This window comes from Cryptomeria japonica, chromosome 4 (genome assembly GCF_030272615.1).
Source record: "Cryptomeria japonica chromosome 4, Sugi_1.0, whole genome shotgun sequence".
In the NCBI taxonomy this organism is placed as follows: Eukaryota; Viridiplantae; Streptophyta; class Pinopsida; order Cupressales; family Cupressaceae; genus Cryptomeria; species Cryptomeria japonica.
The window spans coordinates 773,928,751-774,058,918 of NC_081408.1; the positions used below are offsets into that span (position 1 = coordinate 773,928,751).

General features: G+C 36.5%; 1 protein-coding gene across 4 annotated transcripts; it reads left to right on the forward strand.

Annotated features, from left to right (window-relative positions):
• Window positions 1-13,901: 13,901 nt before the first annotated feature.
• Window positions 13,902-76,907, forward strand: LOC131066637 (uncharacterized WD repeat-containing protein C2A9.03). Of its 4 annotated transcripts, none has more exons than XM_058001446.2 (10): window positions 13,902-14,190; window positions 23,154-23,329; window positions 23,498-23,665; window positions 23,871-23,957; window positions 47,203-47,340; window positions 47,475-47,591; window positions 47,985-48,076; window positions 48,179-48,284; window positions 48,496-48,582; window positions 75,759-76,907. In XM_058001446.2, exons 2-10 carry the CDS (start codon window positions 23,189-23,191, stop codon window positions 76,170-76,172), a joined length of 1,350 nt encoding a protein of 449 aa, XP_057857429.2. In that variant the 5' UTR covers window positions 13,902-14,190; window positions 23,154-23,188; the 3' UTR covers window positions 76,173-76,907. The 4 variants fall into 4 exon arrangements, with proteins under 4 accessions (XP_057857429.2, XP_057857431.2, XP_057857432.2 ...); XM_058001448.2 differs by lacking the exon at window positions 13,902-14,190 and adding an exon at window positions 14,293-14,429; XM_058001449.2 differs by lacking the exon at window positions 13,902-14,190 and having other exon boundaries at window positions 23,191-23,329; window positions 23,472-23,665.
• Window positions 76,908-130,168: the final 53,261 nt, after the last annotated feature.

The following is a 130,168-nucleotide window of genomic DNA, read 5'->3' on the forward strand; positions in this document are numbered from 1 at the left end:
TTTCGGAGGACCGTGTGCACGCCGGGCGCCATCGTCCCGTCAAATTTTGCTCAAATTTGCAGGACAGCGCCGTCTCGACATTTTACTGCTAATTCCAGGTCCACAGCTTCATCCTATATCCCTATCTCAGTTTATAAGCGAATATTTCTCACTTTCTATGTATTCCTAGCTTAATCATTCTATCTACATTCTTTACAAAAGAGGGTAGCCTTGCTGTCTTAACCCTTGAAACTCATATAGAATCCAATCTTGCATTGCGTGGGATTGGATCTTGTGGGTTTCAACCCCTCTTTTGAATGTAAAGTCTCTCCTAAGTGAAAACCATCAACCCTAGTGAATCTCCCTTCTCTCTCCTTGGAGTTGGGGAGGGGAGCACGACTAGGGTTCGATTTTTCTGCTTTACAGAAATTTCCTCCTTTGGGATCCTCTGCATATACTTGTAAGACAAAATCATAGCCTAACTTTGATCCTATTTAACACACCACCTCTAGTACAGTTTAGCCACCAAAGCCTCCCCAAATAAAGTAGACTTCCTTAAGCCAAGCCCACCTGACTGTTTCGGGATACACACCAAATCCCAATTGACAAGACACCATTTATAGGAGGACAGGTTTCCTGTCCATAAGAATTTCCTTGTCAGAGAATCCAATCCCTTCACAAACCACTTGGGGGCCACTTGGAACATACACCGATAAATCGAAAGAGCCTGAACCATCGACTAGATCATTTGAACCCGCCTAGCAAAGGATAACCATCTGTGTGTCCAATGTTCAACCTTCATGTGAAATTTATCCAAAATACCCTGCCACGAGTCCCTTAGAGGATTACCAGTAGAGATAGGAATACCCAGGTAAGTCAAGGGAAAAGAATCGACCTGGAATCTCAAGATATGAGAAATCCTCCTCTGAATAGTTCCAGGTGTGTTGAAGAAGATGATGGAAGATTTATCCTCATTCATCAACTGGCCCGAAGCAGCAAGATAAACATCCAAAACTTTACGTAGATTTATAACTTCTCTTATCCGAGCTAGTCCCATTAGGGTCGTGTCATCAACAAACTATAAATGGGACTGAGGAGGCATGTCATTACCCCAACTCCAACCTTGAATAATACCCAGAACCACGTTATGCTTAATCAACCTCCCCAAACCCTCAACCAAAAGAATGGATAAGTACGGGGAGAGAGGGTCCCCTTGGCGAAGACCCCTAGATGCAACAAAAAACTCAGTATGATCTCCATTAATTAGCACAGAGAAAGAGGTAGATGAAACAAAACTCATTACCCATTGGATCTATTCATTAGCGAAGCCAAAAGCCCTAAGAATCTTCTGGAGAAAGGACCAACGAACTCTATCATAAGCCTTTGCCATATCCAGCTTAATAAACATAGCTTTTTCCTCAGAGGCTGCCATAGAATGAATGGTCTCAGTAGCAATGACCACACCATCTAGGATTTGGAGACCCTCCACGAACCCACTCTTCTCCTCATAAATGACATCCCCAAGCCAGTTCTTCAACCTTTCCGCTATCAACTTAGAAATGATCTTATAAATCACATTACAGAGAGAAATAGGGCAGAACTGGCCTAACCGGTCAGCCCCATCACACTTGGGGATGAGTGCGATGAAAGTCGCATTCAAAGCTCAAAGCATCTGCTTATTCCTCTGGGACTCTTGGACCACCTCCAATAAGTCCAATTTGATAATATCCCAAAAATATTGATAGAACTCAACCAGAAACCCATCCAGTCCAAGAGCTTTCCCCTTCCTCATGTGAAAAACAATCCTCTAAAGTTATTCCAACGAAATAGGACCCATAAGTTGCTCATTCATTTCCCTAGTAACTAGAGAAGGAATAAAAGAAAGAACCCGATTTTCCTCTTCTAATTCTCCCTGAGTATCCTCACTAAAGAGGGACCTGAAATACTACAAAGACTCCCTAGAAATCTCCTACAAGGACAAACACTTCTCACCTCTATTATTGACCAGAGCAGGAATGGAATTGTCATGTCTTCTTGCTTTCACTGAATTGAAGAAGAATGCATTATTCTTATCCCTCGCTTGAAGCCAATTGTGAGATTTTTCCAAGATCTAGAGGCAATAGAAAGCACAAATAAGAGAGAGCAAAATAGATTATAGGAATAAACTGTATTCTATCAAGATGCAAAATATGATCAATTGGATTATTACAAGATGTTAAATGATTGCCCATACAAACAATGTAGATGAGCCTGTATATATAGGCAAGGCTATATGGATATGTGAGCACACAAACATGACATGTGGCTCAATAAGAAACAAGGGTAGGTAGGAAACAGGTGTGGGTAGGTAGGAGAAACAATAAAATATTTCACATGAGGTGGATCACCCACCGAAGGTGGAATTATCACTCCATAATAAGTAGATATGATAAAGTAGTAACAAGATCAACATCATAAAAGGTGGAAATTCTCCTACACACATTATCCCAATGTGGCACAAACACCCAAGTGTCTCATACCCAAACTACTATGAAATGCATTATCCTAAGTAAACTCAAGTAAGGTGTAATAATATCCATGATGAATAATTATTTACACCAACACCAATCAATACAAGCTCTCTGTTTCTAGTATATTTCCTCCCTAAGCTCCCACTCCTCTAAAACCTTGACTGCCCTTTCTTCCTCCCTAAGAAAGGCTTCAGAAAAAACATTCTCTCTTGTTTATCTGGTAATGCCATTCAACTCTAATTGAGTAGCTATCTTCGCATGAAAATATTCCTGAAATACTGACAATTCCATCGTTTAAGCTGAAACTTAACCAAGTGCAGTTGCTTGGCAAAAGTGTACATAACAGTGCCAAAGGTTGGCCTCTCTTTCCTCCACCACTCCGCAACATGATTTTGCAAAGAAGGATCCTGTAACCACATAAGATGGAATTTAAATGAAGGCGAGTGACCGAGCATAAGAAGACACCAACTTTATGGGTCGGTGGTTTGAACCTCTCCAGTCTAAAATCTTAGAACATGTGGACCACCCCCCACCAACCAAAAAACTAGAAATCAGAAAGCGATCCAACCTCTCCGCAATCTAATACTCCCCTACCCTCTTGTTGTTCCAAGTGAACAGACCATTACCAGGCTTAATGTCAACAAGATGCAATGTTGATATACTATCCCGAAGAAGGAAGGAAGAAGGTTCCAATCGCATAACAACACCCTTCTTCTCACTCAACTCTAAGATGACATTGAAGTCACCCGCCATAATCCATAGATGAAAAGGGAACAACCATCGCATAAAAGAAATATGAGACCACAAATTTTGCTTTGCCTGAAGATTAGTGGGGGCATAAATGTTAGTAAACAAGATATATTCCCTAGTCTCAAGACTAGAAGTAACCCCAGATAAAGAAGATCGGGAAGAAACCCACTAAATAGGATGAATCCTCAAGGGGTTCCAAAGATAGGCCACCCCTCTAGAGGAGCCAAATGCCCCAATACATTGACACTCACCCCTCCCCCATAGCTTCGAAACCAGACCCAACATAATTTCCACATATAATTTAGTTTCCTGCAAGAAAAGGACATTAGGAGAATGACTCCTTATCAACTCCTGAACAACTTTTTGTTTAGGCCACTGCTCAAGCCCCTCACATTCCATGATAGCACAATCATTTCGGGGGATTGGAAAAATAAGAATCTAGAGTCTTTACCGACCCTGACTCAACCAAATTCTCCCCCATCAATTTGATCTTATCCAAGTCCTTCTTTCTACCAACCTTCAAAATCTTCTTTGTTGCTCCTTTTTTAATGTCTTTCTGATGAAGACCCAAATGCAAGGAGATCTTATTACTTTTGACCCCAACAAAATCCAATTTCTATGTTGCAGGAGAAACATCCCCCCTAGCCAACTTCACTTCAGCACCAAAAATGGGTCCCAACTGAGCCACTACTAGCTGATTCGTCTCCATTTGTTGACTCCCAACCACCTACTGAACCTTGGTAGAATCCCAATTCACACTATCAAAGACCAACCCTGATGCACCTTGATTTAAAGGAATTAATCCCGGATTCACCTCCTGTTGGCTAAGGTCATCCAAGGCTTCAAATATGTTAAAGGTATCCTCCTCCCGTCTCTCTTGCAAAGAGCTTTTTTGTCCCCGATTCCTATTCTTTGTCTTAAGTGGGACAAAACCATCAGCACCCACCACCTCATCAGACATGGCAACTTTTCCTTTATTATCCCCATCTAGGTTACTCGAAGGCTATTGAGGTTGACACATAATCGGTTTATACCTAGGGCACTTGCGCTACAAATGACCATACTCATGACACAAATGACACCAAAATGGTAAAGTCTCATAATCCAACTGCTGGACCCAAGAATAAGAGCCTGCACACATATCTATAGCATATGTAAAAGACTTACTAAGATCAATTTCAACACAGATACGAGCCAAAGTCATTACCTTTCTCCCCAAGGTTTGCGTTGAAGATTCAACCGGCTTCCCAAGCAATGAAGCAAGCATCCGTAACACATCCTCTCGGCAACATTCCATCGAAAAACACGGTAAATGAACCCACACTGGGACCCTTTTTGGGAGCTCCTTCGAAGGGTTAAACCCTGCATGCCAAGGTTCCATGAACAACCCCACCTAGTTATAAAAATACAGGCCTCCTTCAAAAAATCTATTGTGATCCTCCATGCAATTGAATGTAACCACGAAGCAGTTGTTTACCAACAACATAATATCCATTTCCCCTTCCGGTGCCCAAATCCTTTGAGCCCAATTCTCCAGAAACTGCAGAGTCTAAACCCATCCCCAAAAATTTGTAGTAAAGCGAATACTTTGAAAAATATTCCACATCCTTGACAATTATCTCTGGCGGAATTACCAATTTCAACCTCTCTTTTCATCTCTCAAGACAACTGTTAAACTTCAAAATCCAGGATCCATTGGACACACCAGGACCAACAACCCTCGAGTCGGGAGCAAAGAGATTATTATTAAAAGTCTTAACCCCGTGATATGGAGAATGCGAGCTCATAACTGCTCAAAAATCTAGGCTAGGAGAAACCCTCGAGACTTCCCCTCGAGAACTAGCCATCCCGCCTAGCCACAAAACCCACCCAACAAGAAAAAGAGGAAGAGTAAGCCTAACTCCCCAAAAAAACCCGCTACACTCACCACTCAACAACCACCAAAACCAGATCCTGAGCTAGACCCCACCTCTCCTGTAGAGACCACACAAAGCAACTATAACAACCTAAGCCAACACACCCCCCACTCAACCCCCACCGTTGAGTTGCCACTAACCCCGAACACACCAACACCAATCATCGCCCCTCCCTGCAGAACTAGAAGCATTCCCCCCCTACGCACAACCAACACACCTACTCACAGGCTAGGGCACAAATGCCCTAGCTCGACTCCTGCTACGCCTGCAAATGCTATCTCCCATTCTAATTATTTTTCCTTTATCTCTCTTTTTCCATTTTTAGCCCCAAGTATATTTTTATATTAGTTCATGCTCGATGGATACCCAAAAACATTACTTGGACATACTGCCACTTGAGAAGGTATTGTTTTGACAATTGCACTTCATTTCAACTCCCAATCATTTGTCAATCAATGCTGCTTTATTAGATTTTAGAGTTGTGCTAGTTTGAGAATTTTCTAGTTGTTCCTTCACAATGAGACTTATTTTGTTTTCTTATTTGCACACATGTGTCTTGTCCTTTGTTTGCTTAGATTGAGGGTTCTCGATTTTACTCCACAAAGTACTTCTAGTGCTTCTTTATAACAAGTTATCTCATTATGGGGGGGTTGTATGGTCTCTCTTTTCATCCTCCATATGGAGGGTGATTGATTAGATCTATGATGGATCTATTTCATCAATGGATGTAGTTCTTGGGGGTATTGTTGAGTCCCCCATGCCATCTTTGATTGTATCTTTTCTCTCTTTTGAAGAGGGTTTTTTTCCCAAGGTTTTTTTCTCCTTTTTTGTATTTATGAGAGATTATTTGTACATCTAACATGGCCTAGTATCCATGAACCATCTTTGCATTTTGCATCATTTTCTTAATAATTTCATCTCCCTAAGTTGTACTTAAGAGAGGTGTTATTGTGAATAAGGTTATGTATCTAACTAGTGTAGTAGGAGCTTATTCACATGCCATTTAAGTTTATTTTGGGCCTAGGTGACATTCTAGAAGTTAGTTATAATGAGGTCATGTTCACCTCATTTACTTTTAGTTTCCTAGACATAAGCAAGACATCTCATCGTATATTGCATAGTCAACTATTAATCAATCTTGCACTTTGTTGAAGCAAGCTATTCTTTCTATTCTCTCTTGTGTTTCAATATTTTTGGTCTTGCAAGGATTATGAGGGTTTTGAGGAGTCACCTATCTACTCCTACAAAGAATAAGAGCTGTGCTATATTTTTGATGACCACAAAAAATTTACTACTTCTCTTTTTGATGTGATCACCTTGTTTTCTTCAAAAATGTTGGTAAAAAAGGTTCTTTCATACCTACATGATGATTGAAACATAATTAATACCCAGAGATATGATTGTTGGTGTAAATAATTATTCATCATGGATATTATTACACTTACTTAAGTTTACTTAGGATAATGCATTTCATAGTAGTTTGGATATGAGACACTTGGGTGTTCGTGCCACATTGGGATAGTGTGTGTAGGAGAAATTCCACCTCTTATGGTGTTGATCTTGTTATTACACTATCATATCCACTTATTGTGGAGTGATAATTCCACCTTCGGTGGGTGATCCACCTCATGTGGAATATTATATTATTTCTCCTACCTACCCACACCTATTTCCTACCTACCCTTGTTTCTTATTGAGCCACATGTCATGTTTGTGTGCTCATACATATCCCTAGCCTTGCCTATATAAGCAAGCCTCTATTCATTGTATTGGTTAATCCAGTTGATTATGGTTGATCATTTCTATTGATGAGAATACAGTTTATTCTTGTCCCATATTGTGTCTCTATTTTGTACATTTCATTGAGCTCTTGATCTTGGCAAAATCCAACATGGTATCAGAGCCATTGGGGCTTCATTGATTCGTCTTGAAGAGGCATTATTGCGACATCAAGAGGCAGATCTGAGGAGCAACATCTTTTGAAGGCATCCTAGACCAGATCCGACCTCGCCATTGCGTCCAAAAGGCCGTTTCCATGAATTTTGGTTATAAAGTCGGCCTATTTTGGTGAGAAAATTTTTTTCTCCAATTTTGCTTATATCGTACGGATTTTCGGAAATTATTATTTTTTTTTCGGAAAAAAAAAAATCTTTATTTTCTGAAAAATATTTTTTTTCGAAAAAAAAAAAATTGATTAAAAAAAAAATAATAATAAAAAAAAAACAAAGTTTTTGGGGGGTCCGCAGACCCCCCCCCAATGACCCCGTACTGCAGGTCTTTGCGCAACGCCCGTACCCTGCAGGTCTGACGCCGCGCCACGTACCGCCGCCACCAAAACCTGCCGTTCACGCCACCCGAGCGCCTCCTTCCGCCGGTCTCCGCCTTGCCACAACCCGCAGGTTCCCGCCGGCCAGGACACCGGCGCCCGAGAAGGTTTTCCCGCCGCCGACGCTCCGCTCACAACGACCCGCTGCTGGCGGCCGCGCCGTGCTCCCGCTGGCACCCAGGTTCCTCTCGCCAGCGCCCAGGTTCCTCCCACCGGCCCTCGCCACCGTTCCCGGGCCCGGATCTTCTCTCCGGCGTCGGCTCCAACAGTCCGGCTCTCGACTCGGCCAGCGCCCCCGCCACGCGGCAACCAGACCGGAGGACCGCGCCTGCCACGTGGCAGGCGGCCACTGGCCCACGGTAAAAACCTTGCCACGTAGATTCCATACAGACGCCACGTGTCTGCCCAGTCAACTTTTTCCGTACGCACAGTGCATTGCCCAGTCAACCTTTTCCGTACGGTACGGACTATACAGTCAGCTGTCCATGTCATCCGTCCGTACAGTACGGACGTCCAGTCAACAGGGGCGAAGTCTTTGCGACGGTCATACGGCCATCAAATTTAACCCAGTGAATTGCTGACGTTAGCGCCACATCAGCAGGGTTTGAAAATTTTTGGACCCCCTCTCATTTGCATTTTTGATTTTGCAGTTCAACTTCAAATGGCCATAACTTGCTCATTTTTGCTCCTTTTTGGGTGTAATTTTTTTTGAAATGGGCTAGAATTTTGTGCTCTCCGCAGTGGTGAAGAAATTTTTTAATTTTGATGCACGGATTTTTCAGAAAATGCAGTTTTTGGTGACTGTACCTGAGTAATCCCAGTTTTTGCAACTTCAAAGGCTTCGTTTGGGGTCATACGACCTCCTTTTCAGGTGCCGTTTTTTTTGAGAGTGCGTATTTTTTCATCTACTTTCACATGATGCTATCAGATTGATGCCATTGTAAGTATAAATTGTACTTTCAGATCTTGGTCATCTTTGGCTCTCTTGGTACTTGTATATTTGCTTGAATCTTAGTTAGATTCATTGCACTATTGATAGAAGTCTCTTTTATCTCACTTGAAAAGTTGTAAAATTTGCATCATAAGTCCACTTTGCCTTGTTTTGCAAGTGGCTCATTGTAATCGCACTAAGTATAAAGTGCCAAAATCATCACTTTAGGGGGGGTACTTTGATTGATTGAATTTGGGGGGGTGTCTCTTGTGCCTTTGTGCTCTTGTGTTCCTTCCTTTTTGCTGCTATGGGTTCTTCTAAGTTTCCTCTCTTAACTCCACATAACTATGCCACTTGGAAAATTGATGCATGGAGTAAACTTATGGAAAAAGGACTCACTCATTACATTGATGGAACTATTGTTGCTCCAGTTGATCCTAAGGCTGATCCAGTTGGTCACTTAGATTGGCTCACTAAAAATATCATGGCAATTGGTACCTTAAGAAAGTATGTATCAAAGGATCTCATTTTTCATATTGAGAAGTGTACTCTAATCAAGGATGCTTGGCAAAAGTTTCAAGACTTGTATGGTCAAGTTGATGAGATTAGGGGATATCAAATTGATAGTGATCTCACCATGTTAGATCCCAAGAACTTTGATACTATACAAGATTATGTCACTAAGGCAAATGAGTTGAGGGCACAACTCAAAGATTGTGGCATTGATAAAAAGGATACTCAATTGATATTCAACTTGATAGGCAAGCTTCCACAAGAATATGCAGCATTTGTTTCTAGTTTCCAAACTCATAGTATGACAATGGGTTCAAGCTACACGATGCCTACATTTGATGCTTTCAATGAAATGTTGATGATGGAACAAACTAAGTTGATAAGCATGGGCATTCTTAAGGCTTCTAAGTCTCGAGCATTAGTGGCAAATCAAGGGAACAAAGGACATCAAGGAAAGGACAACTCAAACAAGAAGAAATGACAATCAAAGCCTAAAGAAAAAACACCATCTTCTCCACAACAAGGAGATTCATCCTCTTCCAAGAGAGATAATTCACCAAAGAGGGAGAGACCTACTTGTGCTTATTGTAAAAAGATTGGTCATGAGGAGCATCGTTGCTATTCTAAGAAGATTGATGAACTTACACATATCATCAAAAAGCATAACATTGATTTGCCTAAAGTCTACAAGAAGGATGATTCATCAACTTCAACTTCCTCACATTCAAAAGGAAAAGGGCAAGCATTCATGGCTTCTACAAGTGGAAAAACTCACTCTTTTGGAACAAGAAAAGGAAAAGCTCTATGTGCTACTATCAGTCATGATTCAGAGAGATGGCTTCTAGATTTAGGGGCTTCTCATCATATGGCATCTTCGCAGTCTATGTTCTCTACATTTGAGCCTTGCACCATGCCTCAGATTTTGATGGGCAATCATACATACATGGATGTGATTGGGAAAGGATCTATTGACATTGGGGATAACTCCTTCAATGATGTGTTGTGTGTACCCCACTTGACAAACAATCTCCTTTCTATCTATCAAATCACACATGGCGCAACTAAGAGAGTTGTGGAGTTCACACCTGACTCAGTTTTCATTAGAGACATGGAGACTAGAGCTATCATTGCAACTGGGGTGGTTGATCATGCATCTTGGTTATACTTCTTTTCAGATTTTGTTGATGATGATGATTTCACATTTGATGATTCTATACATGATGATCACACTTCTTGTGATGGTTCAGATTTTGAGGAGAACTTTGGACACTTGAACATGGGGATTCTAACATGTGACCCCATTCTTGAGTCTTGTATTTCATCTCCTCATATTGATATCACATCACCTATTGTACCTGATTATGCAGATAGTGCGACAGTTTTGCCTTCACGTGATTCAGTGCAGCAGGATATTCATTGTCTTCCAGCTTCAGATTCATGGGATGATTACTTGACAGATATTACAGGTTTGTTTGTGGAATCCTACATTGCAGATTTGGGAGACATCATTGATGACATACATCTTCTCTTTGATGAAGATGATCCTTCTTCGATTATTGCGAAGGTACACTCTGACCCTCTTGTTCATTCTCTACATGATCATTCTTTCGAGGTTGACATGATTGTGGATACTTATGTACAACAGTTGGAGGAGGTCTCTTTATGTTTTGAGGAGACATATGAATCTTTGGACCATGTTCTACATCCATCTCCACTAGATCTTGGAGTGCCTTTTTCAGCAGTGTGGCACAGTTTACCACCTTTGGAGGGGGTATCTTTCAGCATCGACATGGGGACACTTGAGCAGTTTTCAGAGATTCCTTTCATCATGAGTTTTCTTCATACATCTTCCCTTCATGATTGGGGAGACTTCATGGATACACCTTTGGTTTTGTTTCTTCCTAAGGGGAGGAATGTTGTTCGACGTTCGTGGAGCAGTTTCTTCATACATCGAGCTTCTATCATTGGTGCAGATTCTTCATTGAGGGAGGATCACAGTCTGACTTCTCTTCTTCTCTCATATGGGGGGGACTTTTTCCTCACATGGGGTTTTGTTCCTCACATTCTTCTATGAGAGTTCATTGTATGTTTTCATCTCTCTTTTTGGGGGAGGGTTTTTTCCCATTGGGTTTTTCTCTCTTTCCCCACTTTGTGAGAGATTTCATTGCATTGGTTTGTATGCATTTGCATTTGTACATGGGTACCTAACATGGCCTAGTAGCCAAGACCCATCTTGCATTGCTTAGTTGCATTGTAGACTTAAGTGCATTCCCCTAAGCTGCACTTAAGGGGGGGTGTTGGTGTAAATAATTATTCATCATGGATATTATTACACTTACTTAAGTTTACTTAGGATAATGCATTTCTTAGTAGTTTGGATATGAGACACTTGGGTGTTCGTGCCACATTGGGATAGTGTGTGTAGGAGAAATTCCACCTCTTATGGTGTTGATCTTGTTATTAACACTATCATATCCACTTATTGTGGAGTGATAATTCCACCTTCGATGGGTGATCCACCTCATGTGGAATATTATATTATTTCTCCTACCTACCCACACCTATTTCCTACCTACCCTTGTTTCTTATTGAGCCATATGTCATGTTTGTGTGCTCATACATATCCCTAGCCTTGCCTATATAAGCAAGCCTCTACTCATTGTATTGGTTAATCCAGTTGATTATGGTTGATCATTTCTATTGATGAGAATACAGTTTATTCTTGTCCCATATTGTGTCTCTATTTTGTACATTTCATTGCTCTTGATCTTGGCAAAATCCAACAATGATGAACTTGTAGTTCATGTACTAAATAGATCCCCTTCGATTATAAATATTGTATACCATATGATCTATTAATAAAAATATCTAGTTAAATTTATTTTTGCAAACCTAATAATATCAAGTTTCTCATGATAGTATGTATCACTCACAAAAATGTGAAATATATATGCATCATATTTGTCTAAATAATGTCTACTTTTGTACGCTCACAAATTAATACATTATAATTCCTTGATCCAACAATATTGTCACTAGAAGAATTTGTTATAAAAGACTCTACTAGGATGATATGAACCAACCTCGGCGTTGGATAAGATATGATATATTAATCCTAAACTCAAATACAATTTGATATTTTCTTGAAAACTCAAAATCTTATGATTTATAAGAAAGAAATACCCATATAAAAAATCTACTATAGATTTGTGCTATTGTTAGCTTGCATTCTTTTCATTTATTAAATTAATCTAAATAATTATATCAACTTCACTTGTGTCACATGAAAAGTGTTGTTCCTTATTTCTTACTAGCATAGACACGTTGAAACATATTTTTAGACTTGACATACTTTTGTAGGACAACTTTCTTTGAAATATATTGTTTCCCCAATACATGTTTTCCTAAAAAAAATGCACTTAAATGTTTATTGAAATGAAAAACTCCCCCTGAATATAATTTTTACATTCTTTTCATTTATTAAATTAATCTAAATAATTATATCAACTTCACTTGTGTCACATGAAAAGTGTTGTTCCTTATTTCTTACTAGCATAGACACGTTGAAACATATTTTTAGACTTGACATACTTTTGTAGGACAACTTTCTTTGAAATATATTGTTTCCCCAATACATGTTTTCCTAAAAAAAATGCACTTAAATGTTTATTGAAATGAAAAACTCCCCCTGAATATAATTTTTACATTCTTTTCATTTATTAAATTAATCTAAATAATTATATCAACTTCACTTGTGTCACATGAAAAGTGTTGTTCCTTATTTCTTACTAGCATAGACACGTTGAAACATATTTTTAGACTTGACATACTTTTGTAGGACAACTTTCTTTGAAATATATTGTTTCCCCAATACATATTTTCCTAAAAAAAATGCACTTAAATGTTTATTGAAATGAAATACTCCCCCTGAATATAATTTTTACATTCTTTTCATTTATTAAATTAATCTAAATAATTATATCAACTTCACTTGTGTCACATGAAAAGTGTTGTTCCTTATTTCTTACTAGCATAGACACTTTGAAACATATTTTTAGACTTGACATACTTTTGTAGGACAACTTTCTTTGAAATATATTGTTTCCCCAATACATATTTTCCTAAAAAAATGCACTTAAATGTTTATTGAAATGAAATACTCCCCCTGAATATAATTTTTACTCCCACTACTTGGGTTTGCCACATGTACACTCTTTGATTCTCATGTCATTTCAAGAATATAATTTTCAAAAGATTGAAGAATGTATTGGGTCCACCTAAACTAAACTAGCAAAAAAACAACTAAAGATACTATATAAATTGTGTAGTACTCGACCAATCAAATTATTTATAAATACCTCTTTACCATTTGATAAGACCTTTAGACACTTGTAAATTTCTCATATGTCATTTCAAGAATATAATTTTTAGAAGATTGAAGAATGTATCGGGTCCACCTAAAACTAAACTAGGAAAAAAACAACTAAAGATACTATACAACTTGTGTAGTACTTGACCAATCAAATTATTTATAAATACTTCTTTACCATTTGATAACACCTTTAGACACTTGTATCAAATTTCAACTAAATTTTTTTTTATATTATATAATATTCATATTGTAGCAATTGTTAATATTGATTCGAAATTTAATATTATAATACAATATACATTTTAATTTGAAAAAATATTGTATTATAAAAAAAAAACCCCTTTCTAATAAGAAATTATATTTAGAATCACAAATATGTCGATGTTAACTAAATCTCCCAATTTCTTCTGTGAACGTTGAACTCATCTTTTCTTAAATCATAAAATATTAGCTTGTGGGTCCATTTTGGATAATTCCAAATTAGTTTCGTACTTAAAACCTCTTTGATCTACCTCACGTACCAAACAAAAGTAAACCTTTCAACTAAAATGATAGGGAATATTTACTTAACTACTTTTTACACCTGTCTCCATCTTTTTGATGGACCAGCCATAAAAGAGAACTTACTTTTGACCTCTACGGAAAGCAGGAAAAGGCAAATTAAAGGCTTCCCCCACCGTCCCAAAAAGGAGAGCCCTAAAGTTATGGCTAAATATCCCTGCAATATATAATTTCTTCATCTGCGTTCCCAATAGAAATTTTAACAGTCCATATTATATGGTCTGGATTTCGGAAGAATCCGAGGCGTATTATAACAGGCGGATTTAATTGGCTCATTTTCAGCTGGGAATCTGATCATCATGTTGAATTGAACCGTTGACTGTCATTTTAAGGTATGCTTTTAAGCTGAATTGAGATAATTTGCTTTCGTATTTCTTGGAACGAAAAATCTAAAAGATTGAATCAACCAATTCGAACTACTAGCTGGGAAAAAAGAATCAGGGAATTGTGTGGTACGAATTAGATTGTCTGGCTCAGAGAGGCTGCCATTCGTAAGAGATTTCATAAGCTTTAGTTAAGATTGGAATTTTGGGAAGTGAGGAGTTCTTTCAGTACGGCATGCAAACTTAAGGTTATTGAGGTTCTTTGCTTCTTTCTTTTTTTCTTTGCCTTTTATTAATGTTAATTTTAATTTCGGGGTTGTGTCATAACTTTGCTAATTTGATTTCGATTGATTAAATTATGGAGGCTAGGCCAATTTTTTTTTTTTTTTTTGCCAGCTGTTAGTAAGGAAAACAGCAAAGCAATAATTAATATTATTTATATGAAAATCTCAATTGGAAACGTTGGAGTTAGGGTTAATGAGCCCAAACCCAGCCCATTGATTGGATTTTATTTTTGGGAGTCCTTTGGATTAGATGTTATGGTAGAGGAGTATGCCTTCTGTCAAATGCACTGAGGACTCGTACATGGCCTTGTCAGTTGAGAGGGAATGGGTAGTTCCCATGATTACTTGTGCATATTAATGTAACATATATCATTGGAATTTAACAACACGGGTTTCCACTTTAAAACCTTCATTGACCTCTCAAAAGTTCAAAAGTATATCATAACAGGTGCATTGTATGCACATATTTTGTTAGCCGGGAAACATAATACCTTGATGAATTGAACTTTGATTGCCCTTTACGTTTTAAGTCTAAATTGAGATTATTAGGTTTGTAATATAAGAAAAATAAAAATGTAATGAAATCCAGATAGAAGTAATAAAAAAAAACTCTCATTTGTTGGAATCTCGAAAGATTGAATCAGTTTATTTTTAGCTAGATAGATTGAAAAAAAGAATGTTGTGTTTATTTGAATGGTTTTCTTAGAGAGGCTGCCATATCTAAGAGTTTTTAAAAGTGCTAGTGAAGATCAGAATTTTGGCAAATAAGGAGCTATTATACCACAATCTGCAAACTTAAGGTTTTTTGAGGATCATCTTTTTCTTTTGGGGTGTATAACTCTGCTTATTTGAATTTAATTGATTAAAAAAATGTAGGCAGGCCTGAGAAAAACATGTAGCTAGGTTGATCTTTATTTTTTCCAGTTGCAGTTATTAGTAAGGTTATTGTAATGACTTGAAACAGTATGTTTTTGCTTGTTTTTGCTTGTTTTTAGTGGGTCTGTAATGCTGACATGTGCGCACAAACAATCTGGAATGTTTTGTCAATAATCCGATGTGATTATTATTAGTTCAGACTCCAGTATTTAATTAGATTATTGTAATGACACACAGCATCTGATGTTTCTAGTGTTCTAGCAGTTCTATTATATTTCCACAAAGAATTTATTATTTCCAATCTGCTTTAAGGGCATGTTTAAACTTTAATATTTTATATTGAAATTTCATTGTTACAGTCTGCAGAGCACCTTGTCATTCCTATTAAGAATTCTCTCCTTTAAGGGTTACTCTGCCTTTCTTTTCTTCATTATCTCATAGATGGTGTTTAAGTGGATCACATCTTTTTCAGTCAACATGGATAATAGTGAGAACTTATACAAATTGTTTAAATTGCTTGGAAGAAATTCTTGTCAAAGCTTGCAGTGAGTGGAAAATACCTCTATTAACAAGTTTGTCCTAGAGAATCTGGAAAGTTGGTCTGTGTAATGACCCCTAGGGTTATATAGCTGATCAACTAGTTTTAGAATTATGATTTCACATAAATTTTCATGGCAACAACATTAACATTGTGAACAGAGTACTCAATTTACTCGAACTTCAGAAAGAATTTCGTTTTAAATAAAAAATTTAGCACATGCTTTTATACATTGTCTATTATTAGAAATCAAGGGGCACCTGGGAATGACAGTTAATCACCGTCCTAGGAATACTGTTCACTGCAGATCTGATCTGCACTTATTTGTATAAATAAGGCCTTAGGGTTGCAACACCATTTGTACCGTAGCACATTCAGAAGTTCTTTTGCTGTTCAGGCAGGGAGGTTAGGATTTGTTTGAGATCTGGAGCTATTTTCTTCTGCATCCTCAATGATGCATCAAACTCCAGTAGTCATCCACCTGACTAGAACTTTGTATCCACCTGGTAATTTTAATGGTCACAAACCTGGTGCAGATCTGAAGTAAGGATGTCACTGTAAGCGTCCTTGGAGTGGCAGATTACAGGTCTGGTAACTGGAAGGAAGCTGGTGCTTTGTTTGCCAATTTGGTTCCCTTGTTGCTGAACTAAGTTCCTTGATTGCTGGCCAAAATTGTAGCTCACACAATATTTGGAAATTTTGCCCAGAATTCTGCAGAAATTCGCCCTATACTCTGATCAAGGTCGGCAGAAATACCTCTCAGCTGGGTGATAGGGTGCTCCGCGGCCTGGAAGACAGACAAATTCCCTTCAATCTGCAAACAATGGTGATCCACCTGGAAAACACTCTTGCTAGGTTAAACTCATAATTTTCTGATGAAGATGAAATTGCAATTTCTAAAGGAAGTTGGTAGGACAAGGTCAGGGTTTTTGTCCTAATCTTGGGGTGCAACTAGTGTTTGTGTCCCAGCTAGCACCACTTTAGGATTGCTCTAAAAAATCATACTAAATTTTCCAGATATGTTTGCCCAGCTAGCTGACACCTATTTATACCTGTTTGATTTAGAGTTGGTGCCCAAAAAAAGACAATCCAGGTCGGCCAAAACAAAAAATGTATTATTTTTAGATTATTAAAGTTGGCGCCCAAAAGAAAGTCTAGGTTGGCCCAATAAATAATATTATCATTGTATGTATCTATTAATATATAAAAGCACATTAAAAACTGTTGAGTCGGCCTAGCTAGGACAGGGATACGGCAGTCCTCCCTTCCCCAAATTACTTGTCTTCAAGCAACTTCAAGCTAAGGTGTTTGAAAATCTCTACTCCTTCCTATGTAGCGTCCTTGAGTGGAAGGTTCTCCCATTTCACCAAATACTCTAGAATGTTTCTGTTTCTCAGCTTCTTTTCTCTCATATAAATGATAGCTTCTAGTTCCAAATTCAATTTCCTTTCATCATCAAGCGGTGGCAGCTGAAATGATAGTGTAACTTACTGTCCAAGGGCCCCCTTTAAGCATGATATGTGGAAAATATTATGAATTCTTCTGTTGACTGGAAGCTCCAGCTCATATGCAACCCCACCAATCCTTCTTATGATCTTATAGGGTCCATAAATTTGTGGTTTCAGCTTCTCAGCACCATTTCCCTTGAGGGTAGATTGTCTGTGTAGGGCTGTAACCTCAAGAAACATCAAGAATACCATATCTCCCACCTCAAAAACCCTCTCTGTTTGGTGGCGATCAGCATACATCTTTTGTTTGTTTTGAGACTGTTTTAGGTTCTCTTTGAGTGCCTTCACATTGTCTAAGCTTCGCTGAATCAAATCTTTAGCTCTTGGTACTCTACTATCTGATAGAATCAAATCCCTGCTATTCAATAGAATCAAATCCATGAATGAAACACCATCATAACCATAGAGTACCTTGAAAGGAGTCATATCTATAGACGTGGTGAGTAGAATTGTAGCAATACTCCTCAAGGTGCAGCTATTTGAACCATGTTGTTTGCTGCCTTGCAATTCCTCAAATAACCTTCTATCCATTTGTTGACAGTTCCCGTTTGTCAATCTTTTTGGGGATGATAGCTAGTGCTTGAGGTCAATTCCATGCCCGTTAATTGGAAGAGCTCTTGCCAAAACAATGATAAATCTGCTGCCCCTGCCACTTACAATATTCCTTGGCAGCTTATGAAGTCTCCATATCTCTCTAAAGAATATATCAACCACTTGTGGAGCCTTGTACTTTGAAGATATGCATGGTGAGTTGACCTTAGTTGGTTGGACTGTAGGTTTTTGGGATTTCAACAGGGCCAATGATGAAAAACACATAAGGTTTGGTGTGTGCTTGGATGGTGCCAAGTTTGATTTCCTTGGAATACCTTGCACCATTAGAAATTTGTGTGGTATCTGGTGAAGATGGATTGATTATCTTGGAAACATCAAGGACTTTTGGGGGTGGTTGTGCAGGACCACATGACACGAAACGTCTTTTATAACTGTAGGCCATATGAATGGGCTTGGCAGTATTGCTAGAGTTGTTTTTTGAAAATACACCAGGATCATCCATAGGCTCGAGAAGCTTGCTGCCACCGGCAGAGGAGGAATGACACTTTTCATGCCACTTCTTAAATTGATTTTTAGTGTCCATCCTGAAATGTTTTGGCTTGCTTAGAGGCAAGACTCTTGCCCACCCTCTTAGAATTATTTTGGACCATGATAAAACGGTAGCAATAAGAGGACTTTGGACGAAAACTGAAATGGGGGAAAAGAAGAAAAGTGCTTGCAAAGACGAGTAAAATAATAAAGGGATGCAAATACACCAAACTAAGAAATAACTTTTGTGAGGATGTTAGACACGGGCCCTATGCCCGTGAGTTACAATGATAGCTCCATGTAGTCCAAGCCTTTGTTCACAGTCTTGTTATTGTCTACAACAGGATTAATAAAAATCCTACACATCTTGGCTGTCTTTACTGGGATTTGTTAAAAACTTATTGTGGTTGAAATTTTGTGCTTCAAGTAGGCCCACTATAAGTATGGGGGAGGGCAGTTTGTTGATCTAACCTTTCCATTTTTGTGTAATATATTGGACCAAATTTTTAAACCAAAATTTTGCAATTTTCAAACCAAAATTTTGCAATTTTCACAATATTTGATGTGCAGGCATTTCATCGAACAGTTGAATTACAGCTTTTCTGAGTTTGTTTTCAACTTGTTTTGAGAGAGATTACAAATTATCATTATAACATCAACTTTCCAACTTAACATATTTTCTAACCATTCTTATCTTACAAAATTATTGCAAAAATGTTAAAGTCTGATATTTTCAGAAATTACATACAACAGAATTTCTTCAATCAAAACTGAATATTTAAATGATAAAGTGCTGACCTGGACCTTTGACAATTCAACAATCCAACCAAAAGTCTCCTTGCACTCCTCTAATGCTGTACGACCACTGTCAACAATGTACATCACCCTAGGAATGTGAACAGCAGCATGTCAAAGTGCTGTGACTTCTTAGAGGAAGGCTGTGGCAGTTCTAAGGCACCCTTTCTAGGCTGCGATGAGTATTCAAAAAAGCTTCAAGCCTTTAAAACTTATATTGCCCTTTTTGATGCATTCATTAAAAATTAAAATGTACGGCACTTCTTTTATTAGCATGGTATGGTGTGGCTGGGTGAAAGGCTCAACAATAAATAAATATATATGATTTTAAATTGATTCACATTGCGCACACTTCACTGCATTTTAATTTCTGTTCTCCATTTCTCACACATACCACAATATTTTTGATTGATATCTCACTGGCACACACAACACTTGTACTACTTGCTGTTTCACCACTTGTACACACCACAATAACAAAATTATTATTTGCTTGCAAATTATAATAAATTTGTGCTTGGCAATCCGAAGTTGGCAATTGTAAACAAACCCTTGTTTCTCCATTAAGCACAAGTGTGAATCATGTATGAATCCACCATGAGTTTGACTAGGAAAAAATCTTTCATTTTTAAAGTCAAATACCTCCAGGGTTGTCGTCCTAAGGTTCAAAGTTGAACTTGCAGTCTACTCTTGCTACAAGAGAACTGAAATGTCCAAGATATCAATAGGAGCTCCTTCATTCCTTATTTTCAACTTCTGAGAAGTTATGTATTTAACCTATTAAAATAATAACATTCTGGCCCACATAAAGTGACTATTTTATTTCTGCTTTTAACTTAGTCACTTCATAAAAATTAATTAAATATAGATCACCCACAACTTAAGGCAACTCAATTTAATTAATTAAAATATTCCCTTCTTAATTCTCCAGATTAGCCTATGGGAATAAAATAGGCTAATAATACCTCCTTAAATGCCTAGGTCGAAGAAGGGGACATTACATTCTGTTTGGTTTCTATAGAAGCATCCTCTTTAGATGTAGCATTGGCTGCTTTATTGGCCACTGTCATCATGAATGGTTGTTTTATGCTGAAGTTACCAAATTGTGTTAGAGAACTATGTATATTTCCTATGATTTGTTTTAGTTTCCAAATCTTTTGTTGATCACTTGACAACAAGATCTTAGTGAGAATCATATGGTTTATCTCCAATTCTCCACAATACATGCAACACTTTCTGTCGTTTTGCCAACACTAATCCTTTACAAATAGCAACCACCTTTGTTGTGAATTTTCCTATCCTGGAGTTTAATTTTGATATTTAAAATTAAGAATAATATTAACCAGGGTTTCTGAGGACAATGACAAATAATAACGGAACTAAGTAAAAGCTGTAGAAACTGCAGAGAACATAGGGTTGATGGAAGAGCTTTCTCTTGTTGACAATAGAATCCACAGAAAGCTTCACTGGAACTCTAACACTGAAGAAGATGATTTTGTGATCTCTTAACTTGACACTAAGCTTATATAAATATTAACTAATAAGGCACACCTAAATAATAAAGATAAGTCTGAATGGTGAAAATTAACTTGATCAAATTACTATCTTATATACAATAGAGAGTTATTTTTCGAATTTCAATGTATTTAATTTTCTGTCTAATTTCATTGTCTTCTGAGGTTCACAATTCAGCCAAATTTTTAAAGAAATAGCAATTTTCTGAGTTTTCATGCAAAGATCTGGTTATTACAATAAAATAAATTATAATGATCACGGCCATTTCAAAGAAAATGGCAGATAAACCAATAGCAATGGAACATTTTCCAGAAATATACAGGGAACGTTATGATTTTGAAATATAGAGGGAGATGGAGATTCTGGTGATATATCCCAGGAACATACATACATCTCAAAGGAATGTTTTAATAGCTTGCTTGCTATTGACAGATTTAATGCAAAAGTCCTGAGATGCACATAAGCTGGAAGATTTACTCCCAGATCCCAGTCCACTACAGATTCTTCTGTATCAGCTGTTTTTGTTTCTCATTTCAAAAATAAATATTTTTCTAAGGTACTATCTATGTCTTTGGAAACATAAAACAATTTTGAAGGCAGGCCTTGAACTCTGACCCAAACTGGAGCTGTTGAGGGTGAATTTTCCTACTATTCTTTATTGATAGTTCAATAACCAATGTCCTCCCTCGAAGATCTCATCTCTTCCTATTGCCCGTGTAAAGATTAAGAACAACATTTATTATATAATTTTGACATAATTAATAAATGAAGTTAAGAACAACATTTATTATATAATTTTGACATAATTAATAAATGAAGTAGTAAAATTAATTGTTGGAATCTTAGGAATAATTAACCTCTTGTAAAAGAAAATTAAATATAAATGAATAAAAAATCTCAACTATATGGCTGAATTTCTGTAAAATTGGAAATTGCTGCTATAACTTCTTGTATTTAGAAAGCAATCAGGGCAATCCAAAAAAACGTATTACTGATCTTGTAATTTTCTTGATGAGGTGCCTCAATGGAGGCTCGCAATGTCAGGATTAAAAATATTACACTGTGGTATCAAGATACATATATACCGTTTGTTTATTGTGCATTGTTAAAGTATTGTTTTTCTTGGATATCTATAATGGGATATGGAAATCAAAATTCTAAAGCATGTTGATAAGCTTTTCATTAATATTGTTTTGATTTCTCATGCTCTTTCATAGGTGATTTGTGCTCTTGGCAAATCCACTAGATCCCCATGCTTTATGGGAGTTATAACATATTGATCTGATTTTTTAACCTAGTTTGGAGACGCATTACCCCATTTACTTTTGATGATGTTTTATGACTTTGCTTCCTGTCAATATTCAATGGTAGTAATTGTCTACAACTTGCAATAATTAAGTACAATTTCTCCAGAAGGTTTTGCTAACATTTCTGCAATTTTATTCAAACATACTTGCAATTGATTTCAGGACCTTCGTTTTCTGATTGAAAAGATTATTAATACTAGTATACCTATATCCTAAAAAAAATATACGTAAAATAATGCCAAGAGATATCACATAATTGTCTTGCATGTTTATTAGTTGTCAAGGACATGGAGCTGAGCTCTCATTAAAGATGTAACAGTTTCATGTACTTAGAGACAAGTGACAGTGATTCTATTTTATTCAGAGTAATAAAATAATACTTATAGAGAAACTGAAACATGCATGCATTTACATGTCATCTACACGTAAAATTTATTCTAAATCAATTTTTTGTTTATGGATATTTGTATGTCATTGTAGATGCCTCTCGGCATAATTAACTTAAAGGAGGACATAAATCAGCTTATATTTTTTTGGTAGTGTAAATGCAATTATAGGTTGTGTCAAGTTAGTATCTGTTTTGACATTGGTTAACTTATTTACAGAAACGATAAGTGGCCTTTATATGAATGAAATATTCAAAAGATAATTTAAATGATACTAAATAATAAAATATTATTTAGCTGGTTTTTAAAAGTCATTTACAAGAGGATAATGATTTTTTATTCATCCTGAATTTGATTAATCTTTCTGAGAGAATTCTAAGATGAATCGTCTAAGGAATGGAGTATTATATTGGATATGTAAACTTGGCCATAAAGTCTTCTATTTTGCTTGATTTCTCGTGTTATGGCTGACCTTAAACATTACCCCATATGGATGAATCTGTAGAAGGCCACCACCAACATGTGGCCCTTGCAGACTTGTGGCATGTTCAGATACTAGCACTTAAAATAAATTAAATATGTAGGGTCTTATGAAAGTATTGCTTGTAAGTAAGTCTTTTCTGTGATTAGTTATAGTTGCCATAAAAATATTCTCATTTTTTGTGTGGATGTATGCATGGCAGCTTTGCTTTTGAGAGATAAAATTTGGCACGTTCGAATGGCACAATATGATGAAGAATATGAGAATATGGGAGATGACTATGACATGGGTGATTTTGATGATGATGTTGAAGATGTTTTCCATGGCCGTGGCAGGGGGGATCCAATTGATACCGACTCAGACGAGGATGTTGATGTGGTCAGTATCAGTAGTTACCGTGTTCAGTTAAATTGCAAAGTAAAAACCTGTATTGTAGAACCAGATGTTTCAGATTTGCCAATATTTTTTTTAGGTTATATTTGACAGAAACTTCTTTATTTACGATTTGAATATTTTATAGGACTTCGTAGATTATTTTTCCTGCAGATGAGAAGGTTCTCTGATACTACAGCTATGCAAGCCCGGCATGGGAAGGACATTCAGGGCATCCCTTGGGAAAGATTGCATTTCACTAGAGACAGATATCGTGAAACCAGATTACAGCAGTATAAGAATTATGAAAATCTAAATATGCCTCATGATGCATTGGATAAGGTTACTGCTCTTTCTGAGTATCTGAGTTCTTATAAATTCGTATTTTGCAAGTTTATGTCCTTGGGACATGGTTTTAACTTTTTGCTTCTTCCAGAGTTATTAGAACCTTTATGATATTTAAAGAAAGAAGTCATGTCATGTCATTTGTTTTCTACCATATGTTGTTTGCCTCATGAGAACTACATTTGTTTTCGTATAATGACAGGAATGCAAAGAGGTTAGGAAGGATGGAAAATTTTATGATTTCCACTATAATACTAGATCAGTGAAGTCGACATTTGTTCATTTTCAGGTCAGTTATGACACTTTCTGGGAGTTCAATTTTTTTTAATGTTCTTATACTTTTAAATAATTAGGTGAGAAAAAATGTCTATGCATTTGCCTGATCACCAATTTCTTCTTAGTTTTCTAATTTTTTTTCTTAAATGAGTCTCAAAAAGCTATGTGCACGCCAGAAAATCGTATTGTAACTTGGGGTAGAAATTGGATTCTTGCAGCATAGATAGGTTTTTTGTATGTTTATGAAACTTGCGTTGCTTACTAAGCGACAGTTTCTCTTTAGTTTGGAAGTAACTCTCGTCAAATATTCACATTTTTGAGGTTATAAGTAGTCTATAATATATATGATTTTACCTTTCATAATTAAGAAAGAAACACTGGCTACATTATGATGCATTGAATATCTTAATGTACAAATGCATAATTATAATTTGTTCCTCATAAGACCCTATGCTCAAATTACGAATCTTGAAATTCTCAGCCTGAAATGATATCAGGAGATTAAAACCCAGCTGGTTGTTGAACCATTTAATTTAGTTTTATTTTTGCTGTAAAAAGTGTGTTCTGGCATTTGATAATGTGTTTTTGCCCTATATATATCACTCCATAAATTATTAAAGGCTTGTGAGGAATTCATGTTAGCGTTCACATGGTTAAAATAATAATGTGTGGTAAGTTAGAGTGAATGAGGTGAAGTGAGTTGTAGAAACAACTCACAGAGCTCTTTTTATTAGGTGTGAGAAGAATTATTTGGGATTGTATTTGATTTCTTAGAACAACTCATCATATAATTAGGGAGTGGTTCCTATAATGTAGGAGATTAAACGCCTATATAAGTGTGTAATGTGTATTGAAAGACAGATGATATAAAATATAGTATGAGAGCAATCAAATGGGAAATGGTTGCATTGTGTTCATCTCCCCCATAATAACTCAATTTTTATTGTGAGGTTGAACATTCTCTTGACTCGCATAGGAGATGTAGTTTTGCTTTGGGTATTTTCTGCACCACTGCAGCATGGGCTCTAGTGATCAAAGCACACCTTTCTTCTTTCTCGTAGTTGACTGGATCAATAGATCATTGAAGGATGCATAGTAGTTGATTTGGATGACACCTCACACCAGTCCATTTGAGAGCTTTGAGGGGAAAGTCTTATATAGAGCCTTCTCTTGCTCATAGCCTCTATTTGCAAATTATCCCATTGACAACATTTTTGTGATTGTCTTTGTGGGCGTGACACTCCTTTTAAAGCCAAATATTAGGGGCTGTGGTAAGTTTGGTTGGCCAGCTCCTTGACTCTTTCTCTGCATTTTGACCCCACAATGTTAGCAGTAGGATGATGTTTAGTTTCCCTTCTTGGCAAATACGCTTTCTAATAAGGGTCACTATACTCCACTATAACTAGTGGCATCAACTGATTTGAATATTCATCCAAGGCGGTTTGTGAAGGAAGTTGGGGTTCTTTCCACCTATGCTAATAGTGCACTATTGCATGCTATGAAAGTATCATGCTAATAGTGCACTATTGCATGCTATGAAAGTATCATCTTGATTTTACTTGTTGTGTAGGATGTTTTGAAGTTGGCATGTTGGGTGAAGAAGGGTGAAGGAAAGCAAGCTAATGGTGGAGAGGATTCAAGTTGAGGACGGCCTGGAAGATTCGATCATGGATAAATTAAGTCTCATTGAGAAATTCAAAGGTAGAGATTTTTCGTACATTGCAAATACGGATGTGGTCACACCTGATAGAAAAAGATGTTTGGGATTTTGTCAAATCTAACTTAGTCTCACCAACTAATGCAAATGAAATTGCCAAGTGAAATATCAAAAATCCAAAAGCGTTGGGGACTATTGGCCTCAACTTATCAAAAGCATACCTACACCATGTGGATTTCACAAAATCTGCAAAAGAGGCTTGGGAGGCATTAAACAATCTTTTTGGATTTGAAGCAAAAAGTGCCATGTCGACATTGAAGTGGAGATTGTATGGATGGAAGATGGAGAAAGGTGCAAAAATGATAGATCCTATAAGTTTCACTCCCTACAAAATCAGTTAGCTAGTATTAATGGAGAAGTAAAGGATGATGATAAGCAATACTTTTGAATAGTATGCCTAAGAGTATGCCCGATATGGTGTTTACATTAAGCAAGGTAAACATAAGCCTTGAAGGAGTAATCTCTACTTCACTTGACCAAAATGAATTCTCAGAACCGGAAGAAGTATTATATGTACAAAAAAAGGGCAAGTCCAAATCAAAGCACGCTCCTCCAAAAGAGAAAATCAAATGCTACTATTGTAAAGAAGTCACTTGACCAAAATGAATTCTCAGAACCGGAAGAAGTATTATATGTACAAAAAAAGGGCAAGTCCAAATCAAAGCACGCTCCTCCAAAAGAGAAAATCAAATGCTACTATTGTAAAGAAGTATGACATGTAATTTTGAATTGTAAGAAGCTTGCACAAGATCTACTAGATGGCAAACTAGATCAAAATGCTTGCTTGAAGAAACAGATTGGAAAGGATATGCAAATGATGAAGAACTATCTTGCCCCAGTGATGAAAATTTCCTTTTTTAGGTAAACTCAAAATGGAGGTTGGAGGCATTAGAGGAAGGAGGCTAAATAACACCTCTTGCAAGCCACGAATGATGAGGTCGCCTTTTATATTAGTGGCATTTTATTTCATTATTGCATTCAAAATAAAACATTGTAAGCATTCCCTTGCTAAGTTTGAAAAGAGGAGAATGTAGATATCATTGATATTGTAAACAATTGTATAGGAGAGCAATTGACTATAGATATCCTTTGATTGTTAGACTTCTTGGAAGTGTGGTCAGTCGGTGATAAATTCATTGGAAGTGAAAGCAAGACAAGTTTTTGTATGTAGGTGATCATGTGCAGCGAGATATAGATAGTAGTATGCAGACCTAAAAGATAGGCATGATGAATAATGACGAACAACAGATACCCTAACTGGTACTGAGAGGGGGGGTGAATCAGTACAGACAAAAACTTTCTCAACAACTTATCAAGTTAAAGCAATATCAACCGGTTGTCTTCATTTCTGAACTTAACCATGGCAATATTGGTTAAACACAGTAAGACTTCAAACAACATAAACTGATAAGTCTGAACACTTCAAATACATTCAGTACTTGATAACAACTTCACCCATAAACATATACATGTGGTATAACAGTAATACCATAACCTAATAACTCTGCATGCATAATAACTCAAACAAAGAATACATAATCATCACATGAAAAATGCAAAACTCATGACATAGATTTTTTTCACGTGGAAACCCAAATGGGAAAAACCACGGTGGGGATGAATACCCACAAGCTTGTTTTTGAACTCTTTTGAAGCTCGCTCTGTTAGGAGCCTAGTCCGGTTAAAGACTTTACAATAAGGTTCTGCTAGGAACCGATCTTGTTAAAGATCACCCGGTTAAGGGATGGCTATATACCCTGTTAAAGGTTGAAACCCTGTTAGAGGCTACCTTGCTAGAGGATTTAAAGAACTCAATGATCTTGAGTCACCCGGTTAAAGGATTTACAATAAGCCTGTTAAAGCTACCCGGTAAAGGGATTTTCCAACTGTTGAAATGGTTAGAAGGCAACAGGTAAAACTCTGATCTGATAACAGCACTACATGCCAGGGCAGATCCTTTTCAATTCCTCTCTTCTGCAATCACACTCTGCAGTTTTCCTCTTACTGGTTTGGCAAGTATCTCATCAATCGGATACACACACAACATTTGCCAACAACAAACAATAACAAACATCATCGCCCTTATAGACAACACCTAGGTCGGTAGCATAAACCCTAAACCCTAAGCATTTAGGTTTACAATACAAGCGGTCCAATCCTGACCGTCCAAAACACTTTGCATAGAGCAATACAATCTTAAACAGATCACAAGACAATCTGCATCATTCATTCTTCACCGCATATGGGAATCAGTAACCCATCACGCTCTCTTCTCATACCGCTAAGAAGAATGATCATTCCCGAGGTAGACATTTAATGCAATCGATCTTCACACGCAAGATCCTCAAGGAAATCCTTCATGCGCACAAAACTGACGTGGCACCTCGATCTCATTCTCATCTCTTAGCTAACTCATCACAGGATGTCTTCGGTGGCATCGCACAAGCTGGATTGCCAAACCGGAAACCCTAGAGCTAAGACTACCAACCGGTAGTCACACTTAGTGAAGCCTCGACACCAGTTCACTTACAAATCTTCATACCGGTTCACCGTCTTCTTCCAATCTGCATACCGGTTCACTTTCACTTATTGACATCAATGACAACATACATTATCGTCATATCATCATGCTGGTTCATCATATGCCAACAATATTCAACAAGGCATACAATATTGTATCTAGTTCATGAGATGTACTTTCTTCCCATGTTCTCACTAAGGGGGCTGTTAGGAATTCATGTTAGTGTTCACATGGGTTAAAATAATAATTCGTGTGAAGTTAGAGTGCTGAGGTGAAGTGAGTTGTAGTAACAACTCACAAAGCCCTTTTAGGTGTGAGAAGAATTAGTTGAGATTGCATTTGAGTTGTTAGAACAACTCATCATATAATTAGGGAGCGGTTTTTATAATGTAGGAGATTAAACTCCTATGTAAGTGTGTAATGTGTATTGAATGACAAATGATATAGAATAAAGAATAATATTACCATTGTGTAGCTCTTTGAAAACCAATAAGACTATTTATTCCTAATTGGCATTTTCTTTAAGGCTTTTGAAGTAAACAGATTTGTCACATAAATTTTCTAGAAACTTAATATGTCAGTTGTATGAACCCTTTTTTTTTAATATTATTTTTAAAGTGAACACTTTATCAATTATTAATATACAATGTTTATATTTCTTATTTTTACAAAGAGGAAAGTTCAACAACTTGGTGGTGTTGAGGTAACTAAAAAATTGCAGCCTTTGAGCCAGAGGGAAGTTTGGAAATCTTGGGTAGAGGTGGTAAAATGTAAGTCCTTTTCCACTTTTGCTTTGTCATCTTCCTTGGTTCTTGTTGTGGATGGCAAGAGAAAAATGTCTCTCCGCCGCACCTCCACCTCCGCCATGCCTCTCAGCCAGAGAAGAGATGTTTCTTTTGTCCACGAGTGCGGGATAGATGTCTCTCTCAGAAGAGATGCCATGAAGAGACGCCTGGACATCTATTGGATGCCTAGACTTCCCTCGACGGGAAAAGAAACGCCCAAGCGTCTCTCGCGGCAATACTGAAAAAAAAGAGTTTTTAAAATAAAAAAACATAACAATGCCTTGGTAAATGTAACCCTAAAATGGTAGAAAGCTCATAAAAGAGACATTTAGTCTCATTTCAGTCATTTGCAACCACAAAAAAGTTTAAAACATCTAATTTGCTCTAGCTTGGAAACCAGGAAGGTGTACAAGTAGTTGAATCAACAAGCTTGGAAGAGGATTGGAGGAAGCTTCTTCATTCTTGCTACAAGATTGAAGGTAGGCATTTGTCATTCTAAATTCCTTAAAAAGAAAATTTGATAATTGGTCAAATTTTTTGCTTCAAGAACCAAATTGCAGCCATTAGAACAAATAATTTTAGAAAAAAAACTTAGAAACTGAATTTTTTTTGTTTGCTTGAAGTTGAATATTGATAATCAGCATCATTAACAATGATGCTGATTATTAATATTCAACTTCAAGGAAACAAAAACTTTAAATTTGCAAAGATTTCTAAGTTCTTTGAAAAAAAATTGTTTGCTTGAAAAATTTCCGAGTTTTTTCTAACATTGTTTGTTGCAGCATCATTATCATTGTAAAAATGAGCTCGAACACCATGAATGAGGATGAGGAGGTTGAGATTCATAGTGAAAATGAATCATCGGATGAACCTAGCACAAAAGAAGTGGGGCAAGTCAAACTGAAACAAGTTCTGTTGGGATTGGAAATTTCAACTGCCCTTTTGAAATCCTCAAAAAATGGGCCAAGGGTCCCATTGATCCAAAATCAGCCTTAAAACAAATTGCATCTAAGGTACCAACACAACTTGGGACAGCTGGGGCCACTAGAAAGTGGAAGTGCAACATATGTAATCTTGAATGGTTCAGAAGCATTACTAGAACTAATGCTCACTTCCTTCATGTTCGAGGCAAAGGTGTAGAAGTATGCAAGAAGGTGCATAAAAACTTGAAGTACAAGGTTGAAATGTTAAAGTTATGGGGCTGCAATGAAGATGAAATACCTGTGTCATGTACTTTGCCACATAGGAATAGGGCTTATCAGGTTCTTGCAATTTCTTCTTCTAGTTTGCAAACTCAGAGGCCACCAATTCCATCTAGTTCAGGGGCAGCAGAGGCTAGGGGTAAACGTAAGATGGCTAGTCCATCTTCACAATCATTGGCTGATTTATTTAATGTGCAAGCAAAAGATGAGGCAGATGATACCATTGGCAATGGCATTCCATTCCACGTGGCCCGCCCTCCTTATTATAAGGAAGCTGTGGCAAAGATAATAAGGGCAGGACCATCATATGTGCCACCTAGTGAGACTAAATCAAGGACAACAATCTTGGATCAAAACTATTCCAAGATTAATATTTTGATGGAGAAGATAAAGAGAACCTGGGTCACAAGTGGTTGCAGCATAGTCATGGATGGGTGGACAAACATTAGGCATTGTCCACTCATGAATATCATGGTTACATCCTAAGTCATCGTGTTCGAATTTGAGTCCGAGTTCAACTACCATGAAATTCGGTTGAAGTTCAGCAAGGGCGAAAAATTCAATTTTTTTTTTGACATTAAATTAGCCTTTTATAATTTTTTTTCAAATATAAATAATATATCCAATAAATTATAAAAAAAAAATTAATATATATCTTTTAATTTAAAAACAAAACAAAAACACTAAATTAACAAGTAAAAAATAAAAAATGCAGTTTAGTATTTTATATAATATTTTACTCTAGTTTAAGTATAATAGAATAAAGATAAATTAAATATACTAAATATTAATATTTTAATAAAAATTAATATAAATTAAAATTATTAAATAATAAAACTCTCACCATAAGGAAAAGAAAAGAAAATTTAATATAAGTGAAAATTTTAAAATAATAAAACTCATCGTAAGGAAAAAAAACAATAATATTTTCGCGTTTATATTTTAATAAAAATTAAATATAAAATAATAAACTCTCATCTCGTAAGGCAAAAAAACAATAATATTTATGAATATGAATAGCATAAACGAACATCGGGGGTAACCTGTGGCGCTTGGGTAGGGGTTCACGAACATGCAAAACACACACAAACAAAGCACATACCATCTTCAGTTGTGCGACGAACAGAGATAGACGACACATAATCGAAGAACGAACATGCACAAGTGGCTTCAGTCACGCGACAAATGGACTTCAGCTTCACCCGAAGCCCTAAAATAGGAAACTCATATTTTTGCCGTACAAATTTGAGGCGAACATTTATAATTTTTAAAATTTTTTTATAAACTCGCCAAATTTCGAACCTGAAGCCAAAAATTTGGTGAATGTGGTGACTTAGATTACATCTACACCAGGTCCTTATTTCCTTAGGGCTATTGATTGTTTAGGGCATAGCAAGGATGCTCATTTTTTAGTACCAAATCCTCAAGGATGCTATAGAGGAGGTTGGGCCACAAAATGTGGTGTGATAGATGTGGCCCATGTGTGTAGAGCAGCAGGGAAGATGATTGAGGCAGCCTATAGACATATTTGGTGGACTCCTTCTTATGTGCATGCCATGAATAATGGACTCAAGGACATGGGTAAAATCTAGTGGATCAAATCAATTGTTAGTGATGCTAGAGATGTGCAGATGTTTATCTGCAACCACCATACTTCACATGCACTCTTTAGGACTTTGTCCAAGAAGGAATTCTTAAAACCTATAGAGACTTTGTATGCATCATACTTGATTCTCTTGAAGAGGATTCTTGAGTTGCAAGAGCCATTGCAACTAATGGTTGTGAAGGCAGAATGGAATAGGTGGCCCGAGTCGAAGACACAATAGGGGTTAAGGTGAAGGAGGTGGTGAAGAATGATCTCTTTTGGGCTGATCCCAAATATATTGTCTCTATCATTGCTCCAGTCTCCACAGTTATTAGATTTGGGGATTATAATGCACCTTCCTTTGGAGAGGTGTATGAGTGCATTGATTCTAGGCTTGGTCAAATGAAGGCTATTGTGCGTGAGGACCCTACATTGCAATTCTACAATGAGCATATTTAGCCAATTATTCATCGTAGATAGGAGAAGCTCAACACTCCCTTACACATGGCTGCCTATGCATTGAACTCGAAGTGGTACGTGCAAAGGCCAAGCAAAATTACACCTATAGAGGATCTTGAGGTGAAAGACAGATTCATTAATGTAGTTGACAAAATGTATGTTCCTACAAAGATTAGCCAAATTCATACTGAGTGGACAAAATTTGCCACTCTATGGGGATATTCAGAGGCAGCGAAGATAGATCTTGAGATTATGTCACAAGAGGACCCCAAGTTGTAGTAGACTATGCATGGGCCTAAATCTTTGATAACTATTCTATCCATTCGTTTGCTGTCCCAGGTTTCTAGTTCTTTTGCTGCTGAGAGAAATTGGTCTACTTACAGCTTCGTCCACTCCGTTAAGAGGAACATGTTTACTTCTAGGAGGGCAGAGAAGCTTGTGGCGGTTCATAGTATGTTGCGTCTCATTGACCACAACACATCTACATACAAGGAGAGTCCAACAATTAGATGGGTTGTAGAGCTAGAAGAACCAACACAAATTGATGATGATGCTACTGAGACAGGGCTGGTTGGTATTGGTATAGATGAGCTTGAGAATGTGGGGTCTAGCAATTCGAGTGATGAGGACATTGAGGAGTTTGGCGAGGAGCTTGGGGATGATTAGAGTCATTAGACTCTACTTCTAGTGCTATTTAGTATTTTGTTTTTGATGTTTGAATTTTGAACATTGTTGAATCTTGATAACTTGATTAGTTGATTGTAATTTTGATGAACATTGGATTGTGATTAAGATGATTATGAAATGAATTTTTTTGAAAATTCTTGTTCCAATGTCTATATTTGATATTTTGACATTTGTCATTTGAATACTAGACTAGTTATTATGTTATGCATCTTTATCTTTTTAAAATCTATTTTTTCAAGTACTATATGTAATTATGTCAGCACCGCTCCCCCGTCACCCCCCCCCCCCCCCTCGCCATCCCCCTGGCATTTCCAAACTTAGGCACCAAGTGCCCTTGCCCCCGAGACTCTTCCCCCTGTCCCCTAGAGGAAACGTCCCCAAACCCCGTGGAACTATGTGAAGAGGTGAAATAAGGTCTCACGAAGGCCCTTTGAAAGATGCATGGCAACAAGGAGTGAACTTTATTTTGAATGTAGTGGCTTGCCTTTGTCATTCTTTGGGGTCCAACATATAGCAAACCAAAGGGGAGGTCAAATAGGGCTGCATTAGCACAAACTGATCCTATTGGGTGGTGGACATGGTATGGTGAGTATGCATTAGAGTTGAGGATGCTTGTCACTCACCTCTTTTCAAAGGTTGCTAATTTCTTTGTTGCAAAGAAGAATTAGTCTAGTCCACATACAACTTCATTCATTCAATCAAGAGAAATAGTCTTACCTCTTGGTGAGTAGAGAAGTTGGAGGCCATGCATAGTGCCTTGTGACTTTAGGATTGGTAGACTCTTGATCAATGATTATTGATAGACTCCAACTAAATGATGGGATGTTGATCTCAGAGATGCTACATAGATTGATGAGGAGGCACAAGAGGGATTGGTTAGGGTTCCATTGGATAGGGTAATCCTTTATATTGGTAGTGGCTCAAATCTAGAATTTGATTTGGATTTAGCCTTAGGCAAAGATGGTGTAGAGGCATAGTAGCAGCAGATGTAGTCATCTACATTTTGTCATTTTGTACTTTGCAGCCTTTTGGCCTTTTTGTTTTGTTGTATGTGCACATTGATAATGAAAAATCAAATTATTAGACATTGAAATGTTGTAAATTTGTATGCTTTGTCATGTGAATTCTCAACTCAGCTCTAATGTTTCATAAGATTGTTGTATAATGAATGCCTTTTCATACGAATACTTGAAATTTCTTATATTTTTAAAATTTCTCTATTATCTAAATTGCTGTCCTCTAAAAAATCTCCTCTTGGACATGCATCCTCCTATCCCTTGTTGTACTTGTCTAAAAAAATTGGTGGAATATAGATAAATACAAATATTTGATTATTATATTATCAATAATAATGAAAATAAGTTAAATAGGTATTTGAAAATGGCCTGTTTTTTCTTAACAGTTTTTTTAAAACAATTGTTGATGTGGGGGATGTCCCTAGTGGATTGGAAACATAGTTACACGAAGTTTCCTGACAGGGGGATGGGGGAATGCGGGGACGGGTTTTGCAGACTAGGGGACCAATGGCCTTAATTTGGGGACGGTGAGGGGACAATGGGGGGACAGCTGCGGAGTGGTGGTGGGGGGCTGGTGCTGATATAAAAAATAGAGTTGAATTGAATTTTTCAAGGCAAAATCTGCAATATAACATCTCTATGAGTGCCCCATGAAAGGCCAACTAGTTTTCATAAAATTAAAGGTTGCAATTAGCACATAATGGCATGTGCCATATAACAAGCGACCCGGCAGTGTCCCTGGTAGAGGTGGCGGAGGTGGCAGAAATGGTGTTGCTGTGGGGGGGCGTTTCCCCCAAGGACCCAAGTCTCGGAAACATCCCCTTATAGGGGATGTGGTTTTTTTGGGGGAGAGGTGTCCCCATGGAACACTGAAATTTAGAAATATCAAATATCCTCTTAACAGGGAATGTTTGTAGGATTTGAAACCAATTCTGCATTGTCTTAGGGATGCAACAAAAAAAGCAAAAGAAAGGGGACATTGGGGGATGTTTTGTTTGTGCCCCCAAAATGCTAAAAAATCTGGGATGGCCCAAAGGATATGCATTCATGATATTCTGCTATTTTCATTCTAGTTTCTATTCAACTTGTTTTTTTGGATTGTTCTTTGACTTTTTTTTAAAAGTATTTCTTAGATTGGTGTCATGAGAAGATGGCAAAATGCAACATGAGGGTTGCATTAAGTTTCAGCAGGATTGCCAGCCTGCCAGGACAGTGCCACAAAAGAATTGTGTCAAGGCAAATGATTTATCAACCATGACAGCAACAAAATCTGTTACATGATTGTTTTAAGTAGCTATCATTTGAAGTCTTTCATATGACTTTCATAGTAGCTGAATCAAAGACATGCATATACCCTGACACAACAGTGTTACAAGCACACTAGAAATAGAATCTGCAGTTTGAAAGCTATAGGTTTCTAGCAGTTGACTTCTGTCATGTTATTGAATCAGAGATGTATTTATATAGTGATACAAAATATGTGATATGCAAAATGATGTTAATAGTGTGTCTTTTGTGTCACATGGAGTAAAGGTCATTCCTTTCTTTGCCACATTGGAGAATGATAGTATGTGCTGCAGGACCATCCTGGTGCATGCGCAATTAGCATCAACCAAAAAAATTTCAGGTTCAATTTTCTTTTCCATTTCAGTTTTAGGTGTGTTTAAGTTGTTTTTTGTGTTTGTTTCAGAAGGCATATCTAGGATAACTTTGGCCAAAATGAAGATGTTATATTGTTAAATGGCTTATGGTTACCCGAGGTTTAAATTTGGTGAAAACTGGCTAAGTATTGACCAAGCTATAAAGTTTCTTAGGTTCACAAACCAATAAGTTTGCTGAAAGAGTTAGTCACCGAAATGGTTAGTCATTGACATAGGTCACTAATCTAAGAGTTCTTTCTGTTTTGGAAAAAGAGAGTTTGCAAATTCCTTGGTTCACTGAAGATCATTTCTACTGAAACACTAGTTTATTGAATGCCAAAGTTGCTGATATGGAGTCCCTTCAATTTCAAATGCTAAAATACATTTACATTCGGCTGATTCTTAATTTTGCGAACTCCTTGGTTCATTGAAGATGGAGTTTGCTGAAAATCATTTTCACTGAAGGGAGATAGTTTTGATGCTTTCTCTTGTTTACAAACTGTATTGATTGCTGAAAAGAAAGCGAAGTTCAAAGGTTTCCAAGTTCGTGGGTTTGCCGAACCGTCAACTGTCAAAAAGGAAAGGAAAATATTTGGGTTTGCAAATGGGTGATTTTGCTGAAACATATGTTTTTGTGAACTTTAAAATTGCTGAAGAGAGAGAGATAAGGGATTCCATAGTTCCTAAGGATGTTGAAGCTTGACAACTTGACTAAATAAAGTGTGAAGAGAGAGAGTTGAAAAACCCTAATGATAGATGAAGGGCTTTTAACAGATCTGTTACAAATGACACATGGCAGGAAGAGATGAAAGGCAGGGGCACCATTCAGTTCAACATTGTTCAGATTCTTGGCGATCGTTGAAATTGCATTTTGAAAGGGATGACTAACGATTCTCTAACCTTTCAAGTTGGTGTATAAAAGGAGTTGATAGCCACCAATGGATGGGGTTTGGAAATTGGGGAAGAAGAACCATGGAAGGCGCAACTGGTTCTTACGGATGCCCACTTTGATGTGAGTGCTGAAGGCTATTTTGCTATGTGGGTGTGTATTGCCTTTGCTCATTTTGTTGTAATTTTCATACTCTTGTTGCAGATAAATGAATAAAATTAAGCTTGTTGTGATTGTGGATACTTAAATGAATTTAATGAATTATATTTGTGGGTTTGTTGTTGTGTTGGCTGCATGATGGGGCAATGTGATAATACCTCCCCGTCATGACCTGCATGAGTATATATGGCAATTCATGGGAGAATCAGCACTGAATGATGGCAATAATTGAATTATCTATTCTTATTGTAAACCAATGATGACTAAATGGACGCCTCTTTAAATGTTGTTGAAAATGTCTATATTTCATGCTTATATCTTGTATGTGATCTTGCACATGCTCTGTGCATGCTTTAGACGAGATGCCTCTCACCTGATATTGCATTACTGACGATAATGACATTCCCAATCTACAACACTATACTCTTTGATTTTTATTCTTATATTCAAGTATTTGCTTAGGTTATAACTTATATAGTTCAAAATGACAGTTTCTAATCTTTAATCGCCCTTGCTTACATTTATTTTCATTTTTGTGTTTTGTACAATGGAACTTTTAGCTAGCATACTAACAAGATTTGAAAATTGTGCCATTGCCACAATGACAAAATTTGTCACTATGCAATATACCTGTAGATGGTCAATACATGTGATTTTAAGTTCCAGAATTTAACTAAGAATAATACTGATCTATAAACTCTACTTTAGAATTTAAAAAATCAATTAGAATATTTAATACTCTCCTACTTGCTTTGTGAATGAAAACTTCAGATTGTTAAGACAAGGAATTACTGTGCTCTAAAGTTGATCAAACATGAAACAATTTTCAACACATGTATTTTATCCTAGAAAACCCTCAGTGTGGAGGAAAAACCAGTTTTGGGAGTGGCAATGTGTCTTGCTACCCTTTTTTATTATTCTGCAAAGAGATAATAACAGCAAGTAGGCAATCTCACTTTCTACTTCTCTTATTTCTCCTGCAAGAATAGAAGATGTGCTGATTCCCAACTTCTCCAGCTATCAATTATTGGATGTTCTCACACAAGCCTTATTTACAGTTTTTTCAATGCACAGTTTTGTTTTCCTAGGCTTTGGGTGAAGATCAACAAACACTGGATGTTAAACTGATGGTTGTATGGTTTGAATTCTGAGTTTTATTGTTGGTATGTGTTGTGACGTTTTCACACATCTTTCCATTGCAAATGGGGACCCCTCTTTTGCTTTTGGTTTAGGTTTTAGGTTAGATTGTTTGGTGTGTTCCTTTTCAATAAATGAGTGTGAGGCGAAGCTTATGCTTTCGTTTTGAGGATCAACAATTCACCTTTTGATTGCTTAAATGAAATGAAGAGAAAATTTGGCTAAGGCAAAAGATTTCAGGGATCCTTAGGCTAAGGATATTTCATCCTTCAGCTAAGAATATTAGTGCCTTAAGAATTTCATGCCTTCCTGGGCTATGGATATTTCGTCCTTGAGCTAAGGATATCCGCACCTTAAGCATTTCAAGCCTTCTTGAGCTAAGGACATTTCGTCCTTGAGGTAAGGATATATGCGCCTTAAGCATTTCATGCCTTCCTGAGCTAGGGACATTTCGTCCTTGAGCTAAGGATATCCACACCTTAAGAATTTCAAGACATCTTTAGGCTAAGGATATTACATCCTTGAGCTAAGGATATTGGCAACATAATGTTTTGCGTCCTCTTTTGTTGAAATGGTTAGCTAGTTCGGATCATATTTTAATGTTGCCTTGTGGCAATTAAAATATTATCTTATTGTAATAAGGTTAAGCGATTTATGTCTATAGGACTGGGCCCAAATGTAACGTGTGGTTAAGCAATTCATGTCTAATAGGGCTGGGCCCAAAAGGAAACGTGTCACAACTTGCAAGTTATGTAGGCCCCAAACTGGGCGCCAAAAGTGCAAATTGAAATATGTAAAATAAAGGGAATTGGTTAAAGCCAGCTTGGAAGACTTGAACATGAATCTTGTATATACACAAGATTCATTCTACACAATGCATCATCTTCATTTTTAAGCACTGCTAGCCTTATGTGAATCATCCTTCCAAGAGCAGCGAACTATCTTCTTGAGGCAGCGATTCATTCCTAGGAACCAGCGAACTATCTTCTTGAGGCAGCGGCAGTGATTCATTCCTAGGAACCAGCGAACTATCTTCTTGAGGCAGCGATTCATTCCTAGGAACCGACGAATCACATTCACAGTCAGCGAATTCACTCCTATGCTCTGCAAATGATCTGCATGACAGCAAATAGCAAATCTTGATATTGCAGATAAGTCTATCAAGCTGTTCCTTGTGCCCTAGTTTGGAATCTTCATTCTGCTGTTCTTATTTATATGTTGCTTCAAGTGTTGAAGCAAAGTTGTATACTGATATTGTCTAATATAAACTGAGATCTTGTTGCTGGGTTTTTCACCTCCAAGAGGGAGGTTTTCCCAGGGTACTTGTGTCTTGTGTTGTGTGCTTTTATTATTATTTCTGCTTACTCTCAGTTTGTTTATAATTTAAGTAACTAGATTAACATCTGATTGCCTAAAATCAACAGCTTGGTGTGTTCCTTTTGAATAAACGAGTGTAAGGCGAAGCTTATGCTTTCGTTTTGAGGATCAACAATTCACCTTTTGATTGCTTAAATGAAATGAAGAGAAAATTCGGCTAAGGCAAAAGATTTCCGGGATCCTTAGGCTAAGGATATTTCATCCTTCAGCTAAGAATATCAGCGCCTTAAGAATTTCATGCCTTCCTGGGCTACGGATATTTCGTCCTTGAGCTAAGCTAAGGATATCCGCGCCTTAAACATTTCAAGCCTTCTTGAGCTAAGGACATTTCGTCCTTGAGGTAAGGATATATGCGCCTTAAGCATTTCATGCCTTCCTGAGCTAGGGACATTTCGTCCTTGAGCTAAGGATATCCACGCCTTAAGAATTTCAAGACATCTTTAGGCTAAGGATATTACATCCTTGAGCTAAGGATATTGGCAACATAATGTTTTGCGTCCTCTTTGCGCAATGACGAAGTATGATGTAGGAATTTGAGACTTCCCTTACCACATGAAACCAATGCAGATCAGACCTGTCTCAGACCTGAAACTTATCAAATCCTAAGTCACCAGGTTCGAATTCGAATTCAAAGTTCGACAGCTTTGAAATTCGATGAAGTTCGATGCGGAAAAAATTCGAAATGTATAAAATTCGAATTAAATTCGCCATATGTAATTTTTAAATTTTTTTTTAATAAATATATGTAATATATCTATAAATTTGCGTAAATAGTTTAACATTGATAAATAGATTTGAAATCATTACAAAAAGATGACACATTTATAAAATAGAAACCGTAGGAAACATATGCTTTCACTATCGCAAAGATGTTCTTTTGTCAAAAAGGTACAATAATAGTCAAAAACTTTAGAACTTTAAAATAACTCTAAGTCATCAAGAGCACTTGGCTGGGATGCCAAATCATCATCATCTGTATCACTACTCAGTTCATCATCTGCAAAGTCAGGCTCATCTGCATCTGGCATTGCCATGCCTTCAAGAGTTTGTTGTAAAGAAGTGTTCTTTGCTGATTTGTTCATCAGCAATTTCAAATTGCTGCGAACATAGACAAGATCTCCCAACTTTCCAGTCAGCAATTTGTTCCTCTTTTTGGAATGGATGTGGTCAAAGCAACTCCAGTTCCTCTCACAAGCTGATGAACTTGCTCCCTGACTCAAAATTCGAATAGCAAACTCTTGCAGTTCAGGAGCTGATGATCCATAAGAGATCCACCATCTATATCCAGACATACGTGGCGAGTCATATTTGGCTTCTGCCCCTCCAAACATCCCTTCTCCTCTCTTGTATTGCCAACTTTGATCTCTGATTAGTGCTGCAATTTCTGGATTTGGTACATACCTGCTAATGGCTTGGTAAAGCCCTGCCATGATTTCATTATCACCCCTTCTATCAATAGAAAACAACTTAGGCTCCAAAAAGCAAGCTGCTGCATGTAAAGGTGTGTGCATCATTTTCCATCTGCAATCAACTGCCTCCCATATCTGCATATATTCTGCTTCTTCATTGTTTAGTGCTTTTTGAATAGATTCCTTACACCAGTCCATGCTTTCATAAAGCATGCCAAGGCAAGGAGTGTCACCATCAACCATACGAAGCACGTCAACAATTGGTTCACATACAAGCAAGACTTTTGCTGCACTTTCCCAGAAATTGCTGTTTAGGATGATTTGCTCTATGTTCTTCCCCTTGGGGCCTTTAGAAAGCACTGAACTTTCCCACTGATTGGAACATATAATAGACCTCAAAGCTGCTTTTTCTTCAACCACTCTTTTCAAAGTGATATAATATGAAGCAAATCTTGTTTCACAAGGCCTCAACAATTCCTTTGATGCATGCTGCCTATAAATACTCAATGTGAGACGATGATTCCGTATGAAATTTGCAATTGCTCTCCCTCTATGAATAGCTTCATTTATCCATGGGAATTTAGCCAAGTCATGAAGCAACAAATCGAGACAATGCGCTGCACATGGGCTCCAATATATCTGTGGGTACTTCTCTACAATCAGCCTCCCAGCTCCCACACAATTTGCTGCACTATCAGTTACCACTTGAACCACATTTTCCATCCCTACTTCAAGAATGGCTTCCTCTAATATTTGAAAAATATACTCTGAAGTTTTTTTGTGGTTCATGGTGTCAATGACTTTCAAAAACACAACACCTTCAGGACAAGACACCAAAACATTAATCAATGGCCTTTGACACATATCTGACCATCCATCACTCAATATAGTGCAACCTGTTTCCTTCCAAGTGGCTTTGACATCAGCTAATTTTTCAGTCACTCTATCTTTTGACCTCTGCAAAAGAGTTGTCCTGATAGCCTCTGAACCTGGGGGTGTGTACCCTTTGCCAAACTCTGCAATTTTCTGAACTGCATTGCGGAAATGAGGATTTCTCGCAACATTGAATGGAATAGCACTTGTGTAAAACAAATCAGCAACTGCATCATCCACCTGTTGTTTCTCTACTGGTTTCCAAAAGTTGTTCAGTGTTCCACTCTGTTTTGGTACACTCGCCGCTTCGGATTGCACAGAAGAGGAAGACATGGCAGATGTGAATCTAGATATATCTCCTTCAATTCTCTGTTTCTTTTGTGCCTTCTTCATTTTGCCTACCATTGAAGCAGCCAACTCTTTCTCTAGAATAGCTTTAAGTTCTGGAGTCGCACCTGTGCATGCTTGAACACCTCCACCTGGACCCCCTGTATTAGCAAGGAAGTGGTCCCTAAGCCTTGTTAAAGTTCCAATGATATTTGCCTGACATATGTTACATTTGATGTGAGTTCCATTTCGGGTCACATGCTTCCATGCCTCAGAAGTTGATTTGGGAGGAGCCATTAAATGAAAATCTGCATGTTTGGAAAGAAAAATTAAAAAACACACTATTTTTATTTCAACCTTTTAAAAATATATAATATTAAACAATATAATAAAAAACCATTAATATAAAATTATAAATTATATAATAATAATATTAAACAATATTATAAATTTATAAACATAAAAAAAATTGACACCATATTAATATCATATAAAAAAATGAAGCAGAGATATATAATAATAATATCATATTAATATCATATTGACACCATATTAAACAATATTATAAACATAAAAAAAATTGACACCATATTAATATTAAATTATTAATTATTAAACATAAAAAATATTAAACCTAAAAAAAATTAATAAAATATAAAAATATATAATATTATATTATAAAATATAAATATAAATCATAAAATATATAATATTATATAATATTACATTTTTAAACATTAACTATTTAACATTATAAACAAAAAAAAAAAAAAATAAAATAAAAAAAATACCTGTGCAGGTCGCGGACGTGTCGAGGCTGGCCGGTGGCGTCGCGGAGTGCAGGCGGCGTCGCGGGGTGGTGGCGTCGGCACTGGTGGTGGCGTCGTAGACGGGTGGCGGCCGACTGGTGGCGGCCGAGCACTGGTGGTGGCGTCGCAGAGCGGGCGGTCGGGCAGAGCGGGCGGCGTTAGCAACTCGCGTGGGTGTGGTTGCAACGTCTGCGGCCACCTATTTATAAAATCCGCCAAAAAAACCCTAAAACGCAAACCCGAAAAGTTAAAAAAACACTTTAACAAACCCTAAATTTTTAATCGAATTTAATCGAATTTAATCGATTTTTTTAATGGTTTTTCAAGTTCGCCGAATTTCGAACTTCAAGGTTCAAATTCGGTCGAACCTGGTGACTTAGAAATCAGGCATATAAAAGTGAGGAAATCAGACCTGAGACACAAAATCAGACTCAAAATCAGATGTTTCCATGATAGAAAATTAATTTCCAGATTGTAGAGAGACTTTTTATGGAGGAATTGTCAATGATGTCAAGTGGATTTGAATGCAAGGATTTTGAATTTTGAATTTCTATTATAACTACAGGTTTCATTTTTCTTCCAAGGTTTAAACTGTTTCTTTATCTTTTCCAGGTTTGATGCAAACAATCATAAGACATAAAGGAGGAGCGTCACCACTTGAAAGTGATTTAATACATACAAGGGATCAGCTCAGGGTGATTCAAGGAAGTGGATACGAGGGAACAACAATGTGAAGATGGACAGCATTCACACTTCAAGGTACTAGAGACCTCAACATGAAGATCTACATTTGAAGGAGATATCAAAAGGAGCTCAACACATCTAGGAGGAAAGGCTCAAGGTTTCAAATAAAGAGGGCTTCTATCACACAAACCTTATCAAGGTTAAAGTTTCGAATCAAGCTCAGGGAGGCAAATCAAGATTTAGGCTACACATTCATCAATCAAGCACATCTAGGCATCCACATTGATAGATGTGAGAGAAGGATGTCACATTATGGAGATGTCAAAAAAAAAACTGTAAGACAGAGTGGCGATCAGCATCAAGCACTCAAGAAGGAAATTTCCCGGAAATTCAAGAAGCATTGCTAGTACAAAGGAGTGATCAAGAAAGGGAAAGAGGATCAAAGACAATCAGGACGTAAGCTCCAGGACGGAAGTGATCAAGACAAGAGATAGTTGTAGAAGAGTTAATCAAAGATAGAAGATTGATTTGAGCAAAGTCAACATCACATCAAGCGCTTGATAATGTTGAATATCAAGAGATATGCCTCATTCATCTACAACTTGTGATGAGTTACAAAGATCAAGCAAACTAAGGTGGCACCCAATCATCAACCAATCATATATTTTCAAGTTAAGGCGACCAGATTCAATGTACTTAGCGCATCCATCAAAGAAGATAACTACCACGTGGGCACAAAGTCCGATGCACCTACCATCGTCTTTTATTGGTCAATTATTCAAGGAAGGACATGTGTCCCATCAATTGTAAATTTATCATTGGTCAAGCATTAAATGATTTGTAATGGGTATAACAAACCCTAATTAGGGTTTCTATCTTTTGATCTTGGCCATTGATTGTGAATCAATTTGAGCCATTCAATCGTAATGAGAGCACTATATAAGGCTCCACTTCTTCATTTGTAAAGGGTTAATAGTAGTAGAAAGTAGCAAGCAAATAATTGTTAGAGTAGAGCAGGACGAGAAGGTAAAGATTGTTGCCAAGACTTTGTTGCAAGAAGCATGTAAATTTCATTGAAGATATGGTGACATTGATATGTTGATTCAACAATTTGCATGATCTCTACTTCTCGTTTTATTTTCATGTTGTTTAGATGAATGGAAGAACTTGTGCGTGATCATTGGTGAAATTTGTACTTCCATACTACTAACACCTTGCTGATTGTAAAGTGTCTTGTGTAGTCAATTGGATCCATCTTAGCCAAGCTTAACTTCAATTATCACTTCTTTATTGATGTGCATCAACTTGATGGTGTCTTTGCTTGTGGTGGTGATTTGAAAATCATCAAGCTATCCCTAGAAGATCGCACAAGCCTTGTGGAGATGTTCGCTGCATGTCAAACAAAGCTTAGTTGAGTTCAATCAAAGATTGTCCATCGCTCTTGCATTCCTAGGAGTAGATTAGCTTTCTCAACCATATCCTTTTTTCTTTTTTTTAAAAATCAAGTGAAATTCTACGTTCTAGCGACATTCAAAGCATTCAAGCATTCAACGTAAGTCCACCTTGTGATTCCAGCAATATCATATCAAACAACTGAGTCTATCCAAGAGCGCGTCAAGGACTGACATTCAAGAACCTTGGAGCCATTCCACTTGATCATGTAGCTAAGCATTTGGGGAGTCTTTGTTCAAGAGAGGATAGAATACCTAGTATTTTAATCTATGTTGCGTAGTGTGTAAAATTGCCATCAACAATATGGTGTTGGATGCTAGTGCACTTGTGTCGTGGTCTTGACTTTAGTGCACTTGCGTTGTCATCTACTCAACTGTGTTGTCGTCTGTGTTTGGTACAATCTGTGGCACTCAGACACTTATCCTTGTATCTGAAACTTGTTCTTTGTTCCTATTTTCCTGTTTTTTATATTTTTTCTAAATCCTTTTGGATCAAGTACTTTTTGATCTTCTACAGACGTAGAGGAGAAGACAGGAATTATAGTTAGTTTTTGGAAAGTATGACAATGTAATGTAAGCATGGGGTGATGAGGATGGATAGTTTTATTATTTTATCCCTATGCTTTATCCTGTTAGTAAAGTAAGATTCACTTACTCCTGATTGTTAGGTCGCTAGGATAAGTTGTTTATTTTTTATCCTATTTTTGTGCTCATATTGTTTATGTTCAACAGCATTTAAATAGTTTTGGTAAATTAAACGTGGCATAGTTTTACCTATAAAATCTTTGTAAGTTTTCAAGAAAATTAATTAACTTTGTAGATTTTTTTGCAGAGATTCTTTGCAAGATTGCATGAATGAGAAAGAGCCTAGCATTGATGTGTAGAAAATCTATGCTACAACAAGATGAATGTATGACACAGTTAATTAACTTTGTAGATTCTTTTTGCAGAAATCCAATGACATCAGTTTGTTTCCTATACATCCATGCTAGGCTCTCTCATTCAAATTTCATGAAATTGTCTCTGCATCTACTCCTAGTGTTTCCACATTAGTTGTTGATAATTATGACCCTCCTTTGAGCTTCTACAAGTTTAGTTACTCTCTTTAGGTGTCATCATCTATGACCATGGTCTTTAAAGCTATAATAATTCCTTTTCTTTATCAAATTTGGTTTCTTTTGGGATCTTGGGTATGGATTTGGCTCTCCTTTTTCCAATCCATTGGAATTATTTTCTTATTATGCCTTCAAGACTTGTAGTCGTGTATTTTTTCTAACTTGTCGCCATTCACTCTACTAGCTTGGAAAAATGAGCATGATTCGACTTTTGGAGACTTTTGCAACCCTAGCAGCAATTCAGTTGCTTGACTTTTATTTGGTTGTTAGAAGAGTCTTTATCTTATTGTTGGGAGGCAACACGTAGACCACCTTGGCACAGAGTGCAACATCTGCATTTCATCTGGTGCTAATCCTTTTCACATTCTGGACATCTATAGGTTTTGTTTTTAGTGTTGCTATCTTTTCAATGGTTCTAGTATTTCTTATTATGTTGCTACACCAAGTCAATACCAGGTCCAATGGCCTTTCCAGCACTACTTGCAGCAGTATTTTCCCTCTTTTCTGCATGTGGAGGCCAGTGCTTCTCTTATTGTGAGGATTTATATGGTATATAGAATCTCCCACCCTGCTGTTCTGATGTCCAATTGTTTTGTTGGGGATCTTGGTACTCCACTTTAGAAGAGTATGACAGGCAACCTTTCTGTAACGTTTTCTACTCTCTTATCTAGGCTATCTCATTTTCTCTCTTGATCTTCAATTGCTTGCTGCCAGGTGTGCTTGATTGTTCTGTTGCAACTCCATCACTTGTTTCCTTCTATTGTCTTATTGCTCGGACTAAGCTTGGGGTGGGGTACCCCTACTTGTTGAGGCTGGGAAGACAAACAGCCGTCATTTCAACTGAGTGCCTATCCTTTCTGCTCAAGTGGCCCCTATGTATAATTGAGAAAGAGCTCGACGTTTGTAATAAAGTGAAATTCTTTCACTCCTAATTATTAGGTTGTTAAGATAAATTGTGTACTTGTTATCCTATTTTTGTGCTCATGTTTGTTATATTCAACAATGATTAGATTTTTTACAAATTTTTAAAGTTGGCATAGTTTATGTCTATAAAATGTGTGTTTTCAAATAAATCAATAAATTTGGTGGTCAAAATGCTAATCGAATTATCATCTATGCATGTCTAAGCAGTATTCCTGCATGCAATAATTTGTTATTGATTTGGAGAGGATATTCCAATGGAAGGTTATTTTAGTCAATGAGCAGCCAAGAAGTCATACTTCATTGTTGAGTTGACATTTTGGGACTGCCATGCAATTATTACAAAATTAACCTCATAAAAACTGATTTCTTACTTAGCAAGTGCTATGGTTCACTTTTTCTGAGTACTTATGATCACATGCTTCATAACTTTTCTTCCTGAGTAGATAACATTAAATGACATTGTCTTACTATGCCAATCATCTTTGTCTGCAGTTGAGGAATCTCGTTTGGGCATCTTCAAAGCATGATGTGTACCTAATGAGTAACTATTCTCTTATGCATTGGTCTTCGGTAAAGAGAAAAAGCACTGAAGTTCTCAATGTTGCTGGACCCATCACACCTGCGAGAGAGGTCTAATCAGTAACTTTCTGTTCTGTTTGTTTAAAAGAAATGAGTATGCACTTTATGATGCTGTACACTTGATAATCAATCAACTAAAGCTGTGCTGTCTAGAAAAGCTTATGTGTAGTCTCTATTTCTTGCAGGTGGAGAAAAATCCATGGGCAGTACAAAAAGGTCTCGGGAGAATCCAAATTAGTACAATGTGTGTTAAGGACAATCTTATGGTTGCTGGTGGATTTGAGGGAGAAATGATTGCCAAGGTATGATGTTCCTGTTTTTTGTTTGGATGCCATCTGAACCATGGAGCTTATGTGGTGAATTTTACCATTCTCTTTTCTACCAAGACCCTGCTAATTTTAAAACAGTGTTCTCCAGTATGTTGGTTACATTTTGGAGGAGATTACTTGTCATAAGTTGTTTTTCCAATTTATCTCATCTACCTGTCATGTTTGTATTTTGCAACCTTTTATTTCACAGGATGGATGAAAGTTGCTTGAAGACATGGTCTATCACATTATCATAGTCATGAATATTATGAGTTGATGGTTGCATTTTGTGTAGATAGAGTCCGTTCTAATATTCTCTGATTCTGTATACTTTTAGAGGGATATTATGAATTACTCAGCTGATGCTTTTTGAAATATGGCCACCAGAATTTAGATAGCCATGGAGTATCCTACTGTGCAAAGATAACTCGTGATGAGAACGCCATCACCAATGCCATTGAGATCTATGATAGTACAAGGTAAACTAAGAGAACACTCAGTTATCAAACAATTGATACTTAATATAAATTTTGTGGGTAGAATACCTACCATTTAACAGGATGATTTATGATTTTTGGCAGTGGTGCAACACAATTGATGACCTCAAATAATGATTCTGTTGTCCGGATTTTTGATACTGAGACATTTTCTCTACTTGGGCGTTCTTACTATCCTTGGGCTGTGAATGTATGTGTTGTTTCATTGAAGATTGTTTTTATGAGATTTAAATATTATATTTAATGCACTGAATATCCAGTTTGACTTCATGTTAGCCTTGGAAATATTATTGAGTCTTAGAATGTTAGTATATGTCAATTTGAGGAATTATTTTGAAATGCATTATATATTAATTTGAGTTGGAAATCTTTTTAACAAAGACAATTTTGATCTTTTACAGCATACGTCTCTTAGTCCCGATAAAAAGCTTGTTGTTGTTGTTGGAGATCATGCAGATGGGCTGCTTGTAGATCACCAGAGGGGAAAGGTATACCAACTTAAAATATTCTGTTGCAAGTTATTATTTACAGAACAATTGTCCTCCTTAATTCTGATAGAAGTTCAATCATAAGCAACTTTCTTTTGTGAAGAATCTATTTCTGACATTATTTGTTTGTTCCTAGGAATCAATGGGATTTAATTGGCATATACTCATGGTTTCATTGTAGACTTTGACAGTTCACACTTTCTCCTTAAATTCTTGTTTTTGTGGATATTTAAGTGTCTTGATTCACAAGAGGTTTATTTGTGAATAGTCGAGCATGTCTCAATTTATAGGTAGTGATGGGTGATCAGAGCGTCTATTGATATGTTCAGTTTGATATGTCGTGGTTGGTTTGTTATATTTGTGCTAACAAGTGGGGAGGTATTTTTTGCAGTGTTAAATTATGACGTTTTACTAGGATTTAAACACGTAGTTTTTGGGTCAAACTAATTGGTCCATGTTTTATGATCAGTTTTTAACACGAACCCATCTCTCACGAGCATGAATAGTCTCTTGGAATTCAAAGCATTTAGGTGATGCTCATAGGGGTGAAGCATTATGAATTCTTGGGAGGTCACCTACTACAAAACTACTTTGACTTAAGAAAATTTAACTATGGAGTTTGCCCCGAGATCAATGTGTGGGGGGCTAAGGTTCCTTGGGAATTAGCCGTTGATGGGTGGGGCGTAATCCTTTTCAAGGGATAAGATTGAATTGCCCTTGTTTTGGAATTATAGGGCCCTAGCTTGCTACCCATTTACAAAACTTTTATTGAGTATTGTGCCTTATGAATCACATTCATTATAGAGCTCCTTTAGTCATCTATTGACAAGTAGAAGGTATTTTTTGTATTGTGCCAACTTATAATGTTTTATTAGTATTTAACTATGTATTTTTTGAGTCAAACTTAGTAATCCATATTTTGTTAGCGTGGTTCACATGAACCCATCTCTCATGAGCATAAATGGGGTCCATTTAGCACTCATTGCATCTAATAGATGCTCATAGGGGTGAAGCATAGAGACTCCCTAGGAGGCTATCCATCTCTCATGAGCATGAATGGTCCATTTAGCACTTGTCACATCTAGTTCATGCTCATAGCCCATATTTCACGGACCATATTTATCAATAATTATTTTATTAGGAAAATAATGTTTACTTTTCGTTTATGCAATAAAATTGAAATTGAAATGGAATTGTTAATGAAATAAGATAGGAGAATGAATGCAATGAAATGATTTACATACAATTGAATGATCAATATTATTCTTATTGTGAAATTGGGATCATCATTGCTAATGAGCAATTGAGTGCAAGTGAATGTAGGAACAGGTGAATGTGGATGAAGGTCGGGTAGAGTTGTTTTAGCTCTTGGATTTTGCTAGAATAGATGGGAATCTCACACACCACTGAAGTATATTCTTATTTATGTGTGCATTGGTTGCATGATTTGATCTTGTGATTGAAATTGCATGAGTGATGGCAAAATATTATGTTTTATTATTCTATGAGAATGTAGTTTGTTAATGATTTGAAAATGAATATTGACCCTATGATTACATGTTCTTTTGTGCAGAGATGTGTGATTTGGTGAAACTATATATATTATTTTGTTTACAAGTTATATTTATATATATATAATTATGCGTGTTATATATGTATATGAGTTCGAATAATAATCATTGAATATTATTTATATATATACATATACATAATCATTATGTTCATATACTTAATCTTTTGACTAAATCTATATATATATATATAAAGGTGGCGGATTTTTTTTAAGCAACATGTTGCATGGGAGTCGACAAAGTGAAGTCGACTTGGCATAAAGTTAATGCCACTAAGACTTGGTAGTAATTGCAAAGTAAACGGTATTGAATGCAACTCCTAGGAAACTATGAGTCAAGGAGAAGTTGATAATGATGTTGACTCTTGCTGCAAACACTTTGAATTTGATATGATCACGGACTTTAGCAAGTAGAGTTTGAATTAAACTTGAACACTGCATGAAATACATCCGTTGTGTTTGAGGAGATACGTGGAGATTATAGATGAAACAAATCTCTCGTGGCCAAGTTAACTGTAAGACATGCTGCAAGGTGGCATGAGAAACTTGAACAATAGTGTTTGTCAGCCAAAATGATACCAAATAATATAGCTTGCATTTAACATAAATTGGAAGCTCTAGCGCACATAATGGAAGGAGGACGAATATTGAAGACAGAGAGGATATAAACACATAAGGGAGATCATATAACAACGACAGTAATATTTAGAATAGGAAAGAATATAGAGCAATTGAGAAGAAAAGAAACGCAATAAGAAGATTTCCATAGGTGGTTCGACGTCTATCATTTGGAATCTGAAGCTTGAATTCACAGGTAGGCTCGTTCTCTTGCAAGTTTTGGTTGTAGAAATCTAAAAAGAAAGAATGTTTTTATTTTGATCAGATTTAGATGATAATCAAAAGAAGAAATTAGAATCATGGTATTAGATTTCCAGATTTGAAACCATATTAATTTGTTTTTTAGAATATGTTCTTATAAAAGAAGATGCAATGATGAAATATTTCTTTATATTGGTGATACTCATAGTATGAACCTTAGAATTTAGACAACCAAAACATGTAGAATGATGGAGAGCTTATGCACTCTAACTTGAAATTCGGAAACCAAAGGAAATGGAATACTAGTTATTGTATGGTAACGTTAGTAGGATGTTATGAGAAATAGATAAAAGAATGTGTACTCATACTTTTATTTCTAAATTTTATTTTATTTTATATGTTAAAAATGCATACATGTGTTGCACCTTGTTTTAAATTTCTTTTTAATTTGCTCAAAAAGTTGTGAACGAAAGAATGTCTTCTTTATATTTATCTTTGATATCATATGAACTTAGGAAGCTAGTTATGTTTTTGTTTGTGGGGAAAGTTACCTTTTGGGACGGGTGCCGAATGTGGAATCATAGAGAAAACAGTTTGCTTTTCCAAACTATATTTTATTGCTGTGCATGGCATTATACTCGACCAAGTAGTTCATTGACCATTGAAATAGATGGATTTATTTATGGTCTCTACCATATCCTTGATTGATTGGGCTTGTTTCTTTATTGAATTAGAAAATTGAAAATGCATGTATCATTCTAGGCACGCACCAGATTCCATCTTGTCTATCGAATTCTTTTTGCTAAGCAATTCGTGCAAGGTCGGGTATTCTTGATTGACCAAGAATTCCGGGGAAGTGTAAGCTTCAAGGTTGGGTGGAAAAGCACTTGAATCTTATTCTTGTCTTCATTCTAAAGATTGTATTGAAGATAGCTTGGATTGCAGATCAAAGGACGCATCTCATCCTTTACTTTATGTTTTTTTTTTGTTTCTTGTTATTTGAACTTAAGGCATTAGAAAGGCCTAAGTATTGTATGTAGATAGGATTAAAATACTACTACAATTTCCCGTTGAATGAAAAATCTTTCTCTTTATAGAAATCTCATGTTTATTATGATATCATTGGAATCATCAATTAGAACTTAGGATGGAAAAGTGTAAGAAAATAGACTAATTAAAGGAATTATGAGTTTATTTAAGAATAAAGAGTATTTTGTTTTATAATTGAATTTAAAATGAGTTACGTCTTTACATTTTGATATTGGAGCGCTAGGTTATATAACACTAGGGCCTATGAGCCACTTCGCAAATTAAACCTTGAGGGTAACAACCTTTTTGTTGAAACTTACAAAAATGGTGCGAACAAAGCAAATGGCTTGTAAATCCGTTGCAGGAAATGCACAATATTTGCGAGTCTAAAAGGATCCCATATCTTTTTCTAGACTTGTTGATGGTAACCACCTGAGAGGAGGATGGTTAAGTGAAGAAGAAATTTTCCCTTCTGTTGAGAAACAAGTTCATGACCTTCCTGATGAAAGGAAAAAGGAATCGACTCTTGAACCAAAGAGGAAAGAAATACCTAATCATGTTGATCTAGGAAAGGGAATTTTACCTATCGAATCTCTTGGAAATAAGACTAGTATGACTATCTCTGTCAAGGAGATGAAAGAAAACGAAGAACATCTATTTGAGTATCTTCCTTTTGAGTCAATTGTAATTAGTTTTGATGAGTCGGAAGGATATACCCCACTTATTTTTGATGAGTCAGAAGGATATACCCCTTTGACTCCATGAGTAGAGTGATATAATTATGTAATGTCACTTATTACAATCAATAAATAAAGTTGCTATTTTATAATCAATTTGGTGTCATAATAAGTGGAGATGAGCACTTTCAAGTATGTTTCTTATGCTAAATATTTGTAGTTTAGTCCTTCAGAAGGATATACCCCCTTGACTCCATGAGTAGAGTGATATAATTATGTAATGTCACTTATTACAATCAATAAATAAAGTTGCTATTTTATAATCAGTTTGGTGTCATAATAAGTGGAGATGAGCACTTTTAAGTATGTTTCTTATGCTAAATATTTGTAGTTTAGACCTTAGTTTATATAACAATGATAGTTATCTTAAGAACCTAGACCCAATGGATGTTTGATTTATTTAACTATGTCTTTTACTAGTATTATTCAGTCTTGTTCCTTGTGAAAGATATAGATATTATTTTATTGTACTCTATGACCGTAGTGTATAAGGTAGATTTTATAGGAAATTTTGTTTGGTTAGAGACTATGGATATTGTTGCCCTTGTCGACATATTTCGCTAAAGAAACATTCCTTGGTGCAGGAATTATTGAATTGCAATGAGTTCTAGAACTACTAGAGCTGGATCAAACAACGGAAATGAAAGACTTGATCAGATTCTTGATCTTTTGAATCAGCAGAATGCTAGGATGGATGGAATCAAACAAGAAGTTCGAAGGGTTGGTGAGGTTCGAAATGAAATTCCTAGAGCTGAGGAACAACTTGATTATCGAGCTAGGATTGAAGGAGAGTTAGCCAAAGATTGGAATAGGATAGCCCCACCTAATTTCGATGGTAAGACCATTGGTGATGGTGCTGAAGCTTGGGTAATTGAGATGGAGAAGTATTTTGAGCTTCGTAACATGTCCAATGAAACTAAAGCAGTATGGGCTGCCTATCAGCTTACTGGAGAAGCTGCGACATGGTGGGACAATGAGAAATCTGAGAAGAAGTTACAGCCTGTTGATATTTTACTTGGGAACTATTTTTGCAATCATTTAGGAAGAGGTGACTTTTTCAGTTATTCTTCGACAAGAAGATGACTGAATTCCAGAATTTGACACAAGGTGGTATGACAGTCACTCAATATTGGGAGAAGTTCACCAATCTCCTAAAGTATGTTTCACAATACCAGATGGATGAACGATTCCGCATTCGGAAGTTCATCTTGGGTTTGAGGACTCACGTTGGAGCAGAAGTGGGTATTCATAATCCATTGACTATGGAGGAAGTCTTTGAGAAAGCAACTAAACACGAACAAAAGTTGCAGCAGCTGGCAAATTTCCGAAAGAATGTGAATACCAAACCGGGTTTTGGGAATAGGAATTTTCAAAATAATGATCATCAGAAGGGCAACCGACAGATAAGGAATCTGAAAAAAGGACCTAACACTCAAGAGAAAGGAAGAGTGAACCAGGGTGGAAACAAGAAAGTGAATAGTAACACCAACTTTACTAATCCCAATACTAGGGAGAACTTTGACAGGAATAGATCAGGTGGACACCTAGGACCTAAAGATGGATGTTACAACTGTGGGAGAAATCATTATGCTTCAAATTGTCCACAACGTACCACTGCACAAAGAGGAGGAAATCAGCAAGGAGCTTCACAACATCAGATTCATGTAGCGGTTGACAACCGCCAGGCTGATTTTTAGGCTTCACCTATCCAGATGACGGGTAAGCTTTTTGGTCAGTCAATTTCTATTTTGATAGATACATGAGCTACTGAATGCTTTACTGATCTTAAAGTAGTTTCTAGATTATCTATTAGACTTGGTTATATGTCAAATGCATGGATGGTTCAATATGGAAATCGAGTAGAGAAGAGGGTAGATTCATGTCTATTTTGCAGTGATTTAGAGCTTCCTAGTTTCCAAACTGACATTAATCTATATGTGGCACCACTAGGATCGTATGACGTGATCTTAGGTATCAATTGGTTAACTGAGCACAAAGCTGTAATAAACTGTGAAGATAAGGTTATTAGTTGCATAGATGATTCAGGAAATCCGGTTGAGATTCTTGGGTCTCAAAAGCCTCTTGAATTAAGACACATCTCAGCTATGCAACTCAAGAAAGCCCAAAGGAAGGGATGTTCTATCTTTGCTGTTATTGTAAGTGACTTGGATAATGCCAAGAAGAGACCTAAGGATTATCCAGTTCTCAGACAGTTTTTGGATATTTTTTCAAAAGACCTTACTAAGTTACCACCAAAAAGGGAATTTGATTTCTTTATAGAACTCTTACCTGGAAATGAGCCACAATCTAATGCTCCATATAGAATGACAACCACAAATTGTATGAGCTTAAGGCTCAATTGTAGGAATTGCTTAGGCAAGGTTTCATAAGATCTAGTGTATCCCCATGGGGTGCACCAGTAATCTTTGTGAAGAAGGATGGTACTTTGAGGTTATGTATCGACTACAGGATGTTAAACAAGGCAACCATTAAGAATAGATATCCTTTTCCAAGAATAGATGAACTTTTTGATCAAATGAAGGGTGCTACAGTATTCTCTAAGATCGATCTTTGATTAGGTTATCAGCAGTTGAGGATTAAGGATGAGGATATTCCTAAGACAACATTTTGAACTCGGTATGGATACTATGAGTTCACGGTTGTACCTTTTGGTCTAACCAATGCCCCAACAATGTTCACGAACCTTATGAACAACATTTTTAGAGAGTACCTGGATGATTTTGTGCTTATATTCATTGATGACATTAATTTATTCCAAGAATGAAGAGGAACACAAGAAGCACTTAAGGATAGTTTTGCAACGATTAAGGGATCGAAAGCTTTTTGGAAAGTTTTCAAAGTGTGCTTTCTTTTAGGAAAAGGTGCACTACTTAGGTCATGTTATATCTATTGAAGGAATTTCAGTTGATCCTGCAAAAATAGAGGCAATTGTTGATTGGCCAACACCTCAGAGTGTTATAGAGGTCAGAAGTTTTTTGGGTCTTGCAGGATATTACAGGAAGTATGTGGAAGGTTTTTCAAAGAGAGCAACACCGATTACTTCACTTGAGAAGAAGGGAAAGAAATTTGAGTGGATTGAGAAGTGTGGAGTCATTTCAGCTCTTGAAGCAGAAATTGACAACAACACCAGTCTTGAGTATACCGGATCCTAATGGACACTTCACAGTGATTACAGATGCCTCAGGTGAAGGTGTAGGAGAAGTGTTAATGCAGGAAGGAAAGGTGGTTGCTTTTGAATCTAGGAAATTAAAGCAATATGAATTGAACTATGCACCACATGACTTGAAGCTCTTAGCTATTGTTCATGCATTACAAATGTGGAGACATTACCTTTTAGGGAAGCCATTTGAGCTGAAGACAGACCACATAGGATTGAAATATATCTTTACACAACCTAACCTTAATGCAAGACAAAGAAGGTGGCTTGAATTCGTGAGTATGATTTTGGTATTGAATATATCAAAGGAAAGGAAAATAGGGTAGCATATGCTCTCAACAGAAGAAGACATCTATCTGCTATGGTTACTACAAGGTCAAACTTGAAGCAGCAAGTGTTGCAAAATCTTTCTGAAGATGAGCATTACCTAAGGGTTGAGCAAGCCTTGGGAGTAGATCCTTCAAATCATCGATTTGATGGATATGAGTTGGAACCTGATGGTATTTTGAGGTACCAAGGAAGGATGTACATTCATGAAGGTGGAGATTTAAGGAAATTAATATTGCATGAGGTGCACAATACACCTTATTCAGGACATCCTGGAGTGACAAAGATGGTAGCTGAATTGAGATCTTTGTATTTTTGGCCTAAACTCGGGAAAGAGGTGATTGAGTATGTGGCATAGTGTTTGGAATGCCAGCGAGTGAAAGATGAGCATGTTCATCCGGCAAGACTTTTGTTTCAACATGTTATACCAGAGTATAAGTGGCAAGTAATCAGTATGGATTTTATCCAAGGATTACCTATGAGAAAAAACAAGCATGATACCATCTTAGTAGCTGTGGATAAATTGACAAAAGTTGCACATTTCATACCTGAAAATCTCCTATAAAATTTCCCTTAAAATTTCCTCCTTTACAAAATTTCCTATAAAATCTACCTTACACACTACAGTCATAGAGTAAAATAGAATAATATCTATATCTTTCACAAGGAACAAGACAAAATAATACTAGTAAAGGACATAGTTAAATAAGTCAAACTTCCATTGCGTCTAGGTTCTTAAGATAACTATCATTGTTATATAAACTAAGGTCTAAACTACAAATATTCAGCATAAGAAACATACTTAAAAGTGCTCATCTCCACTTATTATGACGCCAAACTGATTATAAAATAGCAACTTTATTTATTGATTGTAATAAGTGACATTCCATAATTATATCACTCTATCCATGGAGTCAAGGGGGTATATCCTTCTGACTCATTAGAACTAAGTGGGGTATATCCTTTTGACTCATTAGAACTAATTACAATCGACTCAAAAGGAAGATACTCAAATAGACGTTCTTCGTTTTCTTTCATCTCCTTGACTAGGATAGTCATACTAGTCTTATTTCCAAGAGATTCGGTAGGTAAAATTCCCTTTCCTAGCTCAACATGATTAGGTATTTCTTTCCTCTTTGGTTCAAGAGTTGATCCCTTCTTCCCTTCATCAGGAAGGCCATGAACTTGTTTCACAATAGAAGGGAAAATTTCTTCTTCACTTAACCATCCTCCTCCTCTCAGGTGGTTACCATCAACATGTCTATAAAAAGATATGGGATATTTTTTGACTCGTAGATATTGTGCATTTCCTGCAACGGATTTACGAGCCGTTTGCTTTGTTCGCACCATTTCTGTAAGTTTCAACAAAAAGGTTGTTACCCCCAAGGTTTAATTTGCGAAGTGGCTCATAGGCCCTAGTGTTATATAACCTAGCACTCTGATACCAAAATTTAAAGACGTAATTCATTCTAAATTCAATTATAAAACAAAATACTCTTTATTCTTAAATAAACTCATAATTCCTTTAATAAGTCTATTTTCTTACACTTTTCCATCCTAAGCTCTAATTGATGATTCCAATGATATCATAATAAACATGAGATTTCTATAAAGAGAAAGATTTTTCATTCAATAGGAAATTGTAGTAGTATTTTAATCCTATCTACATACAATACTTAGGCCTTTCTAATGCCTTAAGTTCAAATAACAAGAAACAAAACAAAAAAAAAAAAACACAAAGTAAAGGATGAGATGCGTCTTTTGATCTACAATCCAAGCTATCTTCAATACAATCTTTAGAATGAAGATGAGAACAAGATTCAGGTGCTTTTTCCACCCAACCTTGAAGCTTACACTTCCCCGAAATTCTCGGTCAATCAAGAATACCCAACCCTGCACGAATTGCTTAGCAAAAAGAATTCGATAGACAAGATGGAAATTGGTGCGGGCCTAGAATGATACATGCATTTTCAATTTTCTATTTCAATAAAGAAACAAGCACGATCAATCAATGATATGGTGTTGAGCATAAATAAATCCATCTATTACAATGGTCAATGAGCTACTCGGCCGAGTATAATGCCATGGACAACAATAAAATATAGTTTGGAAAAACAAACTGTTTTCTCTATGATTTCACATTCGGCACCTGTCTTGGAAGGTAACTTTCCCCACAAACAAAAGCATAACTAGCTTCCTAAGTTCATATGATATCAAAGATAAATATAAAGAAGACAATCTTTCGTTTACAACTTTCTGAGCAAATTAAAAAGAAATTTAAAACAAGGTGTAACACATGTATGCATTTTTAACATATAAAAGAAAATAAAATTGAGAAATAAAAGTATGAGTACACTTTCTTTTATCTATTTCTCATAACATCCTACTAACATTACCATACAATAACTAGTATTCCATTTCCTTTGGTTTCCAAATTTCAAGTTAGAGTGCATAAGCTCTCCATCATTCTACATGTTTTGGTTGTCTAAATTCTAAGGTTCATACTATGAGTATCACCAATATAAAGAAATATTTCATCATTGCATCTTCTTTTATAAGAAACTTATTCTAAAAACAAATTAATATGGTTTCAAATCTGGAAATCTAATACCATGATTCTAATTTCTTCTTTTGATTATCGTCTAAATCTGATCAAAATAAAAACATTCTTTCTTTTTAGATTTCTACAACCCAAACTTGCAAGAGAATGAGCCTACCTGTGAATTCAAGCTTTAGATTCCAAATGATAGATGCCGAACCACCTATGGAAATCTTCTTACTGCATTTCTTTTCTTCTCAATTGCTCTATATTCTTTCCTATTCTGAATATTACTGTCGCTGTTATATGATCTCCCTTCTGTGTTTATATCCTCTCTGTCTTCAATATTCATCCTCCTTCCATTCTGTGTGCTAGAGCTTCCAATTTATGTTAAATGCAAGCTATATTATCTGCTATCATTTTGGCTGACAAACACTATTGTTCAAGTTTCTCATGCCACGTTGCAGCACGTCTTACAGTTAACTTGACCACGAGAGATTTGTTTCATCTATAATCTCCACGTATCTCCTCAAACACAGCGGATGTATTTCATGCAGTGTTCAAGTTTAATTCAAACTCTACTTGCTAAAGTCTTGTTGAGACGTATTCACACATCGCCCCATTGCAAATGGGGACCCCTGCTTTTTGCTTTCTAGTGTTTGCTTTTTGGTTTTTTTTAGGGTTTTGCCTGTTAGCCTTTGCAGGATGAGTGCTGTCAGGGGGGATCGTTGGATAGCCGGCTCTGCTTGAGCTAGGATGGGTCAGTGGATGCTCCAAGTTAGGGTTTCTTTCAAGGTCTTCTTTAGGCTTGGTTTTGCTGGTGGTATCCCGTTTGAGTTCGAGGAATTCATTGAGTGGTTGAACAAATTTGGCTAAGACATCGAAGGAATGAATCAAAGATCAAGACAAAGGCAGAGTCAAGTGGAAAAGGAGGTGAATTAAGCCCAAAATGAAGATTTCGCTCCTGACCCTTCCAAAGGGTCCAGAGTGAAATCCAATTTTCCTCCACTTTGCTCTGGGATATGACCAAAGTTATAGACTTTCAAGGCATAATTGAGAGGGCTTGATGCAACTTTGCCTTAGAGAAGAGATTTTAGACCTTGGGATGATGAAAGCTAGCCTTAAAAGAGGATTTCGCTCCTGACCCTTCCAAAGGGTCCAGAGCGAAATCCTTCCCTTTTTGCCTTCCTTTGGCCTTAAAACCTAGTCTGACCTTGCCTGGACCAAGTTGGGTGATAGATTATCTTGGTAGTGAGAGGAGGAAGTTGATTTGATCAAGTTTGGGGGAGAATGAGGTGAACCTAAGTGAGAAGCTAGCCAAGAACATGATTTTCGCTCCTGACCCTTCTAAAGGGTCCAGAGCGAAAATCCTTGAGGACCTCAGTTTCTTCCTTGTCTTGGTCAAGTTCGTAGTTCCTTAGGCATGTATAAGGGTGTTTTGACATGTTCTAGCCTTAGGAGATGAGTAAAGGCGAAAAGAATGAAGGATTCTAGCCTAAAGGGTGAATTTCTCTCTTGACCCTTCCAAAGGGTCCAGAGCGAAATTCTTAAAAACACTCATTTTTCCTTTAGCTAGAGTTAGGACCAAGGTGGAAATGAAAGGAAAGTAATCTATGTTTGCCCCCCAAAGAGGATGAGTTGGAAAAGTCAAGGATCAAACCCAAAACATGATTTTCGCTCCTGACCCTTCCAAAGGGTCTAGAGCGAAAATCTTTGTAGCTCTTATTTTCCTCCTTATTTTGGCTAAGCTTTGGCATGATGGAGAAGGAATTAGTATGTTTTGGCCCTGAGAGGGAGTGGGATGCTTTGGAAGATCAAGATTTTAGCCTAAAAGAGAATTTCGCTCCTGACTCTTCCAAAGGGTCCAGAGCGAAATTCACTATAAACCTCATTTGCTACTTGATTTTGGCATCAATCCTTGTTCCTTAGGTGAAAAATGATCTAAGTTTACCTCTTGAGGTGGTTTGAAGTTTGAAAAGTGAGTGATCAAGCCTAAACTAAGATTTTCGCTCCTGACCCTTCCAAAGGGTCCAGAGCGAAAATCCTCCTAAGGCTCATTTCCTCCCTAGTTTGACCAAATTTTGATTTGCAAGGCATCTTGAAAGGAAGGATGGACATCTTTTGCCATTGCAAATGTTTGAAAGCATTGAAAAATGAAGGATTTTGAGCCAAATAGTGAATTTCGCTCCTGACCCTTCCAAAGGGTCTAGAGCGAAATTCCTAGAAACACCTATTTTTCCTTGGATAAGGTCAAGTCCTTGGGTTTTTATGGCGTGGATGGAAGTGAGATAGCATGTCTTTGCCTCTTGAGGTGGTTTGGAATTGGAGAACTGAAGAATCAAGCCTAAAAAATGATTTTCGCTCTTGACCCTTCCAGAGGGTCCAAGGCAAAAATCTACTTAGACCTCTTTCCCTTCCTTGTTCGACCAAATTTTGATGTCCAAGGCATGTTGAAAGGGAGAATGAACATGTTGTGGCCTTTGGGAATGTTTGAAAGAGTTGAGGAAAGATTGTTTTAGCCAAGGAAGGAAATTTCGCTCCTGACCCTTCCAAAGGGTCCAGAGCGAAATTCCTTACAAGCCTATATTTTTAACCTTGCTTGAGCTTAGACCTTGTTCCTAAGGCGAAGAGAGAGGAGATTTTACCTTGCAAAGAAGATTGGGATTGAAAGAATGATGATTTTGGTCTAGAAAGGGAAATTCACTCCTGACCCTTCCAGAGGGTTCAGGGCGAAATTGTGCAAAACCTATCTTTTCCCTTAGTTTCATGCCAAATCTAGTGTGGATCATGATTAAAGAAGGCCTTAGGAATGACTCCAAATTGCCAATGATTATCAAGATTGAAGGAATTGAGCCAAATGATGAAAATCGCTCTTGACCCTTCCAAAGGGTCCAGGGCGAAAATTCTTCAACCACGTATTTTCCCTTGCAAAATCAAGTCAAACTTGGGTTGAATGTGAGAGGAGAAGTGTTTTCTAGCCTTTTGAGGTGAATTCAACTTGAAATGATGGAGGAATAAGCCTAAATTAAGAAATTCGCTCCTGACCCTTCCAGAGGGTCCAGGGCGAAATTTCACCAAAACCACCTTTTTTCCAAATTTGTGACAAGACAATTGCAAACTAAAGTGAATTAGGATGGAAGAAGTCTTTAGGAGTAACTTCAAGTTGCTAGGAAACATTGAAATTGAAGGAATTGAGCCAAATCAAGAATTTCGCTCCTGACCCTTCCAAAGGGTCCAGAGCGAAATTCTAAAATCCACCTATTCCTTTCGCATTTAGACCAAGCCAGGCCTGGACAAAGATGATAGAAGCCCTTGAGATTGCCCTTGAATGGATTTTGGTCTCCAAAAATGATGATTTTGGGCTAGAGGAAGAAATTCGCTCTTGACCCTTCCAAAGGGTTCAGAGCGAAAAACACTAAAACCATCGTTTTCTCCAAATTTTGTGCTAAGTCAGGCCTGGACTAGGGTGAGAAAAACTATTTGGAATGCCTTGGAAAGATGTTTGACCATCAAAAGTGTGAATCTTGAGCTAAAATGAGAATTTCGCTCCTGACCCTTTCAAAGGGTCCAGTGCGAAATTTTGGATAGGTCCTATCCCTGGCTAGGTTTTTGAGCGAATTTGACTTTTTAGGCCTTGTGAAGATCAAACCAATGTTGCCAAGTTGGGAAGTGGATTCAATGTGAGGGAGTCCAGATGAAGTGAGGTGAAGAAAATGAAATTGGGTGTGAATAGGCAAGCAAAAAGTGAATTTCGCTCTTGACCCTCCCAAAGGGTCCAGAGCAAAATTCATCTAAATCACTATTTCCCCTGTGTCAAGACAAGATTTTGATTCCTAAGTCATGAAAAGTCTGGAGGGAGGTTATTTAAGCCTTGCAAGATGAATTGAGGTAAAGGAAGTGTAGAATGAAGCCTAAAGAAGGAATTTCGCTCCTGACCCTTCCAGAGGGTCCAGGGCGAAATTCCCATTTTCACCTAATTTGCCCATGTGAGAAACTAAAAGGATGGATCCCTAGACTTTGTTGGACTAAAACAAGCATATGCTCACCTTCCGGAGGATTTTGAAGTCAAAAAATGGAGTAATTGAGGCCTAACCAAGAAAATTCGCTCCGGACCCTTCCAGAGGGTCCAGGGCGAAATCTTTTGAAACTCCTATTTTTTTTACCTTGTTTGGGCCAGGCGAGGAGCTAATTGTGAGGTAATGTTGAAAAGAGGTCTAAATTGGCCAGGAATGCAAAATTCACTCCTGACCCTTCCAGAGGGTCCAGGGCGAAATTCTTATAGAGCCTGTCCCTGGGGAGAACCTTGAGCAAACTTCATTTTGATGTCTTCTTGTTGATGATTTAAGGTATAAAATGCTATGTTAGAATAAATATATTATGTGTCCTTAATTATTTTATGGTTTGTCTTGCAGGTGAAAGAAGACCAAGCCAGGGCAAGGATGGCCTCCTCTAGTCCAACATCAGTAGGGACGACCTCCTCCAGTCCAACATCAGCAGGGACGACCTCCTCCAGTCCAGCATCATCAAGGAGGACCTCTTCCAGTCCAGCATTTGAAGGAAAGGTACACCATCCATCCTACACATCAAAGACAAAGGAGGTTAAAACAAGGGTCCATTGAAGAAGCAGATAGTCTCAAAAGAAATTAAAGTTAGCTTCTCAGCATCATCAAATTGAACATCAACCAAGTTGCAAGTGTCAAACAAGGTGGTGTCTCAGTCATCATTCCTCCAGTTGGGTTGTTCCACCCCAGCGTGTCCAGATTCAATGTACCCGACTCATCAAAGATGACACAAACTTCGATGTACCTACCCCGGTTATCCATTGGTTGAATATTCTAGAGAAGACATGTGTCCAAATAATGCAATTATTTCATTGGCCAGAATTGAGTTTGTTGTAACAAACCCTAATTAGGGTTTTCATTGTAAAATCTCGGTCATTGATCTCAAGTTGATTTGAGCCATTGAATTGTATTGAGGGTGCTATATAAGCCCTGGCTCCTCATTTGTAAAGGGCTAATAGTTAGTCAGTAGTTAGAAGGTGAATAGTTAGCTAATAGTGAATAGTCAGTTGATAGAATAGCAATTAGAGTAGAATAGAAAGAGAAGGCAAGGATTGTTGCCAAGATGTTGTTGTAAAAGACTTGTAAACTTCATTGAAGAAATGGTGAAATCTATGGGTCGATTCAACAATTTGCATGGTCTTTATACTTCTCAGATTTGATTTCATGTTATTAGATGAATGGAAGAAATGTGTTTGATTGATGGTGAAATTTGTTTATCCATACTACTAGCAGTTTGTTGATTGTAGACTTGCCTTGTGTAGTCAACTGGAATCATTTAGCTTAAGCTTAACTTCAATTGTCGCTTCTTCACTGATATGCATCAGCCTGATGGTGTCTAGGCCTGTAGCGATGATCTGAACATCATAAAACTTTCCTTCGAAGATCGCACTAACCTTGTGGAGATGGTCCTGAGATGTCAAAACAAGACTTAGTTAGAGTTTCATCAAAGGTTATTCATTGCTCCTACATTCTTAGTGTCAGAATTAGATCCTTTCCTCGCCCTCATCCTTTTCGTTTTTTTTTTTCAAAATCTAGACTAGTGAAATCCTGTGTTCCAACAATATTCAAAGCAAATCAGACGTTCAGTCATCAAGTGTAAGTCCCCTTGTGATTCCAGCAAAATCACATTGTACTGCAAAGAGCTTATCCACGAGTAGAGATCCTACATACAAGAACCTTGGAGTTGCCTCGACTGATCCTTCGGCAAGATCTTCAGCAGTCGGGAAACTTTGCTCAAGAGAGGATAAGGTACCTTTAGGTATTTTATTCTATGTTTGGTTGTGTACAAAAAACACATCAACAAGTCCGTGATCATATCAAATTCAAAGTGTTTGCAGCAAGAGTTTCCTAGGAGTTGCATTCAATACCGTTTACTTTGCAATTACTACCAAGTCTTAGTGGCATTAACTTTATGCCAAGTCGACTTCACTTTGTCGACTCCTATGCAACATGCTGCTTAAAAAAAAATCTGCCACCTATATATATATATATATATATATATAGATTTAGTCAAATGATTGAGTATATGAACATAATGATTATGTGTATGTATATATATACATAATATTCAATGATTATGTATATGTATACATATACATAATTTAAAAAAGTAAAGTAATCAAATTTTACGAGAAAACAAATATAATTATATATATATTATAATTACCTACATGTATATATGTATATGATCGAGTCATTATTATTCGAACTCATATATATATATATATATATATATATATATAAAACTTGTAAACAAAACAATATATATAGTTTCACCAAATCACACATATCTGCACAAAAGGACGTGTAATCATAGGGTCAATATTCATTTTCAAATTATTAACAAATTACATTCTCATAGAATAATAAAACATAATATTTTGGCATCACTCATGCAATGTCAATCACAAGATCAAATCATGCAACCAATGCACACATAAATAAGTATATACTTTAGTGGTGTGTGAGATTCCCATCTATTCTAGTGAAATCCAAGAGCTAAAACAACTCTACCTGAACGATGTTCTCGCCTTCATCCGTGTTCACTTGTTCCTGCATTCACTTGCACTTAATTGCTCATTAGCAATGACGATCCCAATTTCACAATAAAAATAATACTGATCATTCAATTGTATGTAAATCATTTCATTGCATTCAATCTCCTATCTTATTTCATTAACAATTCCATTTCTATTTCAATTTTATTGCATAAACGAAAATTAAACATTATTTTCCTAATAAAATAATTATTGATTAATATGGTTTGTGACACCATAGAGGTGAAGAATGGAGACTTCCTAGGAGGTCACCCATCCTAGTACTACTGTGACTCAAGTGCACTTAATTATAGAGTTTCCCTAGGAACAAGCACACTTAGCTTTCTACCTCATTTGCAAAACCTTCAACAATTGTTGTGCCTTACGAACCATTCATTATAGAGCTCCTTTAGCTCATCGATTGACAAGTAAGATGCATTTTTTGCAGTGTTAAATTATGATGTTTTATGAGGATTCGATTGCATAGCTTTTGATTCAAACTCATTAATTCATATTTCATGAGGAGTGGCTCATATGAACCCATCTCTAATGAGCATGAATGGTCTACTTTGCACTCATTACATTGAGGTGATACTTTTGGGAGGTCATCCATTCTAGTACTACTTTAACTCAAGCACACTTAACTATCCAATGCCTAGTCTGGTGCCAATGTTCCTACCTTTGTTCGAAGTGATGTAGTGAGGGGGGGGGATTGTTAGAAGTCTTACACCTTCAGAAATTTTGAAGGATAATATTTAATTTAATATAAGTAAAGTGTGTTAATAATTAAATAAATAAAGGTTGTACAAGAATCATATCTTGTATGATTATTTTTTGGTGGTTGAAAAAGGGTTAATAAAAGCCAATGTTTGCAAATGTAAATCTCAAATGGATAGATCATCCTCACTGCTGTTATGATTTTTCAGACTTAGACAATTATGAGACAGCTCAATAAAGAGGGTAAATTCTTTATATTACAAGTCTTTTGGATATGCACACCCACTACCTGAGCAGTATCATTCTGCATAACTTAACAGTTGCACTCACCTTTCTTCCAAGCTCTCTCTCTCTCTCTCTCTCTCTCTCTCTCTCTCTCTCTCTCACACACACACACACACACACACACACACACACACACACACACACACATATATACGTGTGATTATGTGAATACAAAAGGTACAATAAAGCTTAACTTTGCTGTAATATATTTCAGGTTTGTCAATTTTGGAATTTAGTTGGCTAAGAATCATAATTGTTTTGCATATGGCAATGGTGTTATAACAGTACTATAAGACTGTTCGTGCTCTTTTTCTTTTCCATCAGAATAGACTGACAGTCACATCGGTGGAATATTTCTTTTAATTGTTTAAGGCAGCGTACCCAGCTATGAATCTTTTCCAATTTGGTATAATTCTGGAACTAAATAATATCATTGCAGGTTTCAAATTTATTTTAGGAAGTAACAGCCCTAGTTTGAGCGATGCTTCTCTGATATTTTCACTTCAGCTGTGCTCATTTGATTATAAGTTATAATCCATCCTCACAATTTTTCAGAGAAAGGTATATATAAATATAAACAGACAGACCTGCATTATGTCTTCACACACGCACACGCACACGCGCGCACACACACACATATATAACTCCTATATGCCGGTCTGGGTATCAACTTAATCATGCTTTATAGCTTAAGTTAAGAGGATTATTTTTTTTTAACAGAAAATGAGGGTTTAAACAATAATTTCTGCTTAACCATACTGTATTCAAATAGGATTGAAAATCTTTTTTCCTTAGTTAAGAACAGCACGAGAGAGGGAGTTTCCAATTTTATTATGCACATTGAAAAGGTAAAAGAATAGCATACTGCTAAGTAGTTCTACTGAACCCTTTCTTTCATATTTCCTTTACTTGTTTTGGAAAGATAAATTATGTGCTCATATTGTAGGGTCTGAGAAGTATAACATGACCTGTTAAGAAGAATGGAACAACTGAGCTAAACCTTCCAATGCCCTTCACAAGAAAACCCTTCTAGTCTCCACGTTGCAGAGAACCTCTGCCCTTTAAGTCGCAGAGCAAAATATATCTTCCAGTGTTCAAGAAAAGAAGAAAAAATGTCTGCTGTTTTCTTTAAAAATCCGCCTATATATTTCACCCAAAAAGTAATCCACCTTGCGTTTTGCCCTAATACCAGGTATTCTTCCCTAATTTGCCCAAGGAGAGTCACGGGAATTCTTCCTGCCATACTCACGCCATTTTCATGCCCGTTTTCTTCTTGGAGAAGACTCAATACTTCATGCAAAAAGCTTTCTCTCCTCTAATCAAAGCTTCTAAAAGAATTGCTTAAGGAAAAAATGAATAATACATGGCGTGGACGTTTATTTGCCAATATCATTCCATATAATGCTCGATAAAATATTACATAGGTATTGCTTAAAACATTCGATTAATACCCATGGTGTTGACTGTTGAGAATGGGTTTGTTTTTAATTCGATACCTTAGCTTGTGCCACACTATGCTTTTTAGTGGCTAAAGAATGATTTTAAAATTAATTTAAATAACAAGGCACCCCCACTCTTCACACTTAGCTTTAATTAAAAATGCCAAATAAAGTTGGCTTAAGTATTTTAAAAATGAGCCTTACCTTTGCAAGAATATTAGTATAAGATATTCATATATATATATATATATATATATATATATATATAAAGCATGAGCCACTGCAAAATTTAATTTAATTATTAATAGAATAATTTATTATAAATAATAATAACAAATTAACTTGGAAACCAATCAATAACTTAGGGTCGTGAAACCCTAAAATCTCTATACAGAGCATCTAGGGTTACCTTACGCAACGGGCTGACATAAATAACCAAGGTCAACTTGAGACTACCTGACTCAGGGTTAGGGTTCCAGATGGCATAAGTTCTTCCCCCCCTTACCTCAGGACTTGATGATACTTCCCCTCCCTTCTTGGAGGATGACAAACTCTTGAACACACTTGGCCAGTTCAACCAATTAGATCAAAATCTTGTCATACTAACAATTCAAATATCATTAACAAAAGTGAAACATCATGTCATAATGTTAAATTTTCAAGTCATCAATCTATCAATTATGAGTCATCAATTCATTATTCTAAGCACAATTAGCATCATTCAATTTAAACATGAACATCTAGGGCACGTTCATTTAGTTTAGACATGAAAATCTAGGGCACGCTCATTTAGTTTAGAAATGAAAATCTAGGGCACGTTAAAGATCTCGTAAGTATAGGGCACACATATAACATGGCATAATCACAACATATTAACAACTAGGGCACATGTGGGATGTAACAAATAACCAATGTAAAACACCTTAATTACACCAACACCCTCCCCCCCCCCCCCCCCTTAAGTGCAACTTAGGGAGAATGTACACAAAAGATAACAATACAAGATGGGTCCCGACAACTAGGCCATGTTAGGTACCCATGAACAAATGCAATGCAATCTCTTACAACCAGAGAAAAGGAGAAAACCCAATGGGACAAAACACACAAAGCTCTCAATGATGTATTAGAAGGAACGAAACCTCGTGAGGAAAAAGTCCCCCCCATAAGAGAGAAGAAGAGACACCAAGATGCCCCCCCTCAATGTAGAATCTCTTGCAAAGATGGTCCAATGATGTTGAACAACATTCGTCTCCATTAGGAAGAAATGGAGCCAATGTTGCACCAGGAATGTCAAAGTGTGACAAAACTAGGTACCACTGTCGGTGAAGAACTATTGATGAATCAGTCATTGCAAAATGATGAAGATCAAGCATGGAGACAACCTATATCAGCATCAATTGGATACTCAAACTACATACATTCTCAATTAGAGACAAGTACCAACTCTCACAAGATAGTTCCTAGTCTACCGAGTACAGGGAGATTACATCAATATGTTATCAATGACAAAGTACAAAGAGGTGTGACACATTATATTAGTGCGAGTACAACATAGCTCATGCAAGATAATACGAGAATGACATAGTGCAAATTTGGAAACACGTAGATGATGCCACCAAAGAAGCCATGCAAATGAACACTGGTGATGCCCTCCGATTGGTATGTTGCCAAGAAAAAAAGGCAATTGCCCCCCAGCTGCTGGTTGGAGGATGGAACCCTGCAATAGGTATGATAGTGGATAAAAAAATATTTTTCCCAAATTTGCTTATTGCATGAAAATATTGTTTTTGAAAAACTTATTAAAAGTTTAAATAAAAACATTTATTAAAAAAAGCATAAAAAAACTTTATTAAAAAATAATTAAGAATTTTTTTTTTTTTTTTTTATAATTTAAAAACTTTATTAAAAAATTAATAAAGAAAAACTTAATATTAAAAGTTTTATTAAAAACAATATTAAAAGTTTTAAAAAAAATGTTCAGAAAAAAAAAAAAAGAATAGTATCCTTTCCACCTTACCAATGATGCCTCATTTGCCAAAAAATGGACAACAAACGGCCAAGATATGACATTTGAAGAAAAACTGCCAATTCGGGGCCAAAGGTGAAAAACCCACCCACCCCCCATTAGCACCTGGGGGCAAGGGTGTGGTCCTCCATGGGACCATCAGTTCATCATGACAAAAAAATAGCCACCGCCCCTAATGACGGCAAGCATGTAGTGGGAGCTGATATAGATGGGGTGGCAGGGTTTGGTGGTGGCTTTGTGCACCAACCCCCCATTCACATAACCACAACAACCCATCATAACCATCTTCAACACACTGAAACCACACAACAGCTTACAATGCATGGAGACACCTCTAATGAAGTAAATCTGCGCAAAATAAAAATAGCCGCAGTACAGCTGATGAACGAGGTACGAGTCACCAAACAATCATATTGACGCCGAGACAAGCCAGTGCATAAACTGTCCAGAGTATGATGCAGGTTCACCACACCATGTAATACGCCTAGCTGCTGATCAATGGATTGAGCCGACCCTATGGAAACCTTGACCAATCAAAAAACCGTAGACACAGTTGGACTGCCAAGCAGATCATGAATGTAAAACTGCCATCTACTTCACATTGGCCATCGACAATAATGTATGAGCTTTGGCAAACCAGAACTGCCAAACAAACTGCAGGTCTGATATAACAATAAAAGATGCACAAGCTGCAAAGTAAATATCGTTGATGAGGGGATCAAACCCTGGCCAACAAGGCAGATGAATAGACCAATCAATCTGATGCAAAAGGTTGGTAAACAGCTGCGATCCACCAACTAAGATCTGCCCCACCCTCTCACTCAACTTGCAGATGCAATAAATGGGTCAATGAAAGAGACTTAACCAGATCAAAATACAGGCCATTCAACCCACAACATTGACTCAAAATGCTGGTAGAGGATAAAGTCCGTCTGCAGATAAATGCATCACCAAAGAAAATGTGCTCACTCAAGGAGATGACCACAGATGATAGCGTCGGCCACAGGCAAATACCAATGCCATATAGTAATATGAAACCTGCTACCACGAACAGGTGAAAGCAGATGGTCTCATGAATAGTGGTTTTGTTTATTATCCAATATATGTCAATATGATGCTATGTGTGGTATTTTGAACTTAATTACTGCTGCAAATATGTATATATATCTGATTTTCATATATTTATTAATTTTGTATGGACAAACCCAAAATGAGCCCAAACCCACAAACCAAACCCTTGAACCTGAACCTGAACCTGAACCGGTACCAGGACTGGTAACTTAACAAATAAGAAGGCATAGAATCGTCTTCCATAAAACCAAATGCTTATTCTACTCTTCAACAATGGTTTCCAATGGATGATTAATCCATGGTTTTGGGTCTTGGCTAAAGACCATAAACTCTCCAACTGAAACTTTTTTAGAAAAAGCGAGAGATTTTTTCCTTCGAGAATCATGGCTGAAGGAAACTTTGGGTGCCATATTCAACTTTTTAACAAAATGAGATTTTGGGGGTTTAGATATGGCTCAAGTTGATGGTAAAATTTCAAAATTATGGAGAATTAGAATTAAAAAGAGTTCAACTTTTTTTGACAATTTTGGAGAACCCAACAAATCCTTAGTACCAGCTGCCTTTGTATTAGCAGAAGCAGCAGCCTTCCCTGACATGGCTGCTACCATTTGCAACGAACTGCACCCTAACACACTAAATTTTTTGTTTATTTCGTGATGATCTTCGCTCTTCTCTATTTTTCTCTCTTATCATTTTCTATTTTGTATTTGTTTTGATTTGAATGTTTTAAAGGTTATAAGCTCATTTCAAGTGTTTTTTTGCCTGTGGGGACAAAAATAACTGTAGTCATAAATTATAATGAACAAGAGAAGTTATAAATTTCTCTCCATGTTGAGAAGAGGATTTTAAATACTGTGAATCTTAATACAAAAGAAGTTATTTCAGCAACTCTACATATAAAATTTACAAAAGAAAAGAAAGAATTCTGGTTGGTCTGAATATGGATAGAATGCAGCTCAACACAATCACCATCAGGTCCATTGACATCAAAAATGTCAATTGATTAAGCCATCTTTCTTAAAGAGGGTAAACCATCTGTGCCAAGTAACAAATCAGATTCAACAGGGCCCTACATAGGCTGCTCTGCTGAAAAGATTAGATTCTGCTATCTTACTTTCCAAGTTTCCACTTTCCCTCTGCGTAGAAGTGGTTGCCACCATACTCTTAGCTTGACTATGAGGGCACTATGTGCTGTTGTACTATTTGAAGGGCCCCAGAAGATGTCCTGTTCTTTGCTTTCCCATCGAGGGCTAGGTCCCACACTCTTTTAAATCAGAATCGTAACCCTCCCTCTAGATTTTTTTGCAGAACAACCCCTCGTTCCTCTCTGTATAGGCTAGGAGATTAATAATGTTAGCATTCCCAATCAACCCAACCCGACTCCATCTACTTGTTTTGTCTAATGGTAATCCAACTCGGAGCAAATATCTTCTTTTCATATTGCTGTGGCTAATATCTTCATTGCCTCCTTTTCATGTTTTTGTTGTGCTCAAAGAGAGAAGAAGAGGAAGTGAAATAGTTCTTTCAAGAAATTTATGAAGGGCATGTTATTAGAATTAGTATCAGTCTACATGATGAAAAAATGATTTGACAGCTTTCTGTGATGTCCCCACCTTGAAATAGAATTTAATAATAAATAATAATAATAAAATTAAACTATTAAAAATAAAATTAAAATATAAAAGAATATAATTAAATATAATGAAAATTTGATTAAGTTAATGAATGGTCAAAAGACATGAAATGAAAAGTTGTCTCCCTCAAACATGAGATATAAAAGGGAGAAGAGAACCTCATTTGAGGGGGGATAATTTTGGAACCAAAAGTGCAGATGTGATTTAAATAAGAAGTGCAGATTTGATTGTGAAAGGTTGTGCCCCTTTCAAAGGGCAGAAATAATGAAGAGTTGCACTCTTTCAAAGGGTGCTAATGGTGAAAGGGTGTGTCTCTTTTCAAAAGGCATAAATAATTAATAAGAATACACAGTAGATTCAATCATATACTGGGGTCTATGGGATGAGTTCCCTATATGCATAGTTTAATGAATACGTGCTGTATTGTTTATGAATGCTTGATATAGCATAATGAACGTTATTCCTATCAGTTTATTGATAATACATATTATGTTATTGCTTATGATTGTATGTGACATAATATAGGATGCCTTATATATATATACTCCGTCTGACTATTATAACCAGCTTGACTAAAGATACATTGTTATATGGTAGCCTAATCTTTAATCTTTCCTATTGCCCCTAAGAAGGACTGAATGTGGGAATTGTTAGGGAAAGGCGGTACTAATACCTCGCAAGGTAGATAAGACCTGCGATGGACTGTACATGTGCTACATCATACAAAGGCAATGGATAAGGCCTGCGGTGGAATGGGCATGTGCTACATCATACAAAGGCAATGTATAAGGCCTGTGGTGGAATGGCATATGTTACATCATACAAAGGAACTACTTGTGGAGGATGGTTTTCTGGCGCCCTAACAAAGATACTTCACCATCTCCGCTAAGATTGATCATTAGGATTGATTAGGGATTAGACCTGGCTGTGTTGTTTATCCCTTGTATGATGTATGCTAATTGTTTCCTAGAGCTAACAAATGCATAATAAAATATAATAAGTATGATGAGATGTGTTTAATTATTGGAAAATAGGCGATCTCCTAATGGGGGACATTACACTTTAATTTTCAAGAGGGTCTTTTATCTTTAGCTTGCTCAGTCTCTGTGTTGTCTCCAGCATCAGAATTAAGCGGAGGACTTAAGTGAGAGGATTATAAGCTTGTGAGATAGGAAAGCTGCAAGAGTAGTTCTAGGACTGTCAGGTAATTGTTTATCATATCCTAAGCATAGGGATATCTGAATATGGTTGATTCTAATGTCTAAGACTCTAAAGGACTGTTGGTTTGATCAGAAAAACTACCATAGCCCCTATTAGGTCATATTTGGTTTGGTCTTGTGCCGGGTGCTGGTTTAAGGGCTGAGTTTCATTGCTACTTATTCTTATTTCTGCTGGCATCTTGTCAACCTTTTTTTGGGGGTGGGGGTTTGTAGAGTTCCATAACCTTAGGCACTTTTGAGTAAGAAAAACTTTAAATACAATAGATAAGTACATAATTTTAAGATACACATTAAAAACATGCTTGTTTTGGAATTGCATAATACCATGAGCAACTTGAGTATCTGAAAATTTGATCTTGTTATTGAAAAAATAAGAAACTAATTTGATCAGTATTCCTGTCACTGAAAATTTGATCCTATTATTGAAATAAATAACAAACTAATTTATTTACAGCATGAAATGCTATGGAATATGTCACTGTGAACTTGCTGCTTTAATTGCCTTGCCCTATTATGAGAAATTAACTAGATATTGGCATCTTCCGAAGGCTGCATTAACAATCCAGCCAACTCCTTACCATGAAAAAGTAAAAATTGACATAGTTAGGTCCGTTGTTGTAAGTTCAAATGGTCAGTTATATTTTATGTATAACCACTAGGCAACTCCAAAAATCCATGTGGGATCATCTTTAAAATAACTTTCCTATGTACCACAACTAAAAAATTGAAGCAAGACCTTTATGAGAATAGAATAGCTCCACATTTGTCTATATTCAAAAGGAAAATTGAAATGCTCATTACCTATGGCCAATGGAGAAATGCCATATTGAACAGTGCGCTTTCTTTTGTCATATCTCAAACAACGATATGGTCAAATGGTATTATATGTTTCTAGAAAGTGCATGGTTTTGACAATTCTACCCCCTCTCTGTAGTTCCAATGGCTGCTGTAGTAAAAGCTAAGTTACCGAGTTTTTTGATTTTTCCCTCTGCATTGCAAAAAAATGACTAGTTTGGGTTTGGGTTTGGGTCTGGAACAACCTGGGGTTTGCTGAGGTTACTGGCCTGGGAACCCTGCTAGCTGTTCTAGCAGAAATTCCAGAAAAAAGAAGACCAAAAATATTTTTAAAAATGCTGTTCGTGTTGTGTTTGAACTGCAGTTTTCCATTTGTTTGCAGTCCATACATCCAGTGCAGTTGCCCCGCTGCCATGTTTACCACCGTCATCTCAGCTTGATTTGGGACCCTGTGCTAATGGTTGCATCCTTCCAAACTTGGGCTGTGTGGTCATACTGGTATTATATCAGATATGTTTTTACTGGTATATATTGATTACTTGGGCTCCGTCGGGGGCTGTTTTACTGTTGTTAGTATGGAGGATAATAGGGGTAAAGGTGGGCATGTGGATGATAATGCAGTCAAACACAAACTCTTAACTGGATTGACTGGATTTTGTTTATTGGAGAGCCGAGGGACTATCAATTTTTTGAGCCAGTCACTCTCGGTTTCAAAAGTTCATCAACAAAAATATGAGCTCAGGTAATTTTTAGTATTACTATAGATTATAGTATATAAATTATAATTGTAATTATATTTATTATATTTTATGTAATATAATATTTCTTATATGAATATAATAAATAATTTTCTAAAATTCTATATACAGTATAGTATATTAAAATGTTATTATAAAATTGTATATTTATATTATATATATATATATTTGTTATTTTAAATATTTAATGTATATAGATTAGCCGAGGGATTTTTCTTTTTCTTTCATATTGGCAATAACCAAACCCCAAACCGGTACCTGTACCCATACCGGGACCAGTAACTTAGAGTAAAAGATATGATTCCTCTAATAAGATTATAAATACATATTCTTCTGGTTCAATTTGCAATAAATGTTAGGATTAACAAAAATGTTTTTGAGTGTGTTATATACTACCGTTGTGCATATGGTTATGAACTTATGTTTGCTTACAGGTGATTGCTACTTTAAGAGGGCACTTGGATTACTCCTTTGCATCTGCATGGCATCCAGATGGTCACTATTTTGCCACTGGAAATCAGGATACCACCTGCAGGATCTGGGATGCTAGAAACCCAAGCTCTGCATTGACAGTCTTGAAAGGGCGAATTGGTGCTATTCGCTCATTGAGGTTCACAACCGATGGCAGCTTTCTGGCAATGGCTGAGCCAGCTGATTTTGTACATGTGTTTGATGTTCGGCACAACTATGAACGAAGTCAGGAAATTGACCTCTTTGGAGAGATTTCTGGAGTGTCATTTAGTCCAGATACAGAGTCTCTTTTCATTGGAGTAGCTGATCGAACCTATGGAAGCTTGCTTGAGTATAATCGCTGCCATGGAAACTTATATCTTGATTCAATTATTTAGCCTGCAGAAGTTGCGACTTGCAAGCCCCCTCCATTAATATCTTGGTTCCCAGAGTACACCATAAGCCTTTAAGTAATAGTTGGAAATAAATTTGTTGAAGGCCTATATATTAAGTGGAAGTTGAGTAAAGTTCATTAGACTGCTGTTTAATTGTTTGAGGCATTGGTAGATGCAGTGCTTCAGAATAGATTTTCGGCAGCATGTAAATAGAAGATGAACATTGTTTGGAACTTGGAAGTAATGTTCTGTTTGTATATCACATGCCCGTAACCTTGGTTTTGGATGGAAAACATGCTTGCTATGTCTTCTGTTCCTCTTAACTGTTCGGACAAAACTCTTTAATGGCAAGTAATATGATATTGCATCTGATGAATATGGCCATCGGGCAGGGGCAAGGTACATCAAACATATGGTGGACATCATATTCTTTTATACTGATTAAATGCCCTTGTGCTTCTTCAGAGTAATTTAAAGAACAATCTGACTGGAGCCTTGGTGAATGAATGCCTACAGCAGTTAATTTATTCATGGACTCCAGAATAATTTGACAGGAGCTGTGATGATTATCATGCCTTGAGCATTTGGTATAGACTTTCTACATTGGTCTAAGTCTTTGTAAATTTTGCTAGTTGCAATGACGTAGGATAAAAGTGTCTAAAAATTTGGGTATCCTGCATGGAAGTCAAAAAGAGGTTATATTATGTGCAATTGACTAATAGATACATTTCTAGAATATTTATACTCGTGCAATGTTAAATATTTGTTACTAGTTTGTGATCATATTGATGTTGTTGGAATGTTCCAAGCTGGTAAAACCATATTCTTTGCAACAAAGGAAGGGAAGTAGTGCGTCTTGCAGACGGATGAAATGAGACATAATATTTATGATAAACTGCACTCTTGAGAATGGAGGCTGTGTTTGTTTTTGATTGTGGTTCCATCGTTTTTTTAACTGGGAATTCTGTCAAATAATACAGCATTACAATAAAAAAAATCAATTGAAACGAGTGGGATGTTTGAGCCACCAAAGATAGCCATTTGCATTTAGTGAAAATGATTGCCAGGTGGGTTCTGGTAACCAAACATTTTACCAGTTGAGCTATGGCAAGTTGACATTTCTTTATTGTTTATATGTTTATCATTGAGGTTTCTATCAAGATATCTACACTTAAAATGACAAAATCTGTAAATACATAGTTAATGCTCTAGGAGGGTCATGAAGGTTTCAAATGGACCGAAGATAGGGGCAAAGGTATCAATGAGAGACATCCAAAGGATTCAACAGAGCTTTCATGATACAAGCAAGAACATGGAATTATTTTTTCATCAACCCATACTGCACACGATTTTTTGTGGGTCTATACAAAGAGATTTGTGACTTCGATTATTATAGCTGTCGTTATGAATACAGAGGTCTTGTGCTCTTGAGAGAATAAGGCTTATACTCCTAATTAACTTTTGCATGTCTCTATGTGTGTTTATCATGGGTATAAATGCATCCGAAGAACATGCATATATGCATATAACGTGTATACATGTGTTCCTCCTTGGAACAATTAAATTATTTGCTTTTTAGTGGTCATATTGTAGCTGTCTATAATGTAGGCGTGTAATCATTTGATTAGATTCATGATTATTGAACAATAATAAGCCTAAAAGAAATATCAATATTCTGATATCGAGACACCAAAAGAAACACCACACTAAAAGAGGGAATGCAAATTATTTGATTGAAAACGTGAAGCATTGCCTTTACTTAAATATATGTGTTGCACAAATATAAAATAAATAAAAAATGAAATGCAAATTATTTGATTGAAAAAATAATCGTCTTTACTAATCTAGTATTTTTCAACTACGCTAATCTAGTGCCTAATTTTAGTGGAAAAATGAACAAAAGATCTTTCACAAACGTCTTGCAACAAATGAATTAGTAGTTTGTTTTTTTTCTCTTCATTTCTTTTCCAACGATAAAATAGACTGACAGTTGCACTAAAACAAGGAACAATTACCCAAAACTTGTGACTGGCAACAAAAAAGAAAACTCTAGAAACACATACGTAGGATTCGAATAATCATGCGGGAAGTGAATATAAATGCACAAGAATAATGAACGATTTCACCAAAAAGTTGGAATAGTTGAGTTAATTTGAACCTTTAACCTTTCAAACACATAATTCTTATGAAAATGTTGGTAGTCAGGGACGTTGGTCACACTAAACATTTTGCAGACTAGGAAATCGAATCATGAAGAATGAACGAATTCAACCGCAAGAAACCCTCAAATTCATGATTTTCTGTTCTCCCAATGAAAGTAAGAAATGCATGCATGAAACACAATAAATAATAAGTAAATTATACCTTCTCACATGAATCTTGCTTTACTCCATTCTTCTTTTTCTTCTCTGTGTAATGTTTGGTAATGTCACTCTCAAATTTTCAGTACAAAGGACAATTGTTTGCATGAGAATTTGAAGATAGTGATTGTACCTGAATGTTGTGGTCAGCCTTATTCAATGAATGAGGGTCGACTTTATAGATTGTTGAGATAATAATCTAGATGATGATGAAAATGAAGAAAGATGGAAACTTGCCATCTTTAATAAAAATAAATAAAGATGTTTTATTATGTTTTTTAGTTCCTGCTCATGGTAGGAATATTTATGCATTCATCATGTTTTCAAATTGCTTAAATAGTTATTATTGATTGTACTTGTCAACCAATCAATTTAAAAAAAATTTCAAACTAAAATAAATTTTTTTCTTTCCAAAAATTAACATGCAATTTTTTTAACAAAAATTATTTAAAAGATTGATTTATTTGTCATATGATTGGTGTATTTCAATTTTTGTAAGCAAAAAAATTAATTGTCCTCTCCAAAAAATATTTAATTTGTACACATCAATAACATTAAATTTTTGAATAAAAATACAATTAATACGAACAAAATGCAATTAATAGAATAGAAAACATTTCATTCTTGTCCTCAACATCAACATGATTTTTACGTACACCGTGTTAGGAAATTTCATAAAAAAGTTAAAGTGGACACCTTTAATAAGTGTGAAACGATTCGATCCGTTAAAACTTTAGTGGCTAAAGTAAAATGCTTCAAGGTAATATAAGCATTTGAGTTAAATCTTGAATTTATTTTGGTAGTTTTACACGTTGGCAATCATAAATCTCATGTACTTGAATGCATTTGAGTTAAATCTTGAATTTATTTTTGTAGTTTTACACGTTGGCAATCATAAATCTCATGTACTTTAATCTATAAAAATTTTGTTCTCATTTGCTGGGTGTTAATTTGACAAACAAAATACTAGGGGAAGAGCATTAGTAGTTGAGCACCCTAACTTCGCAGTTCTCAAAATCTTACGTGGAAATTTCAAATCACTCCCAATTTTTTACAGTAGCTTACTTGGCAAGTCCTTTGCTTATAACTAAGCTTTCAGCACCACATCATCAAGTATAGTGCCACATCAGCATGCTTTTTGTCAAGGTGTCCAAAACAACCCAAAAAAAAAGTGAGACCAATAGGCATGCAAAAGAGGTCCCAATAGTTGTGCAACTGATGTGGCATCACCTGATTGGTTACTTTTTACAATATTAGTACATTTCCTAACAAAAATTGATATTTTATGTTTCAAACAAAAGGTTTTATTTGTTCAATTTTTGGAATAAAAGGTATCAACAACCCTCACAACAATTGGTACATGCTCAACTACTGGTATCAACAACCCTCACAATAATACTTCTTGTTTCCTCTCTAAAATCTATTTTCTCTCACCTACAACAAACTTTAAATTTAAAGATAATTTAATTTATATTGGTGTTTTTGAAAGAATAAAATTAGTTCTAATAGTCAATAAATCCTTGGTACAGTGAAATTAAATATGAATGTGAAGAGTATGAGTGTATATTTTTTTATTTTGTTTTATCGTATAAAATATGTTGTCTTCATATTTATTGATTTAGATAGTTTTTATTTAATTTTAGTTATTTATATATTTTCAAATAAATTATGAATGCCAATTTTATTTTTTAGAATTATGATTATATTTTTGTTTTTCTAATTTATATACATATACATATACATACATAGATAGATATATATATATGTTTGTCTGTGTGTGTGTGTGCGCGCGCGCGTGCGTGCAATACATATATATGAAATTAGTTTGAGGGAGTCATGTTTTATATATTACTATTAAAATAAAAATAAAAAAACTTATTCGACATCTCATTAGAGAGTTGTAATTGTAGTAGTAGTATCAATTAATAACATACAACTTTTGATAGCGAATTTGTGGATTACCACCATCTGAGTTTGAGTTGTTACATGATCTACCTTGCATATGCAATGACATTAGAAGGAAGATGAACCTTAACCATCACATGAATAAGGGTTTAATATTCTAGTTATTATGTATTTAACTAGCATCGAATATTTTAGATTGGGCATGTACAATAATGTCTTTTAAGATAAGCCCTACAAGTTTTTATAGTTATTTAAAATTTTTATGTATTTAAAGAGAATTAAGTAGAATTAACTTTCATCATTTGTAATCATCTATTATAGAGACTATACTAGCATTTGTATATTTTTTCCTTATATGTTCTTGATCATTGTAAAACCGAAAAAGAGGTTTGACTTATTATGAAGGAAGTTTCATACTTTCTTTAACATATATTAAACTTCAAAGGTGCTTTCCAACCGTTTGTTTTAGGAACCATTTCAATAAAATGCAAACATAATTAAAGAGCATTGCAACAAAGAATATAATTGTTAGATTCATAGACATCATTCTCTTTATCAATTTAGAGTTTGAAACATTCATCAAACTAAAATAACTAATCTTTCAATAATGGAAAAATATTTCAATCAACACCTAATCATTTAATTATAATACATACTTCAACTTCAATTATTTACCCTTGCTCAATTGTTAAATAATTTTTTTATTTTTCAATTTAATCTAGATTTAGACAAAATAACTTTTTTTCCTTTAATAAAACTAAATAATGAGCTTAATATCCATAAGACATTTTAAAAAAATATACAATTTAATTGTTTTCTTTTAATTTAAACACAAATATGACTTCTCACACATAGTACACAACTCAACATATCTAATTACTTTTCATATACTTAATATAAAATATAAATCTATCTTTTTATTTTTATCCCTAGCATTATCTCTCTCTCTATCTCTATCTTCATCTCCACTTTAATCTACTCTAAACTAACCACACTAATGGCAGGAACTTGACGCTTTGCGTCTCTTGTTTGATTGTGCACACAAAGTTTCTATTTAAAAAATTTGGAAGAAAACAAAAGAATCCAAATAGTAAGCAAGATGGTTTAAAAACAAGATAATATTTCCAAAATAGAGATTTGGATGAAATTAGAAAGATGTGGAAAGATATGATAAGATATATATAGTTAACTAATAATAGATATTACTTAATTAAAGAGGATAAGTGATGAAAATTAATTAAATGTCAATAGACCTGTGGTCTACTAGTGAACTTGAAAGGTTCTTAATGAGCCCACTAGGGATCAAGTCTTGCAGAGTGCAAGATTGTGACATAAAAAAGGGATGAGGTCGGGATTGTACCTAGAGTGAATTTGGTGAGATGGATACCCCTCAATCCTTGGCTCTTAGTTGATGAGGTTCAACCTAAGGTTTGTGCTTCGATATCGGGTAGCTAAAATGACTTTGTGGATGAAAAATCCTCCATCAATTTTTTATAAAATAACTAATGAATTATTGAATTAATACATTTGAGGAAAATCATTAAATAATCAAAATTATTTATGACAATTTAGTATATTAATTAAATAATTAAAAATTATTTAATTAATTTGGAAAAAATGAAAATTAAAATTCATTTAAATAATTATTTATTTAATTCTTTAGAGAAATGGAGGGAATTTTGAAATTCAAAATAATTATTTAATTCATTAGAGATTAAGTGGAATGGACATTAGCTTAGTTAAATAAAATTATTTAATTAATATTGGACGGATTATAATTGAAAGACAACAAAGAAATGCATTAGTCATTTTTCTGTGTCTACACATGTTACAAGTCCACTTGCAACCAAGTGAAGGTCACTTGTAGTAACGTTGTATGGGTTTTGTAATGCTACAAGTACATTTTCAAGAAAGAAATATCTCTTTGAGTAATGTCATAGGTGGTTACTTTTTATTAGAGGTAAAGCAAGTAATGCAAAAAAAGTAACTTGATAAACACAACCAAACAACAACAAACCTTTTGCCTACAATGAACCAATATCAAAACAACATAAAATAGAAACAAACCAAAAACCAAAAGCAACTAGACACTATAACTTCAAAGTCCTAACAACTTCCAATTCTTGCTAATAAAAGTTCTCATGGAGTTCGATGAAGCCCAATAGTTCTTTTTTGTCCTCATCAAACTATTTTGTCTTACTATCATGGGTACAAGTGCTTTAATCGACCTAATCATATTTCTTTTCTTTCTTATTCTCTTGGATTATGTGCACTTCATGAAGATCCTTTAATTTTTCAGTCAAAATTATTATTCCCTAACATTGTTTTGGATTCTTAATTGACTCACTGTAACCACTCGTTGAAGCTTCTCTTTTGTGTATTTCATTTCCTTTTCTAGCACAATAATTATTTTTGTCCCATTCATTTTTGTAGTTCTCTATGCTATTGACATTCTCTTTGAGGTAATTCCTAAGGGCACTCAACTCTTTTTCCATTATTTCCATATTAGGGATGACTTCCCATCCCTTCAAATTTTACTCTTATCCATCCCCTTAATCACATTTTGGCTCCCCATTCGTATTCATTTGGTTGATCTCCACATAAAACCATTAGTTATCTTCTATTGCAAATTAACTGCTTCCATACTAGTGCTCAAAATCTCTACTAACTCCTTCCTATTGGTAGCCTTCGAGACATGTAGAGGGAAATCCGCGGTCCGAGCATTACAGGTAGGGTTCATCATCCTTATCATTCAACTTAGCTTCATTATCGATGTTATCTTCATTAGTTTTCGAACTTCTTGGACTTGAAATTTTCTCTTTGACTTCCTCATAGAATGGGATTTTCCTCTCCCTTAACATTGAATATCACCATAGTATCCTCTTTACCATCAACCCTTTTATTCTCTTCTCCACCTTTTGCATTCCAATTCCCATAATCATTAGACCATGACACATTAGTTTTCCCTTTTCCCTTTTCCATGCATAAGTTAACTCCACCTCTTTTTCTTGAGGGGAGTAGTCTCCTCTTCAAATTACATAACCTCCAAGTTTGAAGGGCAACCATGAACAACTTGGAAAAACTTCTTTGAATCCTCCCCATCAACCTAATCACAATAAGCCTTTTCATCTCAGGAATCAAAGGAAGTGTCATTCAAATTATCATCAACCCTATAATATTTTGTCCTTTTAGGCTTATCATTTTGCCTAAGCGTTTCTCTTCTAGGAGTCAAATCTTTCATATGATTGATGATTAATAAAATGAGACCATGGATGATTGGAACTTTATGATTTTTACCAAGGTGTAGGTTCACCACCAACATACATAATCACAAGCAGGGCCACCAAGGCATTAGAGTATTTAGGAATCATACCTAGCAATAGTAGTTCCAAGAGGTCCAACATTAGCATAGGTAGTGTAGTCTCCTAAATTGTACTCCCTTACAATTTAGTCCACATTTTGGGCCCTCACCTTAGTGTTCATCCCCTAATGCTTATTTAAGACCTGATTATGCTTGCATCATGTAGATATGGTCTTATTTTCACTTCACACACCACGTGGCCCCTTAGTTTGGCCCTAAAATAGGGTAGGACCAGGGCACCACACCTTGGTCCTCCTTATTTGGGCTCCATTTTGAACCCCTCTAGCATTTCCAAATTTGGGTAGGAAACCCCTCCTCGTGTCGGCATATGTTAGGAAATTAACATATTTTTCAACAGGCAAGTATATAAGGAGGATTTCTCCTCTTATTTGCATAGACAACAACAAGGATAGAAGGGCAGAATTATGATCACAAGGCATTCAAGCATTCAAGCATTCAAGCATTGAAGTATTCATCATCAAGCATCTTTAGAGGTCTTCAAGGTTGAATTCTTCATTCATCAATTATGGAGCATCTTTACATCAATCATATGCAAGCATGTGTGTGCGATTAGGGTTTTTTCATGTCCATGCCATTTCATACAACATATGTGATTACATTCAAGAAGCAATGCATCATTATCGGTTATTGCAGGTCTGAGGTATATCCTTTCATTATTTATTTCAGTATTTGCAATATTGCAATCAAGGTTAATCCCTAAACCGAGGTTTGACTTAGGAAATCTCCTATTCCTAACCTATTTCCCTTTCCTTTTGTGTGCAATAAACACGTACGAAGCTACGATCTTCATAATCAACATTATTTGTAGAGACAAATCAATCCCTTTTGGTGTGTGAAAAGTTAGGAGGACTAGAGAGACGGGCATTCTGGTCCCGATATTGTTGGAGCTTTTTCAGGGATTAAATCTGAATCTTCTTATAATCCTTAGATCCAGGTGTGTGTCTCAGTCCCACATATGTAGCTCGTTGTTTCCATGTTTTTATCTTCATTTTCAACATTTTACCCTAATTTCAGCAATTCAACTCACAAAAGAAGGCAAATCAACCCACCCCTTGAATCCAATCGATATTTTCATTCCTTATCATTGATGGTTTGTGACTAAATCTATTGGATTCAACCCTATTTTGAATGTAATAGGTCACTAAGTAAAAAATAATGGTTTTCATCCTTCTTGTGGTGGAAACCCTAATTTTTCACTTACTACAGGTAGTACCACCAATATTAGTAACAACAGTTGATCCAATCATTGATCTAGCAGATTTTATAGTAGATCCAATAAAAGAGGCATTTGAGTAAGAATCCTTTATTATGTCATGCAAATCCCCCTACCTATATAGCTTCCAACCATTGACATCAAAGACATAGATATCAAGGGCAAAGCCCATGGTTCCAGTTTTATGTCTAATTTCATGTCTAGATTCTTATAGTCATGATAGAGAACCTAATACTTGTACTTTAGATGCTTGTGATTAAGATAAAGACGCTATACTAGACCTACACTTACAAGAACTAGATCCATATCCACTAGTTGAGCCATCATAAACAACCATAATTAAAAGCCAACCCGAAGCCAACAAAGTTGTTATCTAATCCAAGCTACACACCAATGATTTATCTATAAATCAATCCAACAAAAGGGAAGCAACACACAATAAAAAAAGATGTAATATTTTCAATACTTGATTGAGATCCAACATTACTAGAAAAGGTGATCCAACATTACTAGAAAAGGTAGACATAGATTGAGATGCACAACCAAGAGATAGGGAAACAACAATACCTAGAAAGGAAATGGAATTTATTGTGGTTGATCTTGAACAACCATTATGATACAATAATATCAATAGCTTTGATAGAGGCATTTATTTACCCATAAGAAGCAAGGATGGGCACGCTAACATGCCCAGTATTAGAGCCATTTGCATAGGTATAGTTTGTTGACCGAGTTGATAGATCAATTCTACATGCAATTCTAGGTGTACTTGATTGAGGAGGACTAGTAACAAACATATTACATAGAGGCATGTAATGTCCCCTTTTTTCAAGCGATCACCTAGAGGAGATTATTAGCCTACTTTATTTCCTTACGCTAATTAGATTGATGGAAGGGAATAAATAAATAAACTAAATGTTAACTAGTCCTAAGTCATTGGCATTAATTATATTTAATTAATTAGGAATTGGTCATACTTTACTTTATAAAGCGGCTTTATAATAATGTCAATGAAAAATTATGAAGTAAAGTCACTTTTGGAGGAAAAGGTAAATAAAGTATTACTTTTAAAAAGGAAAAGAAATATAAAAGGAGGAAAATGTGCAATGAGGATTCATTCTCGACTTGTTATTTTGAAATAAACTTTTCCTTGAGAGTTTGAGAGGTTTAGCTTTCATGTTCAATAAACCCTAGGATGTAAATACTAGAGGTTTGGCTATTTGGACGTAAACCCATTTTAGCTCCCTTGGTGAATTCATCTCAGGATTCATTGATGCACATCATTGACCAGTTTTCATGGAGATTCGATGATCCATGTTGCATATTTTCAAAGGGTTTGATATCTTTTGTATGGAGGCATTCCAAATATGTTTTTGATTAGAAAAACAACAAGAACAAGGGTGTCGACGCTTAACAACAAGCCATAGGCAATAAGAGGAAAAAAACCGAGGGAGCGAGCTCCAAAAAAGAAAAAACAACGATAGACAGGTGAAAAGAAAAACCTTTATGCTTAGCTATAGCATCCTTCCACTAGGTAGTAGCACCTCTATGATGCAAAATAGAGAAGTTTGAAGCTAAGTGAACAATAGAGAAGCATTTATGGTGGTAGAAGGGGAGGCCCTCAAAATCCAATGTTTGTGTCCAAGGCCTATCCCTAACCATGATAACCACATCCCCCAGGAGAGGCAAAGAGACGTCAATGTCGACTAAGATGGCATTCCAAATATGTTTTACATGATGGCATTATGCATTTTCTTATTTGTAACATGTTTGTAAACAACAATACATTTATATATCAAAAGAATATCCATTGGCTTATTTATATTATTTGTTTTTCATCGATTCATTTCCTTGGAAATCTATATTGTTCATCTTGCATGCTTAATCTGCATGGTTAGTAGGATAATTTGGATGGACTTAATGTTTTGAGGACCCTTGTTGATACTCAATAGTGGATTGTTGGTAGTACTCTTGATAGGTTGGAGTTGGATCGACCTAGGGATAGGCCTGATAAGCATACTAGACATTACATACATGACATATCTATTTTAGTTGCTAGTAGCCATGGGAGAAGTAGAACCCCTTCAGTGGCTGATAGTGTGATGGGATCTCCTTGATGAGAGATGACGCATACTCATAAAATTGATAGGCCTTTGCAACTTGCCTTTTTTCCTAGAGATGATCTACCACCAATAGTTGATCCCCTTAATAGTGTAGACTTCCAAGATAATGTTATGACAACCAGTGATGAGTGGAGAGATATTCCACAACATGTTAAGGATGCATTTACCCTTCTTTAGTATTGTGCTCAACAAAGAGATAGTATGCGAGCTAGACAAGATAGGAGGACTAGACAATAGTTGAAGAGAGAGCTCAAGAAAGCTACTAGTAAGATTGCTCTATCTACTTTTGATGGTAGTGGGAAGATCAATGCTTGACCTTGGATACATAAGCTCGATACTTACCTCACACTCAAGCCTATGTAAGACGAAAAGGCTATTCAGTTTGCTACATTACACTTTGAGGAATTTGCATATGATTGGTGTCACCATGGGTTGGTCACCCAAAATCATGATCTCATACATTCTTACATGGTGTTCAGTGAGAGGTTGATTTCTCAATTTGACTGTAAGGATGTTGAGTTATATTACACAAACTTCTCACAATTATGTTAGAATGTCCATGTTGAAACTTACATTAATGAGTTTCAATGTATTGCAATGATGGTTCCTGAGATTCCAGAGAGGCGAGTTGTGATGCTTTTCATAGAGGACTTACATGACGAGTTGAGGGATCTAGTCAAGGTGCTTAATCCTAGGACATTGTGTGAGGCTATTCAAACTTATTTGGACTTGGACACATCACCCTATTCGTATCCATGAAATAAGAATGTTTCCAAGAGCTCCAAGCCATTTTAGAAATCTTATACACAACAAAAGAGTGTGCCACTTCCTAAGTTGGACCAGGAGAACCGAAATGATTTGAGGAGGAATACGCATTTCTTCTCTTGTAAGGAGCCTTGGTATCCCATACACAAATGTCTTGGTAAAGGCAAGATGCATCTTATTGAGGTTGTGTCAAATGTTGATGATGAGCATACTTAGGACACAAGATCGAAGGGTAGTGAAGTAAGCATAAGGAGAAGCCCTAGGTGGATCTTGGAGAGGATAATACATTGGGTTCATCCAATGTCACTATTGGTACACTTTCAAGAGATCTTGGGTATCATCCCTTTCAACTAGAGGGAGTACTGAAGGGAAAATGAGTGACATGCTTGGTTGATTGTGGTGCTACACACAACTTCATTGATGAGGGGTTGGTTGTGAAGTGTGGATTGCAAGTGGAGGAATTTTTTGGATTTAGTGTGATAGTGGCAAATGATTTCACCATGAGTTGTAGTAGGAGGATTCCTTATTTCTGCATACAGATAGGGGACTACACCTTGAGTGATGATTTTTATGTAGTAGGTCTCGATGCGATTGACATAGTTGCGAGTATTCAGTGGTTGCACTCACTTGGTAGGTATATCCAAGACTTCCGTAAGATGAAGGTAGAGTTTATGGATAAGGGTAAGAATATTGTGCTTAAGGCTCTTTCAGATGGTTGATCTAAGGTTGTATCAACACATAAGATGAAGTCTATATTTAGTCATGGGGATGTTGCTTGGGCAACATAGTGCTTTGTTTCATCCAAGACTACTTCAAATGGTGAACAATCTTATCATGTGGATATCCAATAAGTACTAGATAAGCATAGTTGGTATTTGGTGACATTCTGTTGGCATTTGACTGAACTGGTAAAGGATTGATTGGTGAATGCGATGAAGAGATTGAGATTCATGTTTGATGACTAAGTCATGTGTTGTCATTGATGGCAATAATATTTTTATAGTTATCTAAGTCTTGGAAGCCAACTAGTATATGTATAACTAGTACAAACGACAATTTAACAGAGAACCGATAATTAGGACTCCAACCGGTAAACAAAGGCAGAGTTACATTCATGCAACCGGTACAAGCGATTCATGAAGAGTTGGATGATGTGTTTTTAAAGCAATGATGAAGACAGGTATTTGGAGCTATGTTCGTGACAGCATTGGCAGATTCAATCAGACAAGTGAGATTTGATGTACAAAGCAGTCATTCTTATAAACACTTAACCGATAGTGATAAAGTCACTTAAATCGGTAAACCGACACAGGTTTTGTTTTATTTTTTATTTTTTATGTAGGTGGCCAACATAAGTTCGGCGTGCAATGTTAGTTTATCTAGATTCATTGAACCTAGGAAATTGTTCCAAGGTTGTAGCTGACTAAGTTGGTGTCTATAAAAAGTGTGATGAGTTATGATATGGATATGCATATGTTGATGAGATCGAAGGCGAATATTGAGATTTTGATTGTGTGGTGATTAGTGAAGCTCTGTATTGATGTGTTGTTGAATTTTTGAGGATCTGAAGTGGATCTTATCAGACACAAAGGTGTTACATGAAGATCATTTGACATGTTGTTATCCTAACAGTTACAACAACAAAATCCCTTAATTGGGTAGGTCTTGACAGGCCTTAATTTGTACATCCCCTAACAGGGTGGCTCTATATCAGAGTCTTAAATCCTCTTGCGAGGTTGATCCTAACATATTAAAGCTCATAATAGGGCTCATCATCTAAATCCCTTAACCGGGTGACTCCTAACCAGGTCTTCTCCTAACAGGGCATATTTGTAAGACCTTAACCGGTCAAGATTTTTATCTATAGATAGTGAATCTTGTGGGTATTAACTCCCATTGTGGTTTTTCCCTTTTGGGTTTCCACGTATAAATATCTTGTGTTATGTGGAATTTGTTTTATTGGGCATTAGCTTATGTGGTGATATTCCTCTTATGCTTGTTAAGTTTCAAGTTGTTTAAGTTGATGATCAGATTCATTTTTTTTTCTTGCACTGATTCACCCCCCCTCTTAGTGCCTTATAAGTTTATCAATTGGTATCAGAGCCATTCTTTGAGGCTTAACTGCTTGAGAAGGATTCCTAAGACAAACATGGGGGATATGAGTTATAGAGAGATGTCTAATAAACTTGCAGAAACTGGGGAAGCCCTAGAAACATTGAGAGACAAGTATAAAGCTTCACTTTCTAAGAGAAGAGAGCTAACCAAACAACTGTTGGAGGTTTCTGAGAGAGGTTCTTCTGATGAAGCAAACATGGGTGCATTGGTTGATGAGGTGGAGAAATTGAATGATGAGAAGGCTAACTTGAGGAGAGAGCTAGAAGCCCTAACTATCTTGATGAGTCAAGAACTTGAAGAATGGAGGGAAGCAAAAGACAAGATCAAAGAGAAAGAACATGAGATCTTTAAGATAAATCAGGAAAATGGCACTCTATATGCACACTAGCATGAGGAAAAACAAGAAAAACAAGAAATAAGGGCAGAACTGGATATGGAAATGTCTCTTAGAGAGACTCTTATGAAAAGGAATGAAGACCTTACACAGGAACTTGTTGATACTAATGAGAAGTTGCAAAGTTTAACAAAAGTTCTACCATGCTTGATGAACAGATCAAATCTCTAAGGATGAACGGTGATACAACTGGATTGGGTTACAATATATTTGAGAAAGGTGAGCCTTCTTGTACAAAGGACACCATGCATGAAGGTAAACCTGCAACTAAGATTAAGAAATCCACCGGTAATAAATCCTATAAGCATGTTTGTTTCAATTTTCATAAGCCAGGACATACTGCTAATGTTTGTAGAAGCAGATATGATGTTACTAATGGTTATAGGCGTAATGCATATCAAGGATATAAGCCTAGAACCTTTAATGGTTATTTTTACACTTGCAACATGCATGGACATAGATTTGTTGAGTACAGGTATGGAGCAAATAATTTGGCACCTCACATGAGTCAGAGGTCTAGTGGTGGTTGGCAAAGAACCTTTAATGATCAGAGAAGTCCTAACTGGCATAGACTTTATGCTAACTGTTCTATCCCTTATGAGACAGAAAAGAGGATGAATGTGGTTTGCACAATCTGTCATAACTACGGTCATATAGCTATGAATTATAGAAGAAGGACCGGTACATGCAATGTTGGACCTTGGAGAGCATCTGGTATGGCTTGTTATCATTGTCATAAACCGGGACATATTGCAAAGTTTTGCAAAGCTAAGGTGAACCAATCAGCGAATCAATCTGTTGACCGAAAAGGGAAGATGAAAGTTGATGTGGAGGAGACCAGAGCTGAAATGAACGAAATTTGGAAAAAGAAGGATGATGGGAAAACCAAAGACAAACCATATGAAGATCCTATTTCTTCACCTAATGTGGAGAACCCTTCACCGACAAACTAAGCTGTTAAAAAGCTTAGGGGGAGCTTAATGTTAGACCTATTTCAGAACCCCCTGAAGGACCATGAGGTATGTTAAATATGCATAGTTTGATGCATTATGATATTGGGTGAACTCATAATATTAGTTCCCACTTTTTGACCAACTTTGACACTTAGATGCACATTTTGAAAAAAAACCTTCACTTTCTGATACCTATAACTTTTAAACCGTTAAGAATTTGAAGATAATATAAACTAGTGATTTGTAACATCTTCTCTCTAGATTCTAATATATTTTTTTCAATTTTTTATGAATAAAATTTTATTGATTTTTCCATCTCCCTTGAAAAGTAGTTTTTTACGGCAAACAACATTTTTAAAGAGTGATGTGTATCCTGAAACACATAATTTTTTCTGTATAAATGATAAAAAATTAATTCTTTTGAATTTTGGTTTGAAACATCAATACCCAGGACATGCAGTTGGTTTGATAGTGATATGTTCAATATTTTTCATTTTATTAAGTTTTAAAGTTAGACTAATTATAATATAGATATAGGTGTACGTTTGAACACATAACTTGTTCTATATATATAAAAATTATTATTTTTTTGTTAGAGAGAAGACATCAATAACTAGGGTATATATATTTTTTAGAATTTTTTTGAACTAGTTTACTATTTTTCCCAATGTGTTGAACAAGAAGTTCACGTTCGGTGAAAAACCTATATTCATAAGAAATAAAACAAAACTATATTAGTGAAATTAAATATATTAAAAATTATACTATTTGGAAAGCTTATAATAAGGACTAAATACTTAAAAAAGTAAAACTTCTAATTGAATTCATTTGACCCTCCAAAAGCTAATGTAAAATTGGTTTTTTATTAGCATTTAATAGATGCAAATGAGACTCCATTGCAAGTATGATTTAGAAGTAGAGAGGTTCTATCCAAGAAATTTTGATCTAAGAGCCTTTGATCTAACTCCCTTCAATTAATTACTTCAAATGGGACTTCTGAAAGCTTAAATCAATATATTTTCTAAAAAATGTATGGTTTTACCAAAAATCAGGATGTACCAAAAAGTGGGAACCAGTATTGTGAGTTCACCCTATTGTGAAGTGTTTTTGTGATCAAACCGGTAGGTTTGATGTGTTATGAGAACCGATAGTATGTTGGAAAATATTGTAGGCTTTTATCGGTAATAACATTTAATGTGGTAGATATTGGGAAAATAAAAGGAACTTTTTGAATGTTATTTGTCACATTGCATTCTTGTGGGCACTCGGAGAGCGAATAGAGCAGAGCAGAGTTTGTGTTTCCAACATTGACAAAGATTTGAAGTGATCTGGTGTGATTTGTGATCGACAATCGATGAAAAATCTTTGTAAGTGTTTGGAACCCTAGTGCAGAAGCGGTAAAAGCACTAGTACATTTGGGGTCCTTTTTAGACGAGCATTTGTCGGAGTTCAGACAACAAAACGTTGGAATTCTGACGAAACTGGGAGAAAATCCCCGTTGCTATTTTTTCGTCGGAAATTTTGACGATGGGTTGCACGTTGCAATTCTGACTTCTCCACGTCGGAAATTTCTATGGAGTAGTGGCATGCTTTTTTGACAAGGAGACGTCGGAATTTTGACCTGTGCGCAATGATGAGATGTACGACACCGTCCTCTTTTTTCGACGAGAAGACGTCAAAATTTCGACGTGTGTCCCACGATGAGATGTAGGACACGTTCCTCTTTTTTCAACAAGAAGACGTCAGAATTTTGATGTGTGTCCCACGATGAGATGTAGGACATGTTCCTCTTTTTCAACAAGCAGACGTTGGAATTTCAACGTGTGTGCGACGATGAGATGTAGGGAACGTTCCTCTTTATTCGATGAGTAGACGTCAACATTTTGATGACTACGACCATTGACGAGGGTGCATCCTACAACGTTTTTGTCATCACAACTATGGTATCCTTGTCGCATAAATGGTTGTGTGTGTCGGAATTTCGACGAAAACTATGACGCTAAGAACATCGCAAGAACGACAACCTCGTCGGTTGTCTTGTGGTGTTCGTCAGAATTCTGAAGTTTTCCCAACATTTAAAAAAAAATATATCAATCTAATTGAGCCATCGACCGAATAGAAAAAAGCCTTCATCGAAATATCACCTTTCATCGAAAAGAAGTCGATTTCGCAACAGAATGATTAAACTTTCATCTTTTCAAATTTTGTTTTTGTTTGTGAATCATCATGAGTTTTTATCGATATTACCCTACCTCTATTTTGGTTTCAATAAAACATACCACTTCGACCATCTACTTATCGTTCTCATCGACTCCTCCTTTTCATCGAAAATATCTTATTTCGTGGCAGAATGATAAACCTTTTCTCTTTTCGATGAAAAGAAGGTGTTGATGAGAAAGATAAGCAGATGGCCGAAGTGGTATGTTTTATCAAAACTAAAATAGAGGCAGGGTAATATCGATGAGAACTCATGATGATTCACTGACAAAAACAAACTTTGAAAAGAGGAAAGTTTTATCATTCTGTCGCAAAATCCCACATAAACCTAAACAAGTCATGTTGCAATAAATTCAAATCAAGTTTCTTTATGACCATTGCACGTAACAAATGAACTCAACTGATAGAACGGTCATAATTCTCTGATAAATTCGTCAGGAGAGAGGAGCTCGAAGCGATTAAAGGCCGAGTGATTCTATGAAAGCTTCTTCAATTGGGTTTACTCTACAAAACTAATAATTTCTCTTCCAATCCTCGTTCTTTCAGCATTACATTTGAGATGGAGGCGTCGTCATCTAAAAAAACCAGGGCTAGAAAAAGAAAAGATCCCCAATCTCAGGAAATTAGGGAGGAAAACAAACCTAACGACAAAAGAAAGAAGGGAGACCTCTAGACCAAGACTTGTTGGACCGATTCCCCGCCTCAAGTCGTCATTCAAAAAAAATCAAGTCAGATGACGAGGGATTGGAAGATAAATTCAAAAACCTAGGGGATATTTGGACGAAAATTTGAGGTCATGAACTTTTTATCTTTAGTTATGTGAGGGGATCCATGGTAGAGCCAGTCTGTTACTTATGGACATTGAATTTAGGGTGGCTTGCAGTCCCCAACGTCTTTGTAAGTGTAGAGTTGATAAAACCATTGGTGGATAGGTATGACCCCAAGACAAAAGTCGTCTATGACTATAGGGGTAACCCCTTGATACACATCACCAAGGATTACATTGAGAAAGTGTTCGAATGGGAGTGGGGATGTGAAGAGCACATTGATATGAGTAAACTCACACAGGAGTACTTTAATATGGAGCATATCTACAAGTGATGAAGGCTTCCTCTACACAGACCAAGGTCAGGAGGATTTGTCATTCCGTTTATAGATGATGAGAAAGCCCCATTTGATGTCAATTTGTTCCGCCCATATTTCAAATATACATACTATTGTGTGGCACAAGTTTTGGGTGTAGAAGCTTCTCCCCTTATGGACATTATCGCCATGGTTATCAATGCATATATTCAGTCTAAAGACCATCACATGTTTGATTATGCCACTTTCTCACTATCAACCATGGGCTTGAAAAACTGAAGAGTGACATGATTAACATCCATTTCAAACAATACTCCCACTTGGTACACCTATTGCTCTATGTTTGAAAAGAGACATGGTTATGGGCTGAAGATCTAGGTGCCAGAGAATATGATAAGGCTGGAGTCCGTAAACCTATTCAGTTGTGGTTGTCAGCCTAGGATCAAAGATACATCAATAGTAAATACATGCTTTTTGAAGAATCCTTTGTCAAGCCTCTGCATAGAGTGCTAGGATACCCTTGTGATTTTTCATTGTCTCCACAGATTAAGAAATTTTTAAGACCAAAAGAATTTGATGAACAGAGCCAAATAACCCATAATTGGGGAGATTGGTATTGCCTACTAGATTATACACAGATTAGGGTATATGGGTTTTAGGGAAAACCCTTTTTGCTCCCAATGACAATACCAGATAGGGTTGCTTTCCTAGAAATTATCAGACAATTGTCACAAGCCAGTGCAAAAAATCTCACAGATCATGAAAATTAATCAATAGTGCCTGCACTGTTAGTGTTTTCAGATTATATTGTTAAAAGTTCAAAAAGCTATAATTTGTTGCAAAACAAGTTAGAGTACTACCACCTCGTGAAAGGGGAACAAAGACCCAACTTTGACCCAGAAGGCTACATACGAGGAGCTAGAGCATCATAAAAGTTAAAATCCAGGGAGCATACCCCTATGTTGATTTATGATTTGATCAAGAATATGGAAAGAGAAGAGGCAATGAAGAAAAGGGCAACTTATGATAAAATTTTCAAAGCCTACGAGTGGAAGGTTAGCCGAGGGAAGATGAATGAGAAAATTTTGGAGAGGATTGATGACCCTATGGCCATAGATGAGAAATTGTTGCTACATGAGTTGGAGATTGTAAATAATGTTCCACAATATGCTTTAAGAAATAGGTCTAAAAGTGTGAGGGAAACTGAACCCATAGCACATTTATCTCCCCAATCAATTGCTGAATATATTCCTATTGATTCACATGACAATATGTCTCCACCCGGGTTTGGATATGAGCAACAGATGGATTTGGCTACATGCCAATATCACATGCAAGAAGTAGATGACACTGGGATCTTGGAACATGAAGAGTTCATATCAGATCAAGATTTCATCCTTACACTGGAATTTAATATTTTCTTATGTCAATATAGGGGAAAGATAATGAGACAACAGGTAGGAAAGAGAGATGAGGAGGAAAATTTGCAAATGTTGGAGGAGGACGTTGACAAAGAAATGAAAGAAATGACCCTTGAAAGGAGGAGACAATTACTTAAAGAAGCAGGTGTGATCATTTATCCCAAGTGGGAGATGAAGTCTGCCCTTTTGTTTGACAGTTTTGATGAAGAAGCAACACCATGGAAAACAAATTGTGCCAACCGAGATCGATAGAATATTCTTTGGTTCAGGATATGATCTAGATCAGAAGGCTTTATTACTATGGGCCTTATACCCCAGAAATAAGAGCCCACTCCTTGTAGGCACTGATGAAGCTTTCAGGCACCTTATGATCCAACAAGTGGGTAAAATAGATCCAAGGATAACTGCATAATTAAACCTAGATGTGTCCAAGCTAAACAAGGATCAGATTAAGTACTTGGTTAGAGAAAACCATACACTCAAATCCCTATATGAAAAGGTGCAAGTGGAAAAATAACATTGGCAAGATAAAGAATTACAGCTAGAATCAACACTTAGGATCAATGAAATCGAGGAATCCTCATTTAAGGCCTTGCAAGATGCAACCTATTGGAGGTTAAAGAATGAGAAATTGGTGAAGCAACTTGAGGGAGCCAAAAGGAGAACCAACAAACTTGCGAGTGATGTGGTGAACCACCGGTTCAAAGCCATGATGTCATACTCAACCAATTTCTGGAGGACATACACCGGAACTATAAAGGCCCTAAATGAGCATATGAGATTACAAGAGCGTTTGCAGGAAGTAATGAACAAGAACAACTCAATGACTCCAAGGAAAAGGGCAAAGGGAATGCATTCATGGAAGCACACCATAGGTTTGGTAAAGAACTGAATAATGATATTCAGACACTGGAAAATGCCCACACCCCGAATGCCTTCAATTATTCATGATGGAGACCTTGTCTCGCTAGAATAATGGCAAACCGAGTTGACATATATCCTTGATAGGAAAAATGAGAAGCTGGACATAGAAGAGGACTTGACAACCCATGTCAATTTTCTGGTATATGAGTTCTCCCAATTAGAATATGATATGAAGAGATGGAGAAAAAATGTTCATTGCTACAAGGAGGCAATATACATCAATCATTTGGGGATGTTAAATTTATTTATGCTCAATTACAGTAGAAAAGACATTTATTTAGTTAATGACTTTGAAAGGGGCACACCCTTTCATTTTGAAACTATTTGGCTCTCATATAAGTATGAGGGGAGTTTTGTAATATTAAGATATCATCAACAAGAAGACTATTTTCACGTTTAGAATTTTAATCAATACAAGCATCTGTATTTCCTCTACATTTGTTGTGGATAAATATTGTTTCAGTAACCTGTTCTCTTATGTTATTATCTGGAATAGATAAGGTTGCTTTAAAAATTTCTCAGTGTGGAAAATTGGTTGCTTTCATTTTCTATTTGAAAAAATAAGATTGTATGTGAACGATAATTGTTCCTTATATTTCTTACTTAATTGGTCTTTCAGAAGGAAAGTTAAACTCATTTAAGCAAATTGTAGTGGAAGAAGTCAATTTATAAACAGTTGGGAGCAGGACAACTGACAGATCCATCATAAGGGTGGATTTAAAAAACTGTCACATAGGAGTTATATGTGGGATCTTGGAAGACATAGACTCTACGACCCAATAGAAGGATAGGCATTGATCCTTACTCAATTATTAACTCAAAATAATATTTTACTTTGCCATATTGAATACACTTCAATTTAATTCAAGCAGTAGGATTGATAAAGCAGATAAAGAGTAGGGAATAAGTTGAGGTCAGTAAGGAAGATTAAGGTTAGTAGATAACACAAATAAGAAACATAAATTCTGTAAGAATATATAGACTTCAAGCATAAGATCGAATAGCTTCTACAACAACAATCTTGAAATCATTAGTAGCACTCTATTTTGGGACCTTATGCCATTCTGAGATAGGGAGCAAACCAAAGTGAAATATTGAATCTACTATAAAAAGCATTAGTTAAAAGAAACAACTAGTGAGTAGGTATATTGCCTAGGTCCTACGGAGCCTAAAGTGAGGGAGTTAGAAACTTAATTGGTTCACTCCACAAGTTGGCTAGATCAATTGGAGAGTTTGAAGACATGAATTTGCATTTCCTTAGAACATATCCAATCTGTTGGTTTGAGATCCAATAGATTCCATGGTTAAGGAGTGTTGTTATGTGGGAAATGCCTCTAATGATTGATTGATATGCTGAAATGAAGAATTAGATTAGTTGGTTCCTAAGACACTTGGATGGATTCCCATGATTCTCTACATCATGAAGAAACCCTAAGAGTACTTGAAGAACCATTGGTCACTCTGCATCACCTTCTATACTCAAAATCGACCAACTTTAGGCATTTATAGGCCCATGTGATAGTTACAAACTTTAACCACTCACTTTTCAACTGATGGCTAAGAAATCATAAGCAACATTTGCGAAAATCAAAGTTGCATTTTTGCACTTTTTACAATTTTTTCCCACTTTTTGTGCTTTTGACACCTCAGACCTTAGAGACCTTATCAAACACATTAAAATTGATTTGAGTTAGATTTGTTTGGTTTTTGATGAGGCTTAGAATGAGTGATAAGTGTTTGAAGAGATCAAAGAAATATCAAATGAATCCTAGATTGAGTTGGTAGTGAGAAGAAAGAGTTTGTTGTCATAGGGAACATGAATGATCAGACAAAGAAGGGTTTGGGTATGAAGATATGAGTAATCAGGTAATTTGAGGATGGGAAAAGGTGGAGAAGGGCTAAAATTATTGTGAAATGATTGTGGGAAGCTTGAATATGAATGGAAAGACATGAGGTCTCTGTTGCGAGGATCCTTGAAAAGTGGAATACATAGAAGAAATCAAGCAACCTATAGATGAAAGATGAGACAAAAATATATAGGCTGAAACAAAATTTGCCAATATAGAAAACATACTTGAAAAAATGTACTATCTATGGTAATAAAGGAGAAGAGAGAGGGGCTGACCAAACGCATATATCATGATCTCCATTTCACCAAATCTTCATTTATCAGGTTACCTGGGAAGCATTTATACTTTCATTATATGCAATATAGATTTTAAATAGTGATTTAGTGTCTGCCCCAAGACTTGCTATCCATCTTCATACATAATTTTAAAATGCACTTACCTTACAAGTAGAGTACATTTTAGGAGAATGAATGTCCAATGGAGAGTCAGAGCTTGGCACGGATCCCAATGATGCAGTGTGTCTATTTTAAAACAAAATGAACAAATGTTAAGGAATGAACATAGGAAGTGTGTCTATTCTAGAACAAAATAAACTCACAAAACCAAAGAGGCACAAATTCACTTGTAATGGGGAACTGTCTCGTAGAATCATGTTCACAACCTATAACACTAAATATGTAACCTACAAACAAGATGCTTAACATCAATAAGAATAATAGTGGAGCATAATGAAATATTGAAAAGTGTGTTACCTTATTGAGCTTCTCTTTGTTTCAAGAATAGTTTAATATTCTCTACTTAATAGGGTCAACCACATGAAGGTGGAAGCTCATTTGGGCCCTCCCCCCCCTAATATCACTCTAAATTTCTCGTTAATGTCTAACATTATTTCATCCATTAATAAAACATAACATTCATTCATTATCACCTAACATTCAATATTAACACATAACATTCATTAACACGTAACATTCATCAACATTCATTAACATATCATTCATTAATATTCATCAACATTTATTAATGCATATCATTCATTAACATTCATCAAAATTCATTAACACATAATTAAAGTTATTAACATATAAAATCCAGTTGTTAACATATAATAAGATTATAATCATTTTTTTTCTTTCTTTTTGAAGCTTGGAGGTAAAGACTAATTGGACGATCGTTGTCTTCATCATTTGTCCCCTCTTCAGTTCTTCTATCCTCTGCTCATGATCTAGTTAATGTATGCCTAGTCATGTACTCATGATGAGGGCGCGTATGCAAAAGGGGGTCCGCTGCAATAACAAAGAAATGGGTTAAATTCATGAGTTTTATTATTATTGTTACAAGTATTTCATTAATTAAAAGAAAATTATAGGGATGCTCTTTACGTGATGGGGCCATATCATCTTCCTGATCATTTTGTCTAGCCTCATCCTCAACAACATGAACACCCTCTAAATCCTCTGAAGTTGAAACACGAAATGTTACATTAATCAATACATCAATTGCAATTAAATTCGTTGAAAGGAACAACAATGGTCCTTTTTACTTGGTAGGGCCCCATCACGTCCCTGATGTTGTCTACCTGGATCATGCTCAACTTGGTCACCACGGTCTACATGCTTTAAAATAAAAACAAAAAAGGTTACATTAATTACTACACCAATATCAATTAAATATGTTTAATTGTATTAATCATTACATAAAAAAAAAAAATTTAGCACATGAATACCTCCAGTACAGGGATGCACACCACAACCTTCATCATGTGCAGGTTGTGTTCTACCCTATCCAGGCTGCATTCCAACGTCATGTGCATTGTTATGATTGCTTGATTATTTAAAACAAATATAGTCACATTATGTTGGAAATTAACATCGAATAAATTATTGCTCAAGTATTCAATTTTAAATAATTTTCATTTAGCTTATTTACCCGTGTGATAGATGCATCTAAATCTTGTGTTTTCCCACTCAATTATCTTAGGTGTTCAACCACGGCTCCATAGCCTTGTTGGAAGGCAATTTTTATGTCATCTTTTGTGGGCACTCTATTGAATTCAGAGCCTGACATTTTTGCTTAATATTATGAATTTTGCTTGTATTATTTAATGATTAAAAAAAATTGTTTGCAATTTATTATTTCGATGCAATATTTCATTTATTGATACTTACAATTCGTGCAACTTTCATATAAGCACGAAAGCCAAGTTTGTGTTGCTCGTACTTTTCTAGTCTTGCCTTAGTTGCCTTTGATGTGTCGAGCAGTCTATGAAAAGTTTGAAATATGTTAGATTATATAAATATAAAGAGTAATTAGTACACAATTACATTCTTAATAGTATCACATACCTTCTTCTGCTTGGTGGTGTATTTCCTTTTTTCCTTTCAACTCTCTCCTTTGCATCGAAAATCAAGTCCTTCCACACCCTCTCTGGAATCATGGGGGGACGCTCATACTTTTTATTCTTCTCTAAATGTGTCCTATACTGGTCCCTCACATACTTTAGATGTTTGCCAGCTTGGTCAAGGACCTTGCTTTTCTTGAATGTGTCATTTCCGAACAACCCAACCAAACGGTTTATAAGTTCATCTTTTAACTTTTTTTTCTTTCTCATTCCACCATTTACATATGGTGGGCCCGAAGATCTCTAATGTAATTTCATTAAGATTTTTATAAAAAATAACATTTCCTGCAAACAAATCATGGGATGATTAATCCAAAATGAGTGATCAATAAGTAAATTACAACTAGATTATATAATAATAATTTTGAAGTACCTAGAACCTTCTCTATCTTTATGGGAAGCAAATCTTCAGTCACCACAAATGTGACTGGCAAGGTTCCCGTACTAGCAATACGAGAAGATCTAGGAAATGTTGTTATGGTATCACCACAAGTGGCATCTGCATCATTATGTACATGTCCTGCTGCAAAAAATGAATCCACTATGAAATGCCACCAATGAAAGAACACTTCAAGGGAAATAAACACATAACAAAAGAGAGAGCAAGAGAGGGATCTACCAATTCCAGGGTCAGTATGATGTGCACTAGAGGATGTCTGCATGGTGCATGTTGCTGACATTGTAGTTGGCAATGTAGGTGGGGATGATGACCTCTAGTGAGACGATGTTTGCATAGGAACATGGACATCACCTGAAGAATAATACATTAAATATACAAAACATTAATCTTGTTAGATGTCTCAAACCCATCCACTTGGTGTATCTAGAAGAGTTTGTACTTGAATTATACCTCTTATATATATTGAAATTGTTGATGAAAATGTTGAAAGGGTAGATTGGATCAGTTTGGATCCTTGGAAGGTTGGTAGTTCCAAGACATTGGTTTAGGAATGCCTTTGAAATGCAGCCTATATTGGAAGGTTGAATGGATCATATTAGGATCCAAGTGAGAAATCTTTGGTGTCTCTGCATTAGTGAGAGGAATCATGCAATCAAAATAGTAGAGATCAATATTCAAGACAAAGACCTTAGTTAAAAAAGAAGTATTGGGGCTGCTATGAAGAATGAATAGTTCTTTGATCTGTAAAAGAGGAAACATATGGTCTAAAAAGATATCAAAACACAAGTGATAGTAGTCACATGTTTGATAACAACAAGGAGCCTATGAACACATAAAGGATATATCAAAGCATCAAAGTAGTTTTAATGTATGGAACATGGTCATCACCTGAACTACCTAGAGTACCCTGATCATGGCCCCCAACTCGATGAGGACACAATTTTTCCTTTAAAAACAACATGTACATATTTTAGTTCATGACATAAAATGGTATAAAGTATAAACCATTTTTGAACTTATGTTATAATTAAAGATTTCATTACTGCTTACTTCCAATTTTTGTGCTCTATGCATCAATTGTTGCACCCTCTCTTTTATTGCATCAGTTTGAGGGTCTTGGTATGCCAAAGCAAGAATTTCTCTATTAATTTTTTTTAGATCTTTCTCACCATTTTGACAAGGTTTGTGGAATATGCGATGTCATCATCACATTATAGTGAGTCCAGCGCCGTATAGATGTTATCAAGTAATGCAGGTGCCTTTCCCCGAACATCCGTCTATGAAAAGAATATTAGTAACATTATCAAAATTAATCCAAAACCCTATAGAAAAGAACATAATAATATAACATTTTGCTTCTATCTAATTTGTACACTTACAATGAGGTTGACCTACTGGGCAGAAGGGCTAGGAGCTACATCCTTATCTGTGTTATGTGTCAGGTGAATCGCCCTGTGATAAAGATTAAATATAAAAAAATATTAGCAAAATGAAGCCAATAGACTTAGAAAAAAAACTTAATAATAAAATCCAGTAATAACACCTAATACCCCTAGCATGTTTGCCATCATCAAGCTTTTGTATTTAACATGGCAAAAGGTTGAAGCTACAAAAGTTTTCTTTTACTCAATACAAAACCTCACATATTGTAACCACAATGTCCTAAAATCATCCCTAATAGACCTAAGAAAGATCAATAAAAAATAACCCACATTAAGAAGCATTTTATATTAGGATAGCTAACCTGATCTGATAAGCCAATGTTGGACATAGTTATCGACATAGCTATACCAAGTGCAAACATTGATATGTATATCGTAATAATTACTAAGGATGGAATAACAATATTTCACAATGCTGACAGAGTAAGGTTATCCCGATACACATCTAGGGATCACTTATAACAATACAAGGCCCATCTAAATAACATGTAAGATCATGGTAGGAGCGGAAGGCTATCCAAATAGTATAAACTATTCTGATGGAAGAAAGTTTTGAAGCTCATCGGAATAACTTATGGGTAAACTCTTGTGCAAATTTTACCCATGGTTAGGCTTTGACCAAAGGGACAAAACCCATTTGGGTTAATGTGTTGAAGAAGAAAATCCTTTAAGACTTTGTAAGAGTCTTAAATGGTTGAGATGATGGGTTGGGGGTTAAGTTGGGATTAGGATTGTGCAAGTGATTAGAAGGGGCTTTAGGCTAATTAAAATGGATTAGAAGAATCTAGAAGGAGGTTAGTAAGAATCTAGAAGGGGGTTAGGATAAATAAGCTTTTAATTAAATGATTTATTTAATTAAAATAGGGAGTGCAACTTGCATTTGTAGGAGAATGCAAGTGGATGAGATTTTTAAATACATATTTTATTTATTTAAATAGGGATTTGGTTAGAGATTTTAAATAAATTTTTAATTTATTTAAATGAGAGGAAAGGGGAATTAAATAAATTTATTAATTTATTTAATAATTTGGACTATAGTTAGTAATTAAATAAATTTATGAAATTTATTTAACTAGAATAGAAGAATACGAATAGATGACAAAATCTTGGATGGAGTCGAGTGGACAGGAGGTTGCAGAGGGCCGAGCTAGGGCACCGATGCCCTAGCTTGTGATCGATCGTGCGTGCAGGGTGTTGGGGGTGGGCAATGGAGGACTGCGCAAAGCGGGGAGTAGCCGAGGGAGTGGTGAGTCGTGCGGTGGTTTGCGGGAGGGTGTAGGCTGCGTGGCTTGGGAATTTTTTTCTGCAGGCCGAGGGTTTCCAGTGGGGTTGGGGGCCTCGATTGGATCTCCATCTCGGTAGTGCTTGGGAGGGGTGGGGTCTTGGGTGTCGTACATTCTAGCGAGCCCCTTTGGGGTGTGGGTTCCTTTCTTCTTGAGATCTAATGTCGAGTATTGGTGGTGAGGCCATGAAGGTACTACTCGCCATAGATTTTCGTGCTGCGGTGGGCTCAAAATCCCCATCCCAGAGCATGAAGACTTTTAACAATAATATTTTTTCCTCAGATTTGGGGTCTGGTAGTGTTGGTAGCTTTCGCATTATGAAGGTTAATGGTTGCTTGGAGAGATGCAGTGAGAGGTCGAGGCTGGTTATTCCTCTAGAGATGATAGCTGAAGACATTGAGTACTTTTCAAAACACTTGCTATATTGCAAGTTTTTGGGAATGAGGGTTTCCTTGCAGTTTTTGGAAAACTGGGCGCAGAGGACTTGGGCTCCGGAAGGGGAAATGGAGATTATGCTGCTGGCAAACAACTACTTTATGGTTACTTTCAACTGCATGGAGGATCGCAATAGGGTTTTTGAAGGAGGCCCGTATTTTTACAACCAGGTGGGGTTGTTCATCAAACCTTGGCATGCGGGGTTTAACCCTTTGGAGGAGCTCCCGAATAGGGTTCTAGTATGGGTTTGTTTACCACGTTTTCCAGTGAAATGTTTCCAGGAGGATGTGCTCCGGATGCTTGCTGCACTGCTTGGGAAGCCAGTGGGATCTTCAACACAAACCCTGGGGAGAAAGGTAATGACCTTTGCATGTATCTGTGTTGAAATTGATCTTAGTAAACCTATACCAGATGCTATAGATATGTGTGCGGTCTCTTATTCATGGGTTCAACAGTTAGATTATGAGTCTTTACCATTTTGGTGTCGTCTATGTCATGAGTATGGGCATTTACAATGCAAGTGCCCTAGATATAAACTAGTGGAACGCCAACCTTAGAGACCGACCCACAGCCTAGATGGGGCTGATAAAGGAAAAGCTGCTATGACGGTTGAGGGTGCGGGTGCTGATGGTTTTGTCTCAGTTAAGACAAAGAACATGAATCAAGGACAAAAGAGGCCCTTAGAGGAGAGACAAGAGGAGGATACCTTTAAAAAATTCGAGGCCTTGGATGACCTTAGCCACCAGGAGGTGAACCCGGGGTTAACCCCTTTGAACCAAGGTGCTGCAGGGGGGGCTCCAGAAAGAGTGATTGAGGACCCTTCCCAGGCTCTGCAAGTGGTTGGAAGCCAGCATATGGAGATGGATCAGCCAATAGGGGTCCACTTGGGACTCACTTCTGGTCTGGAGGTGAATTTGGTTGGGGGGGAGGGTTCTTCAATAGCTTTGAAATTGGATCCAGCTGGGGGTAAAAGTAATAAGCCCTCTGTTCACCTGGGTCTTCATCAAAAAGATAATAAGAAAAGTGCTTCGGAGAAGAACTCAAAGGTCGGTAGAAACAAGGATTTGGATAAGATCAAATTGATGGGAGATAATTTGGTTGAGTCAGGGTCAGTAAAGACTCTAGATTCTCACTTTTCCAATCCTCCAAAATGATTGTGCTTTCATGGAATGTGAAGGGCTTGAACAGTGGCCCTAGACAAAAATTTATTCGGGATTTGATTAGGAATCATTCACCTAATGTCCTATTCTTGCAAGAAACTAAACTCTCGGTGGAGAGTATGACGGGTCTGGTATCAAAGTTGTGGGGACAAGGCAAGTGTCAGTGTATTGGGGCAGCGGGATCCTCTCGAGGGGTGGCCTATCTTTGGAACACTTTAAGGTTTCGCCCTGTCTGGTGGGTTGCCTCTAGATCTTCGTTATCTAGGATTGTCTCTAGTCTTGAGATTGGGGAATTCATATTGTTTTCTAGCATTTATGCCGCTACTGATCTTCAAGGTAAGCAGAACTTATGGTCCCATATTTCTTGTATGCGAAGGTTGGTTCCTTTTCATTCTTGGATTATGGCGGGAGATTTCAATGCCATCCTTGAGTTGAGCGAGAAGAAGGGGGTGTTATGCATTTGGAATCTTCTTCTATCCTTTTTCAGGATAGTATATCATCATTGCATCTTGTTGACATTAAGCCTGGTAATGGTTTGTTCACTTGGAACAATAGGAGGGTGGGGGAGTATTGGATTGCGGAGAGGTTGGATCATTTTCTGGTTTCTAGTTTTTGGATTGGTGGGGGGTGGACCACAAGTTATGAGATTCTTGAATGGAGAGGGTCAGACCACTGGCCCATCAAGTTGGTTTCCTCTTTGGATAGGGTCACTCGCTCTCCTTCATTCAAATTCCAACTTTTGTGGCTTCAGGATCCTGCTTTGCAGGCTCTTGTAGTGGAGTGGTGGAGGAAAGGGAGGCCGACCTTTGGCACTGCTATGTACACTTTTGCCAAGTAGCTGTAATTTGTTAAGTTTAAGCTTAAACAATGGAACCATCAGGGTTTCGGGAAAATTTTTCAGGCTAAGAAAGCTGCATAAATTGTGCTGAATGGCATCACCAGTGAAATCAGAGAGCATGGTTTGTCTGAGGCCTTGCTTAGGGAGGAAGACAGGGCTGTCAAGGTTGCAGAGGAGTGGGAGCTTAGGGAAGAAATGTACTGGAAACAAAGAGCTCGTATTGATTGGCTTCAGGCGGGGGATAAGAACACTGCTTTCTTCTTCAACTTAGTGAACGCAAGAAGACATGTAAATTCTATCCCTATTCTGGTCAATGATAGAGGTGAACAATGTTTATCCTTGCAGGAGATCTCTAGGGAGTCATTACAGTATTTCAAGTCCCTCTTCAGTGAAGACTCTCAAGGGGAATCGGTGGAGGAGAATCAGGTTCTTACTTGCATTCCTTCTCTTGTCACCAGGGAGATGAATGAGCAGCTTTTGGGTCCTCTTTTGCTGGAAGAACTTGAGTATTGTTTTTCACATGAGGAAAGGAAAAGCTCCTGGACTAGATGGGTTCCCAGTTGAATTCTTTCAAGAGTTATGGGATATTATCAAAGTGGACTTACTAGAAGTAGTCCAGGAGTCTTAGAAGAATAAGCAGATGCTTCGAGCTTTGAATGCGACCTTCATTGCTCTAATCCCCAAGTGTGATGGGGCCAACAGGTTAGGCCAATTCCGCCCTATCTCTCTCTGCAATGTGATTTAGAAGATCATCTTTAAGCTGATAGTGGATAGGTTGAAGAAGTGTCTGGGGGATGTTATTTCTGAGGAGGATAGTGGGTTTGTGGAAGGACGCCAAATTTTGGATGGTGTGGTCATTTCTACGGAGACCATTCATTCTATGGAAACCCCCAAGAAAAAAACTATGTTTATCAAGCTGGATATGGCTAAGGCTTACGATAGAGTTCGATGGTCCTTCCTCCAGAAGATCCTCAGGGCTTTTGGCTTTGCTGCTGAATGGATCCAATGGGTTATGAGTTGTGTTACGTCTACTTCTTTCTCTGTGCTAATCAATGGAGATCATACTGAGCTGTTTGGTGCTTCTAGGGGTCTTCGCCAGGGGGACCCCCTCTCCCCTTATTTATTTATTCTTCTGGTTGAGGGTCTGGGGAGGTTGATTAAATATAATGTGGGTCTGGGTATTATTCAGGGCTGGCGTTGGGGTAATGGCTTACAACCTCAGTCTCATTTGCAGTTTGTTGATGACACAACCCTTATGGGACTTGCTCGGATTAGAGAAGCTACTAATCTGCGTAAGGGCTTGGATGTTTATCTTGCAGCTTCAAGCCAGATGATCAATGAGGATAAATCTTCTATCCTCTTTTTCAACACTCCTGGAACTATTCAAAGGAGGATTGCTCTTATCTTGAGATTCCAAGTTGGCTCTCTGCCCTTGACTTATTTGGGTATCCCTATTTCTCCTGGTAACCCTCCTAGGGAGTCATGGCAGGGTATCTTGGATAAATTTTGCATGAAGGTTACACTCTGGACTCACAGGTAGTTATCCTTTGCTGGGAGGGTTCAACTGATTCAGTTGGTGGTTCAGGCTCTTTCGATTTATCAATGTATGCTTCAGGTGGCTCCTAAGTGGTTCTTGAAGGTTTTGGACTCCTTGGCCAGACAATTCGTATGGGTGGGAAATCTGTCCTCTTCCAAATGGAGTCTTGTCAATTGGGACTTGGTGTGTAGCCCGAAGCAGTCAGGGGGGGTTGCTTTAAGACAACCTATTTTATTTGGGGAAGTTCTGGCGGCTAAATTGTACTGAAGGTGGTGTGTTGAGTAGGATCGAGGCTAGGCTAGGATTTTGGCCAACAAATATATGTAGAGGATCCTGATGGAGGAAATTCCTAGATATCTGCTTGAGGGAAAAGGTTCAACAATTTGGTATACTCTCAAGAGGGGGGCTTCTCTCATTAAGGTAGGACTCTTTTGGATATGGAGGAGGGGGGAAGAGGTCCTTTTTTGGAATGATTCTTGGGATGGATACCCCCCCATCCTTGACCAGGTTCCTAACCTTGGGAATCTGTGCCATAGGTTTTTGGAGGTAGGGTGGTCAAGGGTGAGTGACTTCAAGGCTGTTTATAGGTGTGGGCGGCTGGATTTGGAGTGGTGGAAGGCTCCTAATGAGTGGTCGGTTGCTGGGATGGAGGAAAAGTGTGCAGAGTTACATGGCATTCTGGCGAGTAGAGATTGTAGTTCCCTCAAGGGTAGGGATGGACTTGCTTGGCATCCAAATCCTAAGGGCGTCTTTACTGTGGCTAGTGGATACCGGGAACTGTTGAACCGAAGACTGAAGGGAAGAGAGGTGCACTGGTGGAAACAGGTGTGGAATAATTTTTCTTGGTCGAAGTGTAATTGCTTTGCTTGGACTTTGGCTTTGAATAGATGCTTAACTTGGGACAACATCCGCAAGGGGGGATTCTTGGGGCCTTCTATTTGTGTTTTGTGTGGTAATGGGGAAGAAGATTCCTCACAACTGTTCTTCAGATGTCCCTTCTCTATGCTTATTTGGCACTACTGGTGGGGGTGTGGAAGCACCCTTGTGTTCACGCGATTTCTCTGGTCGAATTCTGGAGCAGCTTGGGCAGACCTCCTATCTTGTCCTCCTTCCTCTAGACTGTCTGGTATATTGGGCCCATTTTCATTCTGTGGTGGCAGATCTGGCTCGAGAGGAACATGAGGATCTTTCGTGAGGTTAGATTGGTAGTTCAACAAGTGTGGAATAGAATCATTGTTATGGTCCGGGAGACTATGGAAGCTAAATGTGAAGTGAATTTTCCTCTCGGTAGAGAAGAGGCGGAGATTTTGAGTAGGTTTGGTTTGCAGGAGTTGTCTCTCGCCTCCGCTTGTGTCAGAAGAGGTAGACGTGCTATGAAGAAGGTTCAAAGCGTGGAAAGGTGGATACCTCCTTAGGATGAGTTTATCAAGACTAACACTAATGGTTCCTCTAGGGGTAACCCAGGCCCTGCTGGAGTTGGTAGGAATAGTTTGGGGGAGGTGGTTTTCCTCTTTTCGGTGCATAAAGGGTGGCAATCTAATAATTTTATGGAGGGATTTGCGATTCTCTAAGCCCTAGAGCGTGCTTGGGAGCTGGGGCGAAGGAAGGTCATTTGCGAATCGAATTCACAAATTGTTGTTAACTTGTTGACTGAGCAGAAGGTGTGTGGGATTCAGTGGCAGTTGGCAAGAATTGTTCAACAGATTCTTCAAATTAGTTCTTTAATGGAGCAGGTGTCTTTCATCCACATTCCTCGTGAATGGAATAGAGCAGCTGATTGCCTGGCTAAGTGGGCCTCAGAACATGGTAGTGATTGGAAAGTTGAAGGTTGGGAGCATCTCTCCTCGAATTATTGTCAGGACCTGCAGAAGATTTTTGTTGAGGACATGGATAGTTATGAAGCTGGCTGATCTAGCGCTGGTTTTGTGGTTGTTTTTTGGGGCCTCGGGGCTCTGGTTCTCTTTGTAATTCTTGTGTCTAGTTTTCAATAAAGTTTTTACCCCTTTATTAAAAAAAACTAGAATAGAAGAATATGCTGAGATGAATTAATTAAATGTAAATTTAATTAATAGAAGAATATTAATGCAATAAATAAATATTAAATATTCATTTAATTAATAGACTAATTCATGTATCTACAATATATATACTAATGTTTTCAGAAAAATCTATTATAATTATAAATAGAAAATATTATAATAATAACAAACATATTCCTATTTATAGAAGCATATATGTTTGTTATTAATGATAATAATAAATATATTTATATAACAAATAAAAAAATATTACATTTATATAATACATATATACACAAATGTATGTACATATGTATAATACATGAAATTTATTTGATTATAATAACAAACATTTATAAGCCCATTTACAAATATAATTATAAAAGAACTCACTAACAATTTTAGATGCTCTTGCTCTCCTATTTAGTTGCCTCTAGCCTACTTTCCAAATTATCATCTTCATTTTTTCTCTAGGGTTCAGTATAGTCAACTCATATTCTTGATTAGATACTTCTCTTTTAATGAGCCAATTTCCAATTGCATTTACACTCACTAATAATTTTATTTATTTATTTATAATAATGTGTCTTTTTAAAAAATTAAGTGGGACAATTTAAATTAATATTTTTATCATCTTATATTGTAAAAAATATTTATTATTAATTAAATATATCAAGTGGCATTGTCAAATTGCCAATTTTTTTTATTTTTATTTTTTATCATCTTTCAATTTGTCTTAATTATAAAGAAAAAATGATAAATAAATAAAAAATGATGTAAATTATTAAGTTTTAACATTTTCTATGTAGATTTAAATAATTTTTAATTGTTTTAAATAATTATTTATTATTTATTATTATTTTTATTGAGTGTCATTATTTCATATCACATAACTTTCACTACAGTTTTTTTTTTTCAAAATTTCTTAAAATGAGATTTTTTATTCTATTGTCTAATGCATTTATCTATATTTAATAATTTTCATTACATATTTTATTTATTATTAATTTTTAAATTACTAACACAAATTTTAGGCCTATATTATTTTGTAACACACTTCTCTTAGCATACATATTGGAATTTCTTTTTTCATTAAAACAAGCATATTTATGTGGATTGTAATTCATTTTTAAAGATTTTTTAAATAATATTTGTTATTTTCTTGAGTATTTTGAATAAAAACCATTATTTTTCAAAATGAATCTATATTTATTATATTTAATAAATAAATAAATATAATACATTTTTTTTGAAAATCTAATAATGAGGGCCACATACTTTCAAAATGAGATTTCAAACAAGTTCTTTTGATCTTCTAAAAGATGAAGCAAAATTATTTTTCATCAATATAATGATAAGTGTAGAGGACATTCCATCAAGGGTTTGATTTAAGTTTAGGGGTTATATTCATAGAGATTTGATCTAAGGGGGTTTGATTGAAGGTGAACTCTCTCATATGGAACCTATTGTTGGAAATATTGTCATTGATGTCAAAGAGTGTTGATGCATTGATACATTGATGACAAAGCTTTATTGTTAGAATTATTCATTGATGAAGTCTGTCATTTGATGAAAGTTGATGCCATATTTGATTGTTAATATTCTCATTAATCAAGCTTGGCTACAAGGATGAGATAGTTGAGTTTATGGTCATTGATGTCAAAGTTGGTTACATTAAAGGTTGGGAGATCAACATTCTAAGTGTATCAGGCTACAATCCTCGAGTGTTCGATGTCATGTTTCCATGTTTTGATGTGAACATGGTCATTGGTCATTGTTGTTGAAGCTTATGGTTTAATCGTTTTGAATATTTTTGAAATGTGTTAAGGCTAACACTTTACCCTTGACCACTGATTTGGTCTTTGAATTTTGCTACTTGGGTCTTTGGCTTGATAAGTTCGTTGAAAGCTAATCCCATGTCCCCATGCAATTCCTTATAAACACTTTTTGCTTAAATTTAAGCAATTGGAGTGTTCTCATGTAGATTTTTTGTTGGAATAAATAATTCATATATTAATTATTCACTTAATTGCATTAATTCTAAATTAATTAATTATGAATAGTTAATTAATATTTGTCTCCATGCACAATGCAAACTAGGAAAAACAAACTATGTTTAGAATTTCGAAAGTTTCTTGCATTAATTAGTCTATTATGTTTTTTGTGCATACATGACTGATTCATGCATTCTATTTTAATTCTTAGTCTATCTCGTAGACTCCACCATTTAGGATTTCTATTTTCAGAGTTAGATTTCTTTATAAGGATGTCATATCCTTCATTGTAATTAAGCAATTTCAAAGCAATACATTCAATTATTGTTAATTGTCTTGAATTCTCTTTGTTGTTCAATTTTCTCTTATTGTGTGACAGGTATTCTTTTAGAAGATAACTGGGCTTGTGGGATTCGTATTTCATGAATACTAACATGGTATCAGAGCTCTAAATCTGAAGATTCCTGTTCGATTTTTTGGAGATTATTTGCATTTACATAACAAATTGTTCACCTTGGGTTAGTTTGCAGCTCACCATCAGTTCCAGAAGGCTCAAGAAAGTCAGGATCACCTTTTGCTTCGCTGAAATTCGATATACGATGTCCATTTTGCAAGGGTTTGAAGTTCGAGGGTTTTTCTCTGTTCTAGAGGGTACCTGGAAATTTGGAGTTTTTTGAGCCCAAAAGGACTTTAGGGTTGGATTCAGAAGGTCAATTCCATGAATTTTGATATACAATTTTCCTATTTTCGCCATTAGGGGCATAATTTTTTTATTGGCACACTTTTCGAGGCACATAAATCCGTACGACTGTACCAATACCTGCGTCAGAAATTTTTTCATAAAAGGGATTTTGATTTTCGGCTGTTGACATCATGTTGACGTCAGCAGTACATTCAACATGCATGACCCTTCTTTAACCCTCTTTGTGCCCTAAAAGAGGTGTTTTTTTTGTTTTGGCCATAACTTGGTCATACGGAGTCGAAATTGGGCAAACCATATACCTTTGTAAAAATATTTCTGAGCTCGATCCAAATATGGAGGTATATTTTTCTGATTTTTTCATTTTGCAAGCTTTTTTGCCAGTTGAAGTCAGAAGTTGCAGTTTGCACTCCCGAGGGCATATCTTGTGCATCCAGACTCTGTTTTTCGCAAACGAGATATCATCGAAAAGGTGATTCAACACTCTATCCAAATCTCAGGTCCAATTTTTCAGATAGCTTTCTAGCCCAGTACCTCTTCTTTCCGAAGTAATCAGTGACTTCCTGGCCCTATTATGCCCTCTTGTGATCGAAGCTCCATCTTTTTGGCACACATCTCTATTTTTTTAGCATCATGGAGAATAACATTCAGATTCAGTGTACCTGTCTTACTTTCCCTTGTCAGCATTACGAGGGAGTTTCTACTATTGTTGCTAATGCTTCCTTGGTTTTGCGTTGGAGTGTTTTTTGTATTCAGTACTTGTTCCTATGTACTAGGAGATGCAGGGCCATTTACCCATGCATTGTTTGTGAGATGGATCACTTACGTATTTGTTCCTATGTATTAGGAGATGCAGGGCCATTTACCCATGCATTGTCTGTGAGATGGATTACTTATGTATTTATTCCTATGTACTATGAGATGCATCGCAGACATTTACCCATGCATTGTCGGTGAGATGAAATACTTACCATATCGACACTATACCATTCCTATTTCCAGAGGTTCTTTTTTCAGCATCATAGCAGTCATTCTATGACAATGTTTGCAGCTTCTTCATGCTTCAATGTTTCTTCATGCTTGTCTTTTTGTTTCTCTTTTGGAGAGGAGTTTTGTTCTCATTCAAGGTTTTCTCCTTTGCTCTATTTGTGAGAAACTTGCATGTTTGTTCATGGGTACCTCATCAGGATTTAGGACGGGACCCATCATGCATTCATATTTGCATGTTTTTTCCTATATCTTTGCCTCTCTCCCAGTTGTGCATTCAGGGAGGGTGTTGGAATAAATAATTCATATATTAATTATTCACTTAATTGCATTCATTCACTAAATAATTTATTATTTAAATTATTTAGTTAATTAATTAATTAAATATTTATCTCCATGCATAATGCAAACTAAGAAAAACAAACTATGTTTAGAATTTCCAGAGTTTCTTGCATTAATTAGTCTATTATGTTTTTTGTGCATACATGACTGATTCATGCATTCTATTTTAGCTCTCAGTCTATCTTGTAGACTCCACCATTTAGGATTTCTGTCGCTAGAGTTAGATTTCTTTATAAGGATGTCATATCCTTCATTGTAATTAAGCAATTCAAAGTGATACATTCAATTATTGTTAATTGTCTTGAATTCTCTTTACTGTACAATTTTCTCTTATTGTGTGACAAGTATTCTTGCAGAAGATAACTGGACTTGTGGGATTCGCATTTCATGAATTCTAACATTTTTAATTGAAAAAAAGGGTGAATTGGAAATTTATTTGCAAGAAATATTATTAATAATTTCATTAAAAAATATAATTTAAGAGGATTGCTTAAAAATAAGCGACAATTCTACTATCCATGGGGCCACTAGCTCCACACATTGCTACTTAAAAAGTTGAGCAACGACAGCTAGCAAAAAAAGATAAGCAACTGCATAGGGAATTGCCCTAAGTTCATTGAAAGAAAAGTTGGCTAAAAGCAAAATTCACCAAAAACTAATTTCATTGAAAGTCAAATTTGTTGAAATGTTGATCTAATGAAAAGAAGGAAGAGCTTGCACGTTTGGTGTTTTTGGCTGAAATAGTAGTTCACAAGCCACTCATTTTTTCAAAAGGCCATGCCACTATAATACATTTGTAAAGCGGAAAATCGTAGTCGAACCCTAGTTGCTCTCCCCTCTTCCAACTCCAAGGAGAGAGAAGGGAGATTCACTAGGGTTGATGGTTTTCACTTAGGGGAGAGACTTTACATTCAAAAGAGGGGTTGAAACCCACAAGATCCAATCCCACACAATGCAAGATTGGATGCTAAATGTGTTTCAAGGGTTAAGAAAGCAAGGCTACCCTCTTTTGTAAAGAATGTTGATAGAAGAATTAAGCTAGGAATGCATAGAAAGTGACAAAGATTCGCTTATAAACTGAGATAAGGATATAGGATGAAGCTGCGGACCTAGAATTAGCAGTAAAATGTTGATACGGCGCTGTCCTGCAAATTTGAGCAAAAGTTGTCAGGACGATGGCGCCCGGCGTGCACATGGTCCTCCGAAAAATCCGCGAAACGAAGGGGGATCTGTTTGTCTCTGCACAAGGATTCCAGATCTTCAATTTCAGCCGCGTACCTGCAACCTACACACAAAAAAGCGAAGACGATTGGGGGGTTAGGGATTAGGGGTTTGCCTTTAGGTCAAACCCCGGTTTTGGAATTAACCAAGAAATGAGAAATGTTGTAAATGTAATGTAAAACAAGTACTAATACCTTGTTGTAAGGATGTTTGTATCCTTATGTGCGAAGGTATAGATGTTGTTGTTTGTTGTATTGTTGTATGTTGTATGTGGCATGTAGTATGTGATCTCCTCTTCAATGGTTGAATCCTTGTCTTGAATGCAACACTTAGCCTTGAATGGGGACTTAGAATGATCAATTGCTTGAAAGAATGCTTGAATGCTTGAATGCTTGAGTGCTTGAGTATAGTTTCCACGCTTTTTCCATCATATCGAATGAAAGAGGAAAATGTAGTTTATATACTTGTCAATTAGGGTTAATAGACTGATTTTCCCGACCTTAGGCCGACCAGGAAAGATAATTCTCCAATTTGCAAACATAAAGACCCGAAGTCCAAAAGAGACCGGGCCCAAAATAGGACCCAGGGACCAGGGCGCTGGGCGCTCTGGTCCCACCTCCCGGGACAGCAGGGTGCAAAGGAGGTTCAGGCCAGGGTGCAAGAAAATGCAGTTTTCAGTGTCATAATCAGGTTTCGGGGTCTCCATTCAGGTTGCGTGTTGCGTCGCCATCGTGAAGACCGAAATGCAGTCGAAATTGCAAGTGTCGCAATTTTAGGACGCTACATTTAGCCCCCACTTTAGTGGGAGTATAGGCATATGCTCATACTTCCGGTAAAGTACAAGGAAACAACATTGAAAGACTTTCACCACGTCAAGGAGGCAAGATACACCAAGCCCCCAGTGGACTAAGGATCTTACGACTTCGATTGACAAAGTAAAAGGGAAGATCACGAGGGAGAACCATGACTGTCAGTAGTAAGGTTCCCTCACTATGAGTCATGCAAGAAAGATATCAAAAATTTTCAAGGCAAAGCTAGATTTGTCAAGAAATTTTCAAATATCTTGAAAAGATATGAACGGGATGTATGCCCCCCTACGTTAAAGCGATCGCACACGCCTCATCGGGAGTGATTGCTTTAAGGTAGTGATACATATAAGAAAATGAAAAAGGGAAAGGAGCACATTATCACAAGGATTTAGCCCCCAAGTGTGAGATAAGCCCAAGGATAATAGACACAAAACACAAAGCACGAGGTGACTTCGCTTTCCTCGGGGTCAGTATGCTGCATGATAATTCATGTATATCAAATGTATGTATGCATAATTGTTCTTCATTCCCCAATCAAGGAAGGTCACCTAGAAGAAGGGAACACATGTGTCTTTTGAGTCAACATGAGAGAGATCGAGAGATCTCAATGCTTTGCATCGTCCTCAAGTAGACAACACTGAGGACAACAAATAGAAGAATGAGAATAACATATAGAAGAAGTAACAAAAGAGAGGAGGAGAGAATCTGCTATGCTAATGAAACTAGTCTAGCACGTCATCTACCCCCCGATCTTGCTGATCAATGTTTCGGGAAGGCAGGGAACACGCTAGAGGAGGAACATCCAACACAGCAGATGGAGCTATCACAAGATCCAAACAAGGGCTATGTTCATATCCCAAGCCACGTTGTTCTTGTCTAGGAGCTAGGATAAGTGCTTTAGAAAATTCGTTAGATAAATGGTTATCAATATCAACAAGTTCATATTCACTATCAGAATGAACAGGAGTAACATTTGCATCATGAATAACATTTTCATCTATATCATCATCAAGATTTATAAAAATAGGATCTTTAACTCGCACAGGATCAAGACCATCATGCATCTTATGTTTAGGAGATTTCGGCTCAATCGTCGGCTGAGGAGAAAATGGAATAGTGCTTGTTGAAGGTGTTTTTGGGGATTGCACAGTTTGAGCTCTAAGACGACGCTTTCGCCGGCGTTCATGTGCAGAACGATTTCGTCTAGTCTTAGTAGGAAGTTGAGAAGATTGAGGAGGAGGAATGTTCTCATCCTTATCACTTGGGTGTTTAGGTTGTGGTCTCTTAGGCTGAACAATAGGAGAAGAGGAAGGTCTCTTCTCTCTATAAAAGGAAGGAGGAACTGCTCCATATAAGGGAGGAATATTTGGTTTTGGAAGGAGACCAAGTCCATCATGACGAGGAGGGATAGGTCTACTTTTGGGAAGTTTATTAATCATAGGCATAGTCACATCCATAGGGATGGGTTGGGAATCTTCTTGAGGAAAGACATTAGTTTTATCTTTCAAAGGAAGAACTTCCTTCTCAAGAATGATAGGAATGTCAAGTTTGGGTGTTCTATTAGAGATAGGATCATATCTGTTTTCCACTTTTGATAAGATTTGAAAAGATGATCACTTCGCGGAGGAAGAGATTGGAATTGTTTAGGCCAAAAGTAATCAAGAGGAACGCTAGAAGTTCTTTCAGCTGGTTTAAAGAGACTATGATTGACAGTAACAACTTCACCATTATGGGGAAATTTCAAACACTTGTGAATAGGAGAAGCAATAGCTTTCATGGAAGATAGCCAAGGATAGCCAAGCTTCACACGAAATTGTTCGGAAGATGGAATAATAGCAAAGTTCACATCAAGGGATTTGTTACGGACCTCAATAGGTAATGTAATAGAACCAATTGCAGGAGAAGAAAATGCATCAAATAGTTTCACAACCACATCTGTTTTGTCATAGATCACTTGATTCAATTGCAAAGTAAAAAGAAATTCTTCAGTAATGACATTAACCATACAAGAAGGATCAATAAGCACTCCACGGCAAGGTGTGTTCTTGACTTTTGCAACTATATATAAAGGACCATCAGGTGCTCTGATAGTTTCACTGGAATCAAATGTGATGGAAAGTTCTTTAGGGATTTTCTGTTGCTCTACAAAGTTAATCACATTCGGAGTCATGGACACAAGATCATCAGGTGAGACAGAGGAATCAGTAGTATCACTCGCATTAGAGGTATGAGAAGGTAATGGATCAGTGAAAATCTGAAGATTTTGGTTAGGAGGAGCTACAGATGTATTGGCTTTATCATTCACTCCAGAAACAGAGATAGTATTATTATCAATCAAATCTTGAATCTTCCCCTTTAAAGAAAAACATTTTTCAGTATCATGCCCAGGCTGACGATGAAATTGACAAAAAGATTTGTTATCAAAATAAGGTGAAGTAATCTTTGCAGGATCAATTTGCCTTATAGGAGGAAGAGTAAGCACATTTTGTTCCAATAACTTATTCATAATACTATGCAATGATTCATTCAAAGGAGTAAACTTTCTTTCTTTCTTGAAAAACTTAGAAATAGGAGACACACCTGATGCTGCATTCACATTGTTGTTGATGATGTTTTCATTGAATTTAATGGACTCTCTGTTCGGTTTAAACTTCCCAAATGGTTGTTGACTACTATCACCCTTATCACTCGGAGTCATAGGATGTGATTGTTCCATTTGACTCACAGTCAGTTGATAATTGTGAAGAGTTGCGCACAATTGTTGGAAAGAAGTAAACTCAGAAAACAGGAGTTTTTCTCTAATGTCTTTTTGTAAATTAGAAATAAAGATTCTTTGAATATCATTGTCAGGCACTGGAAAAGAAATTTGAGCATACAAATGCTTATATCTACCAATGAAATCAGTCACTTTTTCTTTAACACCTTGTTTACAATGCATTAAATCAATCAAAGTAACTTTAGGACTTATATTGTTTTGAAATTGTTGAATGAAAGCATTTGCAAGTTGTTCGAAAGAAGTAATAGAATAGGAAGGCAACGAGCAATACCATTGTAGGGCTTTGTCTCTTAATGTTCTAGTAAACAGTTTTGCAAGCAACCTTTGGTCATAAGCAAAATCGGTACATATTGTTTGAAAGGTCTTAACATGCGTTAGAGGATCACCCTTACCATTATAAAGTTCCAAATGTGGAATTTCAACATGTTTAGGGGGAATAGCTCGAACAATGTCAAGAGAAAGTGGGCTCGCAACATCAAATGTGGGCACACTAAACTTAGATTGATTCATAGAGGCAATTTGTTGCTGTAAAGAAGAGACAGTTTGTGCAAGATTGTTAATGGTCGCTTCAGTCGAAGAGTTCATATTAGACGTGTTAGATTGTGATGGAGGTGTTATGTTATTGAAAGAAGGTAGAGAGTAAGGTGGTGGGACACTATGATAGTTAGTTATAGGAGATGATTGGACAGGAGGAACACTACAAGGAGGAATGGAAAACGAATTGCCCCCTTGTGTCATGTTCATTTGTGGTGATATAATAGGAACACTCATTGAAGGAATGAATGAAGAAGTTGGATTGAATGAAGGAAGAGGTTTAATTGAAGAAGAGGGATTGCCCCCATGACTGGTGATCATAGGAGGAATGTCTTGTGTTGAAGTAGTCATTATGTTTGATGTAAAAGTAGGTATACTAGCAATAGGAGTCGTCAAAGGAATAGAATGATTGACTTGAGTAGGAGGTTGTGTATAACCTAAGGTTTCGGCACAACTTTTCATAGGCATCACATTTGAATCCACAATGTGTGCAATACCACGCAAAATATCAATTCCATTCTTATCACTTTGAATCATACGTTTTAGACCCTCAATTAAAGGAAGAGCTTGACTATCAGGGTATTCTTGAGACATCCATTGTCGAAAATCGTCAAATTGGTTATCCAATTTTGAAAGTTGTTCTACAGAAACCTCATGGAGAGCTTCTTCATCATTAAGAGGATTAGAGGAATTACCCATGTCCTCGTTAAAAAGGCCATTCAAATTAGGTTCCATCTCCTCAGTAATTAAACCTTGGAAAGACTTAATTCTCAGGCTTCGTCTAACATGAATAGTGTAAGTAGGACTTATTGTTGTAAAACTCATGCACTAAAGAAAGAGAGAAGATTTTGAATTTTAGAGGTAGCAAATTTCAGTAAAACCAGCCAATCTTCTAGATTTAAGCTATTAAATGTAATCATGACAGTCTCCCGAAATTTCAGAAAAAATGTCCGGGACCGTGGCGCTCGGAGTGCACACGGTCCTCGCAACTTTTTTCGAAATTTGCAGGGATGAAAGTTATGATGATTTTACAGCTAACCTGAAAAAATTGAGTGATTTTACGATCTATAGATAGGCCAAATTAAAGTTGCAATCTCAAAATTGAACCCTACCAAGATTGTCGAAAAATGCAAAATTTGAATTTTGAAAAATAGAGGGAAACTGAAATTTTGAATTTTATGATTTTAAAGGGAATGTTAAGAGCAATGCAAGTTTTGAAATTTGAAAATTGACTCAATTTCACGCAAAATTCAATTTTAAAAGTGGAAATCAAAGTTGTTGTAATTAAGCACTTAATTTCAAAAGTCACAAATTGCAAAAATTTGAATAAATCACTGAAATTTCGAATGAATGCCAACACACTTTTCAGATTTAGGATAGTAAGAAACACAATTTTGACATGAATTTCAGTTTCGACAATTTTTGAATGATTAGAAGCCTCAATCCAAGCAATCACTAGACCAACTTTGACTGTAATTTTGAAGGTGTTAAAATTGATAAAATCAGCCAAAATTCTGGATTTTAGCAGGAAAATACAGTAAGATCTCGCTCCCGAAATTTCGGAAAAAATGTCGGGGACGATGGCGCTCGGAGTGCACACGGTCCTCACAACTTTTTTCCAAATTTTCAGGGATGAAAGATATTGTGATTTTATTGCGGAATCCAAAGTTACAGCTGATTTGGAAATGTTTTGATTAGTGAAATTATCAGTCAAAGGTTGAATCAAGAAGGTTTCAAAAATTAGGGTTTTGACATTTAACCACTTAATTTTCAAAATTAAAGCACAAATATGAATTGATAATTTGTAATAGAAGGGCAGATCTGAAACAAGCATCAACAATTAAACATTTCACAAGTTTAATTACTTAAAAAGAAAATTTAGGGTTTTTATGCAATTAACCTCTAAAATTTTGCAAAGGATCAAACATGGAAATGTAATCAAGGAATCCAATTTTCAGATCTAACTATGAATAATCAGAAAGGATGTTCACGTCAGGTTCACCAAAATGTAAAGCGGAAAATCGCAGTCGAACCCTAGTTGCTCTCCCCTCTTCCAACTCCAAGGAGAGAGAAGGGAGATTCACTAGGGTTGATGGTTTTCACTTAGGGGAGAGACTTTACATTCAAAAGAGGGGTTGAAACCCACAAGATCCAATCCCACACAATGCAAGATTGGATACTAAATGTGTTTCAAGGGTTAAGAAAGCAAGGCTACCCTCTTTTGTAAAGAATGTTGATAGAAGAATTAAGCTAGGAATGCATAGAAAGTGACAAAGATTCGCTTATAAACTGAGATAGGGATATAGGATGAAGCTACGGACCTAGAATTAGCAGTAAAATGTCGATACGGCGCTGTCCTGCAAATTTGAGCAAAAGTTGTCGGGACGATGGTGCCCGGCGTGCACACGGTCCTCCGAAAAATCCGCGAAACGAAGGGGGATCTGTTCGTCTCTGCACAAGGATTCCAGATCTTCAATTTTAGCCGCGTACCTGCAACCTACACACAGAAAAGCGAAGACGATTGGGGGGTTAGGGATTAGGGGTTTGCCTTTAGGTCAAACCCCGGTTTTGGAATTAACCAAGAAATGAGAAATGCTGTGAATGTAATGTAAAACAAGTACTAATACCTTGTTGTAAGGATGTTTGTATCCTTATGTGCGAAGGTATAGATGTTGTTGTTTGTTGTATGTTGTATGTGGCATGTAGTATGTGATCTCCTCTTCAATGGTTGAATCCTTGTCTTGAATGCAACACTTAGCCTTGAATGGAGACTTAGAATGATCAATTGCTTGAAAGAATGCTTGAATGCTTGAATGCTTGAGTGCTTGAGTATAGTTTCCACGCTTTTTCCATCATATCGAATGAAAGAGGAAAATGTAGTTTATATACTTGTCAATTAGGGTTAATAGACTGATTTTCCCGACCTTAGGCCGACCAGGAAAGATAATTTTCCAATTTGCAAACATAAAGACCCGAAGTCCAAAAGAGACCGGGCCCAAAATAGGACCCAGGGACTAGGGCGCTGGGCGCCCTGGTCCTGAAGGACCAGGGCGCTGGGCGCTCTGGTCCCACCTCCCGGGACAGTAGGGTGCAAAGGAGGTTCAGGCCAGGGTGCAAGAAAATGCAGTTTTCAGTGTCATAATCAGGTTTCGGGGTCTCCATTCAGGTTGCGTGTTGCGTCGCCATCGTGAAGACCGAAATGCAGTCGAAATTGCAAGTGTCGCAATTTTAGGACGCTACAACATTCAATTTTGGCTAATTCTTAAGTTTACAAACTCCTTGGTTTGTTGAAGATGGAGATCATCAAAAATCACATCCGTCAAAAGAAGAGCTTAACTTGCAATTTTTTATATAAAGTCTCAAGTTTGTGAACCACTTGGTTCGTTGACGAAAAAGTTATCAAAGTCTCTATTCATCAAAAAAGAGAAGAAAGAAGATAATTTTGTTGTTAATGGATTTTACTAACCCCCCACCAATGACTAATTTAGGTAGCATGGTGAAAGCTAGATGTCCATTTATTGGCATTCTTTTATGCCCATTGATCTTAGACGTTCAACAATTTTTTCTTCAATATACCTTGCATTTTTGGTAGTTGGTATGGATTAACACCAATCCTCGATGTCCCAATTTTTGACAAGGATTGTTTTTCTAATGGTTGATTCAAGGGTCTAAGTGATCAATTACTTCATGCATTTTTTCTTCGGCTAACCCAGAGCACATTACTATGATCATGTTAATAAATTTTTTGAGGCTGACCTCTTCTTAAAATTAAGTTGTGGATTGATATATAAATAAGATTTTTTTTGAGAATTTGAATGATAGATGAGCGATGGTTGTGTGAGAAAAATGCAAAATCATTTGTACAACAAAGTAGAGACAAATTGATGTGAATCAAAGGAGATAAGAGTAGATCATATAGGAAGAAAAGAATGTTCATCATTCATTAAAGAAGCAATTTTTAGAAAAAGTATAAGAGGTTGGTGTGTCCTAACGGAAGATATTGGTGTCTCTTGTTGAGTTGGTGCTTAGTTACGAAGATTGGTGTCTCCAGTAGGTTGGTGCTTGCAAATTATATGAGTGAGGATTGGTGTTTGCAGTGGTTTGACACTGACAAATATTGTAAGATCTTATTATTTTGTGTGGTTGGATTTGGACAATATATCCAAGCAATCATTCACTATGGATTTCTCTTGAAAGGTTTTCCACGTAAATTTGTGTTCTCTCTCCTACTGATTCACCCCCCTCTCAATATAAGTGTGTGCTCATAAATTAGTTTTGTTTATTGAAGTTATTCTTATTTTTGAATTGATGATATCTACTCATGTTCTTCTTGTTATGATTTTGTAGTGTCTTATTGTACTCCTTTAATTATTGAGTCCAATTTCACATGAAGAACTGTGATGGTTGGAAATTAGGGGTTCACTAGTTTAGCTATGTAAACACGGAACCAACCCACTTCAAAGCAATCATTACATTGAAGGGGAAATGCGATCAATAGATCCAACCCCGAATTGTTTGGAAAAATGTTGAATGTTGATTGACTTTTGTTTCCTCTTCGATTGAGTTGAAAGTGAGCTATGGAAAGATGTAAAGTGAATGCATGATCTAGGGCCAGAGGTGTGAATTTGACAAGAATCAACATGCATAGGCAATCTTAGATCAAATATGCAGGCATAGGTACAAATATGGAAACAAGAAACATAGAGGAACTTGTGTTTGAAATCTGGACTCGAAAGTTTGGGACAATGGTGCTTGGAGTGATGTTGTCATTTGAAATCAACATAAATACTAAATGGAATTTAAGATCTATGCATGAAATCAAATAATAAACAATTATACCATCACAAAGAACTTAAGAGACTCCATCGTTGCTTGAGAATCACTTGAATGCTTCAATGGTATGTGGGTTGCTCTCAAAATAACATAACAATGATTGCACAATGAAGGATAGATGTTTGATTGATGCTAGCTCTTGATAAAGAATGCTTGATAATTTGACTATAGTGTAGGTACTAAAAAATGCTAGATAGAAAAGGAGGAAGCGAAGGTCTTATTTATAGACTTCAAATACATTTGATCAATGGTAGGGATTCAGAGGCAAAATCAATGGTTGAGAAATGTTGAGAGAGGGTATGACCTATGATGCACATAGTTTGATAAGGTGAGGTATACATGCATAGAGAAAATAGATAAAATATTAACTTTAATTATTTGAGGTGGAAAATTAAATAAATTAATCAAATTTATTTAATTTGAGAGGGAAATGTTAAATATGAAGGTGAAATATAAAATGCACATGAATTGATAAGGTGGAAGAATAAGGTGAGGTGTAAATGCATAAAGAAAATAAATAAAATATTAATATTAGTTATTAGAGGTGGACAATCAAATAAATTGAATCTATTTAATTTGACAGGAAAATGTTGAATTTTATGGAGGTGGGATCTAAAACGCACATGAATTGACAAGGTGTAAGGATAAAATAAGGTGTAAGTGCATAGAGAGAATAAACAAAATATTAATTTTATTTATTCAAGGTGGTGAGGAATTAATTAAAATAATAAAATTATTTAATAAATATTAGGAAAAATGTTAAAATTAATTGACAAAAATATGTATTATAGATAGAAAAGACAAATGAAATAATTAAAAATTATTTAATTATTAGAGAAAAATCAACTTAATTAAATAATTTTTATTTTCAAGGCAAATTATGGACAAGTGTCCACTTCGATATATTATATTAAACTCAAAACCACAACATTCATGACCCAAATGGGTGTTCTTTATAATTACAAATTTTCATTCTCCTCATTTCTTTGTCACTCTTAAAGTCATTTGATGCGATGATTTTAAAGGAGTTTTCTTTCTTTCTACATCTATCCATTCTTGCTTATTTTTAGATGAAGAATCCATTTCAGAATTCACTTCCTTTCTTAGCTTATCATCACAACCAGTGGTAGTAGGAGACCTAATAGGCACAAGAGAAGGAACATCATTTATTAAAGTATCATTAGATTTCTCTGTTGGCATATGTGCAGAGTATGTTGACAGGATGATATTGTGTTATTGATGTCAATATGCTGAAGAGATAACCGGTAATACACTGAAGAGTGAACCGACAATATGTTGAAGAGAACCGGTTTATTGAAGTTAAGCAACTAGCAAAGTGAACCGGTATAATGTTATGAACCGGTATAGGTGCAAAAGGTGAAGCGGTACGTTTGTCCAAATGAACCGGTATATGGAATGTTTTCTATCAAAGTTTAATATGGTATGACTACCGGTTGGTAGTCCCAGCCTCAGGGTTTCCGATTGAAGTGTTTCGAGCTTGTGTGATTCAACCGATGACAATGTGTGATGAGTTAGCATTGTAATGGAGATCAGATCGTGTTGCCACATCAGCCTCGTGCACGTGTAGGATCTTGCATGAAGGGGATTGATCCTATCTACCTCAGGAATGTGCGAAGTCCCTGCAAACGGTGAAGAACGCGTGATGGGTTATCACCTCCAAGAAGCGGTGAAGAACGAATGATGAAGAATGTCTTGAGATCTGTTCAAGACCGTTGTATTCAAATGCAAAGTGTTCAATGGCCAGGATTGAACCGACTGATTTGCTCAACCTAAATGTCTAGGGTTTAGGGTTTATGCTACCGACCTATCTGTTTCCTATAAGGTCGATGTTGTTTTTCATGTTGAAATTGTTGGCAAATGTTGTGTGTGTATCTAAGTGCAAAGATACATGATTCTTAACAGACCAGATAAGAGGGTTGATACCTGCAAAGTGTGTATGCAGAAGGAAGGAACTAAAGTAGATCTGCATTGACATTGTGTGCTATTATTGGATCATTGTAATACCTATTGATCTCTAATCACTTCAACAATTGGAAAATCCCTTAATAGGGTAGCTTTAACCAGCTTGCTGTAAATCCTTTAACAGGGTGACTCAAAGCCATTGAGTTCATAAAATCCTCTAACAAGGTAACCTTTAATAGGGTTTAACCCTTAACCGGGTATTCTAGCCATCCCTTAATCGGGTGATTCTTAACAGGATCGGTTCCTAACAGAACCTTTTGTAACAATCTTTAACCGGACTAGGCTCCTAACCGAGCGAACTTCTAAAGAGTTAAAAAACAGCTTTTAGGTATTCATCCCCACCGTGGTTTTTCCTAGTTGGATTTCCACGTGAAAAATATGTGTGTCATATGTGATGTCCTTTTCATGCGATGTTTTGTTGTTTTCTGTCAAGCGGTGTATCATGTTGATCTAGCAAGTTATTATATTTTTGATGACAAATTACCTGTTTATGCACAAGGATAATGTGGAAATGAGGGTGTAGGTTGTGTGGAAAGATAAGTGTTTCCGGTTTGTATCTTTCACAGTCTCATTATGCTTAACCGATAGTAATCTAGTTCTGACCGGTGTTAGTGATTGCCAATCGTTCACTGTTTGCAGTCAAACTGGTTCAGGAAAAGTTTTTGTGTCTGTACTGATTCACCCCCCCCTCTCAGTACCAGTTTGGTACTCACTGTTCAGCATTGAGTTATCACTCTCCCCTGAAATATATAAATTTCATCATTTGCATTAAAAACGATTGTTAATATAGGCTCATGCATTGGATTTTCCAAGCCATGTGAAGGGGGGTGCCTATCGAAGGACACTTATCATGTGGAACACTCAGGGCAACAAAACCAAATTATCGTTTGGAGGTACAACATAATGGTGAGATTTAGCCCCCTTCAACCAAGTTGGTTGGGTTCAAACATTAGAGTGCTTTTTGTTGCAATGTGAAAAAAGATGTTTTGTTGAGAATCATAACCTACATCTAAATGCAATTTTCTCATAGTCAACTAACTATCTCCAACATCTATTGCCAACCCTCAATGAAATCTCGGTTAGCAAACCTTTAATAGGTCAATTTCCACCCAAAGTTGTGCATAGGTGGAACATTCGTAATTGATTGTCTCTTCTAATATGCATTGGTACTTCCCCAAGCTATTGCCAATGGCGTGCAAACAATCAATCTCCTAAAATTGTAAGGGGAGATAAGGTTGGGGTCCCATGGAAGGGGGCTTCCTAAAAAATAGAGTTGAAGTTGTTGAGATTTTTTAGGAAAATTCTAAAACTAATGGTCCCATGAATTTTGTAGTGTAGTTCAACTTAAAAGTTTAAACTCCGAAATTTAAGGGAGTTGGTGGTCTCATTAATATAATATCTTTGTATGTGCATGATAAAATCAAATAAAAATAATTTATTTCATTTTAAAATTATTTTTAATAGAATTTAAACTTAACCTAAACTAGTGGGGCAATTTTTAACCCCCCCTCTTTTTCACCCGCTCAAATTTGCATGCCTAAAAAGTAGGGGCTTCAATTTTTTTTGAAAAGATTCCAAATAATCCCATAGCACAATTTTTTTTATTTCATAAGACCACCTCTTTCTTTAAAATAGAGCTTTAAGCCCCCTCCCGAGACCCCTGCCTAAAGAAGCCCTACACAAAAAAATGCAAAAAGAATGTCTATGTTCCAGGATCAAAGGAAGGGAACCTGGCTTCATGCAAAGAAAATCTCCATGAAAGAACTAGGGTCCAGCATTGAGGACCAAATCCTTGTCAGCCTCAGACTCAAATTTTGAAATGAAAAATCCCTTGGCTCAAGGGTAAATGCTAATCTCATCTACCAGAAATTTCTTCCACTTTTCACATATCGAATTATGGAGGTCTCGCAGGTTTGACCAAGTCCTCATAAATTGGCAGATTAGGGCATTGCTTTGTAAAAATTCCTGTGTCACTTATAATGCCACCAACATTAATCTCTGAAACTGAATCAGAGTGCTAAACTGAAAAAGGAGGGTTTAGATTACCTGGGTTGCGGGGTGAAGAGGTCCCAGTTGGGGAAAAACAATGCGGCAAGTTGGAACAATTTGTGATCTGGAAATCGAGACCAACAACGGCCCTCAACACACATCGGTTCAAAATTTGGACGTTTAGGGCTTTCGGCCATAAGGCAAGGAGCTAGTCCTTGAGGCGAGATTCAAGTAAACTTTCATCCATTGTCAGAGCGTAGAGAATCTGAGGACGGCCCAAATGTCACCATAGACAAAACCTTTGAATCTGACCCACCATTAACTAGGGCTGAAGATGACAGGGAGCAAGGTCATGCGGAATCTGCTCATTCTGTGGAATGGAAGAGTGCGTAGCAACGCTACTAATTCTAGTTTGAGGATGAACAAAAGCTTAATAGGATCAATGTGGATCTTTTAATCTTGAATTGGTTGTGGCCAAGTGGTATCATGTGTTAGATAAGGACTTTGATGTTTGTTTTGTGATGTAGGTGTCTTTTGCTTAAGCTTGGTGTCTCCTTAAATCGGTAAGCTCTGAGATGTAGTTTTGTAGTTTTCAATTTCAAAGTGTTGATGCTTTATGCTTTTATGCAACTTAATGATCTTGTATTTTATGGAGCATAGGGATGGTGTGAGAAGTTGCCTATAGCAATCAAGATCTAGAGTCTAATGGATAACACAAGAACAAAGGAGAAATAATAAGTGACAAGAATAAACTATATTTTTATTAAGATGCAAAATATGCAATTGGATTGTCAAATTGGATTACAATGTAAACGAGCTTGTTTATAAAGCCAAGGCTATAGGGAATGGGATAGCACACAATCATAATATGTGGCTCAATGAGATAAAGGGTAGGTAGGAGAAATAATAGAATATTCCACTAAAAGTGGATCACCCACCAAAGGTGGAATGTGATAACAAAACAAGACCACAAAAGGTGAAATTTGTCCTACAAGCAACTTCCCTATATGCACACTTCCCTAAGTATCTCATATCCAAACTATTATAAAATGCATTACCCTAAGTCAACTTGAGTAAAGTGTGAGACATAATTTATACCAACAAATAGTATGAAAGTGGAAATCACATTTGCTATCTTTTTTAGGGTTTGACTAGGAGGAGTTGCAATGCTTGTGAGTATAAAATGCTCATGCTTTTGAGATGTGTGATACAACTCAACATTTTTTTCAAGACTCCTTACTAATACCCCTTGAATAATGTCCCTCATAGCCAAGTCAAGCTGATTGCATTGATTAGATGGATTGAATGGATAAGATTGCTTGATTAATTACATTTTATCTTAGGATTTGAAGGTTTACTTGATAGAGGATTTATGGAAGGAGTTAGGCTTCTTGTTTTCTCATTTGATTCATGGAGTTTGTTAAGCACATCTTAAATTTGTCTTTGGTTTTACTCTTGTGCTAGAATGGTTTCTTTTTTGAGGAGGGTTGAATACAAAATCTCTTTCAACTTTCCTGCTAAGGTACATTGACTCTTAGATCATTAAACAACGTACACAATTTTTTTCTCTTTTACTTCTTCATATGACAATCTTATATAGTAGAATTGACAT

Bases quoted from the DNA above. Each gene is read 5' to 3' on its own strand.
- LOC131066637 (XM_058001446.2), top strand. From the start codon at position 23,189: ATGGCACAATATGATGAAGAATATGAGAATATGGGAGATGACTATGAC. The intron at 47,341-47,474 runs GTCTAATCAGTA...TATTTCTTGCAG, and splicing joins CCATCACACCTGCGAGAGAG to GTGGAGAAAAATCCATGGGC. The intron at 48,285-48,495 runs GTATGTGTTGTT...GATCTTTTACAG, and splicing joins ACTATCCTTGGGCTGTGAAT to CATACGTCTCTTAGTCCCGA.